Here is a 144179-nt window from a genome sequence, read left to right as displayed (position 1 = left end):
ATATTTGATGGGAACCAGTTGGAGAAATGAAAGGATGGACTCCACACGTGCGATAGTAGGGATGCGCAGGAATAGACGGGACTCGCTCGTGGAGTTTGGGAAAAATGCTTTGAGTGCAGAGCCCCCGGCAAGGAGCTTTTCACGGTGGGGACAGAGACGGTTCACTGGAAGAGAGAGTGAAGAATGCCATCTGGCTGCACGTCTAAAAATAGACAAAAGACGGGTGTTTTTCTTAAGCTCGACTCATCCAGGCATTGACACGACCTTCATCTTTTTAAGCTCTTTTTTACAAGATTCTTGACTCCGACTAAGCAAGCTGTGAACTATTATTAAAGATCTGTTGATAGGTTGGGCTACTGCAATCAAGTAGCTAAGAATCAGTGAGTGTGTTTACATGGACTTGAACATCCTGGTTCTAATCCGTTTCCCAGTTTAGATCAGATTCAGGATGTTTCTATGCACACAGAGAAACCTGGTTATGTATATGTCTGAAAACATGACTGATTAATTGCACAGGCGATGTTCATTTTTCACATCGCAAACGACGGCAATTCTGAAATCCTTGAAAAATGCGGCACTGTGGCAAAATAGAGTTGCAAATATGACATACCTCATTTTAAGAAATGGGAAAGACAAAGCGCTGTCTCTTCGTCGCTCCAGGAGAAAAACTCTCTCATGCTGCCATGTTTGATTTGCTTGGCTGCGGCCTCGCCTGCGCTGGACGTCAGCAGCTTTTAGAAGCCGGGGTGAGGCGCATACATGCCACAGTATCCTGTTTTCTTTCAGAGTTCTCCAAGTAGAGAATCTTGTTTCATGTCAGGGCTTATACCTGTTTCTGAAATCGGGTTATGATGTTCACATGCACAAACAGAAAACTGGGATACTTCCAAAACCCGATCACAACCAGGAATGTCAAGTCCATGTAAAAGCACTCATTAAGTAGAATTCAAAATGTTCTAAGTTGAGCGAGAGAGAGAGAGAGAGAGAGAGAGAGTGAACGGCATGCGGGAACGGAGCTACAGATCGTCCAGTACCCAGGCCACCCTCTTGCAGGACCACAGCCTCCATATATGAGGCGCGCACACCAGCCACTAGGCCACCGTTGCCCCAGTGGAGCTTACGCGTATGAATGAGTGCCAGCAGTTTAATGTGTTGCTTAATATGAAATAGAAAACGTTGATCTGGATTTTCGAGACCTTCACTCAGTATCTTTCTGTCTCTGATCATTTGTCTTTGATTTTTTTTATGCAGCCAGATTGTTTTTATCTGTTGGATTTTTCCTCTCTTGTATGCAGCCATTTTAACCTTGTAAAGAAAAGTGCTATAATTCACAAATTGACTATTTGTCTGTCTGTTGTAAGGAAAAAAAGTGAACAACAATGAAATATGATGATTTGCAGTGTTTGCAGATGTAATAACTTAACTGCAGATATGATTCAAATACAGCCTCATGGTGCAGGATGTCTTAATGAAATATAATAAATAATTTATTACTGTGTCCAAATAATCTGTAGAGCATTCAGGGAAAGAGAAGCTGTGTAGAGAATAACGAGCCCTCTCTGCTGCCCTTTAGTCTGGTGCTGAACAGACAGCTCCTATAAAGTGGCATCATCTGCTCCTTTTAATTTGCTTCCATATTATTTACTGTTGAAGCTGTTTCATTGTCTGTACTATTACTGGAGACAGACCAAAGTTGCCTCATCCCTCCCTCTCCCTCTCCTTATCTCCCAAGCTGCACTGCTTCGCTCTGAGTGTCCAGCATCATTTCCAGAAGCAGGCAGCTTTCTTTTTTTTTCTCCCAACAAATAAGCTTTTATAAAAACTACTGTACACAAGCTTCACAGCCCCAAACAGTAGAAATATAAACATGTAGGGGTTGTTAAAAGGTAGAGAGACACATATTGTTCTCAGGAGTTATGAGAACAAACACTGTGCTAACATTAAAGAGGATAGACAAACTTTCTGCAGGTGGAAAACTAATGAATTCCAGTGTTGCTCGATTTTTTTAAAGGTTTATTTTGGGCTTTTTTATGACTTTATTTAAACACTGGACAGTGGATAGGAGATAGAGTGGGGGATGCCATGCTGGAAAGGAGCCACAGGTAAAGGTTTGAACCAAGCGGAAACCTTCGGTCTTGAAAAATTAAGCCAATGCAGGACTGCAAAATCCTGAAGTTCGTCAAGTGTCCACTAGAGGCAGGCTCCAAGAACACAGGAAGTCACATACACACCACAGACAAAAAAGCAGTTTTCAGAGCATAAATAAAATGGCTCCGGTTTGATTTTGAGAATGATGTATGTTAACCATTGTTAGGTGTGTAGCTGACATGATTGACAGGTGGGTGTGGTGTAACGGTTTGTCAGGAGAGTTAAAACCCACCTCAGCTCCAGCTCTCAGCCTGTCGTTAGGTTGACCTAAAGTTAGGCTGAGACAGGATTTCTAACATGGCGGCTGCTGCTGATGAGCCTCCAGAACTCCCTGCAGGAACAGACGGCTGACGTCACTCAGGCTTCAAACATTAATATTTACAGTCTATGATTTGAACCTGGACCGCCCGCTTGGAGGACTGCGTTCATGGGGAGTGCGCACTAACCACTGGATACCGGCGCCCCAATGTATGGAATTCTTGATTACTCTGCTCAGTAACAATCCTCCCTTCTGATGATTTCAAGCATAAAAGTACTCTGCAAGTAATGTGTTAAATGTAGTGGTGAATCTGGTGAGCATAAATGTACTCTGCATTTTGAAGAAGATGTAATCCACACAGGTGAAGGGTTATACTTAAAATAAATGCTGGTTTCTGGAGAAGCTTAAAGTCCTTACCATGTTGTGTAAACACGTACCTGTAATTGTCACCTCACGGAGTCCGCAGCATGGATGTGTTTGTTTAGCTGCTTGTATAAAGTATTGCCCTGTCACAAACATAAAGCATGCTGTGAATGTGGTGTTTCCCTTTAAGTTACACTGGTGATGTCATGCTGTAGTGGGTGCCTACTGTAAAAGAAAAAAAAAAATCTGCCAAGTCATTTCAGAAAGCCTGGGCTTTGAAGAGATTAAGAGGATTAAAATCGGGACACAGTTTTTGTCCAAACAGCAGAGCTTCAAATGGACGACCCTGTTCGAACTGTATTTGGACAGCGTCCCCCGGGCCAGAATCACCACTGTTGTCTCCGCTGCTTCAAATGAGCAGCCCGGGCGTCTTAGTTTTCCTCAGACTCATCTCCAAGCTGCAGCACTTTGTTGTGGATCAGACTGAAAATGCACCTCGCGGCTGTGTCTGTCATCCTCTACTTCAAAAAACCGCCTCGACCACGCTGATAGGAGGCTGTTTTCCCACAACTTCCAGGTATTAACTAAGCAGTTTAATCAGAGTGTACATTCAATCAGAGCATTTGGTGACTCCCACACTGTCCATTTGAATGATTCTGATTTGAAGTCATGAATCACACTTCATACAGTCCTCATTCTGCACAGATGTGTCTGCACTTAACACAACTTGAAGCTGCATGGAATCCATCACCATAGAGACATGGCAGATGTGTTTCTCATGTTGTTGCCATGACAACCTTTCAGACATAGAACATTTATTTTTGTGCAAAAAAAAAAAGAAAAGAAAGAGAGAATATCCTCCGCATTGGTGCTTCCTGTGCACACATCACAACAACACATACATGAACATAAAGCAGAAAGTGAAATAAAGACTTCCTCAACAAATACTTTTCTTCACGCTCCAGCTTCATGTGGTTCATTTCCACCAGTTTGTTCCCTTCTTCTATTTTTCTTCGCTGTACCTAACAGCTCCAATCAGCTGCCTCCGCTGCTGCTAATTGAAGCGTTTGCGTTAAAAAGACCTGGGGAAGGTTGTGAGAGGCCCTCTTTAATGAAGTCTGATCTCATTAAAAGATACGGCCGCTGATGTAAGTGCAAAGGAGAAGAAAAAAACACGCGGGGAACAAAAGATGAGAGGCCGGCGAGAGCAACAGCAGGTTGTTCTGCACATAATGAAACGCTGCCATTTTACAATGCAACAATCTCAAGATGAATATGCACAGAAGAGGCATGCTCGTTTAAGTCTCAGTTTTTGAGGGGTCGTTTGCTGGTGCGCTCGTGATTGCGGCTTTGAACTTTTGATGATGATGAGCTGTAGAGAAAGCCTAATGAATAACTCGGACTTCTGTGTTAGAAAAGGTCTGAGATGTCACCCTCACTCTTCAAAATGATGATGAAAACGTACAAAAAAAAAAATGCATAGATGGTATAAAAAGATGGACAACATAGCAGATCCTTAAAAGTGAAGCCAAAACATTTAGAGCTCCCCTTAATGTCTGGCTGCAGTATAGGCCATAAGCTCCGCCTCCTCCATGCTAACAGATGGGTCAAACTGTAAAAAACAAAATATCGGTTTCCTCTCAGACATGGTGTCTGTCATTAAAGTAACTTTCTTATCTTGCCAATGTTTGCCGAAGTTTTTAATTTGAGAAGACTGAGAAGTTTAGTTTAAAAAGGGATTACATCATGATTGACAGCTATGTTGACAAACTCGGCTCCTTTATTGCTGCGTGCACCAGATTATCAGTGAAGAGGAGGAAGGGTGAGAGCAAACGAAACAGACACTCACACAAGTATCCGCGTTCCACAACTTTGGGAAATCTGTTCTGAGGGATCCTTGATGTTTTATCATGAGTTTGTGTTTGATTAGCGGAAGAGGAAGCATGTCACCACTGCGGCTCTTGGCTCCAACATGACGTCACCAGCACATTGTTATTGCTCGTTTCGAGGGGTAGTTCAGCTTCACTCTTGTACTACAGGAGGAGGTGGAGATGTGTCCTCCATCTTTATACAGACCATTCATCATAGGCAGGTACAGGGGCCCTCAGCTCTGCCTCTCAGGTTTCATACAGGCCACAATGCCTCCCTGGCTCTGCTAACTTCTCTATTTTGTGCCTCCTCATATCCTCGCACCGCCATCCTCCTGCCTGTGACCTGGAAATTGATCTCAGCGTGCAGCCTTGAAGGATGTCTTTATTCCTGAAAAGCAGCATCTTCAGAGGAGAGGAGCGAGGGAAGAGGAGACTGCCTGGAGGCAAGCTATAGAGTGAGGATGGACAGGTGTTTCCTCAGCTTGAAGGCTTTTTGGCAACTGTGCAGACAATAAAGTCCAAACCCAGCCGGGACATGAACTGTAAAAACAGCGAGGTCCAAAAGTCTGAGACCACACTGAGAATCTGACATTTTTTCATAGCTAGAGCAAGAACTTCACTTAGCCAATGTTGTCCTCTGCATTATAATGATTTTCTCTTGCCCGCTTCCATCGCTGCAACACCTGTTGCCGGTTTGAAGGAGGACATACTGGCTGCTGCATTGTTGTTAGAGAAGCCAGCACTTCAACATAGCATGTTTCCTTAATGTCTGATCATATAGTAAGGTCACTTTAACATTTCATTCAGACGATATCTTACTGATTGAGCCTTTAAAGTATCAGTACTTGTTAGTACGAATTTTCATGAAATTCATTAATCTTGTAATTTCGTGAAATGTATTAATCAAGTCTGCCTACCACCTGTTAACACTCCTACCTTTAGGTGTCTGAAGCTGTAACCTTATATGAGTGAAGCACCTAAGTAGTAGCAGATCTATGTTTGGATAGGAGCCAAGCATATGTTGTCAGCAACTGTTTGCTAGACAGAGAGTCTACAGTTGTTACGTATACAAATCAGTGTCATGTCATCTTTATTGTTTTATGGTGATGTACCCAAATGGAAAGGAATTTGTGGGTTGCACCTTTTTGACAGAATATAAGCAGCACTGTGAACACTGTTACTTTGTCAGCACTTTGTCAGTCAAGTGATTTGGAAGCATGCTTGTTTGATGAAGTTGTCTGACCTCGGCCGATTAAACGGTGTTATAATCTCCAGTCTGTTTCACGATTTCTTCATTGGATTTATACAAACAGAAACAACCCCCACCTAACAGTACTGTAAGAGAGAATTAAGACACCTTCTGTCAAAAAGCTCATAAAATTTGATTGATGGTGACCTTTGACCCCGAAGACAAAAAAGACAAAAGCTGTCGGGTAACGTGTAGAGTTAGGCTTCAGGACGACTATTCAGTTATATTTGTTCTGGTTTAAAAGGAAGTAAAAAAAAAAAAAATTGCGTCTGAGATCATCTGGGAGAACGTCTCAAGAGCAAAACAATAAGGACTCAAAACTTTGAACCGACCAAAGAAAACCAAGAGACAAATAACACTGGAGAAGAAAGAGAGTGTTTGACATATCTGAACATTATCCAATCAGCCCGTACACGAGTGAAGGTTTCCGTCTGCTGGAAAAGTGGCCATGTGTTTTAAATCCTTCCGCGTCTGTGACAAAGCCTGTCACCACTAACACTACCTCCCTATCCCTGTTTGACCACCCGCTCTCACACACCGTCCTTCACATGTCAACGCTCTGACACTTGATCCTAATTGGCCACTACTGCAGCGAGGGTGTCTCGTCTCCGTGGAAGAAGTGTTTAAATTCTGCCTGTGAAACCTGAGCTCGCCCACAGGGTCACTTCTCCCTGGGTGGGGAATCAAAAATCCGACAAACACAAACAAGGAGAGCTCCAGTTTTGGTCCCAGGCGTTATATTTTAGCGGACACATCAAACAGGAAACCCCGTCTTGTGTTCTTCTCCAGATGAACCCGACCCCATTCCTCACAGGTCACGGGAGAAGTTTACTCCTCTGCATCAAACGCTCCCTCATTCCTGTCTGTCAACAAACTGAGTGAAAGACGACCGGTTTGTGTTCCCACATTAATGCTCACTCTCAGAAAGCTAAGCTGTGTAAATACTCGAAGGCATACCTTCAGATTTGATAATCTGTTGATAGTGATTATGACCAACCTGGGAAATACGGCTAAGCCCTGGGTTTCGTCTGGGAGGCGTTAAAAGGCTACAGCATTAAATATGTATCAAGCACAGAACATTTCCAGCACCTGGTTTTATGTTAAAAATGTGCTTGTCCAGCAGATTAGCCAATAGCATTACACATTAATTAGTGCAATAAGATAAGATAATCTTTATTCTCCTCAAAGGGAAGTTTGACTTGGACTCTGTCCTGCAGTTTCATAAGAATGAAAAAGTAGATGAATAGAGATCAAACAAAAGGTGTAACAATCCACATATATATAAAAACCTTCCTGCAGCAGTGATATATTGACATGTTGCACGGCCCCCTGGCACATAATCCTACATTACCTCTTATTTAGAATATTGAAGTGAAGAATGTGGGCCAATAATTAGCACCAGTAATTGATAAAAGGGGGAATCATTTGATTATTTGATCTTTTTGGGTCCAGAGATCATCATTGCAGTGTTGATGTCAAAGCCTGACTACAACTTCACATGCACGGGGAAAAACTGGGAAAAATGGCCTAAAATGTTTTATCTTGCAAACCAAAGTGTGACTAAGGTACTTAAGGGACTGATGTAAAAAACGGTGGTAACACATTGTCCATGAACAGATGATGGCTGACAGCCAAAATGTAGATAGAAGGGGATTTTGTTTTTACTTGTGTCAATCTATGATTCTATTTTGAGACAATAGGTGGCTAAAAACAAAGCAAAACCCTTTTATTTGAAGTACTTCAGATAGCAAGAGGGATATAAGAGAGGCACATGCCATGCAAAGAAAAAGAGTGGAGTTGCAGTGATACGATACTAAACAACACGGTACAATACGATACAATAAAATACAATATGATGCGATGCGATGCGATACAATACGATGCGATGCGATTTGGTACGATACGATACGAAAACAGAGTTGCAGCCTATTTGAAACGGAGCAGAGTGTAGTGGCGCTGGTGGCAGAAGGGAGAATGTGGACATTGAGGGTGAGAAAAGAACCACAGTTAACGGCATGCGATGTTCAAGATGGAGCCCTCCCAATGACTTCCATTTTTCCTAATTTGTCATGCATTTAATCATCATGTATTCATCAGCTCATTGAACAGTTCATCTGGACAAAGGACATCGCATTGTTTCTTTAAAACAGCACCACGGCATCAGACGTAATAACGTGCAATGATCAGGGCGTCATTCACTGTGTAATAGGAGCTCTTTATTTAACACCACAGAAGAAGAGTGAATGTTACCACAGGAAGTGCTGCTGACCTTGTGCTGGCCTACAATAATGTGGGAGCAAATTGCCATATATTACAGGTGGCAGCGGGTAATTTACAACTCCCAGAAAAAGAAAAAGAAAGAGTTTGGATGTGGACATAAACAGAGGCTGAGGGAATCGCTGCAAAGGATAAGAAAGCCTAACAACATATTAGAGCTGCTCAGTCTGTACCCAGGGGCAAACACACTGTTATTATCGGCCAAATGGTCCCGATAATTATACTTATTTTCTGTCAGGCCGGAGAAAGTCTATCCACACTACAGCAGGAGTTTAAGATACAGGATTACTCTGTACTCGTTCTGTTCACCTGTAAATCAGCCAAGCACAGACGTCATCCTTTGAGCATACTTAGTTGTATTCTAAAAGTGATGATATATTTCAAATTCTATACATGAATGTGCAGTGTTTGATTATCGCCAATAAAGCTCCTCAACAGGAGAAACTGTTGCTAAGCAGTGGCGCTGTTGCTTCCAAAGTCAAATAGAGAAACAATCATCTACAATAAACATGGTATATTATTTATAAACTGCATGGTGGATAAGAAAGAAAAAATGTTCTTTGAGGAAACGCTTTCATTACAAGCAAATGTGTGGATAATAGGGCTGTCAGCGTTAACACGTTAATCACTTATGCAGGTTTGTTAAGTATGTATTCAGGTGACTCAAAGTCCCCTGACTTTCCCGGCCCAAAAATATACTTTATTGTCTTTAAGGTCAGTCTTCCAATTCTGCTTTTTTGTGTGTTGGTATTAAAGGAGCAGTATGTAACTCTGACACCTTTTTTTTTTTTTTGACTTAGTTTTTATTCATTTTTCTCATCAACAACAGTACAATATGAAAAATATATTATTTTTTTTCTGTTACCAGCTGTGTAGTTACATTCGGATATTAAGCCAGCAGATATAGATTACAAAAGTAAGATACTAACCAAAATGTCCAAGCCAAAGAATATACATATACATAATAATACACATGAACAAACAAGTACATAAATAAATGTTCAAAAAAGTAGAGGAGAAATTAAAATCATAAATAAAAGTTGTAATCATAAAGAAATCAATTCTAATCCACTCAAAGATATCATCTGGCAAAGTACAGGTGCGAAGTCAACCCCAGGGAAAAATGGTGCATGATATTGGTCTGCGCACAAATTAAACATCACTCTCTATTGCATTAGTAAAGCCAGTACATGTCTCCATCTAGTTGTGAAAGTTTCTTTTTGGAGTCTTAATTGGTATTTAATTTGTTCCATTTGATAAATGTCCCAAACTTTCTGGATCCATATATTGTAAGTGGGAGGGTCTGGTTTCAACCAGTGTATATGGTGATGCACTTCAAGGCCGCTGTGAATTTCATATTAAACAAGTACTTTTTTTGGCCCTCCCATTCAGGCCAACAGGCATCGCTCTAAGTATCGCCACTTGTGGAAGACCTCTTTCAGTGCATCAAATACTTCTCTCCAGAACAAGCTTAGTTTTGGACATGACCAGAAAATGTGGGTATGATTAGCCACATGGGTTCCACAATTGCTCCAACAGGAGCTGGGATGTGCCTGGCACATTTTAGATGTTATTTCTGGAGTTCTCGAAAATCTAGTAACAATTTTCCATTTAAACTCCCTCCACGTGTTTGAGTTTGTAACCAAGTGTGCTTCTGTACAAACCTCTTCCCAGTTGTCTTGCGATATAATGTTTGCATGTTTGTTTCCGCCTCCCATCTCTGCTTCACCCTCAGTGAGCTGTTTGTATTCATAGATAAAAATATGTTATACAATTTGCCAATCATTTTCTTAGCACCCTTCCCTTTTTGTATAAGCATTAGGAATTCTTCTATGGGGGTGGCTTTTATAAGTTTGTCCCACTCCTTTTGTATCTTCAAGAAGGTTCTTAGCTGTAGATATCAAAAGAAGTCTGTCCTAGGGAGATCAAAATCATTTGTCAGCTGTTCAAATGTTTTAAGAACATTTCCTCCAAACAGCTGATGCAGATAGCACAACCCATTATCTGACTATCTTCTGAACCCAGTATCCAGGTTGTTAGGTGTAAAAGACTCCATGAGACCAATGTTTGTTAATGATGAGATAATCTTTGGTAGCCCAAAAGCTACCATTATTCTATTCCAGATTTTGGTCTTAGTCCAGTCTGCCAATGCTTTTGTAGGTGAATTTAAAAAAGACAGGAACTGCAGAGGCACTGGGCACATCTGAAATAAGTACAGCAGTCTGGGCAGAACATTCATACAAATACTTTCAACACGACCGAACTCAATGTCTTTTTTGGGTAAACAAGTTACAGGTTCATTTGAACAAAATAAGAATCACTTACGGTTCAGTTGCTTCTACCTGATGAAGCTCCCCACATGTTGCAGGTTACAGAAAGTTTTTCTCAAACTTTTTTTAAAAAGTTTTCAAGGACGACCATCACTCCAAAAGGTTCAATTGAAGTTTTATTATTCAATTTTTTTTATAATTCCTAAGTTCAAATAAAAATACAGCTCAAGTTTTGAGCCACACTTTGGCAGCGATCCTGTTTTCTGGATGCAAAATGAGCTATCAAAGAGAATATAAAAGAGACTCCCTTCAGACAGTTTGGTAACTTAGAAACAGCAGGGACACACTAACCCGAACAGTTTAGAGAGGAAAACCTTCCAGATGTGTAGTCTGTCTTTAAAACGAGCAGGCAGCTTCGCTCTCTGAGTCGCTCCCTTTCTTTTTCTCGTTTAGTTTCTCGTTTAGTTTTTTGTTTGTATCCTTTAGAGTCAAGGTTATTTACCTCGCTGAAGTCTCATCTGAATCTGTTTCCACTTAACAGCAGTCATATGCAGATACTTTTCATTAAACACAGACTTCAAGGCTACACAGTAGTTAAACTCGTTAAGCTGTTATTTCTGACTTCATGACATTTGTTGTGAGGCGAATCCGGCTGCTTCCTCGTGCAGTTCCTTAAGAGTCGTCACATTGGACAAGTTTGAGGTTTTATTCTTCCATCAAAGACATGAACTTCATCTGACTTTCCCTCTCCTTGATGTGATTGTTTCTGATGAGGAGATGAAAATGATAATGAGGAGTGAGACTCTTTCTGCAGAGAAATTCTGTTTTTTTTTTCCTTCTTTTTTTTCTAAACATGGGCCTGATTTTAATATATTTTTGAGCCTCGGTGACTAATACAAATGTATTTCCCAAAAATGGGGCTCAAACTGTCAGCCTTTGATTCTCACACCATTAAAGAAGACAGCAGTACACAGGTAAGACGTCCCTCCTCTCCTCTCAAAATCAGCCAGAGATATTTGATTAAAGCAGCAATATGTAATTCGGTCACCTAGCGTTCAAAACGGGTAATGCAATCCAAATTCAAAACATTAGAGATAGCTGTCTCCACCCTGCCCCCTCCTCTCAAGAGTCGATGCTTTAACAGCCTACCAGCAGAAATGCACCAGTCTAGTTCATCTGAATGTCACAATATTAAAATATAGATGAGCAGCGGATCATATGACACATGTATGAGCTCACCAGTACCTTTCAGCTGTGCTTCTGACTTCAGGCGATTTCACCACAAGAGAAAACACACGTTCAAAACGGCCCCGAAAACCAGGACACATTATTTAATAATTCATCACTTTACATCATTCATCAGCTGGAGATTTTCATGAATGGAAACTGTTGTCTTGTACTCAAACACGGCTGTTCTCAGGTGATTATATGCAACGCCGTGAGCTTTTAGGAAGAGAGCTAATGGCTTATGCAGGCAGGAGGAACTTTTTGTGTAACCTCGTCCATCAGGGTAAAGATCCCAGCTGGTTCCTCTTCATCGTCTCATTATAATCGTTTTATGGTTGCTTCTCTGAGGACCGACTGAGGTCTACTTGATGTTTCTAACATTACACACGCTCATCATCCAGCTTTTATACCTCCTCCATTAGGGTAAATGTTTAATTTGTCCTTGTCACTGGGAGAACATCTGAGGGACTGTCATTGTGGGCACTCTGACTCTAACTTTTTGTGCATTGAAAGAGCCTGTGGGCTGACTTATACTGTCAGTCACAGTCATCAGCGGCTCCTCTAAAGTGAAGAGCTTTTGTGGAGTTTTAAGCCAAACTTTTTTCCTGTTCATCATCTGTCCCTTTGATTGGCATCGATATGCCATAACTGTGACTGTGACTTACAGATCAGCTGTTCATTTCAAATTGAATTTAGGACTTTTAGTTAAAAAACTGTAAAGAAATATATAATTGGTGTTGGTTAATAATAATCTGTGTTATTTTGGATTTGTCTGGACCAGAGAAGGTATAGGCGGTTTTAAGGCGACCCCCACCACGGCCATTTTGGACGCCCCTCGGTTTTTCCAGATACAAGACCAGTTATCAGGTCAAACCAACAGGTGTTGTAGTGATGGAAGCGGACAAGAGAACTGGTTCAGATAGAAGTGATTGTACCCGACCTAAAAAGCCTCTGCATGTTTCTAATAAGCTCCACGAGCAGAAACGTGCTCAAACTAGGATCAATGTTGGAGATGCTTTTGAAAAATGGAGAGAGGTTAGAACACAGAAAGGTTTACAGACCGATGCAGAGCTGGATAAACACTGAAGCTTCAGTGTCCATGACATGGCAACGTTCGTGAGCATCGACTATAGAGAGGAGGGGGCGGGGGGAGACAGCTCTCTACAATGTTTTGAATTAAGACTGCAGTACCCTTTTTGAACACTAGGTGCCAGAGTAACATATTGCTGCTTTAATTAAATTGTTCTGTAAGCTGAGTGTGAGAGGAGTGGGGGGAGAGACTGAGAAAAACACCGACTCCCATGTGATTTTTCACATAAAATATATTAATTAAAGTTGTTAATTGCTCTTAACTGAAAAAGCATGGCAGCCTTGTAGTTGTGTTTATTGAATAGGGTGATTTCTGTCAGTGAGTGTGACTCAGAAGAGAGTGGAGGCCACAGAAGTAGAACAGTGAAATGGGTCACCTTCTCCTTGCTCGTCCACCTCATGAGTAATTCAGACAAGCTGTGCTCCACTGCTCAGACTGACGAGCAAGCGGCAGAAATGTTCTCCTCCAAGCAAGACTTGGATACCCCAACAGTCAAAAGACAAAAAAACATGAAGTCAAACGCGGCTGCCTTCCAAAGCACCATTATTTTGTTGCCTTCACCCGTGGATGACAAATTAGCATCCAGGCTGGGCAACATTTGGATTACGTTTGTACGGGTGAAGCCTTGCACCCATTTTAATTCAGCTGGATAACGTTCAAGTTTCCTAAGTGGGCCTCAGAAAAAAAAATGTGGTGAATCGCCTTCTATTTGTCTGAGACACATTTTTTACTGCTCGTGCCAGGAGCATTATGGGGTGTCTGAGATAGTTCCTGTTTCGACACAGTTGCTGAGCATGTTTTAAGGCAAACATCAAAGTCCTCTCTATGGCAACACGGTCAACTGTTGCCCCCCTAATTAAAATGCTATGTTTGCTTTGGAGGGAGGGTTGCATACATCAACTGGAATCATTAGGAGCAACAGAAATAACCAAGGTGCCAAGCAGCTTTGTATTGCCCTCATATTTGTTCAGTTTTAACATTTGATTGAGCTCCGCCAACACAAACTCTCCAAGGCCAGCTCCTTTCTCTCTACGTCTGCTTCGTTTTATTCAGCCTGCTGCAGCTGCATAATGACATCAGATTGCCTAAAAAGATGTCGACCAACTCGCTGCTGCAGGTGTTGTGTTCACGGTTGAAATGTGCAAAAGCAACACTGGAAAATGCTTAAGCGGGCTGACATGCTGTAGATTGAATGAAAGATGTGAACTCTTAAGAATAAACCTAAAGTGCAGGCTCTTCATATTGACTTCTCAACTTACCGTATTTTCCGCACTATAAGGCGCACCGGATTATAAGGCGCACCTTCAATGAATGGCCTATTTTAGAACTGTTTTCATATATAGGGCGCACCGGATTATAAGGCGCATAGAATAGAACGTGTTTACAACTGAACAAGGCTGGGAGATATTGTGAATATATAAATATAAATACGTATAAAACGTAGCGTATAAAACTACGTTTTATACATAAGTACATAAGACGATTTCCCCAAATAATAAATTATTTCTTTGACGTTTCTCTTAACTCTCAAAACGTAGTTTTATACGTAGTGCACTCACAATAACTCAACGTTGTTCAAACGTTAATGTGCATATTCACAATATCTCCCAGCCTTGATACCGCTAATTCAAACGTTAGTGCAGGGGTGCCCAAACAGTCGATCGCGATCGACAGGTAGATCGCTGACTGATTCTCAGTCGATCGCGAGATGTTTTGTCAATATAAAATACAATTGTAAAATAGAAAAGTGATTTCAATTTCATCTCGTTGCACTGTTTCCCACACACGATACCTGTGTTGGGAGCCCAAGTATACTTCCGACCTGTTTGTATTTAATTTTTCATTTATTCATGAAATTGCTGCGTGCATGAGAGAGCGAGCGGCGGAGATAGAGAGAGAGAGAGCGCGCGCGCAAGAGAGAGTGCAGGCATGCGCAATGACGTGCAGGTAAAACCGGGGGGGGGGGGGCTAAATGTTTTACCAAAAAGTCATATATAGAAACTATGCTACGAGTATTAAGCGCATTTGATGAAGCTGCAGCTACTTTTCTCTGCTCCTCTCTGCTGTCATGACTGTGAGCATCGCGGGGGACGAGACACACCAACAAACAGCGCAAACGCAAACGCACACGCACACACACACACACACACACACACACACACACACACGCACACACACACACACACTTGCACTGGAGCGCCAGCCACCACGCGAACCTTTTTACTTTTTACTTTTAGTGCTACAGCACACAGTTGATCCGTGATCCGTACAGACTGAGGCGTGAACACACGTGACCCGGTCAAACAGTCGGTTGGACTTTACTCCGTTCACTCTCACCGTGTCTGCAGCTAATTTAACAAAAGCAAAATCATCTCACAGCAGCCTGCTGTAGTCTGTCGTCTGCATTATTTTTTACAGAACTCTCATTTATTATTTTCTGTTTGTTGTGTGAGTATTAAATGCGTTTGTAGGCTGTTGGTAAAGGCTATGGCTCACTATGTGGACTGGTAGATCTCGGCAGACTGGTAACTTTAAAAGTAGATCTTGGTTCAAAAAAGGTTGGGCACCCCTGCGTTAGTGCATAACTCAACATTGTTCAGTTACGTATAACACGTACAGCTCACTTTTTCAGTTCATTCCCCGTCCACGAATCCCTCGAATTCTTCTTCTTCAGTGTCCGAATTGAACAGTTGGGCGAGTACGGCATCCAACATGCCCGGCTCCCTCTCGTCATTATCCGAGTCAGTGTCGCTGAGCGCCGTGTACAACTAGTATGGATCAACCAATTAACCAATTGATCCATATATAAGGCGCTCCGGATTATAAGGCGCACTGTCGTTTTTTGAGAAAATTAAAGGCTTTTAAGTGCGCCTTATAGTGCGGAAAATACGGTATATCATCAAAAATAAGTACTCAAATTCATACAAGTTCTGCAAAATAGTGAACCAATGGTATAGCAACTGCCCCTATTTTCGAGCACCCTGATGTTGACTTTATTGGGATTTAAATGGTAGGGATTCTTGTAAACAGTTTTCATAGTTAACAGGTTTTGTGGACCCTTGTCTCAGACCAGACAAGGACCTGAAAATGCCCAAAAAAGGGCACCTTAACAAATATGAGAGGGTGAAATGAACCAATGCTCACTAGCCCCTTAAAACAGAATCCAATGTTTAAGTTACTCCAGAAACAAAACAATGCAAATTATCCATTTTACAAAAGTTGACCCACGAGCTGACAAGCACCAGAGGAGGTTTGTGACCCTGTATAGACCAAACCCAAATATATGTTCAAAAACACTGTCAAGGTGGATTCTTCATATGTCCCCTTTAAATGTAATGATGCACTAAAGGGCGCCCTCAACAGCCGCTGAAATAAATGTTAAAGATTCCTTGAAACTAAACCAACGCTCACTTTTTGATTTCTTTGACAGAAGAAGAAACAAAGAGATGCATCACTTTGCTTACAGTAAGATGTCATTTCAACAGTCTCATAAGATACATTGCCGAGTGTCTGGTTTTTGAAACAAGGTGATTTATGTGTGGTGATAAAAATGATTTTCAGGACAGAGAATGAAAGCTGTCCACTAAACGAGAGTCATAAGTGTTAGTGTCTATCTGATAGTCGTTAAATCTCCATGATATCAACTTAAAAGTATTACCGTGGACCTCCAGCTAGAACCAAACACTCACTTTCTTGTGAATGTCATTAGTCTGCCTTCCTTCCAACCTCAATGTCCCCATTTTATCTTAATGGTGCTTGGCACACTGATACAGAGAGTGTGATTGGATTATTAGCCACAATTAAGGAGAGGGGAGCAAATGGCTTTCAATGAGGCATTAACTATCAGAGGAGAGTAGACGGTCTGTGAGAGGACGATGTCATCTTTCAGAGGGTGACGACAGATGTGCTGTCTGGAAAATGTTGACCTTTGAGGGTCAGAAATATCAGGACTTGCTAATACACCCAGGTGCTCCACACACACACACACACACACACACACACACACACACACACACACACACACACACACACACACACGTGTTATACATACAGACTGACAGTTTGTGCACATGCCAGAAGGTAAAACAAGCACACACAATTCCGAGCTGTCAAAGATCCAAATTCATGCTCCAAGATCGATGATGAATTTAGCTCGCTGATATCCATGCCAAGTCCTGGAGACTTTTAGGGTCTTTAGAAAAAGATACAGCCTGCCTGGTTTTACTCCTCTCTTACATCATAATCTTTTATCCTTGTCTTTTTTTTCTCTGCAAAAAAAAAAAAAAAGCCCTTTTTCAGCATTCTTGATGTATCTTTTCATTTGCACAGCAGACGTTTGATATACAGCACACGTCGAGTGACTTTACATGCAGAAGTAAAATGTTCCACATCGTTACCAAGTCAGTGGGCAACTTGAGTCACTTGATCATTAGGTTACACGCTGTACGGGTAGCTGCAGACTCTTTTTATGGAGCATTAGGGAGAACACATCCATGCACTTAGAGTATAGAAAGACAGTACGGGTTGGGTCTCGTATAAATGAGAAATCATATTTCAAGAGGAGAACAGAGTGCATAAATCTTGAGCAATAGCAGATCAGGGATATGAAACACACAGGCTGTAAAGATGATCACTTTATGTCATAGAGCACGTGTCCTTCTCACTGTTTCTCTATGTTGTATTGCTCTGCACCAAATAAAGGAACAGTTGATCTCTGGAAATGTGGCAACGTCCCCCAAACACACAGTGGTGAGACAAGAATCTCAAACAGCCAGGCGATCAGAGAGGTTGTAAACAAGCCAACAGTTTAGGCAAATGAAGTTGGATGCAAATTGTGAGTGTAATTGTTTGAAGATATTTACCATTGATCTCTCAATCTCTCTGATCTTCACAAACACAAACGACAGCTTTGTATTAAAAAGAGAGAGAGAGAGAGAGAGAGAGAGAGCGAGAGAGAGAGAGAGAGAAAGCCAAGAGAAAGGAAGCATAAAACTGAACATAAAATAAAAATGATTTGGTTTGTAGTTCACTGCGGTGAGAAACTGAAATAAAATGCTGCTCGGTCTGATATTGCTGAGTACTAAAAATGCCATGGTGTACAGTAACAGGATCTGCAGAGCATTAAGAGGGTGTATCATCAAGGATACTTGACATGGTCGTCCTCACATGGAACAGAAGTACATGGATCCTCTCACAGATGGTCGTAAATAGTGTTTTAGTCAAGACCACACTAACCAAGACCAAGACATACCCGGGATCAGGGTGCTCCGAGACCGAGGCAAGACCAAGATATTTAGGGATCGAAACCAAGTCAAGATCAAGACCGAGGCAGGACGAGAGCGGGACAAGATCAAGACCATAAATATGACTGAAAAATCATCATCTTGTGTGTCACTCACTTAGACCGTAACACCGGGTGGCCATAACCGGGGGGGGGGGGAAAATCGAACTATGAATGAATTGAAATTATTCGTTCAGAAAGAGACATTTCCTTCTAATCACAGTAATGACATGAAAGAAGCTGATTAGTGGTGGTCCTGTTCCGTTTTTATTTAAAATATGCAGTCTGAGAACGAGACAAAATGCTTTCGATTCCCAGACGAGACCTTCAAAAAGCGTTCTTAAGACTGAGACCGATCTCGAGTGCTTAAACACTAGTCGTAACAATTGGTTTAAGTAATGTAATATGATGAGTGCTATGATTGCAGAACTCATATCTTTGTATACACTCTTAAAAACTTTTTCCAGCTAGTTTTTGGTGTTCATTTTAAGGAGCTTTAGTTTATGTGACGTTTGGAAAGCTGTAATCAAGCTGTACAATGGATGATTGGCAAAGCACACACTTTGGTCACGTTTTCTTTTGAACAGTTTTGCATGCAGCCCCACACGTATGGTGAGTTGAGGTGAAGTGGAATATTTTTGGCTGTGTGAGGAAGAGTTCCTCAAGCACAGCCTCTCAAAGTTTAAACACCTTTATTGTGCGACACACACAATGGGGTCTTTGTGCTGCAGGTGAATTTGAGAGGCAGACAGTGGAGGTGACGAATAGACGCCAGCCGAAGGTGATGGAAGGGAGTGACACCACAGTTATGTCCCCCGGGAGAAGCAGGTATGGGGACTGAAGCGACTCTCTGTCAGAATAAAAGGAGAATAAAAACAGAGACGGCAGTAAGAGTGCAAACATCCCCTCAGCTGCATTTGCATTTGACATTTCCAGCTTTCAGCAGACACACTTCGGAAGTAAAAATTATTGCAGTTTGGAAATGTTTGGCTATGCAGCACAAGCAAAATATATATATTCATACATTTGGGAAAAATCTCTTATTAACAGCCTGAACCACAAACAAATTGTTACTTCTGCAAAGAGAATCTCCCGTTACTCCTCACTGAGGTGTCACAGATTCTTCGTCTTTGCCAAAACTGTAGTCAGGAATCACCATTGAAAGAAAATTGCTCAGTGTGACACATGAAAGCGTAAGAGCAAAATACCAACCAGTCTCCCGAATAGCTGCAAATAAATACCCGATCCATCCAGAGAAAGATGGATGCAACAATAACGACCCTACCCGCTGAGGAAGCTTTTTCCCCCACACCCTCTGCAGCGACCAACAAAACAAAGATGAGTGCAAGAAGTGTCTGACAGTGCACGAGTGCAGCTAATTAAATCCTTAAAACTTCAAAAATTAAAGTTATCTCCTGCTGACAGTCAGCTCCACCGATTTTTGCAGCTCTGAATTCCTGATTAGCGGCATGTGAGCAGGAGGGAGGAGGACGTCGCAGAGCGGCTGTGTTTATTTAATCTGTGTGGAGTACAAGATGGAGGGGCTGGAAATGGATGGATGTGGTGGCAATTTAAAGAGTTGCATCCTATTTATCATTCTGGATCAATTCCTGTATGCAATTTCAGTTTAATATTTCATTCATTTTATCTTTAATTTCAGTCCACGCCATTGATTTTGGTAAAGATGCAGAATACCTCAACACTAAAAATATGCCGTTGAGAATTTATATAAATGAGTCTGGAATATTTCAGTTGTTACTTCAACGTTTACATTTTTTACTTTTGCATTATGTTAAAAATACATCTTTTAGTTTCATTTCTGCAACTGGGCCCCCATGCTTTCTTTGTATTAACTTTGTGACAGTTATCTGAAGTCTAATTATCCATTTTTTAAACAGCTCTGAGATAACGTGTGGTCGACCAAAACGGATAAACGTCCTACCCTTCTTCACAGAGCATCTTGTTGTTGTGACTTTGTGCAATTTATTGTCAAGGAGAATCCAAATTGGTGAGGATCTTTAACAAGAATGTCACACCAGCAAAAATAACATTAACTTCAATCATGATGAAAAAAAAGTTATGTGATGTTATCAGAATCAGAAATAGTTAATCCCCAGAGGGGATTTCAAGCATTATTGCTCCTGTACTGCCTGTAAGCATGAACATATAAGACATTAATATGAGTAAGGCATGCATAAAGAAGGTCACTTATACATTCCAAATATGCAACTATATATACAAGGACATAGGGGAATAGGAGTAGAACAACAAATGTAGCTATAAATATAAAATACGAGATATGTACTCAAATGTGTATGTAGTAAAATGCTGAGAAATGGGAACTGTAACGCAATTCATTACGGTCAACTAATCATAGCAATCATTTAAGATTTATTTTTGGGCTTTTTGGCGGGACAGGAGACACAGGTCTGATTCGAACCCAGGCCGCCCAATTGGAGGTTTTTAGCCTCAATACATAGGGACAACCGCTTGGCTATCTGTGCCACAGTTTGAGGAAAATTGAAAGGTGCTAGAAAGGCTACCTTCTTACCCCCTCCTTATCTTTGGAAGAGAGGCATTGAACACCATTTTCTCACACTCAAAAGTACGAGGCTTAATCCAGTGTAAAGATAGAAGAAGAAGAAGACATACTTTTATTATTCCCAGAGAGAGAAATCAGTTTTACACCTTGTTTTAGAACATGCTAATGTACACACATTGAACTGGCAACCCTCCAGTTGCGAACTGAGTTACTGCCACCTAGCTTGCAGTACCAAGCTGCAAAATACAATCTGAAAGGCCTTCTATTAAATTTTTCACGTCTGTCTCTAATAAGCCTTTTGATTTACCACCTTTTATCTTTCCTAGCATGTGAGGAAATTCTCCCCAGAGGAGAGAGCAGTCACTTTATAGCTTCTATTCTTAACACTGCGGAGTCACTTTTTGTTCAGGGGGGAAGAAGGAGACAGATTGAACGTCTGGTGAGTTTTCTTTTCTCCTCCTGGCTCTTGGTTGTTCTCCAGCCGTGTGTTGGCAGGAGGATGTGGCAGGAACCATTAGGATGAGAAATGACAGTAAAGTCTGGGCCAACCTTCAGGGCTTGCGCAGAGGAGAGTTTTAACAACCACATGTGCTCAAACACCACGCACACACTAAAACACACACAGAGTGCAGAGTCCATGAATATGCATGCTTCTCATGCAACCGCAAACGTCGTGTTCTTTCTCACTTCAGCTGCGTTCTCACTGTGCTCGTGTGCTCTTTTTCAGGCAACCCTCACAGAACCAGTTGCAGGCTTATCCAAGCTTGAACAATTAAGAGAAAAGGTTGACCTTTATCTCCGTGGACTTCTCTCCGCAGCGAGCCGAGCCGTGCAGACAAAAGGAGAGCAGCACTTAGGGATAACAACCGCAGCAGACTTCTCACTTCACAGCTGTTTCAGCGCTATGATGAATTATTTCCAGGCCACGGTGATTCACCATAAAGCAGACAATGAATCCACTCTGACAGCGCTCTTCCAGGCTGTGTACTGTAAAGCCTTTATTCTGGCGTGTGGAGCTCCCGCACTCATTATGGAAATTGAAAGCATCATCGCAAATCAGTGTTCAAAATTGCAAATGAGGGCTGTGAAAAGAATCACCAGGAAAGGAGGGTAAAAGTTAACTCAACATCACACGCTGCATGTTAGAATCGATTTAAAGGTTTCAAAAACACGTGTGCAGCCAATGATAACACATCAGTGGTCTGTGTGTGCTGGATATATACACGTGTGGTCATCACAGAGGAGCTGAGTTCATGTTATGTTCTCAGAGACGTGCATTATTTCCACACCAGATGGCAGAGTACTATCCACTGAATGAAGGATTTCTTTTTAACTCGTTCACATCCTCCAACCAGTCGAACTATTTGCTAGGACGTCTGGATCTACAATTGCTAGCATCAGTCTTCATCCAGACTCACAAACCTATGATTGATTGTCCATTGACCTATTAGTGCTGCACATTATGCTAAACTGATTTTTTTTTTTAAGTACAAAATTGATTTTTAAAGAGAGTTGGGTCGTAATGGCCATAATATGATAAAAATCAAAGATCAATCCTTTGGCTCTGGGTCAAGGGTCATGGATGACACCTGAGGGCAAACAGCGGAATGAAGGGAATTACTTCTTTGTTTTCTTTTGACTGTCACCTGTCAATCAGGTCAGCTACGTGCCTAACTATGGATAACACGTATCGTTCATTAAATCACAACGGAGCTGTTTTAAAAAACTCACCCCCAGTACAGTGTGTCCCATAATGACTATAACTAATCAGACCTATTTGTGTTTTTTTTTTTTTGTACCAGGCTGTAAACAAGTTTATTTATGCTGTAAAAACTGCTTTTTTGCCTGTTGTGTGTATAAGACTTCCGGTGTTCCTGGAGCCAGCCTTAAGTGGACACTCGAGGAACTGCAGGAGTTTACACTTCCTCATTGGCTTCACTTTCCATGACCGGAGGTTCGCTGCTTGACACGTACAACATAAATGTTCCTCTCCAGTGTAGCCATTTTGCCACAGACTAAAGACATCATGGACACACATCATCATACTTCACATGCAAACAGTGGCTGCAGCTAAATTAGAATTAGCTGCTAGCGGCGTCATATTTGATAATCCGGTAATAATAACTGAACCTGGTCAGTTGATGTGGTTCTTTGGCTTCTCACAACGTCTTTTTGCCGGCTTCACACCCCTCTGCTTGTCATCAGATGCACGTTGTCTTTGAGGGGGAGGTGTTAACAGCACAATGTATTACACAACACCAAACCGAATTCCTACATAATGTTGCTATAACATGGCAGCCATTTTAATCAGACTTTGTCCTCAGGGGTGGAAGCCAGATGATGTTATAGCGTTGTATTCCTGGTTAATTCTGACAAATCGCTGTTATTGCACAGCGTCTTAATTGTCCTTAAACTTGAAATTATAGTTCCAAAGTGTTTCTTTTTTCCCCTTCTGCGCTGTGCTAATTGATTTCTTGTGTGAAGCACTTTGAGGGAGATGTGTTAGTTTGATTTATACATCCTGACTTTCACACACGATGCTCTCGTTCTCTGCTCAAGTCTCTCTCTCACTGCAGATCCAGAGCCATGGCATCGGTCCCTCTTCACATGAGTGTGATACAGCGAGCTGTCTGACAGCGTGGCGTGCAGGACTTCTGGCTCTCACACTGAACTTTAAAGCTCATCCTCACATGGTGAAGAGTCGTCAGCCTCAGAGGCAGAGTCGGGGTTATGCTCTGTCAGCCGTGATCATGTAATGGCCTCTCCCAGGAATCTCTGAAGGCCACAGGTGCAGGAAGAGGCGGAGGTCTCCGGTAGTCACACACACATACACAACTACACACACACACACACACACGTGCTTCATGTGGGAAGAGGGATCACAGGGTCTTGGCAGCCGGTAGTTGAGGGACAGATGATGGTGTGATTGAGCCAACACTATGGCATCTCGCATCAGTTCACAAGAATAGGAGCAGGACATCATGCCACCACCACTGTAACAGTATGTCCTCACAGCGTGCAGTGCTAGTGAGCATCAGCCATATAATCAGCTTACTTGTATTGTTCTCTAATGGATTGTAACGGCCGAAAAGTACTCCCTTGCTAAGCAGTGCAATGCGATGCACGCTTTTTACCTCGACGCCTCGTTTCGACTTTCCTCTGTGTTCCTCGGGTAGACCTGAAAGAGGAAACAGCAATGAGGGAGTTGACAAGGCGCTGCAAGTTTCATCAATGTGAATGATTTTTTTTCAGTTTTCCTGTTTCCACAGAGCTTGTTAGCTTACTTTGCGAAGTTGAGATAGCAGCATCTCTCCTGACACCTCTTCATAAAATAAAACAAAACCTGACAGCAGTATATTCATAACTGCTCTGGTATAGATGCAACCTCGCATTTTTTTCGGGGGGGTGTGTCATCACTTTTCAAGTTAGACTCGGGTCATTCAGTAATGATTTTGTTATTAAATGAAGCTTTAGCGTAAGCTCAGTCTTCACGACCGGGTCTTTGTCATGCATCCCTTTTTGCACACTTACTAACGTTTCTGCTGTCATTTTCTGGGGCTGTCATTGGGTAATCAGCTGTCTCATCAGCGGTACTCATCGAGCCAATTGCATGGCGTTCCTCCCTCATTGTGAGCCTATCATCGTTCTGCTCCTCTTTCAAATGTGATTCTTTCTCTGCCTTTAGTTCCTTCACTGCTGATGTTTTGTGGCACCGGTCCACCTCCCCATCAAGGTCCATCTTTGCAGAATCCTCATCCATCAATTCTTCACCCATCCTGTCTCAGTACACAGCTTCACCACCACCTGGGACTGGACTCCATGGGGGGATTTATTCTGTCGACGATCAGAATTGTCCTTCTCGAAACACATCAACCACCCCATAGAGTCCAAACGCCAAAAGTATTTCTGTCAAGTCACATTTCCATGTTATTCATTGTAATAAATAATTTTCTTAATTCTCTCCTGATTGAAATGGGCTTATGGGCAGTCTGACTCAGGCAGGGTAAGGACACATTTCTGTTCTTGGGTTTTGAAAGTTCTCATTCATAAGGAATGACGTGATTTCAGGTTGGAAAGTAAAACATCAGAGAACTTCACTAAAAGAAACTTTTGTCTTTAAGATTTAATTGATGTTATTAAAAGTCATACAGTACCTGTGGGTGGCCACCAAAAAGCCTCTTACATCTTAACAAAAGTTCAGAATAATGAGCAAGTGAAGAAAAGAAAAAAGTGGAAATTGCTTGAAATGAGCAGAGCTCAGTGTTCTCAGTGTGAAGCACAAGAAATACTGGAATATGTCTCCTGTATTTATAAATGAGTTTCTTTGATGGAAAAGGGCGCCTTAATTATTTTTTCTCATGTGTCCAATTTTTGCTCGATTAAGCATGATGAGGGTGTGATTTGGAGATGAGTAATGTAATTACTGATGAATCTAGTCAAGAAGTACAGGGCCCCATGTCTAATTTAAAATGCCTCAGCTTTTTCTTTGAACCTCGACAAGACGGACCTTTCTAGTAAATGAAACACGTGCATTTCTCTCTTTCTATTTAAGTGGGCATGGGCAGAAAATTACTGTTTAGCTTCTGTCTCCTTTCTGTTACCTCTCAAGTCAATGATTACGATCTGGAATGTTTCAAATTTAATTAACTTATCGTTGTACATTTTCTTCTTATGCTTCCCAGCAAGCTTATTAAAAAAAAAAAAAACGACATTATTCAGGGTACAAATGGATGCTAAACATGAATGGAAATCAGCTCTAATAGACTCTGACAATAATGAAATTTCTTTGCTGAACATGAAGTGAACGGAGACTCTGTCCTGTCACAGGCTGCAGGGGTTATAGAAACACTAAAGGACAGCTGTTTTCATTTGTTATTGCTCTTTTGGATTGATTATTGTGGCATTATTATCTCTGGTACAGAAGTTTAATTATGTAGAAAAAAAAGCGACTATTTCTGAAAATAGAAGTTTGAGTTCTGTGACAAACAGAAAAACCAAGGGGAGTGCATGCATTTGTTGCAGCACTTCCTGCCAATTTCCACATAGTCCCATCAGCTCCATGGTTTACCTCCGTCCGATGGTATGCACCCTGCCTTACTCGGTCCGTTTCTGGAGCGTGAGTGCAGCAGCCACGAGCAGCTGTACACACGGGTTCACAAGATCGAAGGAGAACTACAAGATCACGTGGGAAAAAAGAGAAAAATGTGGAAACAACGTGCTGCTTTGTCTTTTCTGAGGAAAATACTATCAGGAGGCCGTATATTGTGTTTTATTTTGAAATTGACCGGATGCTCTGTGCATTTCCTTGTCTGACTTCCTGTCCGGGTTGTGATATTCTGTCTAGCTTGACGTAAACCTGCAGCGTACTCCAGCGCAGCTTCCCTTGCCTAGGTATTGGTCTTGACTCAGTCTTGATTCCTAAATATCTTTGTCTTGTCTCGGTGTCTGTGCACTCTGGTCTCTGGTCTCAGGTCTTGGTTTTGGTCTTGGTCTCGGTTAGTGTGGTCTTGACTTTTGTCCAACCCATAAAGCCGATCTCCAAACTGTGGCGCTCCAATCCAAACAAAAAACCTATACAACTGTTAGCGGTGGATCACTCGGCTCGTGCGTCAATGAAGAACGCAGCTAGCTGCGAGAACTTATGTGAACTGTGTAGAAGTCAGTGTGGTCTTGACTTCTATAGGGTGGCTGTAGACCGGAAGGTTGAGGGTTTGATCCCCAGCTGGGCAACATGTTCGATGTGTCCTTGGGCAAGACACTTAACCCTGAATTGCTCCCGCTGCTTCTCTGGTGGTGTATGATTAGTTACTTCTGATGGATACACATAGTGACCTCTACCATCAGTGTGTGAATGGGTGTGAATGGGTACGTGTGACATGCAGTGAAAAAGCGCTTTGAGTAGTTGGGAGACTAAAAAAGCGCTATATAAGCTCAAGCTCCATTCAAGCTCCATTTACTAGTCTGATGTGTCAACGTCTAAATTAATTTCAACAAATTACAAATGTTTTCTTTTTATATTTGACTTGACAAACAGTCCTCTTCACTGGCAGCTATATTGAAGACATAACGTTATACAAGAATCCACAGGTGTGCAGTAAACACATTAATGAGTCATTATTTAATGCACCAGCTCCATTTGTGACGACTCAATGTGTCACTTTGGTTTTTACAGTGCACAAACAGTTAAAGTGCAGCAGAGAATAAGCATCATTGAAAACTTCATTTGAAGGTTTTTACGCTCCAGTTAGCGTCATTCTGGCAGTGTGGAAGCGGCTGCGAGTCAGCCAGAGGAAATCCCCATCACTACTCTATAACATATACATGACAAAATACACACACACACACACACATATACAGAGGCATAAATCACTGTGACTTCCTGTCTATGGACTGTGAACAGACATGAGGAGAGGGTCTCCAGACAGGGTTGAGGGGAGGAGAGGTTGACAACAGGGCACAGATGAGTGAGAGAGAGAGAGAGAGAGAGAAAGTAAGATGGATGGGAGGTTTGATTTTGTCCGTTAATCACTCTAAGATGTGCGTGTGTGTGTGCGCGTGTGAGTGTGTGCTTAGGCAGTCATTTTATTTGCCTGACTAGGTCAAAAGGTACAGTATTTATTTAAATCATTTGTGAATAACAGCTGAATTCAGCACATTGCAAAACGTCTTGTTGAACACAATGAACATGAAGATCACTGTCTTCTTACCGGGATCTAGAAGAAACTCCGGAGGTCACATGACTTGCAAAAAAGCAGCTTTTACACGAAAATTAACATTTTTATACCTGGTACGAAAAATGATTAGTTATTGACATGGACACACTTTGTACGGGGGGTGATTTATTTTTTTTTTTAACATGGCTCTGAAAACCATACATGTTATCCATAGTAAGGCGCGTAGCATGATTGACAGGTGGGCGCGATGTAATGGTTCGTCAAGAGTCTTAGTACCCGCCTCAGCTCCAGCTCTCAGCCTGTCGTTAGGTTGACTCAAAGTTCGACTGAGACAGGATTTGGAGCCCCCTGCAGGAACAGATGGGTGACGTCACTCAGGCTTCAAACATGAATACTTACAGTCTATGGTTTCAACAGGCCCCAGATCTGTGGTAACCATGGAGACAAACAAAGAAGTAATGGTGCAAGAGAATGTTCGGGTTGCTTGGCAACCATCCAGTTACAGTTAAGTTGTGGACACAGGTTTAGTTATATCACTGACTATTTCATTTCACTGCAATTGGTTGCTTGTATAATTTGTTGTGAATGCAGCATTGAATGTTTTTACCAAAACGTGTGTGAAACTAGACTGGTTTTCAGCAGTGTTTCAGTGTGTTTAAGATTGCCCATCTGGAAATAAACCAGAGGACCATAGTGCAATGCTGTTTCCATGGCAGCGGGTAGCAAACTTATGTCAAGTGAGTGTTTGAGCGACAATTACAGCGGCAGTTAGAGCATCAAAAGCCTCCCTGAGACTGTCCCTGTCACCCTGACAGGCAGAGGAGGAGCTGCTGCTGCTTTGGTCTTCATCTCTCTTGGAAAGGTGGAAAATGTTAAAGACAAAAAAACATGTTTTCAATTTTACGGCCCTGCTCCTGTCTAATTGCCTTTCTTCTTACAAGCAGCTTTAGTGTCTTTCATGTCACAAACACAGCCTCCGTACGAGCATTTTATCATCCTTTCTTTGTTTTGTTATTAATTAGCGGACCTTCATCCTCGTGCAGTGAGGTTGGAAGAGCACGAGGAGTCTATTAATTCATCCATGACATTAATTCTTCCACTAGCCTCTGCCCTCAGAGCCCAATCCACTTCATTAGTCACTTCTCACTTTGAGTAGCAGTTTATACTAAGGCCAGAGATGGTACAGTGTCAAGGAACATTTAATCATCTTTGCTGAAAGATTTTTTTTTGACAAGTTTTGCAATCTGTTAGTCTGATGTGCTCCCTTAGATCGAAGTTACTATCAAACCAATTTTGGCTTCTTCATTAAAACTTTGTAACAGCAGCTCTCTGTCACACTGAATCTTTTATGCCATGTGTGTTTTCAGCTGCAGCTTCACTTCCTTTCTTCTGTGATTGTCTGGAGGCCTCACACTGATTCCAATAACTGATGCAAAAGAGACCCGGCAAGAGCAGAAGACAACAAGAGAAGCATTTGACTCGTCACCTCCGGGCCCCTGCAGGACGACAGGTAATTTCGCAGAGTATTTGCCAGATAAACCTGTGTTGTTTTACCGGGGCACATTATCAACAGACGCCTCGGTGCTGCAATCTTTTCCCTGTGCAAATTACACTGCCCAATCTGTGTGTATCTGTATCTATCTGAGTGTGGGGAATTCAGTAGGGATAAGAGTTTGGAGTCACAGTCCCTGCCTGAAGGCAATCATCCAACAAAACATGTTAAAATCAAGTTGAAACCACTTTTAGTCAAAACTTTTTTTTTCATTCCAACATGTCATTTCTGAATGTATTTCATTTGTGTAATAGGAAGGTAGAAAACTGCTCGTTTGTCTCAACCAGCTAGAGGGGCGTGGTGGGGTTTTTGTAACAACTGGAGCACAAGTGGATGCAAAAGCAGAACCTAGATTGAGATTTTATCAAGTTGTGATCATAAAATGAAGCGATAGTTCAGAGGTGTAGAGACAAAGTGCAGGTTAGTGAGGGGGCCATGCAACAGGGACAATGCAAATAAGTGACAGAATAACAATGCTATGTGAAGTTAGAAACATTCTGCACACTCTTCTGTTCAGGTCCCAATGAGCAACAACTTTATTAAGTGCAATGTTTCGATTTAAAGCCTGAAGAAGATCCTTTGGATCGAAACGTTGCCCTTAATAAAGTTGTTACCTTTTCTCTGCAGTTTATACCTTCTTTGTCCTGTATCTATATGCAGTTTGCCTGGATGTGCCCACACTAGTTAGACACAATCACAATATAGACATAATAGCACAGAAGACGATACTGGCTAACAAAAAACATATTGCAGCTGAATAATTACGTGCACTGAGATGGCACTGGCCGCGTGCAGACAGTTTATGGTCATGCATCGGTGCAGGACATAAACGTCACCACCCCCTCCCTCTCACTCGAGGTGAATTCTCCTGATTCTATCCTGCTGCATTCTCACATCAGCTCACTCGATATTAACAGAACTCAGTAGCAGGGAGAAGCAAACATGAATTGTGCACTCATTTCTTCTTATATTCACCATATAGTGAGTTCTATGTTCAGGAATATGTAATGAAATCATTGCACTTCAGCACTCCACTGTGCTCTTTTGACACCACCACTAAATGCTGAACTCAAAATATTGTGGACTAAAAAAGTCAGTACTGGGTGATTTTTTTTTTTACCCTATCACTGTAATCAAGTGCTCATTGGTGGATTAATGTTGGATTTGAATAAATAATATAAGAGAATTAGACCTGCTTAAAATGTAAAGTTTCATGAGATAACTACTGCTTTATAAATAAAAATGTGTGTGATTTTGGATACAGACTATTTTTGCTTCGCACCAGAGTAGGAAGAGTCATGGCATGTCCAGTATAACACAGTAGCAAACAAAAATACTAATAATATCCCTTTGTAAAGGAATTTACTGTTGTTTCCACATCTTGTAGTGTGCAATTGTTAAATGTATCTCTGACTTATCTCCATGCATACATTATTTGACCAGGTTAAGATTTTTAAACTCGCTGCATGCTTCCTCTAGTTATTTTTCATGTGAGTTATGACTGGTATTATCAGGATGTTGCATAAGTTTTATATATTGCGTTTTTTTTCTTCATACTAATTGTCATCATGGTTTTTACAAACAAGGTATTACGCTGACATTGATAGAATGGTGAAGCTTGGTGGTCTCACTTTGTTCTGGTCTGACAGTGTGTCCCTGTTAACTGCAGCCTGTCATTAAAACTAGCCTGTAAAAGCCTGCAGTCTGCCTGACATCCTCTGTCACCTGTGCTGCTCACATTTGTCGACTCCTGCAGCCTCCTCCCAACATCCCCATTACGTCTGAGCTCCGTTGGGTTCTGGGGAAACAAGTGATGAGTGAAGGAACCAGGGGCGTAGGAGCAGGAGATGACGACAAGGTCCCCAGACGCATTCTGAATCAGCTCCCCTCCTCTGGGAATGGACTTCTCAGAAACTCAGCTCTGCACCTCTAGAGGCCCCACGGCCCCTGGTGCTGACGGACGTCCAGGTGGTCGGCCGTGAGGGACGACGGGCCCTGTAGCAGATGGACGAAGGACCCTGAAGCCTTCAGGGTCGGTGTGAGACGCAGCACAGCTGAAAGAGTGCAACTGGGGCTGTCATCATCAGCATGGCCAAATATGGACCTCATCCCCTCATGTTAATTACTATCAGACCATATGGCTTACAGTAAAATACTGCTGATGGAAATGTTTCTATAGTGGCCATTTGTTTGTGTCCAGTTGTATTTAACGTGTATAAAATGTAGTTACAAAATTTAAAGGATTCAAAGATGGACTCCACCTGAAGATACTGTCCTTCTTCACCCCAGCTACATTACTTGAATCAATCTGCTTTTCAGCAGTCAGCTCCCCCTTCTGTCCAAAAGAGGCTACACACTTCCAATTATGCATTAAATGTGTTAAAGATTAGCACCATAAAATAGAGAAATACATTAGTGTATAAAGGGGTTCGCGGTAAACTTGTTAAAAGCAATTAAACATCTGATTTTAAAGTTCAATCACAAAGCTAAACCTTGTTTGTGGAACTCTGGAACCTTTCATCATTCCTTTTTTAAGATATCTCCTCATCCAACATCCAGCCGGACCACTGCAATGCAAATTCTGTTTAGCAGGAACAGGTCACTGAGTCTTAAGTCAATGTAAACATGTTTGACAGAAGCAGCTTCCATCAGTAACAGGATACCAGCAACAGGGAGCGTCCCAAACGCCACTAAATCCCCCTACGGAGAACGTCTTTTCACACCTGCAGGCCATGAGCTCCAACACCAGGGCCACCATCCATCTACTTTTCTTCAGGCCAAGGTTAATGTCTTGTGGGGGGGGGGGGGGGGGGGGGGGGTTGCATGGAAAAACATCACTCAGCCCAGGTCAGGCCTCCTGGGAGGGGATAACTTGGGTAACTTGGTACTCCCCCTTAAGGATGTTGGGCTTCTCCAGTTTGGTTGATGTTTTTAACACCTGCAGCTACGCTTTGGGGAGAGGTGAGCTGGTTTCAGACTCTAAATTAAAAGAGTCTTTCATTCCTTTTTCAAATAACTCTTTGTTTGCTTCAGCCAGTTTGATAAAGATTTATTGCTGATTCAGAAGCTCCTAAAAAGCCTTTTAGTTGAATATCAAAATATTCATTAAGACTTCTCCTTCGCAGTCTTAAATGCTAACCACATAACCACAAGATCCATGGTTTACTACCATCCTGACCAAACCTTTGTTACACGTCCCACAGTTATCAATATTATCCCTGCGTACATGTGTCTGTATACATGTGCAATGCATTGTTAAATGATGGCTTTGTATCTGTAATAATGTATCTCCTTTAATGACAAACAGCTGCTACTGAAAACAGATCATCAACCAGCCAGACAAAAAAGCCAAAAAGAGACAAAGACAATTGATTTTGGTGCTGGGCGTAAATAAACAAATAACTGCTTTGTGACCACTCGCCTTCCACAGAATTGGTTTTGTAATTTCGTTGTAATTGTCCGAGCTTAACAAAAAATCCAAACCCAATTTCAGGAGAGTATTCAAACCCTTAATGATAGTATTTATACTTATAGTCATGGTGGACAAGAAACCTCTCGAGAGTCTGGTATTGTAGTTTAAGAGACAATGAAGTCTGCTTTGGGTGTCGGTCACAGGCAATGAATGGGTCACACAAATACATGACTTTCCACCAGGAGACATGAGTATGAGTGCCATGTGAGGCCAGAGTTTAGCACTGACTTTTGTAAGGTCCGTCACAAGGGCAAATATTCTACACAAAAATAATCCACAGAAAATTTAATCATTGAAAAACAACTTTTGGCAGACAGAACTTGGGAGTCGGCCGTTGTTGTTGTAGTCCACCTACTGACTGGGACGTTAATGCGCATTTACCAAATACATGGATTTTTAGAAGAAGTAGGCCTACATGTTTTACACGACGATGAAGGTGGTGCCATTTTTAAACGTTTGCACTCTTGAAAGCGTTGACAAAACTCAGACAGAGTCCAGGTAATGCAATGTTAAGAAGTCAAGATGATTTCAAGTATTTTGGAGATATGTTTGTTACCTTCCATCAATTCAGTCACTTAATGGCCAATATATGAAATGATAAGATTTACACGCTTTCATGTTCATTGAGTTATTGGTGAGTCCTTATTTGCTAATATTGATTGACTCTTTTCATTAAAAAACAAAACTCTGATTGATTCTAAAGACCAGAGAGCCAAACAAGACTTAGCCCAGCTGGTTGGCAGTCTTTATAAAATGTTACCAACCTGTTGCTGTTCTGATAGAGTCCTAGTTTTAGAAAAAACAAATAGATTAATGGCTCTTTGATTCAGAAAATATTGACTCTGACACAAGTGTTTTGTTTCAGCTCACATGGTTTAAGTAAGAAAACAAACGTTAATATCCAAGCTCAGTCTACAATCCATTGATCAACATGGCTCAGAGGCTTCGTTTGAAATAGCTCAAATTAAAACTTTCACTCGGAAAAAAATAATCTTATGTTTGGGTGCAGGACATTTTTGAGATATAATCTTCCTTCTCACCTGAGTCTTGTTGCCATGGGAATACGATTAACGTATTCTTCTTCTTCTTGCATGAACACAAGACGAAAACAACGGAAAAGAGCCCTCATCAGATATAGCTCCCCAGCCTCGGGTGGGTTTCATTATCACCCAAGTGCTCAACCAAAGCTAAAAGAATCCAGAGGTGCCTCGGTGGCACAAAAACAGACGGACAAAAAACATGCCAAACAACTTAGTACAGATACAGAACAAAACTGCACTTCATTTTGCCTCTAATTACACTAATGGAAGTCTCTTTGTAGGCCCCAGTGCTTCCAAACCGTGGAGCTAAAAGAGGATAGGCACTCTGCTAAAGGCCCCTTTGTGCTGGGTAAGCCCCCGGCTTAGACAGAGAGGGAGACGGGACCAGCTGTAATTAGTTTAGCTACCTCGCTGGTTCACATCTTGCCAGGAGAGGGCTTTGCCCACTGAAAGGCGTCTCCACAGGGCTCGATGGCTAAAATGAGGGCGGATCATCTACTAAAGGTCTTATGGAAGAGGTGGGGGATTTCTAACCTCCTATCTGACAAGCTGTGACTAAATTGGACGAGGGGGAGTCACACAATGTAGGTGGCTAGAGGGGTGAAGGGACCTAATTATGAGAGTAGTAAGAGAGAACAGTGAGATATTCACTCAACCACTGAGACCAAGAAGCATCTTGTATAACTCTTGATATAAAGGTCAAGAATCCATTAAACAGAAACCTGGCTGGCTCTGGGCATGTGGTATTTGAAAATAATTGTGAGCATAATGAGCACACAGGAACAGATGAATGGGATTACCAACATCAGGACTATTCAGAGTCGTGCATATTTTCCATTTAAGAATTGTACACAAAATAGCCTTCAATTAAATCCCTCTCGTCTGGTGCTTAAAAAGGGGGATAAATAATAATACACATATTTGCTATTACTACAAGACTGCAGTCCAAACAAAAAAAAGGACAAAGGCATCCATCAAAAACACAACACACAGACCATACAGTAAATGAAACAAAAAACTTTCAATGTGTTTTTGGAAAGGCAACCTGTCTCACTCCCGACTCGTTGAATACAGCCGCTTGGTCAGTGGCCCAACTCTGATAAATATGACACTAAAGGCCATCGCATCGAGTCAGTTTTTTTTCATCCAAAATCGACGCACGTTAAAAAGAAATACGATCCCATGTCATGTCAACCATGTTTCCCCACTTACTCGGACCCTGTTCAAGTTAAATTTCTGTGTGTTTTCGCGTCCCACGGTGTGTATGTGTTTGTCTGTAGTGTCCCTCAGCTTGCTGTTCAGGATCAGTTGTTTTGCAGAATTTGGTGATGTTCTTTTTTAATGTGCGGTTACAGTATAGAGAGCAGCGTATCAAACTGGTCCACTAACATCCTGAAAAACAGCTGGAAGTGATCGGGATACTTCTGCTGCTCTTTTCATCGACATGGAAAAACTGGCCTTGAAACTGGCTTTCCTCGCTCTTGTCTTGTTTTCATGTCGACGTACCCTATTGTTGTTTTTTCAAGGAGTCAAAGAAGCACAAAAGCATCTTCACCGCTTGATCACTCTGCATGATGAGAATGAGGAATTTTTTCTCATAATGCAAATTTTTGGAATCAATAGAAAAATAAAGGCATCTGAAGGTAACTTTTTTTTTTCTCCCTGATTAGAGATCCAAAAAACACATCAGAAAAAACAGACTCAGTGTGCAAAGGCCTTAAAGGTAACCCTCTAGATATCCCTTTTAAAAGCTATTTGCAGAGTGTGTAGTGCAGAGTCTCTTGTTGAGGGATTCAGTTCGGTGTCTAATTTCTTTTCAGCGTTTGAGTAGAAGTATCTGATTGCATTTTTGAGGCCTTGGTTGTTTACAGAAAAACAGTCCAAAGGAAGGGAAACATAATCGTTGAAATAAAATCCCAGAACACTTTTTTTTAATCATCTGATGACGCCTGAATAAAAACAAAGATAAATCAACTTCATTAGGCCGAATAAACAACGACCAGCACTTGTTAAAGAATGTCTTTGCATGACAGGTTAGGGTTGAGAACATGTTGAGACAGCCTGTCTTTTCCCAATGTTTGTCTTAACTGCAGTTGTTTTCCATTTTCATTGAGATTTTTTTTTCCCACTGTGGATGTTGTCTTTGGGAGGTGGGTCGTTCACGCCTCAGTGAGCAGCCTCAATGGTTCCCAACCCCGAGTCGGCCATTTTTCCCAGCCCTTTGCCCTGTTTGAATGGACACTCTCTCCCCTCATTTACCCTCCCCATGAAAGAAAAGGTCCTAAATAATCTCCCCATGCTTTTAATCAGGGGAGCTCAGGAGGATTGGACTGATCCAGGAGGTTTGTGCCTTTGTGCTGGCCTTGACCGTCTTGATTCCGTTGGCATTCTCTGGCAAGGTCCACCGCCCGGGGCCTTTTTAATTTGCTCTCTATTGACTCTGTGTTAATTGGGTTGGGGAGAGATGCATCCAGATTTCAACCCCAAGTTCAGTCATTTTAAACCTTCATTGTGTTTTTCACACTTTTCTCAAAAGATGCTCAGGCCTGCTGTGATGCAGGCACCATGAAGGAAGGGGGAGGAGTGGGAGAGCAGTTTTGATTCAAGCCTTGTTTGAGAAAGGTGGAGATTACAGCCCGTTGGATTTAGCCTTTAATCAACACTGTAATTCTTTTGGCTGTATTGTGATTGGATAGATGCATTGGGGTTGTAAAGCAATTGGATTGGCCTGACCACATCTTAAGGTCTTGTGTCCTCTATCACCCTTTAATTATTTTAACGTTTTCTTAGTGATGTGTCCTTAAGTAAGGTTAAATATAAAGCACATAGAGACATTTAAAACAGACCTTACAGTCACTACCAAGGGAAGATATTGGGGAAGCGCTGTCAGTGCAAAAATAGCCAATGTTCGACACAGGCTCTTATTCTTGCAACTGGATCATTTTGGTCATGTGACTGATGGACGTAGCTCTTACTGGTACTAGTACTAGAAAGGATCTCCGCTGGATTGTAAGACATCACATGAAGGCAAAGCTTTTGCACGAGTATAAGACTCTTTCGTGTCTGCATTTGCACGAAGGGGTTTCAAAAATCTCCAATGGTCACCCATCAGCTGCCGGAAAAACCCAGCTCTGGCTCTACGAGAATATTTTAACAAAATGCATGGCGAATGATCTGATGTCATTCCTGTGATAACATTTCACTGTAAACAAATGTTGACTGCAATGTGAGTGGGGCATTTAATGGTCTGTAGGTCTAACTAAAACGATATTGAAATAGTACTTTTTACACTTTGTTATGAAGTGCTTCACAAAAGACAAAATAAAACCTACAACGAAATGTGAAAATCAATAAAAATAAATCACAACATCAAACAAATGTCAATAAGAATAAAGACAAAAAATAGAAGCTGAAACCAGACAGGCTTACAGATCGATAGAAAGGCCTGTCTATATGCCTGATACTGCGCTTGTCTCTCTGCAGGAGGGTTTTGGGGTCTGACTGATATAAATGAACTGTCCTGGTAAGAGCACCAAGGTGTTTAAGTGTATAATCATTTGTTTCCTCCCTGGAGACCCAGGAGCCAAACGAAAAGAAGTCCAAGCTAAAGGAATCGTGAAATCCCAGCAATAGGAGAATGCACCCTGAGGAATCTCATTAAGGAGCTCCACACGTCGATGGCGCAGCCTCACACAGCTGTTTTTCTTACAGAGCCCGAGCGGTCCATGGAGGATTTAACTGGATAATGGTATTGGTTTCACATCAGCGAGGGAGCAGGAAGACCACAGTGGATAAGCTGTGAGGACAGCCTCCCTCTCTCTCCCCTGTCTCCCACTTCTTGACTGAGTAATTATTCCTTAAGCCCACCTACCCAGGCAACAAAAATAGAATTGATTTCCCATTATGTGCAGCACCAGTCCTGCTGGGGAGGTCCTGTCAGGGTGAGCAGGCAGCGGGCAGACATGTCTAACCTGAGAGCCTGGGACGGGCTGTGAGCTGCTGGACGGGGGCTATCGATGTGATCCTGTGCCTCATTTCCCAAAACAAAGCAGACACGCTGTTGTTACACCTCCCTGCCCCTGAACAGACACCCGACCACGGTAAGGAAAAAGCTGTGAAAGAAGCAGCCAGGCCCTGACTCGACCACTCACTGCCGGGTTTATCCACTTTAACCGTGTATTTCTTAAAATATCTCTGTTTTGATTCTATGACAGAGGTACCAACAGACAGCATTAGGGTAAAGTCAGTAACATCGAGCCTTAATCACAGGTTAAAGACGATTTCAAGCTGTTTTTTCGAGAATTGACATGACATCATTTCGAGGAAATAAGAGAGGATTACATGACAGACAATAGTACAAAGTTAAAAAAAAAAAAAAACTCTTTCCGATTGTGCCTGGACAAACTGAAAGAAAACGTCTGAATGACCACAGCGGACACGCCTGTTTAATCTGTCTTCCCCCTCCTATCATGAAAGAAGCGCTGGCAAGAAATATCAGCTGTCAGGGAATATTTGTTATGATTTAGCTGCTTGTAAGCTTGTGTTTATCAATGATGCTGTGTGTGTGTGTGCGTGTGGCTGAGAGAGTGAGAGCATTTTTGCCTTTGAGTGTAGCTGAGCAATTTGAGCTTTGTTCGTGGCTCATAGACGATTTAGTCGTACTGTGCGAGCTGACATTCAACCAAGACTTTTTAACAATCATAAAGTACAGTGTGCTTTAGTTACCCAAACCTCCCTGTCACTCCAGCCTCATATTGGAGAAATTAAAGCTTTGTAAATTATCTGGAAGCAAATAAAGCCTACTACATTTATATCGGTTCAAGAGAATATAAATTCCAGATGCATCCCTCCCGTCAATACTCATGCACGTCAGCCTCTGTTTGCTAGCATGCCGTTGTCTTTATTACTAAAGCAATGCCACTTCCCATAAGTCTGCAGAGTCACAGTGACTCACTCAGAGATGCACACTCATCTTAAGCTATTTCTGGCATATCACCTATGATGAGCAATGTATTCTCCAAAATAAAGCTGTGAACTACTGCTTGCACTTCTGGATCTCTCTTCATATCATGTGTCAGTCTCTAAGGGTCATGCTGAACTGAAGAGCCTTCATGTTTTATTGCACAACACTGAGCTGTTTATTAATTGTACTGTTTTTTCTCTCTCATGTGTTTCACTGACACTGACATATCTTTTTACTTAACGTGTGGTATTTATGTCACCCAAAATGTTGTACCTTCTGTTCAAATGTGTCAAATAAAAATACAAACTGATTAAAAACTGAAACTAAAAAGGAAAAGTTTAAGCATTTACCTTGGAAATTCAGAGTCCTACTTTGGACATGTATAAGTAGTCCCCTCTGTGTATGTTTGTAAAAGTTGCCTGTTACACAATGAAGAAGATCGTCTGCCTAAAACGTCAGTGTGGTGACAAAAAGTACAATTTGGAGCTGACACTCAGTGAGCTGGACATTCAGGGAGAGTGTTAAAGCAATTTAAATAATTATTAATGGAAAACTGAGGCAAAATATCCTAAGAAACTTGACTTGACTTGAATAACAGAGCTCTGTGGCTTGGTGAAAAAAAGGTACAACAGGTTTTGCATGCAGATGAGTTCATCGTTGATGTAAGTCTTCTGATTTGATGTCAGTGAGACATTTATTCTATAAAGTAAAGAATAGCAAACAGCTAACCAGGGAAACAACACAGAGCTAACTTACATAACACTTTAGAGTGTTTGTACATCAAGCAACTTTAAATCCAGACACGTTTGTTACATGAAAACTTTGCCTTAATCTCAGTCAGTCAAACGTGACCTCGCTCTGTTATTGTTGATTGCTGCAGGGTGGACTCAGTGTTCCCTCAGCTTAAACTCTGCTTTCATCCCTTTTCACAGGCACACTGTCCTCCTTAAGCAGGTGCCAATCACAGCCGGCTGACTCTCTCAGGGCCCTGAGAGGCTGGAGCTCATTAGAAAAAGCTGGCTGTGTTTTGATGCCGGCACAGCCTGTATCCACCCAGAACCCAATGTGAGACGTTCCTTGCGGCGGGGAGAGGTTAATCAGCAGGGCAAAAACAATGAGCTCAGGTCCTGCAGGTAGGGAGGGGAGGGGGAGGAGGAGGGGGGAACTGGAGGAGGGCGGATGATAGCGGATGTCCGAGGGTGTGCAAAGGACGGCGTGGTGGGTCGACTGTGAAATGAAGGAATGCATGAGGAATTGCACAAGGACATCCAGGATGCTTCACATTTCTGTGAAGGCAGCATGTTTTTGTAATGGACACAGTACAACGTCACAGTGAGTGCCAACAAATGACCCCTGACCCTGAGGTATGTATTTTACTCTTTTCATTTTCAGTCCTTGACATGAGTTGGAGGATTATCCCTAGGCAGAGGAATGCATCTGTTCAGAGAAGCACAGTCCTTAATGATATCGACTGCTGAGTTTCTGCTGCATAAAGAAATAAAGAAACCAATGCTGTTGAGTTCTACCCAATTTGAGGATGGCCTCTCTCATTTGAGTCATTTGGTGTTGTCATTTGAGTAATTTTTTTGTCAGCTATCATATTTCAAAAAAGTCAACATGCTTAATATTTTAAGTTTTAAATCATAGCTAATGCACAGTGATACAGTAGTTAGCGCCATCACCTCCCAGCAACAATGTTGCTCTGCTGGACAAGAGGCCTCTCTGCGTGGGAGTTTACATCTTGCATGTGTGCGTTACCTTCTTCCTCCACAGTCCAAAGACATGCTTGTTGGGTTAATTGGTGACTCTAAATTGCCTGTCGGTGTGAAAGTGAGCATGAATGTGTTTGTCTCTACGGATCAGCGCTGTGATTGACTGGTGATCTGTCCAGGAGCCCCGCCTCTTGCCCAATGAAAGCTGGGATCGGCTCCGGCCATCCAAAATGGCAGTATAGATAATGGGTGGATGCATTTGGTGGATTGTGGGAAAACCAAAAAAATTATCTTTTTTGCAGACCAAAGAAGAAACCGAGTTGATAGTCAACATGAAGAAGAATCTGGTGAAGGCTGCTGTCAGTGTGTCCTGATTGTGATAATTGGACGCCTTCTTGTTGTTGTTCGCTCAGGTGAACCAGTCAGTTTGAAAGTAATAGAAAAGAAGGTCTTACAAGCCTTGCTATGATGTAATGTTCACCCAACTAATGTCTCAGCTGCTTTTTTCTTCTTGTCGATTACAAACAGGAGCATGATGGGAAATAATCTGAGCTCAAAACTATGCAGATGTCTTGCAAATATTGAGTGTGAAACATTCCTTGTGTTTGTAAAATCTAAAAGTTTGTGACTAACCCCAAATCCCCACATACTCCATTGGCGCCGTGGTTTTGCTCATGCGCCCTACCTCACTGGATCCGTTTCTGGAACATGAGCGCAGCCATGATCAGCTGTACACATATCACAGGAGAACCGCAAGATCATGAAATAAAGAGAAAAACGTTCAAACAACATGTTTCTTTGTCTTTCTGAGGATGATTTGGTGTTCATTCTGTGCCTGTGATTGAAAATACGATCAACCGGACACTCTGTGAGTTTCCTTGTCTGACTTCGTGTCCGGGTTGTTACATTCTAAATGACCAGTGAATGGATCTCTCGCACAGTTGGACACTTACACCACGGCCCATTTTCACCACGAGTGGCTCAGGCTTGGTGTCAATTCAAGGCCAACTGTTTTATTCACTGTGGTTGAGTTTTTATGAGACACTCAGTGGACAGGCCTTTGGGCCGACTCATGCCAGGCTCACCACATTTCCACGGCACCGCCACACTTACGGAATAAAAATATGTTGACCAGCAAATATGAAAAAGAAGGATTCTATTTAAATAACAGGGGCTCCGCTACATCAGAGGAGATAATCAAAAGTGATGAAGTTGATAAAGTCTCATTTCCCTCTGCCTTCACCTGCTGCTACTGCTCGACACATTCATTAGCATGTCTGGTCATTTTCCCCTCATTAACATGTGAGAGGCTTATTAGTTTGTGTCTCAGTTATCAGTCTGCACCATATGCTGTGTAGGTGGCAGCAGAACGTCTAGACAGATCCTTTAGTAACTCTATCTTCTGCCCCCCGAGAATTTCCTCTAAGTTTGACTGCATCACGACACAAGTTTATTCATCCCCTCCTAAGTTTGATAACCCTCCTTCCATAGGTCCTCTGTGTGTGTGTGTGTGTGTGTGTGTGTGTGTGTGTGTGTGTGTGTGTGTGTGTGTGTGTGTGTGTGTGTGTGTGTGTGTGTGTTTAGCCGTTATCCTCTTCAGGCATTAGTCATACTTTGGCAGAAGTGCGTATGTGTGAACTTCAGCCGCTTGTGTTCAGGTTTTCTTTCATCTCTCCTCTCCTTACGGCTGAAAGAATGACTTTTACTCTTGTCCACTTTTCAAAAAAGATTATGTTTCCACCTTTACAACTTCTTTGTTGCTCTGTGGTGTACACTCTTCCTACCACACATTTACTCATTTTAAGATGCGTCCCGTTTTTTTGTTTCTTCCAAGGTTTCAGTGTTTGCAGTGAAAGTTTTTCTGCTATGTAATAAACCCCTGGCTGACCCCCACAGGTACACACATCCATTTGTAAAACATTTGAACCATTAATGTTGTTTTCCATTTCACGCAATGGTTGGGTCATAGGCTATTTAAATGATCTAATACTGTTTATCCAATAATAACAAAAAAACAGATTAACTATATAATTCAGATTCAGCATTAACAGTAGGGACATAAATTGAAGGAGCCACTGTGACATTACCCGTTGGTTTAGGATTTCATGTTTTGAAGCCTATGGAGTTTTTTACGTGGTCACACAGGGACATTTATTGGTGCTAGCCAAAGCTACAGTGTTTTAAAGAAAAGATGAAGCAGTAAGGGGGTGGACATAATTCTACAAGTTATGCATGTAATTAAGATAATAAGAGAATTCTGTGTATGGTGAGTGCAAAACCAAATACAATGACCACAATCAGGATGCTAATCTGTTAGCCCATAACAGGTATTATGTGTTAGCATCAAGCTAACAAACCAAAATGTACATGTCAGTCCATCTGTGAGAAATCCAGATTCATCCAATAATGAATCAGCCACCACTGTTTCATGGGTTATTTTTTTACACTAGGGCATCTGTCAGCACCCATCTGTTAATCTAAGCTGTCATCAGCCTTCATGGAAAAGTTTTCATGGAAAAACAATGTTTTTTTTGCCATTTCTAAACACATGCAGGGCGTCAGGTTCACATGGGCCTCTTTGAGGATTGACCAGCTTTCTGAGCCTGCCTCAACTGGCCTCTTGAGAATCGGTCATCTCCTGAGGTTGCGATCTCTTAAACAAAAAGTTGCCATGGTTACAGGATGAGCTAAGATGGTGAACATGGTAAAAATACCTGCTAAACATAGGTATGATAGCTTAGTTGTTGAGTACATGTAAGCATGTTGATGTGCTTAAGAGAGACTTTGATCAAAGTCTACATTTTCAACGAGAATTATGACTTCATGATTAAAATTGGAAAACTTGTTTGACGTTAAATCCAACAGAAATCTGAATGAGTAGTGAGATCAGGGACTAATGTTACACCACCTACAGAACTTTCAACTGGCCGGTTACTGTGTCAGTGTTCAATGGTTGTTCTCATCGTGATTGCTTTTGACAAACAGAAAATGAGACGACACAATAAGGACACAGAGGTCATTATAGCTTATATATTTACGGTATGTTAGAGGAAAGTTTTGCCCAAAAGAAAAGTTCTGTCTCTCATCTTAATGTCTGTTGGCGTACTGCTCTGTTGTAACGCTCTCATAAATCATTGGATTTAATCATCTTTTTACTGCCAATAAATATGTTCCCAGTGACAATGTGCTTCATCCACAGTTCATCCAACATAAGTAATTCTGTTTCCAAATGACCGCCCTGCCCCTGCGGGTTCCCACAGGGATCTCATTACGTTCTATATTTGTCAATTTTGTTCCGTCTCTGTGGTTAGTTTTCATAAAAGCCTCCATGGAGCTTTGACTAACATTGAAATAAATGGTTAATGACTAAATGAGTTATTCCTTTGAAAGCATATGTCAAATATAGTAAAAAAAAAAAGAAAAAAAAAAACACCAGATGGAGCATGTGAGCTTTATAAACACTTGTGGACAGATTCATGTTTCCATTAATTTGTCCAAATGTTCTCCTGCAGCTAGAACAAGACTGATGACTTTACAGCGTAGAGCTGATGGGGTTTTTCCTCAGTTTAAGTAATCACTTGACCACACATGTCCATTCTTTACACCCTGTCCTCGTCTCCAGGGGGGAGGGGGTTGGAGCAGTTGGACGGGACCCACCAACAGCAGAGAAGTTACCAACGTGACATGGGATCTCACCTGCAGGGGCTCCATGCTCTCAGCTGATGCCAGATTTTAGAAAGAAGGGACGGGTTGCCCAGACGGGCTGCTTGGACGCGAGCCAGCCGCACAAGCTGCGCAAAGGTCCCGCGGCCTCCCTCACATTTCGCAAGAGTTACATTTGTTCTAGCTTCTCTTCACTTCCCCCGCCATCTGTGGTCTTAATGAAGCTGTCAAGAAGCTGTCATTCACTCATGAGTAGCTGTGCCGCACAGCACGACGGCTTACATTTGGCCAACAGAGACTCAGCGAGGCCTTGATCTGTGGCGTACAGTTCCAGAAAATGCTGTGTAAACCACTTTGAACGCACCACATTTCATCGCTCGGAGTGAGAAACATTTCACCTGTGATGATACAAGCTGTTTGAATTAAAGACCAAAAGAGAGGCCTTTGCTTGTGCTCTCTCTTTGGAGAATGAAAAGTCTCTGAGTGTATTAACTGAATGAGTAATGACAAATCACAGCAGGACATAAAGTTCTGGCCCAGAGAGAGAGAGAGAGAGAGATGGTAGTCGTGAAGAACAAAAGACAAACTCCTCCTGTTGGCGGTGGACGAGTCATGGCAACGGCAGACCGCTGGGAAGTTGATGAATGACAGAAGGGATTTTTGATTCTTGTTCACATGGTGTCACACACGGCTGTAACAGAACCGGAGGCTTTGTGCCACTCTGTGTGTTCACGCCCTCTTGTTTATCGACTGGCAGTGTCCATTGTTTTTACAGGCACAGAGGTCCCGCCCTCGGTCTTTAGGTTATTCACCAAAGACAATCTGAGCTACAATGTGAGGAGGGTATGGGACCTGGGTTTATTAGACTTTGATTTGGTTCTTTTGTGGTCTTCTAAAAGAATAGTGTGGTTGTTGTTTTTTTACAGAACACACTGCAATGTCATGAGCTAAAATAAAAACATTAAATCACAGAATTGAACTGGATAAGGATTATTTTCCTGCAGTATTTCAATCATTATGCATGACACAAATTCCGTCCGTTTTCTTTTGGCCTATCTCTGGCTGTGTCGCAGTAGCAGCAGGCTCACATAAGTTTTCCGACTCTTCATGGGTGATCCTCCAGAAGATAATGGGATGCATCCTGCATGTTCTTCTAAATTGAACTTGACCAAAAACCAACTAAACAATTTCTATTTGTAGTATTTTACATACCTGCAAAACAAAAGCCTGTTTGGGGATGTTTAGCATGTAGTGGCATAAAGTGAGCTGTGGGTACATGGTGGAGGGTGGTGACAGGGTAAACCAATACATGACTGGCACCAATGAGTCCCATTGATGGCGGTCTCCATGCTGGAAATGCTGTCTCAGCTTAACTTTCAGTCAACCTAAGGACAGGCTGACGAACTGCAGTATTTTGCACTTCTGCATTGGCATCATTTTTCAACACCTGGTTGCCGCTTGTTCCCACCTCTGTATTTAAGCCCCAGTGAATTGAGCATTTGTTCATATGTAATGCCTCCAGTCTAATGAGTTTACAATTGAAACAGCCTTCATTGTATTTCATTGGGAAGTACTCTGGGGAAAAAATAAGTTCAAATTTAATTATTGTTGCTATCCAGTTTTATCTCTCATGACCACAATTTCAACACTGACTCATACTCGTCTTCGGGCTGCCGCTCTGCTGTAATAATGGACTGAGCAGGAAACAGAAAAATAACAAATACAATTGCATTCAATGTCCTTGAGGGGAACATTTTTTAACTCTGAGAAAGCGTTTTGAGTGCCATTTTTTTTTCCATAGGGGCTTGTTTGGAGTGTGAGAGGTGGAGGGGTTGGCGGCTTTTTTGCTAGTGTTTTGCGTTGCCAAATGGGGATGAGTAAGCAGTCCCAGGAGCCAGAGGTTGTTCTGGGCTATGAGGAGTGTGGCCACACTGACGTTAGTCAGCGCTCCCCTTTTTATGGAGGAGACGAGTAGCAGAGAGCCAAAGATGCAAAGAGAGCCAGCCATTGCTAGCAGCACATCTTCACGCCTGTGGCTTGTTCTCATCCGCAAGCTGCTAAGCCTGGACTGACATCCACAATCGCGGATCTTTGAGCACCGCCGCTCAATCCCTTTCATTTAACCAATGAGTCTTTCATTTCTCCAACTCCAGCCTCTCTCTTTCACTCCATACACATCTGTCAGTCTCTCCATCCACCTTTGGCTCACTTTCTGCCGGTCTTTTTCCATCGTGCTGTTAGTGGCTTCCCAACTTATAAATCTGCTAAACCAATTCAGTATTACTCAGAGCGCAAAAATGTAGCGTAATGAGTAACACCCTTCTGTCGGTGAAGATGGAACTGGCTTATTTATTTTTGATTTAACCAGTTTTGTCCCATTGCAATTGAGAACTTCTTTTCCAAGGGAGACCTGGCCAAGACAGTCAGCAGTTCAAGTTACAGGCAGAGACATAAAGGGTGACAAAGTGCGATTTACAAAAACACTCAAATGTGCATTAGGAGAGAACCATAGGAGTCAAAACTGGTTGAAGCAGTCAACCTAAAAACATTGACATCCTGTAGAATATGTTTTGCAGTCTTTCATTGTAGATTTAAAACCAGCTCCTTTAGTTTCAAGTCATTGTGCAACAGAATCCAGACTGAGGGTGCAGCATACCCAAAGGCCCTTCTCCCAATTTGTCCAAGCATTTGGGACGGAGAGCATGAAGAGGTCCTGAGAAGGCAAAGAATATTAACCGATAAAAACACAGTCTGAGAGCAGACAGAGAATTTAGAATGATGTGCACAGACCAAACAAAAAAGTAATTAGCGTATGTTAACGACTCTGTCCTCCAGAGAGAGGGCCCAAACAAACTAGCTTTATGTTCAACAAGGCTAAAAGGAAAACTCAGTTTTACTTTATAACTGAACTCTGTTTTTAAAAGAATATTAAAGTTGTTTTCAGCTGAGCATTGAGTCTGGTCTTGTATAACATAGAAGCTATTCATTAACACGGTCAGCGGCTCAGTGCAGGTGTCCTTAACTCACTGGAGTCGCCCCCTGCTGGCCATTACAAACACTGCAGGTTTTAGGTACTTCTGCATTGGCTTCACTTTTACCACCAGGGGTTATGTTCACTTTCTATATGAAGTCTACTGCTGCAGCTGCCTTCATGTATAGATGTACAACGTTATTCAGTAGCCATAAAGTTATTTGACAGTTATTCGGTTGGGCTGTTTGAACTACAAGTGTGTCTCAGCCTGCAGCTTGTTCGCTCACTTTTGTATTGCTGGTAAATGTCAGAAACACAAGAATGTCAATCCAAAGCTGTGGATAGCTGTCATACTCTTGGAGAGCTACATTTGGTTTTTAGAGAAAACAAAATAAAAGAAAAAGCTTTTTTAAGTTGAAATCAAATTAAAGGTTTTACTGCATTTTTTCCGGCTTCCACTCAACAACAAATGTACCGACAGTTCCTCCACCTACAAATGTCAACAATACAATGCAGCTGGACGGAGAAAAAAAAAGAAAGGTTCCTGCTGTTCTGTAACAAGCACCCGCTGCTGCTTTTTCCACCTGAAAGCCAAGCCGGGCATGTTCTCTGAAGATTGCTGTAAGGCATAATAAGAACAACTGGTAATTCAACATGAAGCAAACGAAGTGTTGCTATGGTTACCTGTAAATGCTGGTTAAGAACAGTGGGGTTTTTTAATATTCAAAAGTCCTGGACTCAACTGGGAAGGGTCAAAGTCACTGATGATGTAAAAAAAAAGCAGGGACATTCACATTTAATGCAAAATATGTAAATAATTAATTGTCTCCACATGTACGTCCAGCTGCTGTCAGATGACCAAAGTTGCACAGGTATAATTCATGTCATTAAGCGACAGCCGTTCCCGTATATCTGATATAAGACAGAACCAAAATGTTGGACCAACTGGAATTGATGTTTTCTATTGCAAACCAACAGTATGAATAAGATACAGCTCTACAAACAACTGTGCAGCTGCTTAATTTAGAAATCGTATCAGTTTCTTTAACCTGTATATGTGACCAGAAATGTTCACTAAAAATATTATTTGGGTTTTTTGACCAAAGTTAGGCCTTGTGTCCACCTAGTGTTTTTTAATCTGAGAGTCAGCACATTTTTTTATTATTATTCAACGAGTAGAAAGCGTTTGCAGCTGCAGGCGGCCGCCCAGACAAAAAGCACAGTGCCCAGCATTTTTCTGAACACTCCTACTTTTTTATACCGCCGCTCTAGGAAGGCGCTGTTGATGTCACCTGCGCTCTTTTCCTCATGTGTGATATTCTTTGTATTTTTGCCTCCTACTGATCGTGTCTTGTACCCACGTCCTCTTCGCTCCGTGTCTGCTGGAGTAAAAATATGCAGTAAAAAGTAACAGAGCCGGTCATACAGCGACCGTTGTCAACAGACTGTTGTCATAGAGACAGGACGGATGTGCAGCACTTTTCTTCTCAGCGCGCAAACGCTTCATGAAAGATCCCCCAAGTGCGCTTTTCTTCCCGGAAAAATCTCTAAAGAAGGACACGGGGCCTTACTCTTCATCTTCATTGAATCAAAGATAAACAATAGGGTATAAACCTGTAAGATAAACTCAAACTATAATGAGAGAAACTGTGTCATAGCAACATTTACTGTTGTATGTGTATTTTCATTTTATAGTTTGACTAATCTGCAGTGCTTATGAGCTATCCTGTAGTCAGTCACTAGGGGGAGCTCTCAATGTTCTGGTTTCACTTCAGGGGAAACTTCATATTGTCTATCTTTTTGTACAGTCTATGATGCCTTCATCATAATTATTATTAAGAGCCTTAAAGTTATTAAGGTCGTTATTAAGTTATTTAAGAGCCTGTGAAAAGTTTTGCTGCGTCTACCTGAAGTTAGGCAAAAACTATTCCGCTTGAAAATCTTCTTAACTTAAGTTTTGTGTTTTCTTAAACACATCCTAATACAAACTGTGTACTCTTCCCTCTCACACAAGATAACATTGTTTATCTAACTTGTTTAAAGAAACATATCAAATCAGCAAAAAGTTAGTGCTATTCTTGAACTATAACTCAGTTCTTAATCCGTCTCCACTCCTCTCTTCCTCCCTTTCCTTTTTCCTCTCTCCTGTCTGCACAGCATCATCCCTCCTGAGCTAAAGCTCAGTGTGCCAGCACAGAGCTCAGGAGATAATACTTACAGCTACAGCACAGATTTATTCCAACATGGCTGGCCCTGTACATGGCCAAGAGGATCCTCATCTCCTCCGGATCGACGGGGACAAAGATGGGGAGCGAGTCACCGGGGGCCTCAGCGGCTCTAAAGTGTGCACTCATCAGCACAGCGAGAGAGAGATCAGACCTTTTCCACCGGCTCCTTCATCCTCGTTTATGCACCTCCCTCACTTTGCTCTGAGGACTTTCCCCCTCCATCGCACACAGTCTATCTCTCCACACACACACACACACACATATAGAGACGAGTCATCTTCCTCTGTAACGTCCCTCTTCTGTCTCAGAAACAGAGACCAGTCCTCCAAACAGATTACAAAACTCACAGAGGGCGTTTGGATCAGTTCGCTCATGACACTGAAAAGGGTTCTTACTATCACACTGTTATGTTTGTAGCTTATCATGAACAGAAAATGTGCTTGTTAAACTTTCAACTCTAGCCTGTACTGACTTGCTAGATGCTTGCCTGAATACTTAACTGCTCCTGACTCATTAAATACAGCGGCTTGGTGAGTGACCCTTCCCCTCAGTATATGACGCTCCATAGGTACTCTGCGGCATCATTTTTGCACCTGCACAACTCTGCAGTAGAGTAAGTCATTAATAAGCAGTGTTGTGTGAGTAACTTTTACAATAGCTTAACTACAATTAATATGTAACTGAAAATGAGTCAGTGTCTTACAAAGTCCACTTTAACTTTTGGCTTCTGTTCTTTGGCCCATCGGTCTCCATTAACCACAACAGAGAGCGGACGTTCACTATTATCAAATAACCTCCTTTCTCCAGCAGCAGATCAAAACCATACTCTACATGACAGGCAGCACCCAACAATAACACTTGAGGGGTACCTAAACATTCATATTTTTGAAGCCCTTGGCTAACTTTCAATCAGCTGGAACTAAAGACATGTTGTATGGAAGATAGGGCTGGGAATCTTTGGGTGTCTCACGGTTCGATTTCGATTCTTGGGCTCACGATTCGATTCAGAATCGATTTTCAATTCTGAACTATTCTGGATTCATGGATTCAAAGTCTATTTTTGAATTAGTCCACACTTCAGGATCTACTCAGGTCATCTGTGAGACTGGCTGAATTTCTTGATGCTCCATTTGGAATTCTACTGAGTTAAAGAGCTAGCATTAGCACTTGAGTGACTGATTAGCCCAAAAAAAAAAAAAAAATTTTGGAAGTTATGAATCTATTTATAATCTCAGTAGATAAGAATCTTAATTTTTACATAAATCAATTTTTTTCCACCCCTAATGGAAGATCTGCTACACAAAGAGCAGACTACTGTACACCTACCTCCTCAAATTAACCTAAGAATCATATTTTTAGGCCTAGAGAGCAACATGTCTGATCGTTTCATCAACATTCTTGTTGTTATGGATAAGTAGAGGGACCAAAAAAAAAAAGTCCTAAGTTTGAAGTTATAGTTCCTTTGATATTTTTGAATAACCTTAACAGTCCTATAGTAGCTTTGGGTTCACATGGCTGCATGATAGTAAAGTGTGCACATCGGTTAAATCTACAAACAGTGACTGTAGCTTTGTGCAGTCGTTTAACCTTGGCACAAAAACCAGCTGTAAATGAAATGCTGCAACATTCAGAGTAAGCGATCTAAGAGTCTTTCTTTTTTTTTATTGCTGTTAGATTTGTATCACTCGTAGGTTAAGCACCACGAGGTAGCACTGCTGACAAATCTGAAAAATCTGATTCAAGAAGTAGGTCAACATTAATCCCAAATCTTTACAACCGTTTTTGGCAGGCGAACACAAATTGAGGTCAGAGAATCCTCTTGGCCATCGTATTTGAAACACATTAACATTGTTGTTTAACCCTTTCTGAATTTCACGCTGCTGTAAATCCTTGATTTAAGTATGTCGGATGTATCAGGTGAGCACCCAAGCTGCTTCTGCTTCAGCAGCTTCCATTAAATAACAACTGGGTTTGCAGGCTGGTTGGTTAAGCCTTGGCTTCAGTGCAGCTCGTAAGCTGTTGATTTGGATTTTTCAATCCAAAATACTGCTAAGCTATCATTAAAATCAATTATGCGTGATGAAGGGTTTCTTTTTTTCCAAGTGGATTTTGTTTCAACCCATTTTATTTTTCACCCAGAGGTTGTACAGGCTGTTAAACCTCCGCCCGCCTCAGGGCTGTGTAATTCAAACAGTGATTTGAAAAAGTGACCATAGAGATCAGGGCTGGGAACATGCGGAGATAAATAATAAAACAATAATAAAAAAAACTGGGATGAGCCGGAGTATCAGCTTTAGGTCTACCTCCTGCGTCTGGCATCTCCCGGGAACTCTTGCAGAGCAACAGATGGTAAACTCTGAATGACTCAGCCGCAGCTCGCTCATGCATGGTCCTCTACTGCCACCTGCTGCCCACGTGCGGGACGGATCAAGAGCACTTTGAAACACAAACACAGAAGAAAAGTTACTTAAATGCAACTTGTTTGAAATACCTGATTAAAATAAGTTTAATGAAGCACCTCTGTTTCCTCAAGCATTTTCAGGAGTTGCTTAATAAATCAATTAATTTCAATAATTGAAGTTTAGACATCCATTGTGAGCCATGATGAAGAGATCTGCACACACTCTCATTCTCTAATGATAAACACATGTGAGTCTTCCCACTATCTGGGCCAATTATAGACAGCAGACACTAAACAATCTATCACAGACAAATAGAAAAATTACCCCCCTGATACAAAAGGAGGAAGAAAAATGACGAGGAATGTGAAGAGGTGAGAGCAGATGGATTATGAACTATAAATGTATAACAAATGAACCGAGCAGGGGGCTCAGGACTGCCAGACCCGCTCAATCAATCAGCGCTCTAACAAGACAGCGGGCAGCGTGCTGTCGTCTGGAAAAGAAAGACTTTCAGGCGGCAAATTCTGCACTCAGAGGAGAATGACACACACAAAGTCACGTCCAGACAAAAAGTGATATAACGGTGAGAAAACGTGCTAAAAAGACTAAGAGAAAGACTATCTCTGCGTGTGTGTTGTTGGTGTGTGTTGGTGTGGCTTTCTTTTCTTTTATTGTCTCCCCTTTCCTCTGAGTAGACGTGTACTGTGTACACGTTTAAGATGAGTGATATCCTGAAAGTTCATCTAGCGTCACCATCAAATTAAAATGTATCCAAGACTGTGATGAACTAAGAAAAATCCTGCAAAACTGATTCTAATTGTCCACATTGTTGTCCCGTTTGACACTGATATGTTTGTGTATGGGTGAAAAAATTCAGGTTATCAGTAGGAGAAACATTAACTGCTTTGCACAGACAGCTTCCAACAGGATCTATGTCATAACTGAGCTTTCTCGTTGCCGTGGACTTTTACGAGGTAAGCTGTAAACAACTCTGAGCTCTTAGCTAGCTGTAAGCACGCTGACATAGTTGTTAGCATCAGCATAAACTCTTGCCTGCGACTCATCCAACAACAGGCCTTATAACAACAAATTGATTGATTGCCACGCATGTCTATTCAGACATTTGGTGCACTGATTGTGTCGGGGGGGTTTTTTGGGACGGTTTGAATGTTGAAACATTTCAGTGTAGAACAAACATATTCCTTGGGGAGGGACGATGTTTTGTCATTGTAGTGTTGGGACACCTCAGTTTGCTGACATGATAAACTAAGATGTGAACATAGTGAATGTGTCCTGCTTCATATAAAAGTGTGAACGATGTTAGCACGTTAGCCGTTACTTCCAATAGCTACAGAGGCCCGACAGGGAAATGGACTGAAAAAAACAAAAAGCATTTTGCACACACCAGCAACTAACCTGTGCTCACAAGACAAGCTGCATTTGCTTACGAGGAGGGTTCTAGTGCTCATGAAAAAGATTTGTGTGCCGGGGAAGTTTTACAGGCTCACAAGAAGGTTTTTGTGTGCTAATGAGGAGGTGTTTCGTAACCACAAGAAAGAATTGTGTGCTCTCATAAAACTGTTTGTGATATCTTAAGCTCACAGAGACGCAAAAGACCAACATGGTGATCATATGAGACAAAAACTTTCTGTTGCACATGTAATACTTGTTGCAAGAGACATTTTTACATACACACAATATTTTCAACCTGAGCACCAGAAACTATCTCGTGAGCACACGATACCTACTTGTTAGCACGGAGAAAAATAAATTAAGCCTCCAAACATTTTGAACGATGACCGTTCAGCTTTACAGAGCAGGCAGAATGGCTAGCTTCATCAAGACATTTTGTCGGCACATGCACTAATCAGTGATTTTGAACCCATCATGAGGGTGTTTCTGTTTGATTTTTAGCCTCTTCTTCCTAAAAATGTTTTTCAATTCTGTCTTTGATCTTCCAACTGAGCCAATTAAAGAGACGCCTTGTTACAGATTTTTCTGTTAAGGCATGTTCAGATTTTAAAGCAGAGCCAGTTTTATTCACACAGTTGGATCAGTGGCAGTCTGAGCACATTTATCATGTAAGAGGAGAAATGTATTTTCTGCACCTCCCTCTGAAACCTGATTGCCGCTCCTCTCTCGTTCTGTGTTTACCTTTCCCTCACCTCTCCGTTGCTTTGACGCACCTCTCAAACTAATCCTCTTTGCTCCCGCTGATAGACTCTCCTTGTTCTGTTTTACTCGGTGTCCAAACACACAAGTTGTCTTTTAGTCGCTCACTTTGACCTGTATGCTCCCACTCTTCCTCTTCATTGAGCTGTGAAGATGACCTCATCTTCCTGCCCGGGCCCCAACCTGCCATAGGCACCACACAGACGGAGCTTAGGGGCCCGGGGGACTCGGGGGGGGGGGGGGGGGTGGGGTGTAGAGCGCCACATGTGGTCATGTCCAATAAACACATTGTGAGTGCAGTCTGTGCTGTCAGAGTCCAGCGAGTCACAAAGGGCTGACAGCGTGTTGTAGGGGCTGCTGTAAACCCTGTGAGAGGGGAGTCCCGTTGTCCAGGCCTGAGACTCTCTTTATGGAAGAAGAGAACAGAGGGAGTGTGACAGAGAGCAAGGAGGAGGAAGGGAGGACAGTGTGCCCCCTCCTCTCTCCATCCTGCACCCTACTGTCCCAGAGTCACAGGGGTGTGTAAGAGGGAACAATGAGTCTGCAAACGTGAGCGCGCACACACATACAGAAACTTTGATTCTTTTCCTCTCTTTTCCTTTTTTTTTTTTTGCTCTTAGGTTGAAAAAGCAGAATCTCTCCATTGAAACCAAGCTAATGAGCTTTTTCATGAGCCTGGTGACCCAATACTGCGACTGAATGGAAGAATGGTTTGACTTTAAAAGATGCTCAGTAAAGAAATTTGAGGCCAGTAAGTTAGATCCTTTACTTCAACGCTAGATTTGCTATATGCTTGTGCCTTAATGGAAGGTTAAAGTATGCCCTCTACCCTATGATGAGTTATATTACCTACCTTATTGCTTGTAGTCGCCACCACAACCAAAACAGCGATGCAACCTTCAACAGACCCCGGCTCCATTTATGCGAGCTAGCCAGGTAGTGTGAACGCCGACACTACCTACCCTACCACATGGTCCCTTTTGGCCCCCACAAATCAAACATGTATACCAATGGGCAGAAAGAGCCAGGACACCACCAGGGTTGTCAAGTTGGAACCTCCCTTTGTCGATTTGTCCAACGACATTTTTGGAAGGCCGGACAGCGATCTCACTGCCCACCAAGTCAACATGCAGAACTTCTTACCTACATGGCCATCACAGCCCAAACAGATATTCTCCCTTCAACAGACCCAGGGTCTGAACATGCATCCTCCTGGTAGTATCAACGCAGATATTACCTACCCTACCACATGACCACTAATGGTCCCCATAAACAAACACGACTATTACTGGTGCCAACGTCACTACATGAAAAAGATGGCAAAGAGAAGACAAGAGAAAAATAGAAAGACACAGATATGTTTGAAGAAAGATCTTAGAACGTGTAGGGGTGTGTAGGTAGTCCTTAGAAAACAAAAACACCAAACATACTTTCCGTGCAAGTATAGAGATGGTATACATGTGTTTTTAAAGCAGATGTTGCAGCCATTGCAGCCTTTCTTGGGGCACAATATACAGACAATTCTACAACTTTTAGTCAATATAAGCCATAAGACTGTTAAGAGTGTAAAATGTGCTAAACTGGATCCAAGGTTTAATAATACCAAGCTTCCCCTTTAAGTCTGAGACCTATGTTAAAAAAGAAGCACATTTACAATAGACACATGCACAAGCATTATGCAGATTTGCACGGACAGACACTTGTGCACATGCACTCTGGTCCCCCTTTCCGTCTCAGCTTCCTCCTGGCTCTGCTTTTACAAGTGGAGCACAGCCATTATCTGTCTTGTTGCCGACCCACCTCCTTCCCCTCCTCCCTCCCCCCTGTGCACATCCCTCACGCAACACGGACAGGAGCCTCTGATCAGAATGAAAGGATTGCGACTCCTTTGTTAAACATTCTGGTTGAAGGTCAACGGTTGGCTTGCGGAGCAATGCAAATATCAGCGTGGGTTCATGGTGGAGCTGGTCTCGGATCATTGGTCAGGCCTCTGTACTCGGATTCTTGAATGAGGGAAGACAAATGTCCTGCATTTCATCAGATATTTCCACCGTCACTGTTCTTACTTTCATTCTCTCTTTACTAAAGAACAATTGTATTTTTTGTCTTCATTACCCAAAATACCTCATCCGTCCTTTATTCTCTCTGGAGCCAACAGTGACCTCCTATAGGCGAAAGAGCCATTATTTTTGGTTATGTGAAAATGGAGCCCCAGGTTTCATTATTTTTATATTCTGCTACTTATATTTTTGTCTGGGGTCAACCATGTATCTTCCTTAGACGATTGCAGCCAAGTGGAAACCTTCCCGCCTGCAGCCGTGACACCTCCCAAGGCTCCAGAGCTATAACTCAGCGAGCCGCTGCCTTGCCTTGCTGCATCACCTTCATTAACCACCGCGCTGGAAGCTTCTCGGTCATGGCTGCTACGATGACTCTCCCCTCAACTCCAGCTTAGCTTCCTCAGTTTATTTTTCCACTTATCTGTTGTGAGGACTGAGGGGAGGCAGAGACAGAGGGAGAAAACAGTGAGATACTGGGGGCTTGGGATGTGTTTTTTAATCTGTTATTCTCCCGTATTGGCACGGGCGTCTCCAGTGTGGGGATTAAGGAGCAGACAGAGTGATGGAGCTCCGCGCTGACCCCGAGGTCGGCTGAGGACTGGAGGAGGAGAGAGGAGAAACAAAATAAATCATCTCTGTGGAATGAAAGAGAGAACAGAGTTGAGGCTTGGAAATTGTCTGTGTGGGACAGACAATGGGAGGAGATAGAGCTGAGAAATTGAGGTGCCGGCAGTGGTAAGGGTCTCCTTGAGGTAGAGAGCGGTCGAAATCCTGAAACATAACCTTAGAAATCTTGAGGTTACTTTTACAAAGTTGGCCCGTAGGAGTACAATTGAGCCTCGCACCTCATTTCCACTTGAAAGAATACTTTAAACGAGACATAGAGTGCAAGGTTTGCTAGATTCAGGCCTATAAGCTCAAATGAAACATTATTTTCTTCTGCCAGCAGTTTTGTATTTTTCACATTCTAGCAGAGATGCTGCTGCGGTGTTCCTGGAGGAATGGTGTCCTGTGGTTTTTAATTGGTCTCGGATGCATTTTCCTTACGACCCAGTGAGAGAAAGATCAAGTTTGCGCTTGTTGTTTCAAGTGTCATTTATTGTTGAATCATGTAAACATCAGCTGGAGTCCACTTCCTTCTGACCTGTAATAGACTGTAGCATCAACAAACTCTGAAATATTATCTCAGCCTCAAAGGGTGCGCTTGAAGTTTTCTGTCTTTTTCTGATTTTACATAACTCGCTTTCTGTTCATTCAAAGAGTTATTGGTTGCTGTAACCACTCACAGAGCTGTGAAGCGATCCCTTTCAAACTGAGGAGAAGTTGGTGACTAAATTGAGCTTTACTGTACCAATCTGAGCTCGAGGTTATCTTCATCTCTGAGGTCTTATGGAGGTTTAAGGGGACAGTACACTCAGTCAGGGCTGCTTGTCCAATGGGCAAACAGCTTTAGAAAACCAGGATGTTCATCCATTTTAAATTAGAATGTTTTATCCCTCTGTTGTTTCGTCATTCTTTCACAACTATGTCTACCACTTATCACGTAAGAAATTAATGTAAAACTATTGAAGAAAGTACGGCATAGCTGCAGATTTCCCACCAAAGCCTAACCTGCAGCTCCAAAGAGCTAATCACTGTATTTGGTATTTGGAAGGCAACAGTGTGATTAGTCTTCCTGGTAGAATTTGCAATGACAGCACAGGAAACACTGTGCATGACACTACATTGCAGCTAGCTGCTATTGTACATCGTGTTGGTTTCCACCAATGGTTATAGCCAGTCTCAATGTCTGCTGTCTTTGCATATGTTTGGCAATACACATCATCATGTATCATGTAGCTCCTTAATGATCCACTAAGTTTCAGTTGCCATTGTTTGAAAAAGCTCAACACAATGGTACAGAAGCCAGCACAAGTTTTGTTGCTGTAATTGCCAAACGATGCCGACAGAACTAAGTTGTTACTAAGCTGCAACCTCCAGTGTTGAAAATTGAAGCCAATACATAAGTGTAGACGGAGCTCCCCTAACCTTCAGGGAGGTGTTCTGGCACTACTACCACCTGACGTCCATGACGCCCAGCCACTACCATCGGACTGTGTCGTCCCCTAAACCATCAACGGCCTCATTCATGCACGGCCTGCTCCGACCTACAGGAACGTGAGGAATACAAAGGAGAAATCCTTCCTGCATTTTATCCCATATGCTCTTTTGTAAAGTGTCTCGAGATAACACTGTTTGATTGATTGATTGATTGATTGATTGACTGAAGTGCCTAAAAACTGCATTTCCTCGAGTGTCCACTAGAGGCTGGCTCCAAAAGCCAAGGAATTGCCATTAGGCCCCATACAGAAAAGTCAATTTTTACAGCAGAAATAAACATGGTTACAGCCTGATTATTTTTATACTTTTCTTTTTTGGTAAACACTTTGTGGGAGGTGAATTTATTTTATAACTAATATCCATTTTTAATTATATGAAGCTTTAAAGGTAATAGAGTTATTCATAAATTTGAATTAATATGAGTGTTGTAGCTGCTCGTCGGGAGGCTTAAGGCCCACCTCTGTTCCAGCTCTTCTCCTGTTGCTACATTGATTGAAAGGTCTGGTGGTGCGAAGTATTAGAGTCCATGTTACAGTCCAAAGAATTTACCCATCTTTTGTACTTTCTCTGTGGACTGCTGTGGTTTACAGATGTTTGCATGACTGGTTCCTTACTTTCAAATGTGTCTTTTTGCCTTTCACAGCATAGATCAGTTTGCCCTCCCTCTACTGCAAACTCCTTGCAACTCACAGAGCCCATTTTAATCTTCCCTGTGTAAATGCATCAACATGTAACTATGCTGCATGCGTCTTGGGAGGACTGCTCTAAAATCAATAGCAACCGGAGGGAAAAGGGATTGCTTCAAACATCAAATACTGTGAATTCTTTCTCTGTGTTGTCCCCCTTCTTGTTTTTCTCCAGTGTCACCTCTGAGTCTCTGCACTCTGACATCTTCAGTGTTTTGTTTCCCTGCATTTCCTTCCTGGGTCTTCATTTGTCGAGATTGCTTCCTGGCTCAAGGTCATCGCTCCTCATTCACCCTCCTCTCCTCCACGTATCGATGCCAGTAGAGCCCTGCTACTTGGCCGCTAAGGCAAAATCGATATCCCTGAGCGCTCAACGTTTGTGCTCTAATATCCTCCAAACACCACCTGCCAAAATATTTATGCTGTTTTCATGGGAGATGCTGAGAGTTAGACAAGGAAAGACACATCTGGCAGCTTGCAAAGGATCCTAAATAGAAGCTCCTGATTTATTCTTTATTGCAATTCTTATTAAATGTTGCAAGGTCAGTACGGCTTTGTTTTTGAGGAGTGTGGCTATTATTGATGTGTGGGTTACAGGCGGGTGAATCACCTCATGTGGAACCGGGCCCTTTTTCTCCTTTTCCACAAGAGCGAGGGCAGCTGTTCCTCCGATTGTTCTGTTTACTTAACGGCGACAGAGAGAGTAATGAGACTGGAAACGCTGGAGGGAGCAGGCTCAGACATGATTAAACGATACAGCATTTGCTTCCAGAAGCAGCACTTCTTCGCACACTGGCCGCAGGAAGATGGAGGATGTTTGCCACAGGTGTTGGGCATAAAAAGGCTCTCAGACCGGGGCCAGATGGGCAGACAGAGAAAATACAGCTTGTGTTAATCTCTTGTTGTCGTTTTGCCCTTGAGGCCGAGTGTATGTGACAGCCTTGTGTGTTTGTATGAGGCATATTGATGGTTTGACCTCTTGACTTGATACACTCCTCTGTGCTTCATCCTTGCAGACAAACAAAAGCAGAGGAACAAGGGGCTTTGGTATTCTGCCGGCGCACGTCTCATTGAGCCCCTTGTCACATCGCTGCGGGGGGTATCGGAGGCCGAGCAGGGGCGGCTGGGCTGGCCTCGCTGGTTAACATGCAAATGAGAGGTTTAATGGGTCTGAAAATGTCACTGAGGTCAGGCTCTGTAATAATTCAGTGTCAGATTAAAGCACCATCAGGGTGAATGTGGGTGGCAAGTCAACGTTGCAGCTGGACCGTTTCATCTCGCTACTTTGTCAGAAATTGATCAAAATTCTATGGAAATCCTGCAAACGATGTCCATTAATAGGGCTGCATCCAACTCAGGATTCTGATTGGAACTTAACAACAAATGGAGCCATGCTAAACTCCTCTTTTGGCCTACGTACTATGTCCTTACAGTGAGACATATGTTTTCCAGCGTTTTCTATAAGCAGCAGCCGCAGCACAATGAACCATTTCAGACCACTTTCCCACTCACTGTGTTTGTAACGTTTACAGCCTGCCCAGCTGCTCCTTCAGTGTTGCCCGGTGGAATCAGGTCGAAGCAGAAGCACAGAGATTGAACTTCCAAAAACTGGTTGTCCTCTCACCTGATGATTCAAATCTGGGACTCTAGGGGTCAGCACCACACATCAATCAGGAAGGGGCGCAAGAATTGCAGCAGATACATGGGACTGAAGTGGGGACAGACAGGAGCCAGGGACAAAGAGCGACTGACGAGCCAAACAACAGATGATGATGTGGGTGTGATGGGGTGGGTGTGCAGGTTATTTGGGAACAATCAATTTTGCATGATACCTTTTTTATTTTTTTTATTTTATTGATACACACCCTGGGGAGGTAAATGCCATCATGGCGTGCTCGGTGGATGTCTGCTTGGTCGACGATTGATTGTTCTGGCATTTGATCCTCTGGCTCACAGTGAAGGATGGATGGGGTGATGGAGGCATGAGAGCACCCATGGCCTCCCCTCCCACCCCCTCCCTCTGTTCTCCACCCCTGTCTACCCCTCCCACCTCCTCCTCCTCCTCCTCCTCCTCCTCCTCCTCTCAGCTCCTTCCATCATCTGTCCCTCCCCTCCACATATATCCCTCACTGTCTTGTTTCCCACTCAAGTGCCTCTTAAAGCCTTATTGCAGTGTGCTCGTGTGAGCTTTAAAGGTTGTGTTCATGGTTCTATTGCGCTGAAAGCCTTATCAAAGGCAGACACATAAAAACAGCCGTTTATTAAGCCCCCCATCAACTGTCCTGGGTGAGGATTTATTCTGGTCTCATCTTCCTTTTAATGTTGAAGAAAGGCAGCTACCAGCCTCACATGTGGCTAAACTGGTGATCTATTGAGCGCCATCAGCTAACCATGATCCTTCTTCTATAATATAAAATATTGAAATATATATTTGCTAAGTAATCAGCACAGAACTACTCCTCCTTTAATTTCTCCTTTAGTTAATTAACTGCCGACACGTGTGCTACACTCATTTAATGATGCACAAGACACACAAGCAATAAAGGACTGAAGAAGACAGACGGAGACTATGAGAATAAATCAATTACACATTCAATTTTTTACTTTAATAAGGCACTCGATGCATGTGAAACCTACATTCTCTTAAACGTGTGATGAATAAAGAAGGAGCAGACATTACTATGTGACACGTAAGAATAAAAGACTCCAGTGGTAAAAGAGGACGGGGAGAATATGAGGGCTGTAATTGGATATGTGTGAATTAATTTGTTCAGTGAACATGCAATGAATCACATCAGGTCATAACGGCCAGATGGAGCAGAGCGGGGCTTTGGCATGAGGTGGTGAAGGGAGATATTTAGCATTTCAGCCTGTGTGCAGTGATGCTTTGAGTGGTCTGCACTGCCACCATGTGGAGAGAAGAGGGACTACAGGCAGAGAGAGAGAGAGAGAGAGAGAAAGAGAGAGAGAGAGAGAGAGAGAGAGAGAGCCATGAGAAGATAATTACGATCATATCTCTTCTGTTTTACCTCCTTTACATTTCCTCCCTGTTTGTTTAAAGAACGTTGACACTGTTCCAGTATACGTTGGCGCTTTTTATCCTTTTTAATCTATTTTTGGGGGGTTAAAGACTCTGTGGTCTCCGGTGTCTCCTGGAGTAGAAGTCGAATACTGCTTCTGAAACAACTGAAAGTAAAGATGTCTGAGTCTATCTCTTAAGTCTCCTTTAAAAATAAGTAACCCCTTAGATAATATGTGCTGATTTCAAATGATTTGCACGTTTTATTTTCAGTGGTTTTACAACATTTTACTTTAATTTCATCTCCATAATTTTGCCATCCATGTTTCTGTTTTTACTTGTGTTTCAAAGGTGTGGCTGTGAGACACTCTGTACTTTGATTTAATCCTCTATTAATAATCATAAGTGTACCAAATACTGCGGAATCTGTCGTCCCAGCCTTGCACAGTTGGCACACGGAAACACATATAAACAATGTGACACAGGAAGAAACACATAAACAGTATCGGAGTAATCCAAGCAGCCGGAGCTACAGTCAGCGTGGAGGCTTGTTAAAGCGCTCGAGGGGACAGAGCTCTTTGTAACACGTGCCCTCTTCCAGGTCAGAGTCCTGATTCTCGGACCGGATGGCAGAAAAGAGACGAGTGGATCGAGTGGGTGAGAGGGGGTCCTGGACTATGATGAGTTTCTCAGTGTGTCAGGGCTTTGTAGCTGAGATGTGAGAGGTTATGGGTGGGCAGACTAATATTTTTTGAAGCAATATTTGTGATATGGGTGAGTTTATCTTCATGTTGACGAAGCAGGGTGAGCAGTAGAGGAGGATCGGTTGGACGATGCTTTCATGCAGTAGTAATACTGTAGGAGGTGAGGAGATACAGACAGGGCTCTGAGTTTGCCTCAGAAACCGACTCCTCATCACAACTCGCATCCTTCTATCACCACCACCACCACCAGGGTCTAGACTCCATCGGTGGGGGGGGGGGGGGGGGGGTATCCTATCCTGCTGTCGGCCTCGCTACCCCTCTGAGTGCATGCAGACTTCATGACGGAGTCTAATCACCAAAAGACACTCTTATTGAAGTCTCCCCTGATTGAAATATCTGAACATTCGATAAACGTTGACTGTGCACAACTGTTCAAAAGAAAAGACCGTCTCCTCCTCTCCTCCTCTGTGAGAGACGCTTACCTCTTCGTGGTCCCTGAACCTGTGAAACCCGGACCTCCACTTTTTTAAATGATATTGATGAAAGTCTGGTTCCTTGTGGGAGCCTCGGCGTAAAAGAATGCAGAGTGGGAGAGAAGCCTGGAGTCGCTCCTATCACTGCCACCTCCTATAACACAATTTATGAAGACTTTTCTTTGGCATGGTCCTCATAAACGTCTGTGTCATAATCCTCAATAATCCCCACCAAGAGGGTGACGGAGGATGTATGTGACAGCTGGAACTGTACCTCTACATGTGGACAGAGAAGGACCCCGAACACAAGAATGTTTCTGTACGTTTCACCGGCCGTACATCAAGGTGACGAATGTGTCTGAATCTAAAAGAGGATTCATGGTCATTAATTATGCCCCGATGTTACATGAGGGAGAGATGTAACCTTAGCGCCCTTACGTTAACCTTCTGCAGAGTCTCATCTGGGTTTATCTTGTAAATTCTCCCACTTCTCTAATAAGCATTTCTTCAGATGAAACAGGATGTTGATGTTACACATGTTTAAACTATTGTTTCTATCAAATCTGTGTCAAATTAGCAGAATGTAAGAAGAGGGTAACTATGGATAGCATATATCGTTCATAGAAACAATAAAGAAAAAAAAGGCCGTTAACATGTTTCATCTGTTGTAAAAACTGTCTTTTTTTTTTTTTAAATGTGTGTGTGTGTGTGACTTCCTGTGCTTCTGCAGCCAGCCTAAAGCGGACCCTCGACGAACAGCAGGATTTTGCATTTCTGCATTGGTTTCATTTTTTCAACACTGGCGGTTGTCGCTTGGGTTATTGGGTGCAGGGTCAGTATTCCCTGAAACTATGATACTGTATTTGAGCTGGAGCTAAGGGTAAAATATGGTCTGCAACAGATTTGCCACTAAAGCAAGAACTTAAAACATTGTCTCTCAGTAAATCATTTAATATTTTTAAAATACACAACACTGATTCCAAAACGGACTAATCCTGAATAAAGACTCTGCAATACCAGATATAATTAGAAAATGGAGATAAGGTTGGATTGAATAGGTTTTTTTATTTCTTCCTTTTCAGACATGTTAATTAAATAGATTAGTGTCCGTCATTTTATCTGCGTTATAAACTCCCCGCGGATTGTAATTATTATTTACTTTATGTTTGTTTTTTTATGTTCATCTTTCGTCCTTTGTTATATGTTAAAAATGAAAAACAAAAGTAAATTCAATTCAAGACATTGATTCAAAACCTCAGAAGAATAAGAGAAGGATTGAATATAAAATATATATTGAAATATCTCTGGGAATTAGTGTGATAGGATTTTATTTCTGAGAAGATTTACTTTATGTATTATTTTATGATTTTAATACGAACAGAAGTAAACATTATATATTCCGATCTGCCTTCCATACCAGTAGGTGGCGCAGATGCACCGACTCATTCTTTTCAAACCTCCAATAAACCTCAAAGAAGAACTTGTTGGAACCTTTAGTAAATAAAACGTGTTTCCAGTCGGACTTGTGTCAGCGCTGCAACAAAACATGAAGGACTACAGAACATGTGAAGAACAGTCAGAACTACTCCTTGTTTTTGCGATTGTGGGAATGTATTCTTTTATGAAAGTGTATTGACAGTAATGTTTAAGAGGTAAGTGGTAAAATGAACCTACATTTGTCTTCAGATTCAATCGTAGAGTTCATCTTGTGCTAAAGTTATGCTAACTAGCTAGCTGAAGCTTTTCATTGATGTTCCTCCCTCAGGGCTCATATTGAGGTTCACAGCGAAATATCAAACAGATTTGTAGGCTTTTATTCTTCGTGTTTCCCATTGCCTTATTCAGCTAATAAATATGTAACAATGTGGACACTTCAGGGACTACAGATGTAAGTGAGCTTATAGCTAACTGTGTCCCTGTCACAATAAACACAAAAAACAATATTTTAAACAAATAACTGGGAATGGTGAAGTTTTTCATATCCTGCTGCTGCTGTCATGAGCAGACAGATCTGATTACCAAACTACAATCCCCAGAGGATTTACTTCACATGCTTTTTTAATAAGAGCTGCACCTATTGGTGAAGTAGGGCCTATCCTGATACACATGTTTGTGTATTCAGGACTTCCTTCAGTGTAACACTCCAACAATGAACACAAGTCACAGTTTGTCCATCAGGTGACTTAACCTGCCTGGAAATAATCCTCTTCTCTGAATCAGTAGTGAGGTGAACTAGATGTCTGCATTAAATAGATTGTATTTTGAGTGACAGCTCCTCTCTCTCTCAGTTGTTCCACAGAGCAGGACAGAAACCTTTGGCGATGCTGCTTTCAGCTGTTACGCTCCGGGACTGTGGAGCGACCTTCCTGAGGGTCTGAGAGGAGCCCAGAATATCGAGATTTTTTTAAACGCAGTCTTAAAACTCATTTATTCAGTCTGGCTTTTATATCGTGTTTTATATCAATTCAAATCTTAACATTACTGTATTGTCTTTTTTACCCTACGACAATTTTAAATATTTTCCTCTTATGTATTTATTTTAATATCTTGTTGCTTTTATGTGTCGTATTTTATTTTATTTTAATACATATTTTTTTTAATTCTTATTGGTGTGCATTGGTCTCTCAATGATTTTATAAACTCCTTTTTAGTCAATAACTTTTCTGCACTCTTGTTAAGCACTTTGAACTGCAATTTAATTTGTCTGAAAGGTGCTGTATAAATAAAGTTTGATAGATTGATTGATTTTGCCCAACAAATAAACATCGGCTACTGACATCGATTCATGACACACGATGTGCAGATGTGCCGATGTCTATCAACAGGGCTGATGTCGGCCGATACCGATGTTGCATCCCGACTTTTTATGCTTTCACACGTATGCAGGCGTGTTGCGTGATTCAATAGAATTAGTGAGGCATCGGGACCTCAAGAATCCAGCAGAAGCTCTCTCATAGACCTCACAGAGTAGCAAACATTCACAGACTGTTTAGGTTAGCACAGATGACACACTTTGGTTTGGGTTTGAAACAAGCAGAGAACGTAGCTCTCTGCAGCTCAGACACAAACCCCACTCTGATCTGTCGATAAGACATGCTTCACTGATAAAGCGCGGTGCATTCAGACTAGTTACGTGCGGACTCCAGACAATCAGGCAACAGCTGAAAATACTGGATCCCTACGTAGCGCAACTGAGGCACCGATCTTGTGGCGGGAAATGCGAAGCACCTCGTAATGCTGAGAGAACTATCTCGTTAATTCAGAAAAACAGAGGTGAATGAAACATGCTTCCATACATGCATGACTCAAGAGTTTGAAATCATTAAGAATGCACATGTTTCACTTAAATAATATTTTCATAAAGGTACAGCTAGGAAACTGTGAATGAATCGGATGAGGCTGTACACGTATAAAAGATGTGATTGTTAATCAACCTGTCCTCTGTCCGCTCTGCAGGTCAGGCTGAAATCTTCAGGGGACGATGATTTGTCTCCGGCTGCGTCCGTGCCTCCAGCCTGGGACTCAGGTTTGCAGGTCTCACCTCCGGCTGGTCCATAAATTTGCTTCTCTTCAAAAAGCCACAACACTTCCTGCAAAGAAAGTCCAAAGCTTACTTTACCCCTTTAGTGGTCTGGAGGCTTACCTGGACAGGTGACGTATCTTCTCCCTGCATCTGAAGTGTTGAGCTGGATTCTGTAAATTAAAAACATTTCTCTCATTGACTTGTTTTTCTTTTATATTTTTGGGTGACGTGGGATTACATCCTCAGGTCTGTGGACAGGACGCCGTTCCAGCTCTTTCATCCCAGTCTGGAGGACATGCTCAAAGCGGAAAGCCTTTTTCATTCTTCAGCGTCTCATAAGATCGATTACTACGTCTCTGCAGAGAGGATGGACCATGTTCCTGCGCTGAAGCAGCCCGAGGTGAGCCAGCGATGTGTTGGCACGTGGGTCATGTTTCAAAGATTAAAAACTGTTCAACATGTAACGTTGTGCATTTCCGTACAGAAAGAATGAAAGGTATTCTGTTCAGTGTTTCCTCCACAGAGTGACAGTAATGAGGGAGTGGAAGTAGATTTTATTTTGAATGTTTCTGGTTTTTCATGGAATCACTCTCCGAGAAAGACTTTTTTGTCAACTTTACTCGAAATGGGAGCATCATTTACTCTATCAGTAACTACCATAACTTAAAGAAAAACTTATGAGAATCAGGAAAATGTGAACTTAGCTAAGGCTTGGCCGCGCTGGCCGTTTATAAAACTGCAGATTTAAGGTCCTGTTGCAGAGACTTTCGACTCCAAACTGGAGCAAACAAAACAAATCAAAAATATATTTAGTTGTTATCTATTGTCACCAAGAGTACCAAGTTTCCACCATGAGACAGTTTTACTTTATAAAGTCATATAAGATGTTTTTGTTTCTGGTCTGTGTGACATTAATAAGATAAACAGAGTGCATGTTGAAGTGAGTGCAGATGTTTAACATGAAGGTGCTGCCCCCATCCCCCCCCCCCCCCCTTCGATTAAACACATCATCTCTGAAAGATGAAGCCCGGTGTCTCTTTACCGTGCTGCAGCCTCATACATAATGAAGCGAGGGATGACACTCTGTTAATAAATGAGCAGATTTATAAGCGTATAGACAGTGGTGTTCAGCAGAGGGCTCAGAATGGAACATCGTGCTGAGAGGACACGGCGCTCAATGCCGGGTTAGTTACCCCTCTGCCGCTCCGCTCCGTCACACCATGATGTATTCTCAGCTTTCTGCCAGCGTCGGCCTCCATCCATCTGTCTCGTGTCGGGGAGATGGATGAGCCGGAGCCTGTGTCCTGTGGGACTGAGGGGGGGGGTCGTCAGGACTGCAGGAACGAAATGGGAACAGCTTTTGAAAAGTTAACGAGGGCTGCGCTGGTTGAAGTGTTCGCTTAATGAGGAACACCTGAGCGGTCAAACACCAGGTCAAACTTTTACAGATGGTCAAAAAGCTATCAAGAAATTTGTTAGTGTGATTCTAAACAATCCTGCAGGACACAATAACACAGAAACTTTTGCTCCCCCTATAGGTGTGTTTCATTGGCAGGAGCAACGTGGGGAAGTCGTCTCTCATCAAAGGTCTTTTCGCCCTGACACCTGAGGTCGAGGTCCGAGTCTCCAAAACTCCTGTGAGTGGCCTCAACCAGTGTGTGTGTTTGCAGGATTACAACGTTAAACATCGGTTCAAACTGTCCTCATGTCTGTGGTGTTCCCCTTCTTAAAAATCTGTTAAGATTTGAAGATCGTCCAGTGTGTATGCTGTCTTTCTCAGATCGTAGGTCAAGCCAGTGTTGTTTTACTAAAGAGTTAAATGAGGGAAGTTTTGATTGTTATTTTCAAAGGAAAACTACATTTTAACCTTTATTTAAAAGCTTAAAAGCAGGGTTGGTAAATTTCTGCACATCCACTTTTTAAGATGTTGGTTGAAATTGTCTTTAGGTCCTGACAGAAATGAATAACTTGCTCTGAAAAAGGAACAAAGAATGGAGTTTACACTGTGAGTTCACTTACCGCTGAATGAGACGACGTAGTTTCTACACAATGTAAGAGATGAGCTGAGGTCTGCTTCTGGAGCAACGGCGCTCGTGCATGTAAGTGAGGGGGTGTGGCTTTAGAGGGAGCACAGAGGGGGGGGGGGGGGGGGGGGGGGGGGGGGAATGTAGGGAATGCTACTTTCAAAATCATGCTAGTTTTAGAACATTACCAACCCTGCCTTTAAAGTGCAAGAAAGAACATATTTCTGATGGTCCGCTCGTGTGCAGCTTTATGTGTTTACGTTGTTGCTACAAAGTCAGAGTTGGCAATTTATCATAAGGAGCTGTATCTGTTGAAATCAAGTGCATGTTCTGGTTTAAGTGTCTTCTCACTGTGTGTTCCCCCCTCAGGGTCACACTAAGAAGATGAACTTTTTCAGAGTGGGCAAAGCGTTCACCCTCGTGGACATGCCGGGCTACGGACACAGAGCACCCAAAGACTTTGTGGACATGGTGGAGCCGTACCTTTACAGCCGGACAAAGTGAGAAACCTCCCTTATCTGTCTTAAAGTGTGTGTGTGTGTGTGTGTGTGTGTGTGTGTGTGTGTGTGTGTGTGTGTGTGTGTGTGTGTGTGTGTGTGTGTGTGTGTGTGTGTGTGTGTGTGTGTGTGTGTGTGTGTGTGTGTGTGTGTGTGTGTGTGTGTGTGTGTGTGTGTGTGTGTGTGTGTGTGTGTGTGTGTGTGTGTGTGTGTGTGTGTGTGTGTGTGTGTGTGTGTGTGTGTGTGTGTGTGTGGCAGCAGCAGCAGCAGCACCCTCATACACGTGATGGATGTGTGAAGGGTCGTTAACCATCTGTCCTGGGGAAAATACTAAACAGTGCGCCTCACTATTGGAAGTGACCTCGCTGCTAATTCACTCTTAATGACACTTCCTACAATGAATCAACGTCAGATATTAAATTATTCAGCAGGAGAGAGCTACAGGACCACAAGTCATCAGTTAACCGCTCAGTAGAAAGACTTCACACAACACTCAGAAATGTTCCTCAGAGGCCAACGCGTGATGAAAACATGGAAAAACACATTTTTCATGTTTGATGTTCCAGCCTGATGAGGACCTTCCTGTTGGTCGATGGCAGCGTTGGTCTTCAGGGGGCTGACCTGATCGCTCTGGAGATGTGCGAAGAAATCAGACGACCGTATGTGGTAGGACACACACACACGGACACACACGGACACACAGACACACACACAAAGAGTGGCATCAAGAGTATTTAGTGGAGACTGTCTGTTAATATTAGTCCTCAGTTTGAAACTTTTATCTGTTCATGAATTGACAGAAGATGTTCAGGTACATCCTGGGTCTTGTGGGGAGTCCGTCATGATGATGCATCGTGTTCACCTCCGGTTTTAGAGGACTGTGGTCGTTTTCACGTCTGCACTCCTGAAAAAAATCTAGATAATTTCCGCAGTTTTTCAGAAGTTTTCTGCAAGTGTGAAAGCACTATCGCCAACAAAATAATCTTCACATCAACATTTAGGGGTTCAGAGTCAGTCCTCCTGAAATTCTCTAGAAATGTTGAGGAGTGCATATCGTGGAAAACAGCAGACAGGCCGTTTACTGTTAACGATGCACACGAGTCTTTCTTGAATTTAGTGCTTTGTTAAGTTGAACACGATTGGTCCTTTTCCACATTCTCCTCATCCTTCTTCCAAATCCTCCTCATTATGTCCACAGCAAATTAATACTGAACGTTCTCACTCAGCTATTTAAAAGCTGCTGTCCCCTCTGAAATGCCGCCCCTGAGAAGTTATAATGAAGCACCCTCCGCTGCTCTGTACGCACTCTGCAGTCAATTATTCATGCTCTCAAGTTATTAAACACTACGGCCATGATTAAAGCTCTGACAGCTCAGCTTTTCAGACTCCCACTGCTGAAAGGCAGAAGGAGCATCGAGCCGGGGGCTTCCTGCAATGCAAGTGTTGACATTAGCAGCTTGAAAATGTTTGACATGTAGAAACACTTCATTTGTAACGCACCACATTCAATCATTATATATTCTAATAGTGTATGACGAGACAGAGAGCTTCTTAAAATCAATCTAACACATCCCTAAAGTCAGAGAAACTAGACAAGACACTTTTAATACTGCTATTTTTTTATTCCTGACTCAATGTTGAGAAATCTAGACTCTGGACTTATCTAGATCATCATCTTGGTATCATAGCAACACTTCCAAGACACATTTCCAAACATGTGTTTGACCTGTAGGATTCTTTACTTTAGTTTAAGGTTGAAAAAAAAGAAGTGTATACTTAAAAGGTCCGATGTGTTAGATATGTAGTGAGTGAAATGTTAAAGGTACCTTACTATATGATCAGACATTAAGGAAACATGCTATGCTGAAGTGCTGGCTTCTCTGACAACAATGCAGCAGCCAGTATGTCCTCCTTCTAACTTTAGATTCTGGTCCTGAATGCTCTGGATTTGTTTGGACCAGAGAAGGTAGGCGGTTTTAAGGCACCCCCACACGGCCGTTTTGGACACCCCATCGGTTTGCCAGATATGAGAGCAGTTATCAGGTCAACAGGTGTTGCAGCGACGGAAGCGGGCAAGAGAACTGGTTCAGATAGAAGTGATCGTACCCGACCTAAAAAGCCTCTGCATGTTTCTATGGACTTTCAGAAATGAAGTGGTGATACTGAAAACTCCAAAACCCACTGAAGAAAAACATTGATCACAGAGATTCATGGCTTTGAAAGAAGGAAAAGTACATGGATACAGTCAGGCTGAAAACAGAGTGAACAGTGTCATATCCTCGTCTGTCCAGTAGATGTCAGAATAAATCTGCTGAGCTCGATTTCTCTCACTTAACTATGAATGTGTTCAAAATGATCCCGAGCTCATTCTGAGTTTGTCTGAAACGCTGATGGTTCATATTTTCTGAATGTGTAGATAAAGATGTACAATATACTATAACATGCCAAATGTTTCTCTCTGCAGATCGTAGTGACAAAGATTGACAAATGTACCCGTGGAACGCTGCTGACGAACTTGATGAACCTGCAGGATGTGGTTAAGAGTCAGACCAGCAGCTGCTTCCCGCAGCCTTTCCTCGTCAGGTGAGAGTCTCTCTTCGACTGTTTATTCTACTCTTCATTCAGCCGACGCTTTTGTCCAAAGCAACGTACATCAGAGAGTAAATACGACACAAGAAAGGATCTGTTTAAGATGGAAAACAGCATTGTTCTCTGTATTACAACAATAGAAGATATGATGAGATAAACCTTTATTTAACCCACAGTGGAGACATTTACAGTGCTACAGCAGCAAAGAGCGAGGACAGCCAACAAAAGAGCACACAGAGCATTTAATCAAAGAGCCAAAACAGAGCTGCAGTTGTTACCAATGCAGTCTGAACATTGTCAGAGCGAGCCCCCATTTTGTCACAACCCAGACTCAGTGAGCTGGACAAACATCGAGACCACACAACTGTAAAGTTATTTAAGCAATCATTTAGTGAAAACTGAGGCAAAACATCCTAATAAAGAACCTACAGTCTGTAACTCAGTGATGGTGAATGTGTTTAGAGTTGTGGAGCCAAAACAAAGACCACAAAGTAAGTGTCGAAAAGGGAGAGAGAGAGAGAGAGAGAGAGGCAGGTTGGGTGCTTCCGAAATGCAAAGTGCCTCAAAAATCTGACAATAGACGGTCCCTTCTCTCTGTGCTGTATACTGTTAGTACCTACTGTTCAGTAGACTGATATTTATTCTGATTCATTCAGTGTGGAAGAGGCGTCATTAGCCCGCCTCATGTTATTGACTCTTCAGTTCAGATGTGTTATGCACGATGGCTAAGTGAATTATACAAAACTTCACATTGCATGTAAACAATTCAACAACTTCACATTTGAAAGGCGCGGTACCTGAACCGTCCGCATCTACCCTCGTTTGTTCTGATCTGGAGGTGACATTTTACATTTAATTTTGCACAGCACTGTGGGTGCTAAAATACAACTCCTTTCCTGAAAGTGTGTCTTTGTGCCCGGAGATAAACACATTGGGCACACAGTGATAGAAAGAAACAGCTCTGTGGTGCTGCTAGAGGTGGAAAAAAAAAAAAACTCACCAGGGAACCTATAAATACAGCTCAACACCTCTGCAGACTCCGGGGAACATCACACCTAACACCAGCAGTTATACAAAGTTAGTACAGTTTGTATTCCTCAAGCAGCTTTATGATGTGTATTTAATGTATCATATTGAAGATGAAGAAAAATGACATTTCAAAATAAAAGCGGGTTAAATACGGGAACACTGAGGCTGATGTATTAAATGGATTATAGACAGTATCACTCTTTTTTTTTTCAAGCATCTATAAAACATTAAAAGTACCATAAATTTAAGCAGTGATAAGGAAAGTGTATTACATAACCGAGGTCTGGGATTGGTCCGTCGTTTCCTTCTCCTGGGAGTATAAAGAATGATGAATACCAAACTTATTAAAATCATGTAAACTCAGTGAACTAAAATGCTTCACGAAGATCTCTTATGAGTTTGCATGCCCGATTCAAACATTTCAAAAAGTAAACTAAGGGTTAAAAATGAATTCTGATGTCTTATGAATGTGCTTATGTTGAGAATCAAACCTTAAAATCAATGTATAAAGTCTATCAGTCCATTGAATCACACTCAGGAGGTTGGCAGTTTAAAATTCTGTTACCGTGACAACCCTAATGCACCCTTTCTTTCTCTCTTTGTGTAACAGCGCCCTCAACTTTTGGGGGATCTACCTCCTGAGATGCTTCATCGCCCATGTGACAGGGAGCCTCAAGTTAACGGACACGTGTCAAAGCTGACGTCACGCCCGACGAGCTGACTTATGTATTTATGATCCTCATGACCATTACCATGGTAACATGTTACAGAGCACAAACAGGACACACAATAATAACAGAATAAAAGCAGTAACACTCGGCATGGTCAAAATACAACAGAAGTATAAAATCCTCAAACATGCACATTTTTGTGTTGAAGAATGATCTTCTAACGCTGCTTCAGATGATTTAATTTTTGAGTAAAATGTAAAACACACGTTGGTTTGACTGGAGGTCTTTGTACTTTGATTCTTCTCTACTTCATTATTCCCTTCAAATGCAAACACAGACAACATTCACAGGACACATAAACACGACATTCATTCATTTAAGGACTAAATGACGGCTGCACGGTGGCTCAGTGGTTGGGGCGAGGAGGTTACTGGTTTGATTGCCCGTCTCTCAGGGTACTCCGGCTTCCTCCCACAGTCCAAAGACATGCTCGTTAGGTTAACTGGAGACTCTAAATTGTCCATAGGTGTGAATGCCAGTCCAGTGTGTAACCCCGCCTTTGACCAATGGCAGCTGGGATCAGCTCCACCCCCAAACATACTACAACTAAACATGGGAGACACTGAAGTCACCAGTCCACCTCGATTCAGAAAGAAAGTTAAAAACATAAATATTTTGAAATAATATATTTGAAATCATCCAAATGACCCTTTAATACCACATCAGGTTCATCGATGTGCAGGAGAGAAAACAAACACCTCCACCGCGTTTCACACATTGTGTTTTAATTTGATATATTTCATCATTTTATTTTAGTGTCCCATCATGGTTTATCTTCACAGCCTTTCTCTCACTGTTTTATTATGTAGTATAACCTTCTACTTCCACAACGAACGTGTACTATAATCCTATGAAGCACACGATAAAGATCAACCATCGTACTGAAGGAGACTGCAGACATTAGGAACTATTCCAACACGGAAACAAGTTTAAAACATCAGTCTGATTGTGTTTATGTTGCTTTCTTTCTATTGGATGACCTTGAAAGCTCATCGAGCCTTATCTGTTTTATCATCTGATGATACGATGATACTGAAGGCAGATTACTGTTCACTGGTGTTTTGAATACTGTCAGGCTGTCTGCAGCGTAATGAAAGGAAAGACAAATCTATATTTATCAGGAAGAGCACTTTAACGAATCAAAGGAAAATTAGAAAAGAAAATCTAAAAAATGTGATTTAATCTGATGTGAAATATATTGACTTTGGCTCAACATCATGCATACTGATGAAATGTGAGGAACAACTCTAGCTTTATCCGATGGAGAGTTTTGGATATTGATGTCTGTTCATCTTTTGTTCATCCTCTGTTTAATGGCATGAAATCAAAGACTGTAAATATGATTGGACAAATTCCTGAAGTGGGCTTTTGAGTCCCATCGATGGCGGTCTCCATGCTGGAAATCCTGTCTCAGCCTAACTTTCAGTCAGCCTAACGACAGGCTGAGAGCTGGAGCTGAGGCGGGGTTTAAGCCTCCTGATAAACCGTTACACCGTGCCCACCTGTCAATCATATCAGCTACACGCCTTATTGTGAATAACTCTTACCCTTCATCAAATCAAAACGGATGAGTTACAAAATAATTTTGAACTGTACCCTTTATTTTTTCATTCACTTTTTGATTTGTAGAGAGTTCTTTTTTTTCTGTCACTAATGTGACTTTCAATCTACCGAAAAAAATCCTTATTACTTTCTTTCAAAATAAAAGCAGTTCTAATTATACAAACAGGAAGTAAACTACGTCAGCTAAAATCATGAAATATATACAAAAGAAAAGCGTGACCAAACTGTTTTGAATTGCAAAGTAATGGGAATTCAAAGAGATTATTAAAAATGTGATTAGTCGCGATTAACCATCATTAACCAGCATTTTTTGTGATTATAACGAGTCATTTGACGGCCCCAAAGTAATAACTGTTTATGATCATGTCCTTTAAATGTGACTTTTCAAAATGATGACTTGTTCAAGACCATTTTTTAGTCATTTGTTACTAAAGTCTCACAATTTATTTGAATTTACATTTATTCTAAACTCTCTGTTTTATGTTTGGATTTGGAGTTTTAAATTTAAAGCATTATTTTTCTATTCAGTCAGTTTTATGCAGACGCATTATCGCAGGTTTCTGCGTAAGCACGCATCCCGGTAATCATTGCTAAATATAGTTTAATGCTTTATCTGCACGTTGTTAATATACACGTTTTAAGTTGATGACTTACACGTAGGCTGCAGAGAACAGCGAAGGTAAAAGGTTAAAGATGTACAGCGGATCAGCAGACATGCACTCATAAACATTTTATAGAAGTTAGTCAGCTGAAGGTCAAGGTCACATCTGAGAATCTCTCATTGTAATCTTGTTTTCATCCTCCTGTTAACCTGCGTGGGACACTTTCCCAAAACTCACTTCTTGCTTTCACAGCGGAGCGCAGTGTGAAGAATGGACGAAACGGATCAGCTAGTTATCTGTTATCAGATGGACTGAGATAATGGCCACGTCATTACACTCATTCACACACCAGGAGCAAAAAGATACTTAACATTTACTGCCTGCTGAATCAAGGACGAGCACGATGGAGAGAAAAAGATAAAGATGATGGCACTGATAACAAGAAACGATAAGAGTCCGCTCTGAAGAGCTTCCAGCAGTGTACCAAAGACCCCTTCCTCATACCACAGTACTCCTTTAGACAAACAGAACTATGACACACACATTTGTAGAGTCCATGAGGCAATAAGGAATGTGAGTCAAAAAGATTTGAATGGTGTATCTGAAATCAGTGCTTTGAAGTAACTTTTGCAATATTGTTAAATGAGATTTCTAGACACAAACTGGAATGGCGCTCTGCCCTGTAATGTGTGAGCTACAAATTTAAAGTGAATCTTTACCTCATGGGGAGATGTGAAACTGTTAAAACTGTCATTCTTAACTTCTCAGTTTATTTACTGTGATTCCCTGTAAACATGGAGTAATTCGCTTGAGGCTGGCTGTAGAAGAACCAGAAGATTTATGAAAGATATGTGTTATCCATAGTTAGTCGTATAGCTGACATGATTGACAGGTGGGCGGGATGAAACAGTTTGTCAGGAGGCTGAAAACCTGCCTCAACTCCAGCTCTCAGTCTGTCATTAGGTTGACTGAAAGTTAGACTGAGGCCATATCCGAATTGCCAAGTACCTACTCAATCTTTCAGTAGGCAGTAGGCAGTACCTACTATCCGTGCTGCATACTGTTAGTACCTACTATTCAGTATGCACACACAGTAGGCAGATATTTGTCCCTACTTCTTCTGATTCATTCAGTATGGAAGTGGCGTCATTTACGTTTCCAGAACCGGCCGCATCCACCCGTTTTTTTTCTTTTTTTTGTTTAGCTTTATTCAAGAAGAGAAATGTGCATATACAGTCAGGTAAACAAAAAACAATATCACAATGTAAATCAAGTAAAAGGCAGATTAAATAACTAGATAACATACATAAAGAAAAGTACAAATGAAAGACAGTAAGATACAGAATATAAAGTAAAATAAACAAATAAAGACGTATTTAAATCATTATTTAAATAGAGGGGGAAAGGTTTTATAATAATGCAGATATTTGTTATATTTTCTGTTGTTAATTAAAAGTAGCGATTTCAGTCGGGACTTTAACTCTAGATTAAAAATTGATTCAATTAATCCACGCTCGTTTGTTTTGATTTGAAGGTGCACGTGACGTGAAGATTTACATTTAATTTTGCACAGCATTGTGGGTGGTAAAAAAATAGAAAAAAAAAAATACAATTCATTTCCTGAAAGCACGCATCCGATCCATACTGCATAAAACCCGGAAGTTAGTATGCATACTGAAATGTTCAGTCTACTGAGGTGGACCCAAAAAATGCATACTGAATGACCACGAAAGTTCAGTATACTGAAACTTCCTACTGAAAAGTACGTACTGCATACTGAACTGTAACAATTCAGAAAGGGCCTGAGACAGGATTTCCAGCATGGCGGCTGATGCCGATGAGCCTCCAGAGCCCCCTGCAGGAACAGATGGCTGACGTCACTCAGGCTTCAAACATTAATATTTACAGTCTATGGGTAGACCCATTCTACCAAATGTTTCAAAATGCAGCTGCAGACAGGAAATGAAAGCATGTTATGCTGAAATGATTGGATGTTAGTTCCAGTATCAGTCTTAAATGATAATCCCATATTTATATCAAATCATTTGTAAGTGATTTCACTGTGTATGGTGGACAATTTAGGAAAGGTGAAAGTTTGAGGCAGCATGAAAGGACTCGAGTCTATTGGGGGCCTGCTAGCCGAAAATTTGTACCAAGCTAATGTAATGAAGAAAAAACGGTAAAAAACTGTAAAAAACCTTCTTTCTGCAACTCATACAGAAACACAAGGAAGGGTCTATTTAGCATCCTACTCAAGATGCCCTTCAGCATTCCTTTTTTTAAGTCACAACTGCTATCACATAGGAAGTGACGTTTCTTTCAACCAATCTACAGACTGCTGTGTGTCTAGCTCTACCCTTTAGGGTCAGTTCATAAGCCTACGCTTTGCGCCCCAACAGAATAAAATAAATAGGATTGTACGGATCGGTTATGTTTGCAGCATCAACTGAACCGGACTGCTCGGTGGAAACGGGGCTAATGTAACCAAAACGCTGTCTTTGGCTCGGTTAATTCACCAACTTTTTCAATATAAATATGTAAACAAATTATGATTAGGTTTAAAAATCTGGATTTTTAAAATGGGGTGACTACTCAAATTTGATTATACAGAAGTTTGAAGTTAGACTTGACACCAGCCTTTGGTCCTCCTTGCAGGTTAACAGCCACATATCTGTGCCGATTTTGCATTGCACAAGTTAATTGGTTATAAGAAAGTTTAACCTGGCCGAGCCTGCATGCAACTTAATCTCCATTTGATCAAATGATTGCCAAACCACACAAATCACTCACATCCCGAGTTACAATTTAACAGAACTGACTTCAAACCAAACTTTAAACCCTTGTGTCCTGCACCTCCTGCTTCTTTTGACCATTCCATGTTCCCCCAATGGCCAACCCAAGCAAACACTCCACCATCATTCACCTGACAAGTGCCAACTTTAACATCCCCACGAGCTGCAGGTTTTAAAAAATATTAATTTAATCAAAACTTATCTGGAAAAACCAAAAGCCACGTGCATGAAATAGTGCAACAGAATATTAAATTGTCCAAACCAGATTTAAATCTTAAAATGTTCAAAATGTGACTAATGGGTGAAAAGGTTCCTGATACTCGTCATGATTCAGGCTGCAGAAAGTATGCAGTCCCTTTGTGCAGTCACACAGGGGCTTATGCAACTTAAACAAAATATATACATGCCACATTCTTCAGCTGATGTTAAAAAGTTGTCCTTCAACTAAACAGTTAAGCATTACCCATTTAAGACAGAGGGAGACACTGACTCTTCAACAGGATCTGAAAAAGTAAGACTGCGTTTTTTGGACATTTTATCTAATAAACGGAAAAGCTAAATTGCTGAGATAAATCCAGCATCAGGTGTAGCTATTTCAGATCGAGCTAGTTATTTTTGTTAAAGCTATTTCTTAATCAATCCTTGACTCTGTAAACTTTATCACCTAAAAGTCTCAGGTAGTGAGCTTCATCAGTTTAGGATTGTTGTTTACCTGAACTAAGACATTGGTTATGTCACTTCATCATTTTTTTATGGCTTACACACTTGACTACGCTTGTGCAACATGTTGATGTGTAAAACAAAAAAATCACTCCCTCTTTTGCCTTTTTAATGTGTTATTGCTTTACAACCATGAAATATGGAGGATATAAACAAGAATTTCTGACGCTTCAACCAAAGGAGGTTTAGACTTTTCCAAACTGAAATGAATCACTACTTCCTGATTGGGTTCTAAAATCTGTGCAGACCCCCTCCGAGTCAGTGATTAGCAGAAGAATGGGGAACTTGCTTGTTATGTTGAATGATGCTCATTTAGTAAAATATGCTCCTATATTGAGAATGGTTCTCATAGTGGGGGTTGGGGCCAAACTGTCACGAGGGCACCCAAGGGGGGGATGTGAGAAGCACATTTTTTTGTTATGATTTGTATATGCATATTTTACCCATTAATGTCAAAATAAAAAAAACAGTGTTCAATTTAAATCCAAAGATATGAAGTGAGATTTATGCTTAAAGGAAATTAATGTGTTAAAATACTTAAAATGTAAGTTTGCCCATGACAGCAACAGTTTAGGTGTCTCCTGCTCTGTACACATTAAGATGAACACACCTGTGTGTCTATTTATTAAGTGTATGTCCACTCTGTGCTGAAGTCTATACATGAAAATGACATGTAGTATTTGGTTTTCAAAGTCCAATTCCAGGCACAGTGGGGGTCCTCAGTCTCTGGCATCTTTATTTTGGGGGTTGCGGGCTGAAAAGTTTGGCAACCTCTGATCCAGAACATATGGCTGTTTAGACACACCAAGCAGACGGCAAAGAACGAGTGGCAACGAAGGCCGCCTGTGTCGTCGCCTAACGTCTTGGTCAAAAAGTTGCACATGAACACAACACAAAGACTACAGCTGACGCCAACTACCATGTGTGAGAGGAAATAACTCACCATGCCAGCAGGCGCCGGTAGTCCGTTATTATGATAGAAAGAAGAAAGAAGACCATTTTCACACTGCAGTCGGTCACCACTCATATTATAGGTAGCTTACTAATGGAGAATAATGTCTGATAAAAAGTTGAAAATGGCGCTGGCGGTGTCAGCCCTTGGTCTTTTAGTGGAAAAAGAAAAGGAAGAGGCGGAGGCAACAAATAAGAAGAAACCGCACTAATGGGTGAAAGAATGGATACTACAGCGGCATGCTCGAGGGGCTTTCCTGAACCTGTGTCAAGAGCTGATAGGATCAGCCAAAAAAAGGCAGACACACTGCAAAATCTAGGACGATGACCGACGTTCTCCTTGGTGTGTCAGGACCTTAACATGCACATGCATTGTGTTGTACAAATAAAATAAGACATTTTCAAAAAAGGCTGATGGCATGGATTTTGACAGCAGAATATCTAGACCTTTAATCTTTGAAAGAGAGGGTTTACAAACCAATGGGGTACGTCACAGTGGCTTGTACAGTTTTTACACTTTTTTTTTTCATCCCAGCCCTATCTTGATCAGTGTCCTCTCTCACGTAATCACTTTTTGCATATTTACAGCTCTGCCCTGATCAACCTTCCACGTCTCTCAAGGGATAATCGGCGCATCTAAAATTTTGCATAACCTTTTTAGAAGTTTATACTTAAAGATGATCATGTTACATAATAATTTCCTTTTCTGTATTTCTAGCAAGGACATGTCTCACCAGCTTTAATGTCAGAATATACATAAACTGTTATCATTTCTGTGTTTTATATTAAAGTTTTGACCATTTAACAGACTCGGTTTTACTTTAAAGACGAGATTTAATGTGTAAATATATGAGGCCGATTTGTTTTTACAATAAGACCTTGTGTGTACAGGGTGTTCCCTGTATCAATGAACTACAAGCATCTCCCCCCTGCTTACTGGCATGCGAGGGTGATGATGCTGCACAGCAGAGTTGACCAATAAAGTTTTAAGAGGCCAAGGAGCAATAAAAGGTGGCACTGTGGTGCAATCATTTCCTCTTCAGAATGATTCTCTTTTTTATATGCATGTTCTTCTGAACGCTGACCCCATAAAATACAAAGTATTGGTTAATTTTTGATTATTTTTTTTCACCTGATGATTTTCCCACCCAGTGCTATTTGGCTGAACCAGGTTAGGCATAAATAGGAGTGACTTGAACACTTCCTCTCACTGTCATCTTCTTGGATCAGAGAAGCGGATACGGGAGCTGTCTTTGTGGAATCTAAGAAGTACCAGATCTCAGGAAAACGTGCTTCCATCTTCTATCAAATTGGGAAGCCCCTTGATTCTCTTCTTCTGCTCTCATTATACCGTCCACAATGTCTGCGTTCACCTGTGACTCTCTTGCAACAATCTGTTCTGGAACAGACTGCCTCATTCCTCCCAGTAACTTCAATGAAATTCTGAGCGTGGTGATGAGCGTGGTGCTCACCATCATGCTCTCGTTCGTCATGTTCGCCATGGGCTGCACCGTCGATTCCAAAAAACTGTGGGGCCACATCAAGAGACCCTGGGGCATCATCATTGGCTTCCTCTGTCAGTTCGGCATCATGCCCTTCACAGCCTTCGCCTTGTCATTGGGCTTTGGTGTGCTTCCTGTACAGGCTATTGCCATCATTATTATGGGCTGCTGTCCTGGGGGAACCGGATCTAATATCATCTGCTACTGGCTGGATGGAGACATGGACCTCAGGTAAGCAACCAGCTGGCTGATTTGAGGCTCATTGAAATATCCAATGTGACTGAGTTATGTCAAGCCATTTAAAAAGCCATCCTGGATGGTGTTTCTTGTTCATGGACAAACAATATCTAGCAGCATAAAGTGACTCTTGAGCTCAGTTTTAGAGGAACACTTATCCAGCACAACACATGTAACTAGTGGATGACCATGTTTCTCGAGAGTAAGGCGGCACTTATCAGGCGAAAAGCAGCTTAGGTAGGCAATTAACTCCACCACTCCTTCTAGTTACTGCCATCAGGCAGACGCTACAAAGTCCCTCTGGCCCGTAAAAACATCTACAAAAAATCCTTCATTCCCTCTGCAATAACCCTTCTGAACAAAGTCAAATAGACCCCCTTTTTAGAAGCTGTTGTTTTTAACAGTCCTCTTTTAATGTCTGTACTGCACTTTGTGTTTTTAATATAATTTGTGTTTATTGTTTGAGCCTTGTCAAAGGAGAATTTATATCTCTGTTGGGACAGACAATAAAGTGTATCTATCTATCTATCTATCTATAATGAGTTCGGTTAAGTCCCTACCATTTGCCGATTAGTTATCATGAAGGTGTTTGAGACCAAGCCAAACTTATACAATCCTACAGCTGATGCAGTTTTCTCTGGTCGTACTTTCTGGTTGTTTAGTCAACAGTCTTTGTATCTCAAGCAATAGTTCAACATGTCTGCTGAGCCACAGACAAAAAGGTTATTTTGGATTGACACACACAGAAAAAATAAACAACATAAAAGATCATGTTAAAGTGATGAAAAGAAAACGAACAGCAGTGAGGTTGCAGAGACAGATTTTTTAGATCTTTAAACATGTTGTATGCCCAAAGTGGTTGGTGGAACTGGAAACATTTAGGCATAATTAATAAGTTAAATGTTGTTAAATGTTGCTTAGAAAACCAAGATGTTTGAAACCGAAGTTAAGTACAAACGGGGACAAAGTAAGGAAAACGTCAGAACAATCATTAAACCATCGCTTCGTGTGTTCTCATTGGCTGCATACTGTACAAATGGGCTAATGATTTGCCCCAAAATGGTGAATTTCCAAATTGGACAAAACAAGGGCTGCTTGAAATTTAAAAAGACATGATATACTGTATATATTTTTGACCGATACAGTTTCCATGTTTGTACTTCCACAGTATCAGTATGACGGCCTGTTCTTCTATCCTGGCGTTGGGGATGATGCCTCTCTGTCTGCTCATTTACACCTCCGTCTGGACTTCCTCCAACACAATCCAAATCCCATACGACAGCATCGGTATGTGAACTACAACGGTGAAGTACTAGTGTATAAAGACGATCTAGATTGGTGTCGACATCCTTTGACGTATTCAACATAAATGAATAAACTGATGTCTATTCTTAAGATCTTACACCCTGTTGATCCATCACGCTTTATAAATAGTATGTTAGTTTTTAATGGTACTAAGATAATGAGCTGTAACATGATGTGTCTGTGTCCTCAGGTATCACTCTGGTGTCCCTTCTTGTCCCGATTGCTCTGGGAATGTATGTCAAACGCAGGTGGCCCAAGGCAGCAAAAAAGATCCTTAAGGTAAGAATTCTCATTAATTCATAAAGTCCTTATTAAAGCTTCATAAGTAACTTCTTCACCTTCTACTCTTTGCCAATCAGATATTTGAAAAAGGGATTTATTGTGACATTTACATTTTGTATTTTCTGCCTGCTGTTCACAGGTAGGCTCCATTGGAGGCTTTTTGCTCATTATCATCATAGCTGTAATTGGAGGAATTCTCTACCAGTCCTCCTGGACCATCTCGCCATCCCTGTGGATTATCGGAACGATATATCCCTTCATAGGTTTCAGTTTGGGGTTCTTCATGGCCCGTTTTGCAGGTCAACCCTGGCACAGGTAAGGAAACAATCTTATCTTGTCTAATATTCAGCTTCGGCAGTGTTCTGACACTTTTAATAATATCATGTGAGGCACACATGTAAGACACATTTGTGGTATAAACCAAGCACAAAGTGTTGTGTGACATAAAAGCCGAAAAAGTCTGCAACATGTTACATTCGTCCAGAAATCTAGTGTATATCCACTATTTTGAGAAGTCGTAAACTTTTAGAGTTACGCAATATTCACAAGTTGTGTTACCCGTATACTTACTAACATCCATATCTAATTAGAAACAAGACCGTCCTCAGTAGTTATTGTGCTTGAGCATTCAATTCAAACCTTTATTTATTCTCAAAAGGACAATTAGGTTTCCCTCATTTCCAATGCCACATGACCAAACTCTTACAGTTTCACTAAATCAGCCGCCATCAATTATTTTTGCTTAACTCAACTTTGCATATTTGTTATCCCCTACTTGACTGCTTAATTTGTACAATTATTACTGGGATTGCACGACTATTATTGCTGCTTTAATGATGAAACCCTGCCAGGTAAAACATAGGGTACAGAGTTTTACCTTTATGTAATATTCTGAAGCACAGTGTCACTGAACAAGCTGCCTTCTTCTTTAATGAGCTGGTTACAGCACTGTAGTGATGTTGGCATGTGTTCATTGTCTCACATTGGGCCTGCTTCCTTAGATCTGACTTCAGTTCTCTGTCGACAGAATAAAACAGTTTTATTATTTCAAATTCACTTATCAACACTGAGGTCTGTTTGTCATTCCCTGTTTGTTCAGATGTCGAACCATCGCTTTGGAGACGGGTTTCCAGAACTCCCAGCTGTGCAGCACCATCGTCCAGCTGTCCTTCAGCGCCGCTGAGCTGGAGGTCATGTTTGCATTCCCGCTCATCTACAGCATCTTCCAGCTGGTGATGGCTGTCCTGGCCGTGGGAGGTAAGAGCAAAAAAGAAAATGAACAGAAGCAGCAAACGTTGTGAATCCCAGGAGTGACATGGTGTTTACGTCCATGTCTCTCACAGGCCAAATACAAAACAGTTCAAGCAGGAGTGGATCTCTTTCCTTTGAGATTGGGAATACATTTTGGTCTGATTTTTGTGCCTTGATGTGTTAAAATGTCTCCATCTTTATGTGGGCTTCTTCCTCTGATTCCCGCATTTTAAAAAAACAGGATTTTCCAGCTCCTAGTTTACTCAAACAAGACCAAACTACAGCTAGAAATAGAACATGACTAGCCATCAATTATTGAAAAAGTAGTCCTTTAACAGCTTGCTTAGCTAATTTCAAAAAGTCTTTGAATGTGTTTGAATTCCAAGATGGCCGATCAGTGTTTTTCATTCTGTGTTTTTCATTCCATCTGCAGGTTACCAGCTATATAAAAGGAAGTGCGGCGGAGGTTCAAGTGATGACGACAGTGAGGCTTCCCTGGAAGCTGATGACAGTGAAGAGAAGAAGAAGCACTGTGCTCTTGACAACAATGCCTTCGAGTTAAATGAAAATGTTAGCAGTGAAGAGAAAGGTAAGAGTGCTAACAAGCACACCAAGCTGTGAAGTTAGAAACCTGCAAAGGAAAGACTTGTGACTGGCAGGACGAAGCATCCAGGACCTCAGCAGCCTCACTCGGTTGTGAGCCCACACTGCACTCTGCAGGCCGGAGGCGTGCACTACACGTCCTCGTCTCATCAACCAAGGAGGAAAATGTAAAATAGGAGGGGTGCAAAATATTTGTTCTAGTGTGGCAAAACATTTATTATAAAGGGATGATATTGTAACTGTAACTGTAACTTACCACTGTAACTTTTGCTGCTTTGCTAAAGTGCTCATGATGCTGATGCAGGTCTTTTTACCTGCTCTTTTGTAATGTTAAAAGACAAAGAGTAAGGTCTTTTACCTGCTTTTTGTAAAGTGTCTCGAGATAACACTTGTTATGAGTTGACGCTATACAAATAAAACTTGATTGATTGATTGATTGATATTGTATGAATATATGAGGCCCTTCTTTCCCCTGGTAACCTCCCTGGATACGCCCCTGTGCATAAATGATTCAAACTGAACATTTAATAATGTTAAATACAGACTGTAGTCATCTTTGTGAAATATATTGTTGTCAAACACTTAGACTATTAAACATTGTTGATTTTTAAAAAATATTTAACTTATTTTTAATGCAGCGAATGAAACTGGTGGTTATTACAGACCAACTTTGGCACGTGGTACCAGATGAAAACTCCCGCTGCCTGTGTGTTCCTTTCAGTTTTTCTATGCCTCATATATGCTCTGTGATAAATGAGTAAAAAAGAGTATTCATCACATTCTTAGACTCGTAAGATTCTCATATTTCGGGAACTTAGATGATCGTTAACTTTAAACACTTAACCTAGTGGTTTTACAAATCTGCAATGGTTGAAAAAACGTGGATATACTTTTAGAATCCCAGTTTACGGATATTTATGAAACCTGTTCAGACTTTAAAAAGTAATTTATTAGTCCTCTGTATTGTGCAAAACTTATTCAGGCATTTTTTCTCATGATTTAATTACAGTCTATTGCAATATTTTACGACTTTTCTTTTTTTTTAATGCTGTTTTACAACTGAGCTGTATGGTTCTCCAAAGGGACTTTCTGTGTTTTTTGTGTTTCGACGAGAGTTTGACTGTAAAGGATTCCGCTCAATAAAAGAAATATTCATATTTGGACGCTTCACCTAATTGTCGTATGTGATGTCAATTGATGTGTTATTTGATGCAGTGACTGTTAGGAGGATGAAAGGGGATGGCAATAGCTCAGACGTGGCCGTGGGTTGGGACAACAACCCATCTAGAATTTACCTCAGGGATTAATGAAGTGTTTCAAAATCAAAATCAAAGGAAGATTGAATAGTGATCATGGTGACACATGGTGACACCCTTATGTCAAAGATGGCACATGGTTGTCTCGTAAAATGTGGTGAAATGTTAACAGAAACAGACCACAATGCATCAATAAAGGAATATTAGTCATACAATAAATGTAATTATTACAGCTGTTTAAAGTCCAAACTCAATAAACAAACACAATACACTGCAGGTCGTGTCATGTGATAGGCAGGAATAGTTGTGTCCAGCTGTGCTGACTGTGGCGTTATTTCAGTGCTGAGCCAAAAGAAACCTCCAGTGTGCTCAACCTACACCCTTCTACACACTGGCCCCGCCCCCTGATGAGTGCACTGATGCTGCCTTCACTTACTGCTGAAAATACTGGGAATTCCGAACTTACAATAAAAATGTGTCTCCTCGTTATCTCCACATATTTTACATTTTTGGAGATTTGACTCCTCAGTTTTCTCATTACAAATGTAGCTCATGCTTTTCGAAAAAAAAAGTGTTTTGTAGTCTATAAATAGCTGTCTACAACCAACATGTGTTAAACTTAGGCCTACTTTATATCTTGGCCCTGGAGGTCAACACGCGTGGATGAAAACATCAGCATACATTATTGTAATGAGCAACTTGAACAAAAACAAGTCACTTGAGGAAGTCCATTGTTCTTCCACTTTGGATATCTCGATCTGTTTATGTATACAGTTTTCAATAACGTCAAAACAAGACATCAAATCGACCTCACACTGCGTCCCCAACCAACCAAATAATAAATAACTTTGTTACATCTAATATTGTCTTCTTAAACTCTGACAGGCTGTTTGCTCTCATTTAATCACATGTCTGCTATCACCTTGAGCCCCGACTGTAAGCACAGCATCCACCCAGGCCCCGCATACTGCCCAGTGGAGGGACCCCGAGGAGGAAAGTTTTTAGACTTTTAAATTTGATCCTCAAAAAGCCAAATGTAAAAACAATTATATTTATGATTTTATATTCATATATAGCCCCGCCCCTAGCACTATCAGCACTAAGGCGTCTCAGGAAGTAGGGTTTTTTTTTTTTAAACTTTAGATCTTTTTTTTTTGTTTTTCCTTCAGCATTTCAGTTGTTTCACAAACTATTTCACAAATTACTCAAAGTAGCATTTAAAGATGAAAAGATGACCCTACAACAATAGGCTATAATAACTTGAAATACATTTAAGATGCATACAATTAAATTAAAATTAAATGAAATGGTTGGGCTTTAATTACTATTAAAGTAGAGTAATTAAGTCAAGTCACGTCAAGTCACATTTATTTATAAAGCACATTTAAAAACAGCAGCAGCTGACCAAAGTGCTGTACAATGCATCAAAGAAACAGTTTACAGGGGATTACAACATATACAAAAAACACAAAATAAAATACAATAGAATAAATAGGAGAGATAATGAAAGCAATAACTGGAATCTGAAAGAACGGTCTATTCAGGACCAGAGGACTCAAATGCTAAAATTTTAAAAACATGTCTTTAGAAGGGACTTAAAAGAGTCAGTAGAGGATGCAGACCTGATGGGAAGAGGGAGGCTGTTCCATAGTTTAGGGGCTTTAACTGAAAAAGCTCAATCTCTTTTTAGCTTGAGTCGTGAGCGGGGGACAGCCAGCAGGCCCATAGCTGACGATCTCAGGGGCCTAGATGAGGAGGTCAGTGATGTATAGGGGGCTTTAAAAACAAACAAAGCAATCTTAAAATCGATTCATTCATTCATTCATTTAATTTTAAGAAGTTATAGGCCATCCAGTTTTTTATGTCTTAAATGTATTGTGTAAGCGAGGTGAGTTCTGAAAGGTTATTTGGTTTGACCAGTAGATAAAGCTGGGTGTCATCTGCCTAGAAGTGGTAAGGTTGTGCTTCTGGATAATTTGACTAGGATGGAACCCTGTGGTATCCCACAGGTCAGACCAGATTTGGAGGATGTGGTGTTGGTTATATTTATGGAGAAAGTTCTATTTTTTCTGGTACGAGGTAAACCAAGTCAGGGCAGTGCCACCAACACCAACCCAATTCTGCAAGCGATTAATTAAGATGGTATGGTCAACAGTGCAGTAAGGTCCAGTAGGATCAGGAAAGCACAGTTTCCAGTAAGGAGAAGGTCGTTGTGGATTTTAAGAAGTGCAGATTCTGTGCTGTGGGCTGCTCTGAAAACTGATTTAATTAAGAGATGCTCAAGGCACTTATTTTTTTCCAACATTTTCAAAGACTGAGAAAAGATTCCATGTTAGGAAGTAACGGGCTATTAAAACGACTTTCCAAGCGAAGTATTCCCATTTTACGAGGAGACCTTGAACGCAGCAGAATCCCGTTCGCTTAGAGACAACAAGCAGACGAAGAGGAGCCGGAGGCGCTCTCTCGTAAGTAACAAACTCATCTTTATAATACGTTTATGTCTGTTTCTGACTTTCACAACGTCGTCATTTAAAGAAACAACATGGCGCTGAAACACAAGAAGCTTTTTACATTAAATGTAGAAACACTAACAGACGACAGGAAGAAGCTGTGGAGAAGTTCATCTCCTCCTTTCCTCTTCTGTAACTTCGCCGTTATTAGCCTGAGATGATTTGAGACACTGATAAGTGTGACTGTAAGAGTTTAACTTCCCTTTTCTCACGCTTGGTAAATAAGTTATTCATCTGCAGATGAGTTACGTCTTATACTGAATTATATCCTACATTGACGGGTCACATTCTTCCTGCAGTGGTTGTCATGCCGTTTACAAGACTACTCTACTAACGGTTAACTTACGTAAAGTTACGTTATTTAACTTACGTAAAGTTACGTTATTTAACTTAAGTAAAGTTACGTTAGTTAAAGTTACGTTAAAAGTTACGTTATTTAACTTAAGTAAAGTTACGTTAGTTAAAGTTACGTTAAAGGTTACGTTATTTAACTTACGTAACGTTACGTTAGTTAAATTACGTAAAGTTACGTTAGTTAACGTTAGTTAGATTCAAACTTCACATAATTATCATGGTTGGAAAAGCTAGACTAACTGGATGTTATAGCTAATACAAATAAATAATAGTAAAAGTTAGCAAGCTGTGTTGGTTTGTTAAACTTACAGACAGTACTTTGTATTGGAAGCCCAAAGAGACATATCCATTATAGGCTGCATTTTAAATTACTCAGTTTTACTGTGATAACACTTGAAAATCAGGCTGTTTTCCAGTTGAGATCTTGAGAAAAAAACAACCAAAATGTGTATCAGAGCTGGAAAACGGACTTAAATAAAGCTTGTGTGACATATTCACTATTAAAGTGCACTTTATAGTGAGTAGTGTGTGATTTTGGACACAAGCAGAATGTGGTTGTTCCCTTCTGACTTCCGTAGGTCTGATCACTGTTGAAAAAATATGCCAAGGGCCCCATTTAATACAGGAAGGGGAGATTGGGGACAGTAATTGAGAGACTATTCTGACTACAGACCAACCTCTGTTAAACGTATGATTATTACGCATGCTGATATTATGTTTGACGTCTTCTTAACAATATTTATTTGAGTATAAGGACTTATTGTTTTCTGTCTTCCTGGTGGCTGTAAGGTCAAACTGAGCATGTGCAGTGTGAGTGTCATAGCTCCTGCATGTTTCTAATTGCTAAACTTGGTCCTGTTGTAACCGTCTCCTGTCTCCTATAAGCCGTAAATGAAGCGTAATCATAAGATAATTGAGAGGAAGGCTTTGCAGGTTTAATGTGTTACATCAGTGATGCCGAACAGACAGGATGATACTTCTTTAATTATTATCGCTATTATTAAAGTATTATTGTAGGATTGTAGGATCTGTCTGCCATCTTGGTTTTTATTTGGTTAAACTTTATTTTCCTCACGACTTTAACCTTGTGTAATAAATCAGGATGAACTGACCAACATGAAGAAACATCCTGTTGCAGTCGATGACATTTCTAACATGTCTTCCTCGTAAAGAGGATCAGTCTTTGGCAAAGTGAACAAGCAGAAACAATTTGTTTAACATCAGCTGAAACAACCCAGTCCGTAAAGATTAACCTGTAAACCTGTTGTGCCGACATGAGTGAATATAGTGGAATAATATCTCTATGAAAAAAACTGAAACAAATGGTGCCTTGCACAGGAAGTGATCTGACCAGCCCGATTTCCAAACTTGGTCGGCCCCGGGACTTGAACCGGCGCCCCTCTGGTTCCCAACATAAGTCCCTTCAGTCTGAGCTACTGCCACCCCCCTATTTCTATTTTCAAAATAAACCAGAAAGTTTTTAAATTATGAAAACACATTTTTCATTACAGTTTTTCTCTGAAATCCAAGATGACTTTCTCGTTTCTCGCGACACTCTTCCATCTGTGAAAGGTTCATACCTGAAACAATTACAAATTGAAAGTTCATAACTTTTGAAAGGATTAAAATGTTAACAATGACTCTTGCGTTACTTTAGTCCTCTCACTTGTCAATATTTTTTTAGTGAAAAATGTCAGTGGGGGTCTTTGACTGCCCACATATCTAATAACAAACAGCCCCAGATTGCTTTGTATAACTAACACTCAGGTGTTTGAACAAGGGCCGAGCGATGAGGTGTGTTAATACAGAGTCGTGACCTCAGAGCTGTTTGCTCATGTGACAGCTTGATAAGAAGTTGTAGAGAGGCCGATAGCAGTGAGAGAGGAGAACTTCACAGCAGCGTTTGGATAATGTGTCACTGCGGACGTCCTCATTCATGGATACTGCTGCATGGAAAAGTACTGTGTAGTGAGTAAAAATGATAAAACTCCTGACTCTGTTACTTCATGAATATTGTAAAAGGCTGTTAGAGTGAGTCATCACTGGATATTTCCCTATTCGTTTCCTGACAGCTGATGAGTCAATCCTAATCAGTTATGGTAAATGGACTTGAGCTTTTATATTTCTTTTCTCGTCTTCTGACTACTCAAAATGCTTTTACACCGCAGCTTAAACCTACATCAATAATAACTAACCTGTTCATACGCAAAATACACTGCTGATGAAGCAGTGTCTTGCCCTAGGACGCATCAAACCCCAACCTTTGGGTTGAGAGACGACCAACTCTCCCACTGAGCCACAGCCGTCCCCAGTCACTTACAGCTTACAACTTTGTATTATAAGATCAAATGTAACTACACAGAACTACCTAATACCTGAGTTAGAGTTGATGATACTGATACCTAAGTTAGAGTTGATGATACTGCAACAATTAGGCCAGGTGATCAGAAATAAATGATGCAGTTGTAGAAATAGTTCTCACCTGCCAGAGAACCAGAGAGTTTCTCCCCAGAGAGAGAGAGAGAGAGAGCAAAGCTTCACAGTCTTTGTGTTGCAGTCCGCTCCCTCCTGACTCCAGGGCCTATAGCAGCAGTCAGGTGACTCTGTGAATCACAGTCCCTGCTGGGCACCCAGTGAAGCCAAACGCTGCACGACCATAACAACCGACTCAGTTCTGTCCTCCTTTAGCACGATGCCTCGATAAGCCAGTTTCTTTGTTGTAGATGGATGAGGCAGCAGTCCTTGAGAATCAGAGAACTTCAGTCCTTACAATGTGTTAGGAGGATAACAGCAGCCTCCCTGTTATTGTTCTGCCTCTGTGTGACTGTCGTTTATAATGTAGTGATGATTTGTCTCTGGTAGTTGTTTGGTGGTGTACATGGTTTGACTTAAGCCACATTATTGAGCAAAGATGTACTGATGAAAGTAGACGTCTGGGTGATCAGGGTTTAACCTTAAAGAGAAACTTAACCCCCAGACCACATCTTTCAGCTGTCAATCTGTGTATGAGTAGTAGTGTTGTTGGTCAAACCTCGACATTTGAGCACATCCATTATCTATACCATTTTTGAGGATTGAGCATGTCCTTGGACTGTGGTAGGAAGCCTGAGTACCTGGAGGGAATCCATGTATGCACGGGGAGAACATGCAAACTCCACACAGAGAGGCACCTGCCTGACAGGGAATCAAACCAGGAACATCCTCGCTGTGAGGCACCAGCACTAACCACTGTACCACCATGCAGCCCATTTGAGCAAATTCATATTTTATATTTATCCATATTGAAATTCTACAAATTGTGTAAGAAATGTGTACAGCGACTGCCCTTTACGAGGGCTAGTGCAATTGAATGTTTCTATTGGCTGATCTGGTGTGTGTTGACGTAGGCAATGACAGCTTTCATCACCAAACCCTCAAAGACAACAAGTCACCCGACGCAGCGAACTGTGGGGAGTCAAGTGTATTGAGAGAATGGCGCGGATTGATTTTGACCGAAATCTGAGTGGCTTACTGTGAAATATTGCGATTGTAAATGTTGTAAAATGTTTAATTTTTCCATATCACAATGAATAACCTATATCACAGTTTATTTTCTTATTTTGGGTAAAGTTCAGACAATATTTGATGACTTGATTAAATGCTTTGATGTGGCTCCTTTTAGAAAATGGACCGTTGAGAGCAGGCGATGCCAGTTATGAGTCAAAGCACTTCGTCTCTGTGGACTCGGCTCCCCCAGAGCAGACCGAGCCCATTTGACCGCTACAAGCACGCCTGCTGCAGCTATGATGGACATGTGTACATCCTGGGAGGACGAGCAAACAGCTGTCTGAGGGACTTCTGGAGGTACAGCGTGGGTAAGGACTATTACATGAACAAAATAACCAATGACTGCTCTGTTTGTAAGTCGCTCTAAATACAGAAAGAAAAAAAAAAACCTTTGTTGTGTTGCATCCTCTCATTATGTTTGTGAGTTAGTGTGCAACGAGTGGACGGAGTTGAACTGCACTGGTGAAGCTGCCCCAGAGGAACTGGAGGAACATTCTATGGTGGCTCATGAGGTAAAAAGTTGTTCTTTTATGATAGAGTCAGTAGCTTTTTCCTGAAAAAATGTAGCCGCTCCATCATACCTTCTGAGGCTCCATACATGTGTGGTGGTGACTGTGTCTGCAGAGACTCTGTCATCTGACTGGATTTTACAGTTCTGGTTTGTTTTGGTTGACTCTGGACGTTTGTGGGCGGTGAGTTGGTGTGTTTCCTCCAGCCAATGACAACGTGCAGTTGAGTTTAGGAGTGGATCCAATTCAGCGATTGGACTCGATTCAAACCTGTGAATATGATGGATGAGGACATAGCTGCAAAGATATGATCCCAGAGAGGCGAAACGGCAAGCGGATGAAGCTCGTTCCAAAGCGAGGGTGAACCTTGTGTTGGATTTTACCTGTGGACTTGGAGTCGGTCGGCTTTCTGCTCGGCAGGCAGGTGCCAAACACCAGATGTTAGCTTGTGCTAGGGTGCTTAGGGCAAGCAGTTTTTGTGGGCTTTTTATGCCTTTATTTTCTAGAAACAGGACAGCGGATAGAGTCGGAAATCAGGGAGATATGATTGGGGAATGACATGCGAGAAAGGAGCCACAGGCCAGATTCAAACCCTGGCCGCGGGTTAGGGTTGTACTTACCACTAGGCTACCGGCGCCCACACTGATGGACTTTGGTACACCACTTCACACAAACGTCTGGAACGAGTGAAAGAATTCAATTGCACAAATATTTCAGAGTTTCTTGTGGTCCAGCGTTTACGCTTGTCTTTACATCGACTTTGTTGTTTAAAATGTCGTCTGCATTTGGTCTCAACACCTTCTTTATTGCTCTTCTTTCTGCTCATTGTGTTAAGAAAGTCTTTACCAGCTTTTTGTCCCTTTCAGGGCTTCCTGTATGTGTTTGGAGGCATGTTGGATTCTGCATACACCAAGTGGAGATGTTCTTTCTGGGTGTTTGACACTGGTGAGTTTCACAACTGAGGAGTACACCTTCTATTGGCAGCCTTTGTCAGGGACTGCTCAGACTTGACAGACTAATCGTGTTCCTACATGTCTGTTCTAATATCAGGCTTCAAGCCTTTGTGGAAAGATTCAGTACTATAGATCGGCTGAGTGTGAAACACGTGAAAGCTTTCAGTTTCTCAGCTCTTTCTTTTTTATGCAAAGTTTTTGAACCTAAAGGAAAGTACCAAGGAATATAAAAAGTCGACATAAAATGTGCAGAAGAGAATGTAATTGTTAAAAGGGAAAGTCTCTTCTTTGTCTTAGCTTAAAGCTCTGGGAGCTGCTAGAAACTAACAGGACGTGCTTCCTGCTCTGAAAATACCCCGACTTGTTTGTTTCTGTTTCATCCTGGTAAAACTTTGATTTGTTTCTTTTTCATTCTCTTTATTCTTCTAAATTATTCTTTATGTTTGGGTAAAAATAAATACTGACATTTCCAGGGAGGATAGTCCTGCTCACCTCAGCCTCATAAATAAAGTCTGCATGTGAAGTTTAGATTTTACAGTGAAATATTTAAACATTAGTCTCAATCTGCCACTAGGGGGAAGTATAAAAATATACGAGGTAGTGATTTAATGTTTACGTTGATAAATTTGCACAATGAACAATTTTGTCTAAGTTGTAAAAATGGACTATGACCTGACTTTAAATGTCAGTCCTTGATCGGTCCGTGTCACATGACTGTAAATAACAAAGTCAGTGTACGCTCTGCAGGAACACAGGATGCTGTCGGCTCCATCTCTTTACTCATCTTCTACGCACATCTTCTTTAAGGCTGAGTGAAGCTGATTGTACCAAATGGATCTACTCATGAATCAAAATAAATCTTCTGTATAACTTTGACCTTGCATCATCGTTTTGTAGATAATTCCACTCTGGCTTATTTTATTTTTTTTAATCTTATCTCTCCATTTAATTGTCATTCTTCTTTGTCATGTTGTTTCAGCGAAGCAGAAATGGGTTCACTTCCAGGGAAAGACGAGCTCCCCCCAGGTACAGAGTGGATGTCATAGAACAACCATTTGTCTCCTCTTGCAACTACCAAGTTTCCAAATTATGTTTGGGCGTATATGCCTTTGTTTAGAGAGATATGACAGTGGATAGAGTTGAAGAGAGAGAGAGAGAATGAATGGCATTCTGCGAAGGAGCCACAAGTCGGATTCAAACCCGGGCTGCTCGCTTTGAGGACTGTAGCCTTAGAACATGGGGAGCGAAAACTAACCCCTAGGCCACTAGATCCTCCTAAAGTCCGGACCTCCTTTGTATTTTTAAGAAAGTAATACTTTACGTTACTGCACACACATCAGGCAACAGTTTCATTTACTGCTTTAATGTCAACACAGTGTCAAGACAATTGAAATGATAGCAAGCTAAATTTAAACACCCAAAGGAAAACTTTTACGAAACAGTTTTCATTTCAGAGTTTTCCATTTAAACAGATTTGTTTTTCACAGGTTTATCATCAATGATACGTGTAGAGACTTCGTTAGCAGGCTTCATAACTTACACAAAGAGAAACTAAAAACTCACCGAAGTTCAGAGTTCTGAAACGAAATGATGTTTGGAGGGAAATCAAGTGGCTCTCTTTGTGCATACGAATTAGAAACTTCTCAGCTCCCGTTTGTCTCGAACACATCAGGGTCGTTTCAAGGTCACGACCGGTTCTGCTGTCAGTGTGAACTGTCGCCTGACAGCCCAGATCAGGACTGACATCACATCTGTGATTCTGCGTCCGTAATGGAAACCTAAACAAGAGAAAACAAAGACAACTGAAAATACTGAAAGTGAAATGTGATGAAGAAAAGGGTGGGGGGGTCGTATTTAAGGTAGTGATAATATGATAGTAAGGTTTGCAAACTCGTTGAGACATTTGTTTGTTTGTGTGTGTGTGTGTGTGTGTGTGTGTGTGTGTGTGTGTGTGTGTGTGTGTGTGTGTGTGTGTGTGTGTGTGTGTGTGTGTGTGTGTGTGTGTGTGTGTGTGTGTGTGTGTGTGTGTGTGTACCCAGATGCCATCCAACAGAAAAGGGCACAGTGCCGTGGTGCTCGGCTCTGACATGCTGGTTTATGGAGGTTTTGTGGACATGAAAGGATCCTCCCAGGACTTTTGGAGTTTGGATTTCGGTGAGTTCAAAATGTTTTTTTTTCTTCCCCATGTTAAAATAATTAGTAAGGGGCCCGATCACACGGAAAACAGTCGCCCTAGGCTCGGCCGCTCCAAAAACAACCTGGGCACATCTGGAAAAAAAAAACAGCTCGGAGCGCCTGTGGAGCGGGGCTGCATGTGCATACGGGCATACCAAATATAATAAGTTGAAAAAAGGGTCTTGAGCTCTCGCCGTTGCTTTGCTCTTAGAAGAGGAAGGGGGGGACCCGAAAAGCGTCAGCAAAAGTCTGATGCACACCCTACATTCTGCAACTAATGGATGCTGATTGACGTTTGCATTCCAAGGACACATTTCTGCAGAGAGCCCCCCGCGTCACCACTATGTGCATTAACTGTTGATTCTTACTCGTGTTAATATGCACCACAGATACCACGGCATGGTCTCTGCTAAATGGATCTAAGCAGGCCTCAATCGGACCAGGACCCAGGCACAGTCACTCTGCCATGGCCAACCAGAGCTGCATGTACCTGTTTGGAGGCTTGAAAGGCTTACAGGAGCAGAGAGATTTCTGGAGGTGGAACTCCAGCAACCACACATGGAGTTCCCTCAAAAACAAGTGAGTGATGCTTTTAATCTATTAGTGTCTTTAAGGACCTTAAAGACTGTTTCTCAAATGCTGACAAACTGATCATGGAGAACGTGTATTGTGTTGAAACATGGAAAATTAGTTTGGTGTCTGGAGAACTTGATCCCGTCAGGATGTGTCACTACCTGCTGAACTTTCAGGATCAGTTTTCACCGTGCAGCTCTAACAGCGGGTGACATAAGGAGACTTAGTCAGGCTGCACGCTGAAGGGAATACTTATAGTAAGGAGGAAAATGATCCGACTGATGAACAGCTTGATTAATCTGTCAGATAACAGGATCAATAAGAAGGTTTTTCTTCGGAGTAAAACTGCAGAATTCTCTGAGGGCTGCAGAGCTTCATGCTGTCTTTGAGGAAGCTGAGTTACATCTATAGAGATTAATCACCACACAGTGTGAACACGATGAGAAATAAATGACTTGCTGGATATGAAGAAAAATTGTTAAATAATATCTTGTTAAACCCAAACTTATGGACTTTTTTTCAAAACAGCACAGTTACATCATTGAATCTTATGTCAAAGCAAACTTAACAGGCAGTCAGAGATCTTTGGCCGCTCAGTGGAGAACAGGAAGCCTTCCTCTCGCTCTTGAAGTCGTCAGATTGAAAAAAGTCCCCGAGGAACACAGACTGTGGGAACTGTGTGGTTCTCTTTGTATGACGAGTTAAGAACGCCTTTGATGAATGAAATGTACGCTCAGAATCCTGAAATGTTTTGGAGCTCTAGTGATGACGACAGGATGGAGAGATTGATTCATTTCAGTGTTTATAAGTCTGATATTAGGACTTCGAAAACGTCTTCCAAAAGACGTATTAAAAGTGAAGTGAGTGACATTAACTCGGAGCTTCAGTGGTACGGATTAAGATAATTCCCTGAAAAATGTCCTCACTATGAAGTAGTATGAAGAATAAGCACAGCTTCTCCAGGGTCGCTCTCGCTTTAGTTCTCGTCTTCACCACTTCAGAATTCTAAACCCCATCAGAGTCACAGCTGGACTCAAAGGTAGCCACAAAGAAAAACAGGCCAGGGTTTACAATAGACATTGTTTTGTGTGTTCCTTCCTGCTGACACCACTTCTGGATGTTTCCTCAGGTCCGGTCCCTCCAGACTGATGGGACACTCGGCCGTGGCCTACAAGGACAGCATGCTGCTTTTCGGAGGAGGGAGGAGCCAGAACTCTCCAAAGAACTGGCTGTGGAGGTACAACTTCACCTCTGAGACCTGGGGGCAGGTTCCCATACTCCTGGGCTCCACCCCCCCAGACAGGATTCACCACTGCTGTATCGGGCTCGGCCCCAGCTACACGTCCAACACCAGTAGTCCAAGCTCAGAACCCCAACCCAGACTGCTGGATGGGAAAGCAAGGCCCTTCAAGAACAAGTGCTTCCCTGCCCCGCTCACTTTCCTGGGCTCAGACGGAGCGATAGAGCTGGAGACGTTCAGCCCGGAAAGAAGCTACGCTAGCATACAACGCACACAGTCGTCAGAACTTTACAACAGCAAAGAGCGTTCGATGAGGAAAGAAGCGCCGCAGATCGGAAGCTGTCTGAGCTTTGAAAACAAGGCCTTCAGGAAACAGTGGAGCTGCACAGAGGAGGACCTGCTGAGGGAGGAGGAGGAGGAGGAAGAGGAGGAGGAAGAGGGGGACATAGCTCAGCATCTGCCTGATCTGCTGCTGGTTCTGGGGGGAAGACCCTGCACCACACACTGCCCCATCTCCATCTGGCAAATGACTCTGACTGAATCTTAACAGCCTACCACGATCAAACTTTATTTACTTCTAATATGTTCGTGTGGAAAGCATCAGTATTAAAGTTGTTTAATGTTTGAAGAGTTTACATAAATCCAAACAAATCCTATTTCTGTTTCTTTTGATGTGACTTTTAATAATTGTATACATGTACCACACTTGGCCTTGTAGTAGTTGTAGTCAAAGAAACGACTAGAAAATATTAAAGAAAAGCTATCAAACTGTTACAGACAGTAACGGGTTCTGCTATTCATCACACTGTTTAAGTATGATGTGTGTGTGATTGTTAAGAACAAAAGGGACAAGATTTGTTTTATATTCTCATGTCATGGTTCTAATGTTAGCATTTTAGATTCGCCGATAGTATGTTTATAAGAGGAGGCATGTGACGCGACATGATGATCTAATGATCACTGCTCAGCACAGTACACTAGGGGGCACTGTGCACCTGTATACTTTTGCATAAAATAAATGTGGCATGTTTTCCATGAATGCTTAATGGATTTTATTTTTGTTGTTTTGTCCGGTGAATGTGTTCAATGTGAAAAGGATGTTTGTTTCTCCTCATAGAGCTCAATGAAGAGCTCCTCAATACGGGTTCTCAAGGAGAGACTGTACAGTCTCTGCAATGAGGAGGAAAGATATGCCCAGTATTCTGATATGGAAACTATTGGCTTACTGGGTTTAAAAAAAAATTAATATTTTGCATCCCTTAAAGATATACAGCAAACATGAGCATGACTACAGAAATATGTCAGTAATGCTTATGTGACAGTTTGGATTTTTTATACTCACACTAGGCCCAGCTGTCCCATACTGTCCTTAAGACACACCTGCCCCCCCTCCCTAATTTACCGCTGGCCTGCACTCACACTGCTCCAGGACTAACCGGGACTGCACGGTTACCTCTTGTACATAATGTCGTAACAACAAATGCATGACTTTACATGATCATGAAGCGTGTATAGTTTACAAGACAGACGGACTCTGAAAAGAAAAAAGCTGCCGGGTCCGCGTCCGCACTTTAGAGAACAACACAGAGACAATGACTGCTACTTTACTGACTGTGTGGCTGATTTTGAGTCATGTTAGTCAGATACAGAGAGAACACTCCTGGATTTCTCCATATTGAAGGCTGTCCACCCTGTGTACCCGTGCATGTGCTCGTGCATGGACTGTCCCATGCCGAAGCACAGGTACAGGAGCCGAGGACGTCAAAGGAAGAAGATAAAGTCTGTCAATTTCAGTCTAGATCATGAGAAAACACATTACACAACACGGAAATGATCAAAAAGAAACATACTATGAGCTAAGTTACCAACATGTAGGGCTTTCACAGAAAACTCTTTTTTCTGGCTGAGCTGCATGTGTGAACGCAAACAACCACATTTTTCACCCAGACTTTCTCCTGCACGCCCCCAAGTATTTCCCCCTCCCCCACCTCTCACTTGACTGACAGGGAAAGCTTCATTCTGTGAGGGACTCGTGTGCACAATATACAAGCGTATATATGTGTGTGGACAGCTTAAAGTGGATCCACAAGGCAGTGTGAGACAATTTTGTGAAAGACCACCACTTGCTACTCGTCTACTTGTATAATATTACTTGTTTTCAAAAGTACTTCTGCAAAGAAATCTAGTTTTTAACTTGAGCTGTTGTCACATTATTCACTCCTGCATGGTTGCAAAAAGAGGAGATTATATTTAATTAGTGTTCCAGAAAATGACTTTTTAAAGGCGTCGCCTTGTCACGTTTTCTGCAGCACGTTTCTTGAAAGTTCTGATGGACATATTTTGTGTCTTAGGAATCTTTGCTACAGCGGCTTGTTCGAGAAATAAGATCCTCTTCAAACAAACACTTTTTCTGGGTCATATTTTTTACATTTTGTAATTTAACTTTTGTTTTCTACCTGACAACATTAGGAAATGTGAACCTAATCCCCGAGCGGTTAACCTTGTGACTCTGTTGGAAAGTAAACTAATCAGTTCTTACCCAGCAGGCCGGGCTGGCAGCCTGCGTTTGACCTGTTGACCTACATTCAGCTCCCACACCGGACACAGACCTGCTCCTGAAGACTTCCACGAGTACTTCCTCCAGAACTCAGAGGAAGTATGATCAAACCATGGTACAAGACGTTCACATCCAGTATCTAATATTTTGATTTTCTTGTGTTTAATCTGAAATACATGCTTCATAAAAATATTTCCATATTGTATCTGAAGCACCGAGTAGGGAGTCGTTGTGACCTTGTTGTTGGGTCCTATAAGGCAGTGGTACTGAACTGGTCTAATCCTAAAGACCCACCTCCAAGTCCTTCCTGAGAAAGTGTGACCCAGCTAAAAGGTTTTTTTCAGCAGAAGGAAAGTAAACACAATCTCAGAGGAAAATGTATGTAAAAAAAAAAAAAAAAAACAGCAGTAAGGACCAACATGAAACCATCACAATACAGGGTGTTCATTTATGGAACAGCTGCAATGATGAAATAAAAACATGTCAAACATTAGGAAAGTTTAAACACATTTTCAAGAACAACATATTGAACAAATATATAATCAAACAGTCAATGAGAAAAACTGAATCAATATCAGTTGTAAGGTCTGTATAGTCTACCTATTAATGTGTGTAATACATTATATTTGTTGCTTTATCTGTATTCTTTGACTTTATTTTGTAAAGCTTGTCCTTGGATTAACTGCAGGGGAGGCAGTAGCTCAGTCTGTAGGGACTTGGTTTGGGAACCGGAGGGCCTCTGGCTCGAGTCCCGATGCGGACCAAAATATGGAAGTTGGTCTGGTAGCTGGAGAGGTGTCAGATCACTTCTCGAGCACTGCTGAGGTGCCCTTGAGCAAGGCACCAAACCCCCATCCGCCTTGGTGCGGTCCCTGCATAGCAGAGCAGCCCCACCCTGACATCTCTAATGCATGCATCCTGTAAGTGCAAATGTGTGAGAAGTATGTCTCTAAACTAACAGAGTGTAAAACCCAAAATTCTCTGTGGGGATTAATAAAGTATATCAAACTCAAAAAAACAAGCTAAAAAGAAAAAAGGGGTAGAACATGTACGAGTTCAGAATAAAACCGAGCCACTACAGAAAGTATGCTGTGATTGTTGTTTGAAATGTGTATTTTTATTTTACTTTTAAAATTTGTTCCAAATAAATGAAAAGAATTGAAATGTACATTTCTGATATTTTCAACCAATCAGATTTATTTGATGAAAAAAGATGACGCAGTTTAGACCTCAGACGCAACAAAACATGCGACAATGTGAGAGAGAAAAAAAAGTAATTAAGTGTAAAAAGAGCAGTACATGATAGCAGGACTTCTCAAGTATTTTGTACTTTTTTTGTAAGTTTTTAAATCTAGCTCCATCCATCCTCCATACATCTATCTAAATTGAATGTAATGATAGGAAGGAACCAGTAGATGGCGGTGTTTATCTGTTATGCAACATCACAACCAGATACAGTCTTTAGGACTTCTGTTCAGTTGTATTTATCACCACAACCACAATTTTAATCTTCTATGTTATTCTTTTTTGTACTAATAGCCTAATTCATCCACCAAATCTTGAGTATTTTTTTTTATTTAAATGTTTTAGATAACAAGAAACCCAGACTTGTTAAAAGCGACAGAAGGAGTCTGGTGTGTCCTTTAATATTAATCAACATTACTAAAAGTTTGATTTGCGATCCATCCCACGGAAACCACCTGCTGTTAACAGTCTGCACAGAGAGCAAAGTTTCCACACTAAACCTGTGCGTCTCATATCTGTGGTCTTTAAGATGTATGATCAAATTATGCTTCACTTTATGAGTCAAATAACACACGCCTTTGGGGTAGAATTATGCAACCTCTTTAGGGTCGGCATGTTACCATAATAAAACCTTGTTTCATCCCTGCAGTCGTGGCTCTGAGACGTAGTAGTCTTAATAATCCCCGGCGCCCAGTTGGTGGAAATCCCCACGTGGTTTCGACTCCTGTATAAAAACTTTGGGTGTGCGGAGCCCCTGTTGTCGTGATTGCAAAAGGCAGAAAGGGTCTCAGTGAGCAGCAGCATCTTGCAGGACGCACGGAGCTGTTCATCTACTCTAGAACCGCGCGCACCGGACACGGTACCCAGCAGCAGGCGCAAACACAAAAGACGCGGGACTCACGGAGACTCACTGTGGTTTTTTTTTTTTGGTTTTTTTTTTACCTTTTGGGAACTGCAGTTTTTTTTTTTTTTTTTTTTAAGTTTCTGCATGTTTGGTGTTGAATGGGAAAGAGCGCAGTGAACGAGTTTGGAACATCGGAGGGTGGGGGTTCATTCAGAGACCTCGTTTGTTTTGGTAGATTACACGTCTGACCTGAACGGGCAGTGACAGAAGCGCGTCAACAATCCAAACTCCTGAGTGCGCTTTCCAATAACAGACATGAACTTTTAAGTTGGGCAGAGAAAAGAAGCATTGTTGGATAAGAAGCTGAATGCATAATGACAGGAGTTAATTAGCCTCGTATGTTTGGGAATACAAAAGCTCTCATTGGCTTCTCTGGATACCTTGAGGCGTCTCACTTTTTGGAGCACAAGTGGAATTAAATTTAGCTTTTACCTTCGGTGTGTATTTGATCTTTTTCATCCTTCTCTTACTTAGGATTCTGACTGTAACCTTAACTGTAGAGAAAATGAGCGTATACAGCCTGGCTTTGTCCTGCTTGGTCGCGTGCGTCCTTTCCGCGGGCTGCAGCTCGGTGACCGGGACGGACACTCAGAGCTCGCCACAGGAGTCGTGCGCGTCCTGCGGTCTGAGGACGCCGGATCAGACAGAGCGGGTGAACATAGACTTCCTGGAGGCGGTGAAGAGGCACATTCTGAACCGGCTGCAGATGAGGGACAGACCCAACATCACCCACCCCATCCCCAAAGCCGCGATGGTGACGGCGCTGAGGAGGCTGCACGCCGGTAAAGTGCGCGAAGACGGCAGAGTGGAGATCCCGAGCTTTGACGGACAGGCTGCGTACAACAACGAGGTTCAAGCGGAGAACTCGGAGATCATCAGCTTCGCCGAGTCAGGTAATAATCAATAATGCATTGCACACATCTAAATCGACCCCTTCATGAACCCTTTACCTTCTGACTTCATGTAACAGGCAGCCAAGGGATACAGGTGTCTTAATAACCTAAAGTCATGGATGAAATTTCATTATTGAAAGCTTTTCATGGTGATCTGTCTATAAGCATCATATTATTACCATTTTTTTAAAAGCCATAAACTAATTGGAGTCAGGGCAGTCTTCATTTTCATCCTAACATTACATCATGATTCGCTGCTGTTTGATTTCCAGTAGCTGGTGTTAAACCGTGCTGTTTTGGTCTGATGAAAATGAAAAAGAAACTCAACTCAGAGTCCTTAAATTACCCCTATGTGTGTTGTCTATGGGATAAAAGGAACCTCTGAATCCAATTTCATCACTAAAGCCGTGCTCACACTCAATACTCCAATGTATAAAGCCCTCTTTTAAATACACACAAAAGTCCCTCAATTGGCCATTTATCCCTTCCTCTAAGAATGTGTATCTAACTAATTCTCACAAGTCCAAAGAGAACACCCTTTCGTCTCTCTATGCCCCTCTCTCTCTCTCTCTCACACACACACACACACACACACACACAAACACACACACACACACACACACACACACACACAGTCACACACATACCCTTTCCTACACACACACACACACACACACACACACACACACACACACACACACACACACACACAACACACACGCACCTAAAATCATCCAGGCTTGACAGAATCCAATAATTGTCAGTTAGCGCTGTGAGAACGTTGTCTTTGACACAAACTGTTAGTTTAACAAAAAGAAAACATACAATTAAAGACACCAAAATAGGATGGCTTAGACACATGCACACACATACCATCCTGTATTTTCCCATTGGCCCTACTGCTACAATTAGCCTGAATGGGGTCCCACCTTCCAATGGGAATGATCTGAGCGCCCTCATGACAAGGGAACAAAAGCCAGGCAATTATTATAAGAGCTCTATGTGTTTCTGCTGAACGCAACATGTCAACGTTACGCAGGGGAAAAAGTGCAGAAAACAAAAGAAATCAGAATAATGCATGAGACATTTGAGTTTGTGCGGGGGAGTTTGTGTTGGGGGAGTGAGGAGGGGTATGGGGGTTGATATTGTGTGTGTCTGTATGTGTGTGTGTGTGCCCATATTGCAGTGTTGTAAAGAATGTTTTTGTAGATCCAAAGTTTCGCTGGGCTCTCTTTGCTTCTTCTCCTTCTGTTTTTCCCCCTAGTTCTATTCTTCCTCGCACCTTTGAGCCTTTGTGTGGCATTGTACCATGGAGCTGGCTCGGGTCCCTGCTCCCTAGACCCGTCTGCCTCCTGGCCAGCTGGCTCACGCCCCCCTCTAGATCGGATGCTGCCAGCCAGGGGGCATGGCTCGGAGGCAAGGTCTCCAGAAAGCTCTGAAGCCAGGAGAGCTGGTCCCCCAAGCATGAGGGAGCCTGAATTGTTGTTGTCACAGTTTAGGAGAAGGCGGGTTTGGGGGGGGGCGAGGTTGGCATATGTTTAGCCAACAGCGAGCCAACAAATGGATGTGGATAGGTGTTGTTGTGCCTTAGGTCACCTCATGTCCCCTCATCCCAGGGTTAACTACGTGCTCACAGCCAGGGAGCTACTTTCTTATCTCTGGTTGCTGTAGTGCAGCAGTTAGAGTTCTGCCAAGCAGCTCTGGGCAGGTAAGGAGGACGATGCCAGTCTCCTTTCTCCCCTGACATGCTCCCATGGGTTCATGCTGGGGGATTCAGTGTCCCGTATCCACAGGAGCGAAGCGGGGAACACAAGCGAGGGGAAGGAGGGAGGGCGAGAGAGAGAGAGAGAGAGAGGGGAAGACGTAGGCGGGGAAGTGTAGATCAGCACTTCTTGATTGCTCACTATGGCCGTTAGGACCCACTGAACTCCCGGTGAGTGGTCCAAGAATTCAGACTTCATTATGGGAGGTCATTAACTCCAGTCCGGTTCCTCCAGAGGATCGGGTTGGCAGGTTCACTTCAGGACACAAGTCTTTCATGAGGAGCTGTCAGTCATGGCCATCCTGGACATGCTCCAGACATTTTCCACATTCACTCACAAGTGTGTGTTTCACTTGTCAATGGCTCCTGGCTGCCTCTGTTTGGCTTCTGATCGTATAAATGATTTATGCAACTTTATTAAAAAAAAATGACCTTGTTGCGAAGCTTAAACATCAAAAGTGTATTTACCACAGTGGCTTTAACCTCCGTCCAAAAGTCCAGCGACCTGCCTCTCCATCCTCTCCTCCCCTCCCTCCCTCCTCGTTCTTTGTGGAATTCCTGGAGTGCTGAGACTCTCGGGCGTGAGGTATTGCTGCTGCAATAGGCATGCACACCTCTCTCTGTTCATGTCAGAACCACAAGCGCTCCGTGCCGCACCCCTTGTCCTTCCACGGCGTGTGGTCTGTGTCGACAGCAGATTTGAGTAATGAACTCTGTAGCTGCCTTCTTCCATGGCTTCTCGTCTGACTTGGTGGCCACAGGTGGGGACACGCTGAAGCAGCTCCTTATCCACAGCAGCCCACCCAGGTGTCCTGGCTGCCGACACTCTCGAGCAACATTTCCACTGCGGGGTCAGGCGAGGCGTGTCGGGGGCCAGCTTCAAATTGTTTGGAACACTTTGGATGTAAAGTGAGATGTGCTTCTCAGAGGGGAACTCAGTAGAAATAAGTGATTTGGTACTGATGTTTCTCTGAGCTTCCAATACTAAAGAAGTTATGTGATCAATTCTGTCGATTGAAAAATATAGATTGCAGAAGTGAAACATATCAGAATCCTCCTATCTTACACTATCTGTGTTTGGAGGTCTAGACTAAGTTTAAACAATGGCGGAAAGAGTAGTCTCCTGGAGGTCCATTTTGCCAGGAACACAAGTTATACTATGTGTTAAATTTATTCATGAAAAAGATTGATCCGCAAGGTGTCAAACTCACCCAGAGGCATTACGCTGCCTGCATTAAGGGGAAGTTTCTGTATGAGTTGTAGCACCTGGGAGAAGATGAATCCCCAAAAGACCCTTCAGAGAGAAGAAAGAAACAGAAGTGTGAAAGAGTGATGGAGGGTTAGTGAGTATTTATAGGATGCCGAGAGACGTTTAGGTCAGATGGCTTCAATTGGTAGCTGGTCTGGAGCTTTTGACCATATTGTACAATCTTTAAAATGAATGCCGGTTGTCATGGCTACAGTTTCCTCTAATACTTCAAAGTTTGACCTTTATCTTACCCACACATTTAACATACAAGGACTTCAATCACCAGGGACCCAAAGAAGAAACTACTCTAAGTTAGACCTTTTAAATTAAAGTGTGATCTTATTACTTTACACAAAATTAATATATATAATTAATGTTCTTTAAGAGTTTACACTGTCCAGGAAAAGTGGTCAAAATACGTCGGACTCGGCTCTAGATGAGAGTAGGTGGTACACGAAGGAAAGCTCCAGAGTAGTCACCAAAGTAACCCAGAGGTGAGGCATGTTTTTCATTGGGTGACGATGGTGTTTATGTTGCTGTAGCAGAATCCTAAATCACAGCTCTGCAAGTCTTCCATCCGTCTATTCTATTTTGTTTATCTGGGGACATCACTCTTATCTGCAACTTTCCCCCAGGGTCCTTGTGAGGGATCTCGTGACCTCACAAGGTCAGATGAGATATATTATCTCTCCAGCGAGTTCTCAGGCCATCCGAGGGACCCCTCTACCATTGTATGTGTCCAGAAACCTCCAAAGAGAGCCCCATAGGCATGCCAGTGATTAAGCATGCACTTTTAGTGGATGCACTGTGATCAGGCACATTTGCCCTGAAATAATTGGATGAAGCCATTTATGCCAGTTTGAATCCTGCCGGTTCAAGTGATCTACTCAAGCGATCCAAAACTTTTTAAACCCTAAAAAATGCCGTAATACCCCTTAGTTTTGATACTAGATTTCTCTGATTATGCATGATCAGTTTTAATTTTAGGCTGAATTCATTGACTTGTGTGCTGGCAAATGTAAGACTCCTTCTTTTCTGAGTTTGTAGCTGTTGAGGCAAGTAAGACCTCACTGCACTGAGAGAGGAGAGGGCGTTCAGCTGACTCTTTTATGTAATTCCATTCAGATAGATTTCAATATGTACTCACAATGCACTTGATACTTTACCCATAGGCCTTGGTATTGAGAAGGCTCATTGATGTATTGCTTACTATGGGGCAGGGTGTGTGTGTGTGTGTGTGTGTGTGTGTGTGTGTGTGTGTGTGTGTGTGTGTGTGTGTGTGCGTATGTGTGTGCGCATGGATGGATGCAAAGGTGTGTGTGTAAAGTGCTTGAGCTCCCAGCTGACATGTTTGAATGGAGAGCTGGTCTGAACAGGTTTCTGAGTGAATGTAAAGCCATGCTTTACAGGAGGAAGAGGCGTGAGGCGCCTTCAAGGGGGGGGGGGGGGGCGTCTTTGGTGGCCACCTGTTGACACTGACACACACTAATCAGTCGGCAAACAAAGTAATTTAGCCGCTTTCAAAGGCGCTGCTCTGCTTGAGCACATTGTACCAAATCTCCTGAAATAGAAACCTTTCAAGTTACCTCGGGGTAATTTGGAAGACATCATTAGGCTTAGAAAAGAAATAGTGCCAGGGAGAGCCCATCGCCACCCTAAGACTCCCGGGATCTCTTCATTGTGCTGCTGCAGAAAGTGGCCAGTGTCATGTAAATGGCTTTTATTTTTGCCTCATCATACTTTTTGCTGGAAAGCCACGCGTTTCAATGGCTTGCTGCAGCGCGGCTGTCTCCCAGTGCCTCACAGGGGGCTTTGTGCTGTCACTCTCAGGGTGCTCACACTTGGAAGGAGGGGGAAAGGGGTGGGGTAGGGTAGGGTGGGGGTGGGGTTTCTTGGGAGGGGGGGGGCACTAACACTGAACTCAATGAACCCCCCGGGAGCCTTGGCCATGTTCGCCAACCCTCCCACCTATCCCACTTGCATCCTTCCTCCATTCCTTGGTCTTCCTCTTCTCTGTTCTCCTCCCTGTCCCTCCCTCCCTTCTCTACCCACCTTTCTCTCTCTTTTCTGGCCCCTGTCACTTACAAAGCTGGACCTGAGGCCAACTGGGCCTGATCCCAGAACTGGCCTGTCACAGCTGGCCTATCAGGAGCTGCCACAGAGGTCACCTGACACAGTGATTGAGAGTGAACAGAGAAAACACCAGGGAAAACAGCCCTTTAAAGACAGAGCTGTGCCCTTTGTGTGGACACTTTCTGCTTTTTATGGGAGAACATGTTGTGTTTGTGTTTAAGACGGGAAACAATCTTAAGCCTTTTTGTGTTTTTGACAAAAAAGTAGTAGAACAAGGTCCACTTAGTGGCAATGTCAATTTTGTCTCCCATGGCCTTCAAAGTAGGCCATGTCAGAGTGCTCTGACATTAAATAACTTGTTTAGAAGCGGTCTTGTCGTCTCAGGGAATTTTAAAGCAAGTTGGACCGTCTCTGGAGTTAGAGGTATTTTTTAATTCATGGCAACAGAACAAACTTATTCTGATAATGAGGGAGAGCTCAAAAAGTTGACCCTGTCACACTTCTACCTCATCCTTCAAAGGATCACCTTAGGGCTGTGTGCTTTTACCAATTTAATTAATTCCATATAAATATGAGTGCCTTGGCAAAACGTGTTGATGTCCACTCTTATGCTGATGACACACTAATCTTCTGCAGGGAGCAAGCCCAGCTCGGACCTTAATGAATTTGTGAAGTTTATTGATTTTTCAGTGGGAGCCCCTACCATGTCTCCATGCAGCATGAGTGATCTATACAGGCAGTTCAGCAGTAATAAGAGTTGGGGGGCACTGTTAAGGAAAGCTAGCTTAATTGAGTTCCAAATAGAGATGCTATTGGTATAAACACCTTTTTTTTTCTTTAGAAGGTTGGAAATATGTTTGTTGATTGGTTCCTGATGAAAATGTTTCATTCTTCTTTTATTGAGTCAATATCTTCTACAGTGTGATTCGCTGGTTTTACCATCTTAGTCAGAACAAACATTGGAGAAAGCATCAATCTTTGTTGTAACAATACTAGAGTTACCTGAAATGACCTTCTACAGAGACCGAAGTGGACATACAACCATTCAATGTATTTTTGGTGCATGATTAAATCTATGTATTGGTGTTGGTCTACTTATATGTAGATATATGAATAGGGCACTGAGAATTAAACCATTCCTATTTTTCTGTCTCCAACAGATGAGCACACATCCTCCAAATCTGGTCTCTTCTTCCTCGTCTCCAACGAGGGAAACCAGAACCTGTACGTGTCCCAGGCTAACCTGTGGCTCTACTTCCGTGTGCTGCCAGCTGGTCCTGAGAAGGGCCTCCGGAGGAAGGTGACAGTCAAGATCCACTACCAAGAGACCGGTTCTGCCAGCAGTGCAGAGGGAGGCCCTGGAGGCGGTGGTGGTGGTGGTGGTGGTGGAGGAGGGGGAACAGGTCGTTGGGCACTGGTGGAGAAGCGGGTGGATCTGAAACGCAGTGGTTGGCACACATTCCCTCTCTCTGAAGCTGTGCGGGCTGTGTTCGGAAAAGGCAGTCGACGCCAGGACCTGGAGGTTCACTGTGACGGCTGTGAGACATCCGGCGTTTCTCCCGTGCTGGTGGACCCAGGTGACCCATCCCACCGGCCGTTCCTGGTTGTCCGTGCTCGGCAGGTGGACGGGAAGCACCGTATTCGCAAACGGGGGCTGGAGTGTGATGGCACTAGCGGGGGCCTTTGCTGTCGGCAGCAGTTTTACATTGACTTTCGCCTCATCGGCTGGAATGACTGGATCATTGCCCCAGCCGGTTACTACGGCAACTACTGCGAGGGCAGCTGCCCGGCCTACATGGCAGGCGTACCGGGCTCGGCTTCATCCTTCCACACCGCAGTAGTTAACCAGTATCGCATAAGAGGGATGAGCCCCGGCTCAGTCAACTCCTGCTGCATCCCAACCAAGCTCAGTACTATGTCCATGCTCTACTTTGACGATGAGTACAACATCGTAAAGAGGGACGTGCCCAACATGATCGTGGAGGAGTGTGGCTGTGCTTGAGTCCCCGCTGACCTCACATGAACTTGGAACAATCAGAAAGGCCTTTTGTACAAACAGGACATTGTTGTACGGTACACATATACAATATATCTTTACCTACTGTATGTGCAAGCGACATGCACACTGGTACAATCAAGCAAGTATCAGTATTGGTCCATGTGTGCATGGCTGTGTTTTCTAGTGTGCGTGCGAGTGTGTGTATTTATCAGAGTGACATGCTTGCTGTCCGAGTCTTGTCCATTTGGCGACGGCCGGTCAGCAACAAGACGAGAAGGGAATGATAATCACCAAATGATACTTTGCTCTAGTTTGCCATTTCTAGTCAAAAATAATGGCTCATCATCTCCTCTTGTATGAAGATAACAAGCGCTTAAGGAAAGTGACAGGATCAGCCGATGGCATTATTGGCTTCACCCCCATGCTCCCAACACTGCTCCCCCAAACCTCTTAAGTACTTTAAGCACATGACAGACTTTGTTTTCATAAAGCACTGACAATACATCAGCTTATACAATTCAGAACACCAGCACTTCCCTATATTATGCCGACAGACACAGTCTGACTCTCCTCTCTGATGGAATTAGACCGGCAGCGCTTAATGCCTTGCAGGATTACACCATCCGAAGAAAGGCAAAAGAAAAGTCCTCTGCAGAGCTGCTGCTGTCACTCTTGCTGTTGACTATGGGCCTCCACCTCAACTTCTTGCCTAAGAGTGCTGCAGGCCCTGCTACCATGACAACCAGGTGAAGATAGATGTCATAAGTGCACTTCACTTGTGCACTTGGACCAACAGAGAAAGAACTGCTTCTTCCCACTCCCTGTATGCCCAGTAGGAGTGGGCTTGTGGATGCAGAGACTCTAGTTTTGGCCCATTTGGGTCGCCACAGTGCAGTGCAGCACTTGCAGAAACTGAAATGCACACCCTGAATAGCACTTGTATAAAGAATTGCCTTCCAAGGGGTACTGAGTGTCCTGTCCTATCACTAAATAAGTGCCACATGAGCTATGCAATGTATAGTAACCTATACCCATACTCGACATGCTCTCTTAGACTGAATCGTCTCTTCATCTTTCTCTTTATCTCCTTCTTTTCTCTCTTAAGTCCTCGACTCTTTATCAATACTTGAAATGTAATCTTTCGCCTCCTTTCCAAAGCGAATGATTGTTGTGACGTTTGCACTGAAAAGTTGCGGGATTAGTGAAACAAAAACTGCCATTGAAAAGTTATTTTTATAGAAGAAAATTGAATTTTGTTTCAAATGTATTTTACTTAATTAATGGAACCAAAGAGGCCAAGATTTTAGCTATTGTACTAAGATGGCAAGGCCATTGAGTTACTGTGTACAATACTGTTTTGATCATTTGCAATAGGCCTACCACTGTATCAGGGTACGATATATGATTTCATTTCTTTGCTCTACTTTCATCCTCTGTTTTGTACAATAAGCAACGCTTCTTTTTTCATCTTTAATTCTATTTTTGTTTCAGTTTTCTATTTAATAAGAAAGTTATTTTTAGTTCCTGTCTAAGAATCATTTAGTCAAATAAATGTCATCTGTACAGTTTATGTAAAATAAAATGTTTTCTTAATTCTTTTGTAACTTCACATTCTTTCCTGCATCATGTTGTTGACACTTTGAGTGTTTTTCTCTGCGTGAAAAAACAGGTTGGGCTCTACATTTGAATCTGTGGAGTTTTTATTTCATGGAGGTGATTTGGGCTCATTAAAAAACAAAAAGGTGGGGATAAAAAAGCTGCAAACAACATGCAAAACACATGCACACCCTGGTCCTCATCCGTTCTGGTGGAGACATAAAACACTTCTCTCCTGCTGTCTGTCACGACTGATTGTCTCTCATACGGTGAAACTGTAAAACAGTAATTACAACTATGATTAACAGCTACAGAGGAATCCAGAGTCGCTGCCATCTGCCAGACCTTCACATACCTGCTTGATTATTTTTGGCTGCAGCTTCAGTTAATGTGTGTTTGTAAGAGCATGTAGATGATTGTATATCTCTGTCTGAAATTCTGCAGCTTCAATATCTTTATTAAAGATTACCTAAGGTTTCTTTAACAGCTCGTAAGCTTTTAATGTTAATATCCATTCAAACCCAATTACAGACTATTTAATTTAAAGGTGTGATAATTACAAGTTCCCATGACTATTATGACATTTTGATCCGTGTGTTTCTAATCAATGATATCTCCAACTAAATCATTACTGCAGATCACTTGTTTTTTTACACTTCAGATAACCTAAATTAATTTTTGCATGCAAGAATACAAATGCAACGAGTGATAACTATGCTCGCACTAGTACAATTAAATTCAAGATTTGCTACAATTATTTTTATTTTAACTTGAATTCAAGGTTTTTACAAATGAGTTTCTCAATAAATCAATTAATCATTATTTGTATAGCATTGTTTCATAACAACTGTTCTCGGGATGCTTTACAAATGAGCATATGGGATAATATCCAGGAAGGATTTCTCCTTTGTATTCCTCACGTTGCTGTTGTCCACACTTCCTTGCTGCTGAGGTGGAGGTCGGAGCAGGCCGTGCATGAATGAGGACGCCAGTGGTTTAGGGGGTGACACAGTCCAGTAGCTGTTTCTACCAGATGTTTAGGAAAATTTTAAACATCCTACCTTAAGATGATTCTCTTAGGTGAAAAAGAGTGACTGATATTTAATAACATACAAATGTATTTAAGTTTTAACTGGTTGAAATCAAATTTTTACATTTGAAATCTTTTATAGTTTATGACATACATTAATCTGGCATTTTAACTAAGTACACACTGAAAAACTGTTCTTCATAAGCCCTCCATTAAGAATGTAAAAAGGTCCTAATGGGTCATAGATAGAGCCGTGCAGTCTGTTACATCAGCGTGCTTTTCCTCCTGCAAAATGGTGTTTCTCAAGTTAGGTCTACAGTTGCAATAATGTAAGCGTCAACACTTTGTGCAACAGCACAAGGCTTGCCCGGCTAAATGCCTGCCTGTGCCAACACCTACCAACGACGAGGTTTCATGTAATGTTTCTGCAAGGCTCCATCAAAACACCTCACATGTCCTTGTAAAATATCAGTCAGATAATTGCTCTAAATGTATCTATTAGGATCTGCCAAGAAGTGCAATGTTGGCCTGGGGGACAAATAGCATGTCAGGGAGGGATCAGTGAGAATAACTGTTTACCTGTTACTGGATGGTTGAGTCAGCAGCAGGAGCAGCAGAACGTGTCTCTGTAAGAAGGGGGGAACAAAAACAGTACAAACAAATCACTGTTACGGTGCGTTTGAGTGACAAGCAGGCAGACGAGACGAGAAATAATCTGTCAGGAATGATTGTTGTTTTTAATCTCCTTGGAGGAGCCTGTACCTCTTCAGAAAAAATGACAGAGTGTGCTGAGAGCAGGGAGAGAGATGTGTAGCTGTCTTGTCATGCCAAAATCTCCACAGCTGGAATGTTAATGATGCCGAGTGAGAGCTGCTGCAGGCCATTAGGCTCGCTGCTGCTCACTGAAGGCCACACATGCATCAATAATCAGAGTGCCAATGATCAGCAGAGCAGAGGAACAGATCCATGACCTAGCATGCTCTCCTGCAAACCTTTAAACACAATATCTCACATGTTGTCTTTCCCAAAGTCACACATGCATGATAAACAAAACACTAACATGTACGCACACACACACACACACAACCTCTACAACCCCTCGTTATCAGCTTAAACAAATATTGTCCCTCAGCCCTCCCTCATCTAATGCAACCCCAGGTTGAGGTCATGACAGATGCCAAGTTGACAGGGTCAACTGGTTTATCAACGCACCAGCATTCATTCTTCTACATCAGCCCGCTTCACATTCACTAATGAATTTATGACTGCTCATCACCTGAGGCCAGGCATTCCTCTGCTTCACCTCTCTCATGTTTTTGCTTTTGCGGCCTGCAGGAATGCTCGACACGAGTTAGTGATGATTTTTTCTGATCCCTGGATTCTCCGAGAGATTTATTTTGCAACTTTTTAAGCCACTGGAAACCCAAGCAGTGCTCTTTCTACACAACATGTGGTCTGGTGTACGTAACAGTAAGTACTAAAAATGATAGAAATGAGTTTTATTCCCATTTCTAATGATTGCATTTCTAGTTTTGGAAACCTCTTCTGTCGTTTGTGAAATAAGTGAGTAAAACTCACATATTTATTCTGTAAATGACATAATAAATTCTCCAAACCAATCATAAGAATGGCACATGGGCAGTGCACAATTATTCATTAAGTTTAGTTAGCAAGCTGACTATTGACGCCCATGGGTGTCAAGTGTCAACGGTTGTTCATCCATCCTCTGAAGCGGCTGTTCTGTGCTGATGAATAAAGTTAAGTTCTGTTTCGGTTTTGCAGCTGTAGCTAATGCTAATGCTACATAGCTATCATTTAGCATTGCATCCACAGTTTATGATATGCACAGCAAAGAATTTTGTAACTAATTATTTAGTGACTAATTAAAACAACAAAGTTTTTAACAGTAGAGCTTCCGCCTCCTTTTCAGATTCAGACTTCAGATAACACAGCAAAAAACTCAAATCTTAGCAAGCGTATTTGTCTAATTCCTCGTCAAAAAATTCTCATTCCACTGAATGTAAGCTACATTGACCTGACAAGTCCAGATAAACAAAACAACATATCGTGATTATAACTAGTTTTTTAAATAGCTGCCAATGCAGCAAGAGCAATAGAACTTAAGGGGGTGCAGATGGTCTAGCGGTTAGGTTGCGCTCCATGTAAGGAGGCAATAATCCTCCAAGTAGGACCCCGAGTTCGAGTCAGGCCTGTAGCTCCTTTCCTGCATGTCAACCCCCATTCTCACTTCCTGGTTTCCTACTCATGTCCTGTCCAATAGAGGCCTTATTTTTTGCTTGTGATATCTTAAAATAAGATGTGGATCTGAATGTTTCAGGGGAAAGTGTAAAGAGATATTATAGCTAGGAATTAGACAAATAAATCAGACAAGATTTGAGTTTTTACAATAATTTCTGCACTTTATTGATAGTTAAATGCACCAGTGCTGAACAAAACCAGAAGGCAGATGTCAGTCAAAATGGGATTTACCTCCAAAGACTTGAGTAGTTCACCCAGATTTCAACAAAAGCTTAACGTGGCTCTCAACTTTCACATCATACATGCATTCTCACTATATCCAGCCACATTTACAGAGGCTTTAAAAGTTATGAGGCTCCATCAAATAATCTTTTCACCAGTCTCCTTCTAATCATTGAGTCCACTGAGCTAACACAACAGGATTTCTATTAGGGGCGATTAAAGCCTGACCCGTTGTTTCAGTGCTTTGAGAACATGTAGAGGCACTCTTATTCTAAGGATTTATGGCATGGGCCCCCTAAGACAGAAGGCTTATTCCACCCCTGTTTACTTCTCCCTGCAACCCAAAGTGACATTTTGACCTCTGGAGCAACGTGGACCGCGCTCCCTGCTCTCTCTCTCTCTCACACGCAGATTACTGCAGGAGTAAAAAGGCTTTTCAACTTGAAAGCATATTTGTGAGCACTAATGAGCCAAAAAACGTCATTAATCCCACCATCTATATGGAGCTGCATTCTATATTGCTGCATTTTTCCTTTTCCTATTTTGTAATTCTGCTCTGAGAGGACGGCGAGAACGGAAATGTCAACGATTTGGATTTAACCTGCACAACTTCTGTAGTCAGTTTATTAAGATAATGGTGCAACAGTGGCTTTATTATTGACTTCTCGGCATGGGAACAATCCACTTCAGGAAGAGAAAGTTCCCTTTAAAAGACAGGGAGCCCATAAGCATGCTTTACAAACTGTTACTAAACTCTGAAAGACACTTTCAGGTTGGCAATCACCACCATCAACTCAAACTTTTAGGCCAGGTAAGACAGCAATAACATTCTTGTTGTCAGGGTCATTTTCTTCATTTTCTCTCTCCTGAAAGTTGTGGCTGAGAAGGTGAGGGGTTCAACATGGCGCAGTGCAGCGTGTGTGTGTGTGTGTGAGTGATTGTGAGTGAGTCTACATAATGTCATGTCATAATGTCAGGGTTGTTCCTCCCCATTTTAGCAAAACAACTGAAGCCTTGTCACCAAAACTTGGCCGCCCCTCTCCACCCTTCTCACAGCCCTAAATCTATGTCCCCCCCCCCCATACCCTCTCACCTCCTCACCCCACCTTCCACTATCCTGACCTCCTGACTCCCAGAGTACTGAGGCACACTCAGGGGCCACAAAGCCCTCATTTGTGTTGTGCTTGGTGGCGAGTGCTGCTCTGAGGATGGTCTGCACTCATGTCAGTCAGTGGAGTGCACATGAGGATTGGAGGAGGCAGTAAAGGTTTGGAAGAAAAGATGGTTCCGTTTTCTTTTTAAAACCAAGGGGTTTTTACACAATGTGGATGGACTCAGTTGCAGTTAGGGATGTAACAATTCGCTCAACTCACGATACAACTCTTTCTTTATTTTGCAAAATGAGTCTGAAGACAAATGATGACTGAAAAAGATTCCTTTAGTGGCTGCTAACCCGCTTGTCAGTGTGGTTTGGCCTTTTAATGGTGATTTTTCTTGCAACAAGGGGAGGTGATTGGAGCTTTTGTCGTGGTGTCGATTAAATGCTGCATCATGTTGGTTGTGCTTTTTGTGTAGTTCTCTGTCTTCTTGCAATATCTACACACAGTTTTTTTCTTGTCTGTTATCCTCCACCTCTTTCATTTTCTGTATTGGGGAAGCCAAAACGCTTCCACACCTCCGATTTAAAACACGGTGGTGCGTCCTCAATTTCTAAATCTTGCTCTACAGCTGCTGACACTCACCATATTATCACGATTCATTTGGCAGATTACCGATGTGAATCTTGACACCTTTGAATCGATTTATCAAGATTTTACGATTCATCTTTACATCCCTAGTTGCAGTTGATGTACCTTATCCAGCAGACTGTCACAGCCAGCAGCCACCAAAGACTCCTTACTGGCTGCAACATCTTCCAATCAAAGTACTGTCTCTTTAACATTTCCTGTTTAACACAGGACTGCAACACTTTCTGTTTCACTTTGTCCACAATGTAAAATGTGTGGAGGCAGAGAGGAAGTTATCTCACCCTTGAGCAGGCATGAGAGGCAGTAACAAAACTGAAATGCAGTCACTGTAAACACTGGAGCTGGCATAATAATGTTTGTGTGTGTGAAGCCTGCCTATCTTTCCTCTAAAACTAATAACGCTCTGTAGAATAACAAGCTGGACATAAATATTACTGTGGTGTGTGGTTCGGCGTGAAGAAACAAAGGCAGAGTAATGGTGGAGCTCCACAACATTACAGTATCTAGTGATCATCTTATTGTCTGACACTATCGAGCAAAAGTTCAAGCAAACCATCCTTGTCCTTCCTCAAATTGCAGGGTCAACATATGTGCCACATTTTTCTCCAGTTATTGCAATAATCTTCAGATTCTTGAGTCCTCGACAGCGGTCCAAAACCTGTTCGCATGTGTGCCACGTACCCTGTTTGTGTGTATTTCTTTAAGATGTTGGCTAGACATAAGTACGACTCACAAACACTCAGGCACTGCCAGATTAAAACACAACAGCATCAGTTGTTCTCCTATTATTGAAGCATCTGTCAACAGCTCCTTTGTTGTGTTTATTCCAGACCAAAAGGACTTTCCCATGAGGTCATACAAAGACACACGCACACACACAGTCCCTCACACAGCAGGGGACGTTAATGCCATGAAAACAACACCCTCATTTCTGCAGCCACAAACCTACCAACAATACAAGGTAAGAAAATAACACAAGTAAGTGTCCCAGAAAGAGGCCAGCTGTGGGACGTCTCTGCTGCTGCATGAACTACAGCTGTTTGTCTCATCATGCTTTCATTCATAAAAAAAAAAAAAAACAGTCACCCTCACATCAGTGTCAGACATGTTCCCCTTTAAAGTGGTCACTATCACCACATCCCAGCGCTGCATACCCACAAACATCCAAACGGCTCCTATTCTCTCTGAACAAAGGTTGCTCTCTTCTTTTGATGCACACAGTTTTTCCGAGTCTTCTTCACTTTGACTCAGGCCATCATCCCTCCTCCCTCCTCTCCTCCTCCGCCGCTGCCTCCTCCTCCTCCTCCTCCTCCCTGCATATTTCGGTGTTGTGTTTTTGGTATGTTCATGAAAAGGCCCGCAAAGACGGGACAATAGGGCACCTGCCAGAATAATGAGCCCTCAGAGAGAAATGCAGCTGGGGCCGAGAGTCATACAGGAACGCCGATGATGGCCCTGCTTTAAAGTGGTCAGAGATGATCCTCGGCCACACCTTATATCCCCCTGGCTGGAATTTCCCCTCTGACACACACACACACACACACGCACACACACACACACACACAAAGCAGTCATGCTCTCAAGGTGCATTTTCTCAACCTGCACAAGGAAGCTGAGTTGGATAAACATTCAAGACTTTTATTGTATCCTGTTTGTCACAAAGAAGTTTTTCTCTTCTCTCCTGAATGCCACCATTACTTCCCGTAATCCCCCCCCTCACACACACACACACACACACACACACACACACACACACACACACACACACACACACACGACGTCACATGAATGTGGATAGAAACTCTGCACCTCCGAAACAAAAGCCAGACTGTTTACATACTGGATCTACATTTAACTCCTGAGAGCGCACGGCACATTAGTCACCAGGATTCCTTTCCCTTTTTAAGGTGGTAGAGAAAATTCCCCCATCAGTCCAAAATACCAGTGGAAAGCTAAATTTAGCTGGTCAACAGGTCCGGGGGGGGGGGGCAACAAAAGCATGAGTAATGTGTGGAAGTGGTGGGGTGACAGAGACTGAGGGGGTCGCTGATTAAAGAGCCACATGTTGTGTTCACACCGAGCATGTTTCTCAGACCACTTGTGTTCGCTTCACTTCACTTCTGCAGATGAGAATAAAGAGTTTCACACACAGCTGCACTCAATAACCAACACCAACCTATGTGAGGATTCACAGCCCGCCCAAACAGCCTCTCTCTGCTTCACCCTGAATATTATCATCATCATCATCATCGTCTCACATGCTTTTAAAGTTCTTCACTTCTCTTATTAAGGCTTTAAGATTATGTTTTTGTCATGTTTATTCTTTAGCTTTTATTTGATTTTTTTAATGGTTATTTCTAATAATATTTGAGTCCGTACTCGATGTGTCCACTTCAGTTTCATGTCTTTTTATTTTTTTTGCTAAATGAGTGGTGCCCCGTGAATTAGTTTGAGGCTGGTCATGAAACTTATGCATGACACAGATAGCACAGAAAACATGTTATTACAGAAGCCCTAAGAGGACATTCATCGATACGTTTTCTTTTTTACACAGTTTTCTTGTGATAACTGTTCATTTCTAGTTGTTTTCTCAACATCTCAACTTATTTCTGTCGTTATCTCAGGATAACAAAGCTGTTTTTTCCGGGATAAACGGTTAATATCGGCCATTTTCTCAAGTTCTTGGGAAATAAACTCCTTATTGCAGGAAAATAAGCACTGTAAGTAAGTCGATGTGTCTAGAAAACAACCAGAAATGACTCATTGTCTCAGGAAAACGCTGGAAATACGGAGGTATGTCTGCTTAGGGTTTAAGAGAACAGTTCAAATGTTCATGAATAAATCTTAAGGTACGTAAAGGTTGGAATATCTGGAATAGAAATATGTTGTTGTTGTTTTTTGAAGTTACAACAGAAGAGAGACAGGAAACGTTTGGAGGAGAGAGTGGGGGACGACATGCAGCAATCAAACCCACGGCTGCTGCGACGAGGACTACAGACTCTGTACATGAGGCGCATTACATAACCGCTAGGCCCCAGAAATATATTTTAGAAGATATGAATAATACGTTTAAGGCTGAAAGTTACTCTTCATACTTTATTTGAATACACTGAAACCTACTCTACAAATATGCAGGTATTTACTCAATATTACAACTTTTCTCTCATAGTATCCTTATTTTTCCTCCAATTCCCATTCCTCACAAGAAGCTATTTTTCAAAATATTTCAGCTCCATTTAAGATCTCAAATTTGACTTTTTGTTACGAGTGACTGTAGATCTACAAATTAAAAATGTTTTTTCCTTTTTCCAGTTGAGCTTTGGGTGGTGGTTGGACACAAAAACAATCTAAAGATTCTGAAATTGATTTCTCAAAAGTATACAAACAAAAACATGTACATGTGAGTGTGTATGTGAGCGTGCGTGTGAGTGTGCACGTGTGTGTGAAGCAGATACGTAAGGCTGACATACTTCAGGTTTAAACAGCCTCCCTGACAGTGTGAAGGAAAACAATGCTCCTCTCTTTCAAACACATGCCTGCATGGCGCCAGCTGCCAAAGGAGATAAAACCAGGAGGTGAGGAATAACACAAACAAAAAACAGCAAATCCCTCGTATCTCTGGGTGATGAACAGTGACGGAGAAACGTTTACTTTGCTTCCTATCAGATTGGATGAGTTCACGATCAGTCGGACTTATTGACATTCCTTCAGATTTATCCATCTTGTGAGCGAGCGACTCTCTATGGCATGCGGTCAGAGACTTCAGAGGAACAGGGACTGTGGTGGTTTTGGGGTGTGGGGTCTTCTCTGGGCGTAGACACATGGCTCAAGCTTGTGTATATCGCTCAGATCAAAAATGTATTTCGCTGCGCTTTGGCTCGAGATCAGGGTGAATGAGTGTGCCACACACAGTCTCTGATTGTCTCTGATGGCTCAGATGATGCAGAAGAGGAGATAGCATCTGAAGTTACCCACCCTATAAAAGGCTTTTTCCCCCTTACACTTCTCTTTTTTTTCCTCTCAGATTACACGGCAGAATGGGATCCCTGTCCGCGCTGTACCTCTGCGGTGAGCTGGGAGTACACACAACAAAGGCATCTGTTGTACTAGGCAGTCATTGTGTGCAATTTAATGTCTCCTAAATACTTTTATTGTTGACTTTTTCAGGTGCATTCTGAACATTCCTTGAGGCCGTGCCAGAGAGCAGCACAGGTTACTGTCATAGAGGATTTCTTTTGAGGTCGAAACAAGACGAGGCAAGGACTCAGAAAGAAACAAATTCCATCGATTTCAGTAGATGTATCTCAGCCTGCAACACAACTCGCAAAAATAACAAATCAGCTACTTATTTTAGCTTCTGGAAAAACAATGTGTGAAGTCACTTGACAAATTGACACACACACACTTGAACAAGTGCAGACACGGCCGTTAATTACACACACAAAAAAAAAAAAACCTGAGCTAGCCTCATAATGTGGGATTATGAATCATGGTGTTTTCTCCTACAACAGCAGACAATCATAATAATGATCGGAGCCTGCTGCCTAAAATAGGTACCACCTCCAGGGAGTGTTTTCTGGATTTAACTTTTTTTTTTTTCCTAGGCAGTCAACACAACAGCGGCTGGTAGGCCTGGAGACTGAGGTAATGCCCCGTGTGAGATTCCTGCTGCCTTACCTCATGGCTGTCTGACTGAGAAACGCCTCGGTTATCTCAGCCACTTCCTTCTCTTGACCACATGTATATCAGCTGAGGTAAGGACGCATTGGCCTGGTCCTGGAGCAGCAGGCCGGCTGTAGTGACCTGATTAGATTGGGCCTCTAGAGACAGGTCGCACATGGGGGGGTAAAGTGGATCACATGTATAGAGTCAACGTTCTATTTTAATAAGACTATGCTCATTCGGGTCTTATCGCAGACACCTTATGTAAGATTGAATGAGGTTAAGATGAGTAGTGCATCAAATCAAATCCGTCCCTGAGATTTCAGGTCATTTCAAACATCCAATTTGTCAAATACGGCAGCTCGGAAAGTGGCCCAAAAGCTTCCAGATATGATGCTCTAGGTGACCCTCTGGACGCTGTTCATAGCTTATTGTTATGAAGTTCCTTGAAATCAGTTGGCTTAGTGTGAGGACGGCAAAAGTCCCCTTTAGATTGTGTTTTGGGAAGTACAAACTCAACTTAAGTCTAAAGTCTGTATTCACACACTGATGTTAGAGGCTGCTGTGTAAAGTGTCCATCAGTGTTTACTAATCCAATTCATACACATTCAGAAGCCGGTAACGAAGCAGTGGGAGCAACTTTGTGTTAATTCTTGCCCAAGGATACATCGGACATCTGGCTGTAGGAGCTGGGGACGACAGACTACCACTGAACCACAGCCGCCCCAACATCATTAGCAGTAGCTCAGTCTGTAGGGACTTGGGTTGGGAATCAGAGGGTCACTGGTCAAGTCCCGGCACAGACCAAGTCCAGAAATTGGCCTGGTAGCTGGAGAGGTGCCAGTCCACTTCCTGAGCACTGCCAAGGTGCCCTTGAGCAAGGCACCTAACCCCCCCACCAGCTCAGGAGCGCCCACTGCAGGCAGCCCCCTCACTCTGAGACCTCTCCATTAGTGCATGTCCATAGGATCCTGTTTGTGCATGTGTGTGTATTTCGGTGTAAAACAAATTTCCCCTCGTGGGATCAATAAAGTATACATTATTATTAGATAGTTATCATGTGATGAAAATAAAGCTAGGAATGTTAGGTATGGGGCTTCTGGTGTAGTCAGGGGTTAGAGGAGCCTGTGTCCGCTAAAAGCATTTTTTTTTTTTGCTAGCAGTGACCAACACCTCACTTTCAGGGTGCTTCTCACCAGCACTTACAGTTGCTAGGTTACGGAAGTTGTCTCATGGCACAGGGCTTCCCTTGGCAGTGCATGTTAAGACAATTCACTGGCTTAATATTTGCTTTTATTCAAGGATAAAGTACAAAGAAAATGGAATAAGCAACACCTCTCGATGTGGAAATTGGAGCCTCAAATACAAAGCCAATTTGTATTTGTTCCTAAACATGACCAAATGTAATCTGTTTGGCCCATTAATCACATAATTAATGTTGCATATCCAAAGCTGAAAAGTCAAAGTGGATGTATATTTACTATTGTTTTACTGTACTTGTCAGCAGAGCCCTTCAGGTGCAAAAATAAGTGTGTAAGGATCAGTGTCAAGCTGTCATCTTTGACAGATCGGAGGCAAGACCATGTTTGTGTTTTTGTACAGGAGAACAAGTCGAGTACCATGTTTCTTTTGCCGTATTCTGCATGTCTGCGTCTAATCTTTCACTTTAAGAACACATAAATCCTCCTTCACCTCTCCCTATTAAGTCCATCACGAAGTTAAAAGGCCCAAAATAAATGTTTCCTACTGAGCGATTACTCAGAAATCACAGAACAAAAACACACAGAAGGCCAGGTAGTCAATCTTATCATTTTAACCTTTCCCTCGTCCATTTTCATCTCCTCTACCTTGTCTTCACTTAATGTCCTTACCTGACCCTGCCTTTCTACCTTCCACTCTGTGCCTACCCTACTTCCTCCCTTCCTGTCTTGTCTCATCTCTTCCTCTGGCTCCACGTCTCCTTTCTTTCTGGGTGTGTTGATCTGAGTGTTCCTTATGCGACCAGCAGGAATTATTGACCATGAGTAATAGGGTTCGCCGGGACAGCCTCAAATGCTTTGCATGCTTTCCCAACACCAGCGGGATCAGAGGTGGCTGTAGCTCGATCTGGATTGGCCTTATTGAGAATCCCTTGCAATAACAGGGAAGGGTTGTGTTTAAGTCTAACCAAGCAGGAGTAAAGCCATGGGGATTTACCAGAAATCCACATCAGGGGTATCATCAACATATTAAACAGCGGCACAGAGTTAACACCAGCACACTCACACATCACAAAGTGGACCTGTCTGGAATGGGAAGTCTTGGTCCTGAGTGTTTCCTGATTGGTCAATCCGAAAAAGATTTGGTTATTTCCAAAGAGAAAAAAATGACGTCAAATGCTGCAGAATTTTAAACCCAAATCAATGTTTGTTTTCGTCTCTAGTGACGCATATTCACTGTCTGAAGGGATTGACACCATTTTTTATCAAAGATTCTCAGCGTGTTTGAGATATTTAGGCGTATTTTAAGGCTGTTCAAGTCGGTTGTCTTTGTAGCCAAACGCCAGATCAAGTTATAGAAAATTCTAGTCAAGTTTTAAGGAAGTTGTTAGTCATCCGAGACATCTCTGAAGTAATCAGTACAAACTCAACTTAAGTCTAAAGTCTGTCTGATTATGTCTCAAGCCCATTTACCCACAAGTCATTCAGACAAGAAGAAGATAAATAATTTCCACTCAGTCAGACCAAGTCTCAGGTCAAATCTGAAGTCATTGAGGGCATGTCCAAGCAACTCCTCATTCATTGGAGGTTTAATCCAAATTATGTCTCGTGGTTGATGAGTTGCAAGCCATTAAAACCTTCTCTTACGTAATAAATACAAGTTTACTCCAAGTCTTGATTCTTACCAATTCTCATGTCTGAAGTCCTGGTAATTCTTTATAACTCCATCCTAGACAGTTCTCATGAAAGCTGAAGTCATCAAAGCAGAGCCATGTTTCAAGTCATCAGAGTTAAGAGAAATGTTGGAGACAAGTCTAAAAAGTCTCAATATAAAGTATGTAAAGCCAAGTCAGAGTCAGCTCTCCTTGGAAAAACTGACAGCGTCATCTAGTCCAGTCTCAAGTCAAATCAAAAGGAGACTGTGCCGTTGAGGTGATGGCACCTAAACATTGGAACTGTTTTCCTCCCGGGGTGATAGCTGTGAACTCTTTTTAAAAGCAGTTAAAGATCCATCTGTTTAAATCTATCTGTGTCTGATTTTAGGTAACTTGCTGTATAAATAAACTTTAAAATCACCCACATCAAATCTCAAGTCATCGTACCTGAAAGTCATCCAAGTCATTTCCAGTAAAACCAGACAAGTTCCAGTTAATCAGCAAGTCTGCAGACGCAACTCATAGCAATAAGTAAGGTCTTTTACCTGCTTTTTGTAACATAACAATGAGTAAGGTCTTTTTACCTGCTCTTTTGTAATGTTAACAGACAATGAGTAAGGTATTTTACCTGCTTTTTGTAAAGTGTCTTGAGATAACACTTGTTATGAGTTGACGCAATACAAAATAAATTGAGTTGAATTGAATTGAACTCAAATAAGTCACATAAAGAACTACATATTTGATGACAAGTCAAAGTTTATTCCAAGTCTTTATCAGCAGTTTGAAAGTCTTTCAAGTCCTTGAATGCTCACTATGAAAATGACATCAACATCTAATAAACTCCTGTATAAACTAAAGTTAAGTTATTTCAATGCACATTAAGACGTTTTAAGTCCTTTCTTTCACTGTCTAGTTTTGCTTTAATGCATCTAGACTTTTTCCAGGTTGAACCCTGACGGTATGTAAAAGTGATTTAATTATTATTGCTTAATGTCTTGACTTAACTCGGCTGCTTAAAAGAAGACAGCCATTTGTAATCCCAAAGCCAGACAATGTGTGTATGTAACAGTGTTTGAAGCAGCTGGCTGAAGCCTCAGACATTAGTCTGGGTTGCATCACCAACCCACACACACTTACAGCGGATGAGGTTGCAATATGGAAACTACTTACTTACCTACTTAAGCAAAAAGTAACTGAAGGGATAGGGAGGGGTTCAAATCCACGCTACCGCAGTCATTTCATAACTCAATCGTGGTGGAGGAAGCAGACATAATAACATGGTTACAAATGAAGCAGCCCTTATAAGGTAATACTATTAAACACACACAGGACTGACACACACCTGACACAAGACACAGGTATGCCCCATTTAGCATCAGCCGGATGTTTTTAACCCAGACAGCTGGGGCTTAATCGCACCTGTAGGGCATACGTGTAATCATTACAACAATGGTTTTCCATTGCAATCACTGTTTATTGTCTCTGCATGCGTACGCTGATTTCACTCACTACAATCACCCATTGATGACATTTTCCACGACTGATGGTTGAACACACCTCCTTGGGTTCCAGCCAAAGTGAAGAATATCCCCTAATTCCGATTCTGATGTATAAAACAAGAATCTTACCTTAGAGGTAAACGAGGATGAATTTATAATGTAGAGTGACCTTGTAGAAAGACCGATCGTTAAGGACGCCAAGGATGAGGACTCAAGTCACCATGTCCGCCACAAATTAGTCTCTTTGACGAAGGCGGCTCTGGAATCATGTCCTGTGCAGCATTACGGTCGTTGTCTGAAGGCTTCAACCTACCGGAGGAAAGTGAAATACACGTTGACTCTGGATGTTGTTGATACGGTTAATATATTGAAACACAAGTAGCATCGCTGTAAAGGCAGTTGTCATCATAGCATCAGACTCTGGTGCTTTGCCCAACATTTCCATGTCATATCCTGCATGTTAAATCCCTCCCCCTCCCCCTCCCATCCGACAGGGTCTCCTGTTGTGGGGGACATGTGTTGACAAGCGACTCAGGAACATTTTAGGGGCAACCGGCCACTTCTGGAAAAGTATTTCCCTTTTGGACTTTGAGTGAATATGTCAGCCTCCATATAACATATTCATGTATTAATACAATCAATTCTTCACTAGTCGGTGGGTCACATTTTAGCCATGTCCTTGAGACAGCATTTATCCTTTTTATAAGTTTTTGTACCAGTTTCTCACCTTCAGCATGTCCTCACACATGACTTCTAGTCATGTTCCATTTCTATGTCTTGTGTTTATATGCTGTAGGAATGCATGTGAGCACCTTACTTCAATAAGTAAGGTCTTTATAGCAATAAGTAAGGTCTTTTACCTTCTTTATGTAACATAACAATGAGTAAGGTCTTTTTACCTGCTCTTTTGTAATGTTAACAGAAAAAAAGTAAGGTATTTTACCTGCTTTTTGTAAAACGTCTTGAGATAACACTTGTTATGAGTTGACGCTATACAAATAAAATTGAATTGAATTGAACTGAATTGAATTGAATTGAATTGAATGTGAGCAGCAGCACTTGTTTGTGGGGTTTACTAAAAAGCCTGTGAGATTTTGAAGAGTAGCTTTATGTTTCCTTTGGAGCATTGTTTTCTTCCACGTATTAGATGGAGAGGTCAGCAATCAGCCCAGGACTAAGCCAGTGTGTGTACCAGCCACCTGAAGATTATCTTTACATTGTTGTTGCTGCAGGGGCAGAACAAGCCTCCCTCCTGATTTATACTACACAACAGAGATATACAACAAGCAGGGAGGGGGAGGGAGGTGAAGAATGGACGGAGGAGGAGGAGGGATGGTTGAAGGCTTAAAAGGGACACAGAGGTGGAGGGCTGTGGAGAGCTGGAACTAGCTGCTACATGTTGCAGCACGTCCATCATGGGCACATTGCAGACAACCTCTGCCATTTAAAAGTGGAGGGCCCCTGTGCAGCCTGCTAATCCTCTGCTATGAGTGACTTTGTCAGTCAAGGAGGCAAGAATGGGGGCCAGACTGTACGGCGCATTATCAGTAAGGGGCTTATAGAAACCCGTGGTGGTGGGCCTGGGAGCACCGTTGCATGGCTTACAATGACCCCCTTCCATTCTCTGATCCCACTCCAGCTTGTTTTAATGTGTGTTTTTAAAACTTCCTGTAAGTCATTTTCTAAAGCCGGGCACTTAAGAGACCTTTTAGATAAGGTTGTCAGAGTGCGCTCCTCAGAAAGGCACGCTGCCACATCTTGTAAAAGGTTTCAGAGAGAGTAACATGTCCTGACACCCGTGGCTTTAAAGGAGCTGCCGGAGAATGCATCGAATGCCAAGTTTGTGTTGTGTCCTTAAAGAGAGTGTGCTTTAAGTTTTCCTCATAGTTTTCAGGGCTTAAGATTGCCAAGTACGATGTCTGGGCCCGGATCCCGTCGTCCTTTCACACGGAAATGTCTCACTGGCCACGATGTGCATGCTATACCAGGATACCAAGAAAAACCTGTATAATCGCAGGCTCTTGAAACTGAAAGATATCAGAGCCAATTTCATCGAGTTTCTTCTGATAACGATTGGATCTTGCTGTATAATCTAAAAAATATGTGCCTGTCAGGGAAACATAAGCTCAGCACTTATCAACTTTTATCTTCAGTTTCTTCAGAGAGGTGGCTTTAAAGTGATCACCGTTTACCATCTTAACACTCTTAACAGAAACTGTTTCCATAACTGTGGCTCATTTAAAAATCTGTCAGAACACTTTGGTCTTGATGCTGCATTCAGTCGTCCCCGTTCTCTCAGCTTTCTTCTAAACTGAAGATTTTAAGACTGTGACCCAGTCAGCCCACAACAGCCCTCAAATGTAATAAACCACAAACGTAAAGCAGTCCCATTTTCCAAACGTAATACGAAATTTCCTGCAAATGTAATTACATTTTTGGTAACCCCAAATTGCATAATTTCTGCTTTGACCTTGCAGTGTGGACTTGAGTATCCCGGTTATGAGCCACATGAGTACATGCACACAGAGAAACCTGGTTATTCATGCCAGTTTCTGATCAGTGCATCTTATATGCGCAGGCGCCTGTGATGTTTAAACCGCGGCAATTTTGAAATCTGAGAAAAATTAGAACACTGTGGCTTATTGCAGGCTCAGCACTATTAAATGCCAACATGACATTGCAGATAATGGCACATATCCACCTCATCTCCATAAACGGGAGAAGAGCGCAACAGCATGTAAGATGCTCTCGTTGCCACCTGCACAGGCTCGGCTGAGGCCTGTCAGAAACTGGGGTAAGGCGTATGCATGCCACAGTATCCCATGCACAAACATGAAAATGGGATACTCAAAAAACCTGATCGAAACCAGGAAACGCAAGTCCATGTAAAGGCACTTTTTGTTTGGTTTTGAGCAGGCCTCATCCCCCCTTGTGCTTAGTCCTGACACACACACACATCTACTGTAGAACGTGTCGTGACGGGAAATTTGTTCTCAGGTGAGATAGATTTGAGTGCAAAGATGTTAACACAGTCAGAGGTAGCTGTTTTAGCTTTGTTAGCTTTGTTTTGTAATACCCCCGTTCCCCGAAATGTGAGTTTAGAGTATGGGTCCTTACTACTGCAGGAAGCTTTCCTGGCAGTGTGTGTGTGTGTGTGTGTGTGTGTGTGTGTGTGTGTGTGTGTGTGTGTGTGTGGTCATCTGGACATACATAACAGCTCTATTGTCTCCATTCAAAGGTGAGGGGGACGGGGACCTGAAAAGCACCTCTCATCCAAACCCTTCCTTCTAATGGCTACACTTGACATGCAGGGGACAATTCCCCAGGCAAAGATTGAAAAGGTGCTGGCCAGCTGAGCGGGACACTCAGCAAAAAGGAGGGAGAGAGAGAGAGAGAGAGAGAGAGAGAGTGAGAGAGGCCTGAGAAAGGAAGGATGAAAGAAAGAGAGGAAGAGAGAGGGATATATGGAGAAGGTGGAGTAGGGGGTGTGATTAAAACACATTTGATAATAATGATGATCAGGAAGGATTTTTGAGGAATTTTATTTGTTTTGTTCCTGAATTATTTCTGTGGATAAAACTCACCATCCGTCCTGAGGTGACTTGAAGTTCAAGGGTTGTGTTTGTAAAAAAAAAAAAAAAAATTGTGAGTCAGGAAGGTGAGTGGGGCCATTGCGAGGGCATGGGATCTTTAAAAGCATATCCTCTAGAGGCCGGGGCATGCTATGAGAGGAATACCAAGCTCTGGGAACAATGAGGAGAGGGCCGAGTCACCCCTGCCCACCAGCCTTTCACCGCGGTGGCCACTCAAAGGGCAACTACCAACACAGCTCTGCAATCCAGCCGGGACAGAGCTGCCTTCTCTGCAGGTCTCTCTTTGCATTGGCAACAATTCTTACAATCGGAAACAGGAAAGAGTAGAAGTGCATTCATGTATATTTAGAAGCCTGCTTCACAAATGAACTGCAAGAGTGTTGTTGCTAGTACCAAAATCACAAAGGAAAAAAAATGATGATTTCAACAGTGTAATGTGTGAAAGCCTCAAGCAGATTCCCTTTGAACTTCAGTCTGAAACTTAAAAAAAAAGCTATAACGAAATATACCCATGAAGCCAGGTATATACTGAAGAGCAAATCATTTAGCAGCCAGTCAGCTAGTAACCTTCCCTTTGGGATGCATGGTGGAGACCAACACAGATGGACTATTTAACGGGTTTCAAACAATCAGAAATGGAGTTTCACATGCAGCACATTCCCGCTACCAACTCCCAAAATACAGCTGCATGTTCAGTGGCACCACTCTTCCCAATATGATGATCTTCCATTCCCTATATAGAGGCAGGACTGAAGGGCACTATTGTCAAGTTAGCCATCATAATATTCAACATTCAGTCAGCGTTTCTGTAAAAGAAAACAGTCAAGTTTGTAATAATTAAAGACCAGGGTCCTGTTTGACTTTGGTAATAAAGCTTGGAAAAGCATGTTTTGAGTTTGGGATGTGCAGAAAATCAGGAAACATGTAGGTAAGGTCGGAAAATGGTCCCAGTTTGGTCGCTTTTCATGCACCAAACTGCAAGCATTATGAAAAGAAAAGCGAAAGATCATGGTTTGGTTTGATTGCAGTAAGTAGTGATGGACATAAACATGCTCCAATACTAATCTATGTCTGTTTCTTAACTCAGAGCAGCTGTGATCCCATCCTGTGCATGCTTGTGCTGCATTCACTGACAACAAAAATCTCTTCCTGCTTTCCTTTAGCGGTCAGATACCTCTCACTGAGAAACCGTGCTAAAGCAAATGTCAAATGAGGCACTTGACATGAAAAGTGTAATAAACTCTCTCTCTCAACATTTAATATTATTATTTGTATTGGTAGGTTGATCCCAAAAAACATATAAGTACATAGAAACATACAGTTTGCAAACATGAGGGCAATATTCCTTTATTGGTGATTGTATACTATTAAAAATAAAAATAACACTGGTCACAAAAGTCACTGAATCAAGTCAAAAGGGAAGTTGTTAACAACATCAGGCTGTAATAGTGCTGCAGACCAAAGTCATGCAGGCCGTTACAAAAAGAAAACGTTTAAACCTCCCTCGCTTCATCCGTTCTTACTTTAGCAAAGTGCTGTAACTTCAAGTTTATAAAAATCTCCCTCATGCCGACTTGTTAATTATCTTTTTCTTTCTCCTTTATAACCTCCCTTCCTCCTCACTGTGAGCTCGAGACACCCTGTCTTTAAACTACATCAATGGCACGCTGCTTGGAACGATAAGAGGCGCTGCAGACGAGCCCTCAGTGCTGCTTCACACTACAAAGGGCTGGTATTTACATACAAGCCTCTTTATCTCTGCCATGGGCTTGTTTTTTTTGATTTGTGGTTAACTCCTCAAAGCCTCCGTCAAGATCCAAGCCTTGTAGAGCTTGTACTTAATGACTGTAATTTTCAACATTAAAAGCTTATGGGTTGCCACTGCAATAATAAAAAAGTGTGCTTTGTCAGTCAAGCCTTTTGATCTTGACACTTTTAAAAACCAGTCCCCTAGGATGTTAACAATGAAGCCAATTGACAGGCTTGTTTGTAGGCCACCAGAAAAGAAGATTATTGCCCTTTGTAGACGTGACCCCATTCGTCTTTTGGAGAGGTTTGAGCCGTCTTAGAGGAATTTGGGGATGTGAAGTTCTACCCATGTTTCAGATGAAAAAGAACACGCTTTTAAGGGGGGGAAAAAACCACAAGAAACACAGCGGTTTCTTTATTCTGGTTTTGAATTGAGGGGCTCTGAAAAGAATCAGAGTGGAAACAAAGCAAAAATGTCCTGTGTGTTTTACAAGCGCTGATAAAGATCTAAAGCAAACACATTTGAGCTACATTTGGAAGATTTATGAGTTAACAATTTGTACACAACTCAAGTCTTTTTCCTCCATCGGCACATCTCCTCGGGCGCCGATTGTCACAAGAAGACGAGCAGCTTTTGTGAAAGTCGCAGCAGAACGGAATTTCTGGACTGAGCAGCTGTCATTTCGCTCATTGACATTATGCATGCTAGATATTTGCCATGCTGTTTTTCCCCTCTCCACGGGGGTAATTTGGGGCACAATAAAGCACTCTAGTGGGTAACAGAGCTCCCTTTGTGGCATGGGCCCCTGGGGGCCGCTAATCTCTGCCAAGGAAAACAATGGCTCACTGCTGCACCAGGGCCCGGTCCTGTCAGTAATGCATCAGGTTCAAACACAAGCATACACGCACAAACACACACTCATTCACGCACCCACACAAACACACACACACACACACACACACACACAAACGCACACGCACACACACACCTACACATATACACACACACACACACACCTACACATATACACACACACACACACACACACACACACACACACACACACACCTACAAACGCACACACACGCACGCACGCACGCACGCACGCACGCACGCACACGCACACACACACACACACACACACACACACACACACACACAGCTGATCAGGTTGCCGCTCATCCTTGTCCTGACAATACTTAGAATTGAGCATCTGGCTCACAACCGAGCGGTTTGACAGATGAACAAAACAGGAGAGAAAAACAAATATGCTTGTTGCTAATATTTTTATGTTGTTTAATGTATTAACCTGCAATCATTATTTCATCCATAAATCAATCAGACGGCATTAAAACAGTCAGTGGAAGTCAGATAGTTGCTGCATGTTTTATGAATAAAGACCTGAATGAATCTCTGCATGCAAGACATTTTTCAACACAGTTATGAAAGATTTCTGAAATATTTGAGGCTGATTGCTGTGCAGTTATGTATCATTGGGTAACGATTGTTCTAAAGGTCAAGTCGTTAGTTCACTGATTACACATGCAGAAAACATTAAAGTGCCTCTGTAAGGCTTAAAAATATGAACATTGGTCTTACAGTGGAATGCTCATGTCTTTATCATAGTTTCTAATGTTAAAGAGGACATGTTATCCCCTTTTCCACCTTTTCAAACAGTCCCCTGTGGTCTAAATGAAACATCTGTGCAGTTCTTTGGTCAAAATATAACATGAATCAAGCACCAGAGGAGGTTTGTGACCCTGTATAAATCAGCTCTCTCAGAACGCTCTTGTGTGTGTCTCTTTAAATGCAAAGACCCCCACCCCCCGAGTTTTCGCGGAAGACATCTGTAGTGAGAATAAAAATGGCAGACCTGAGCAAAGGTTTTTCTCTAGGCTGGGGGTGGAGTCATTGGGTGGAGATATCAGGGGAGGGGAGGGGATTATCCCACTGCAACATCACAAGGAGAGCAAATATAAATTTGAAACGGAGCATTTTTCTCTGTGTTGTAAGACTTATGCAGACCACAAACAAAGGACTGGATGGGTTTATTTCACATTTTGTGGGCAAGTAAACACTCAGGTTACCCAAATATATGTTCAAAAACACTGTACAAGAGGATTTTTCATAATATGTCCCCTTTAAAATTAGAATGATCTGTCTGTTATCACACTTTACTGCTAATACTACACAAACTTTTACTCTTACTATTGTGGATATAAATCTATTTTATTCATCGGTGTTGTTATTGTTATTGTTGCATTGTTTGTCCCTTTTCTTCTCTCAACTCAACTTCAACTTTATTTGTCCCCAAAGGGCGATTGGCAGAACAATAAAGGCACAGTAAAAAGACAAAAGGACAAAAGCACATCCAAAAAGCTAACACGTTAAAAATGCAAAACTCAAGAGGCACACTCTCTCTCTCTCTCTCTCTCACATTTCCAGCTTGCCCTCTATCCACTCTCAACAGCAGCACAGGTTTGGCAGATGGCTGTTCAACATGAGTCTGTTTCTTCTCGAGGTTTCTGCCTCTTAAAGACATTTTTTCCCCCTCTAATTAAATGTTGCTCAGTGCTCATGATGGATTAATGTTGGGTCTCTGTAAATAATATAAGAAAGAAGCTTTATTGAACCGAAGATGGAGCAGTCAAATAAAGGTTGAAACACAATTTAAGCGTATGCAGTGTTTTTTTTAAGGTTTATTTTGGGGCTTTTTGTGCCTTTATTGTAGGGATATGATAGTGGATAGAGTTTTGAAATCAGGGAAAGAAGTCATTTAGGGATAACTTTCCTATAGAAAAGGACAGCTGTCATTAAAAGTAACCCATGAACACCAAGATTCCTTCAAGTGTTTGTGTCGTCGTGTCGCTGTGTCGGCATGTCGGCTTGTCCCCCCCCCCCCCCCCAACGCTGTAAACCTAGGGGAAACACTGGTATGTATGCATAGAGCAAATTAAAAATAGGCATTGGTTGTTCTTTTAGGGACATCGTATCCAATTCAATATATGCATGGTTAATTATGATGACAGTTTGGGTAATCCTGCATGCAAGCAGACAAATCCATCTTCTCACTGCTTTTGTCTCTTCCCTCTCTGACTTTTTATTTAAGTTGAGAAAGTTTTATTTGTTGAGGTTCCCAGATCTCAGTGTTCTTCTCACTTCAGACATGTTGATCCACCATTGAACAAAAGCACAGGTGAAATTAATAACATTCAGGGAAGTTGCTCCAGTACGACATCCTACACATAACCAAGATCTACTTCACTACATAAAAAATGCACCTGTACTTTTCCTGCTATGGGATTGTATCATCACCAAAAGGAATAATGACTAAAACTAACATGTATTTTTCTAATAAACTCAAACTATAATTTAGCAGAACCCATTTTATTGCATCTTGTCCGCACTTGCTGTATTCCATGAGAAAAAAACCCCGCTTAGTTCACGCTAATGGGAACATGAAGCATGACGTAAACCTATTTAGAATCCTCTGAGGTCCAATAATGACAAGCTGCAAAATACAACTGTCCTCTGGGGTTATTTCACCAGCCAATGACAATGTAGTGAGTAGAATTAGAACTGGAACTAAAGCCTGTAATCTACATGTCCTTTTTGCATGTAACCTCGGTTTGTTCTTTATTGGTTAACCACATGTGCTACAATGGCCAAACCACATGTGAGACATTGTATTAATAAGAACAGGTCATCAATCAAGCTGAGCACCCTGCGTCGTGTTTGCTGAGGTTTCTCCTTCCCTGCAAAATGAAAGTTGGGATCAGCGCCTGTAACTGCCAGAAAACATCAGAGCCTGAAAGAGTTGGAAGAGCAGCTGACTGTGACATGCTAAACCAACAGTGCAACCAACATTAAGGGAAACGTTTGGAATCAATTCACACAATGTAATCCTCCAAGCTGAAATGAAGTGCACTAGTATTTCATTAAAAAGCTGTCTTTTCATATCTTTTGAAATCTGAGATGACAAATATGAAGGGTTGAAGGCGATCCAAAGAGAGGGCAGCGGAGGAATTTAAGCACATGGCAAAGCATTAACAATGGAGAGAGGCTGCTGAGCTTTGTCCCCTCAGCAATTGAAGCCCTAAACAAGCTTCCACGCTGACTGGCCCCTTCTTTGCTATTTGTTTTCTACCTACAGTATGATATGTGTTTCTACATGTTTTCTTCATGTGTACCAAATGTGCAAAGCTGTGAGAACAAATTTCCCCCTAGAGGACAATGTAATATTATATTGTATTGCATTGTATACCAGCAGACCTTCTTCAAAATGTCACCATTTCTATTGGAAAATCAGAGAAAGTTATTGGATATTTGTCTTTCAAATTATTATTATTATTTTTTTTTTAAAGGGGTGGAAAATGTAGGACTAAAAGAACATTGGTAGAAATAATCCAGGTTCAGGCACTCAGGATTGTTGGAAAAATATAAAAGGCTTTTAATTCATTGGGCTACAAATTGTTAATGTAATTCAAGAAACTGTATTTATCGGTTAAAAAGCATCAGTGTGCACACAGCTCACATGAATGACAGCACAGCACAAAAACCAACACAAAAACCAACTAACCACACACACACGTAACATGATTTAAAGGATGTCCAATAGGGGACCTCAAAAATGTCCCACACACACACACACACACACACACACACATCACATTCAACATCCAAAGCGCAATCGAAGGGTACTGAGAAAGCTTGTAAGCCATAACAAATGATTCATGACAGGTTAGCAATAAATACTGCTAAGAATTGTAATATGGGTTAAAAATGAATAAACACTCAATTTACACGTAGTCTTTAAATGGGCTTAAAGAGAGAGAAGTCAAGAATGATTTTTGGTTCCATAAAGCATCTTTTAAAAAAGTATCCTGTCGTCAGAAACTTAAAATCCCAATCTGAGTTTGTGAGTGAGAGGAAAACACAAGCACTTTCAGTCGACTGGTTTTAATGGGAACATTTGTCTGAAAGGTTTCCATAACATCCATTACAGCGGGTTCAATGACCGACTGAACAAATGTCAATACTTATTGTACTTTTCATTCACACCCCGGAACATGTTAAAATAGGGCCTAGGTCAGAGCCGCTTGTTGAGAACCCTTTTATGAAAAACAAACAGCAAATAAAAAATCTAAATGAAACACAAGAGACCCCCATTCAAAGAACTCTTCACACAGAAAGTGCTCTTTGTCATTTACTATTTAACGTCTCTAATAAAACAACTATTATTTCATGTTGTGTTTCCAATGAAATGTGAACACGATGCCTCCATCATCACTGACCTACACAAGTCTTTCATTACCATGTGCTCTCCATCCCTCCGTATTCTGATCCATAAAGAGAGCCCTGAAGTGGGCGGACAGTGTTTCCCCAGGAAGAAATAACCAGGTCGGGGGCAAAATAATAACCTACCCTCATTACCCACATCTAACGCACACTTTAGACCCTCGTATGTGTTGTCAACGAACGTTCAATAGAAGGGATTAAACCCCTCTTTGATCCCCTCCTTTGGGGTTTTGTGTTGATTCTACGGGTCGTCACATCCAGCTGGGAGTCCTCACTTTGCCCAGAAGGCCTCCCTGTGTTGTGACACAGGCAAAGTGCAGAGCGAGGAATCAAACTGTTGAGCTAACTTTGAAGATCAACGGCTATTATGCCTCAAGTACCCTCATTGTTCTACGCTTGAATTAGTGCACCTGAATCCACTAATCGATGGTTGTTGGTTCTGTGTGCACATGAATAGAGTATGAGGGCTGTTAAGTGATATTTGAGTGTTTTATGAGGATTCGCAGCTTGGGGTTCATTGTGCAGAAATGCCTTTGTGAGGTTATGAGTCCATCAGGAGCCATTTTTCAAGCCGTCCGTCATCACTCTCTTCTTCTTGTCTTGACTAAGCAATGTCCAAACTGTTCAGGGTAGGATAAACCATTTTCAGGGTATCTCGTTCGGAGAGGTTGTACTCTACTCTGGAAAAACTTAAATACAAGCAAGAGTCAAAAATATGTCATTTAATATAAGCCACATTAACCTGACGAGTCCAGATAAACACCTTATTTCAAGATATAAGAAGCAAAAATAAGGTCTGAACTGCTTGCAGTAACTTAAAATATCTGCAGATGCAGGAAGACATTTTTTTTAAGTGCCTTAAAACGTTGTGGTGACTTTGTTGTTTTTGGTGAAAGGGGTTGATTCAGTAATTCATGAATTTGACTTAAATAACAAAAAATAGCTTTCCCAATTATCCTCAAAGACAATAATGTGACAACCCTTGATTTGCATCACTGAACACATTTTCTGATTCTGATTATTTGCTGCTTCATGGCTTGTTGTTTCCATCTAGCCACCTCCCTTGTTAAAAAAATGAGGCCGAAGTGAAAAAAAACTGCAGATCCTTGAGTGTCCACTAGGGGTGGGCGTCAAAAACCCCTAAAGACCGATTAATGCCCATTTAAAAATCCAACTATCCATTTTTTGGGGGACGTTTTATTTATTCATTTTGATTGTATCGGGACTAAGAGTCATTTGAATAATTATTTGCATAATTATGGGCTTGTTTCTTTTACAGGTGGGTGCATAGTAGCTGAATGCTAGGAGGCTGAAGGCTCGCCTCTCTTTCTATGACCTAAAGTTAGTTTGAGACAGTATTTCCAAATTGGCGATCTCTATCGTTGGGCTTCAAAACTGCTTAAAGACAAAATGTCATCACAGAGACTAAGCCCATGTTATATTCAGTCTATGGTAGCTGACTGCTGCCTTATTTAAAACCAGAAGCTTTAGATGCAGTACGGATCAGAATCTATGGAGGACTATGATTCCTGTTTAGCAATCTTGATAATCTGTAAAACAAGTTTGGTAAATTCATCATCAGCAGTTTTACAGCTGCAAAGATATAAGAACCAAGAGACAGTAACAAACACAAAGTGCTGGACTAAAAGGTCCTCAAATTGAAATAAGCACTTATAATGTAGATTATAATGGTATACATTTTTTTTATATTTAGGGATACGATTTTTGACAGCCGCCCTCTTGAGAAACATATAAGGTGTCTGCAGGCGGACATTGAGCAGCGTCCCTTTGAGGTCTTTACAGGGGATCAGCAGGGGTCTCGCTGTGAAACGCACAGTTTAAAATCTGTAACCTCGCGCTGAAATAAGAAAGTGAGCTGAGCTGTGGGAGGAATGGAGGAAAAGAGAAATGAGGAATGACCTGTTCAGAAAAAGGAGATTTGGTCGCACACCCGCTCCGGGGCTGGTTGTGATTTTATCTGAGGGGGCTGACTTTGTGTGATCCCCCCCCCCCCCCCCTCCTGAGGGGACTATGAATAAACCGCATGAAGAGACACACTCTGGTCCCAGTGGGAGGTCTGAAGTGTTGGGATATGTGATAAACTGTGTCATGCTATTACACAATGACACAGGGAGTTATGAGATGTCAGCGGCTCAGCGTGAGAAAGGTCAAACAAGATACCTTTACCTTCAGGGTACTCTACTGTCAGATTCTATGAAAAATACAGGTTTTAAGAAAGTAATGCATCATATTTTCATCCAATAAGTTAAGTCTTTGCTGGTTTGACTTGTTAAACATTTCAGACTGCAGCAGTGTCTTTGTACCTACAGTGCAAACTGGACCTCCAGTGTAAGTCATCCATAAATGCATCAAAAAATTAGTCAACATAAATTCAGTTTGGGGGGGGGGGCATTATTGGACAGTGACTTGTACAGAGAGGTTTTGATGGTGTATTCACTTCACCTCTGAAGGGTTCTACATTATTTCATTTTGTTTCAAAAGAGATTCAAAAGAATACGATTCAATCTAGCTTCTCATGAGAGTTCGTAGAGATAAATGCTACCAAGCTAAAGCTAAAGCCTTCTCCTCTTTAAAGTAAAAATAACAAAATGAACTTCCAACAATGACTTTAAAGCATACTTACTCTTTTAGGCTATACTGTATTTTACTTGTTTTATATAAACAATGATACAACAGTATAGAAACATGTATATGCAAAAAGAACTTTGACGAACAACAATCCGTCAAGTTGTCTGTTGCAGCATTGCTAGTTAGCATAAGTTGCATGTTGTGGTCTGTAAGAACAGGCAATGCCACTGTTAGAGCAATATTTCATATCGTAAGCTAAGTCACAGCCACTTTTAGCTGTTGTTCAGAAATCGTTACAGCAGGTTACTCCAACTTAGAGCGCAAATTTAAAATTTCTAAATTTCTAAAACTGAGCTGTACAGATGCTATTTACACAGTTTATTTCCCACTTTCAAACAAGGACTGAAGGTACAGCAACTTTCTTGTAATGCTTTGAAAGTGCGAAAAACTGCAGTTCCTTGCTCCAAAAGTCTTGGAAGTCCCATTCACTTCCAATATAAAATGTTACTGTTTTTATGTCAGAGTCATCTTTACAGCCTGTAACAAAAGATGTTTTCTTGTCTGAAAAGCTAACTTCTTTATCAGCACGTGTACAGGTGGGGATTTTTTTTATTTTATAATTCATCAGTTTTGATGAGTGTTATGCAAGATGTGTGGCATGGCTGATTTGACTGACAGGTGGGCATGTAGCTGTTTGCCAGGTGAACAAAAGCCCTCCTCTACCTCTTTGCCTGTGTTAAGGTTGACCAAAAGCTACTCTGAGACAGCTTTTCCAACATGGCAACACACCATCTTAGGCTTCAAAACTCTGCTTCAGACAGCAGTGGGTGATGTCACTGAGGCTACGTCCATGTTTTATACAGTGCATGTTTTTACTCTGCCCCTCAGGCACAAGCAGAAAGTTAAGAGAAATCTTCTCTGACGTTAAGTTATGTATAAATATTGAAAAGTTGCTTTGTTAAAAAAAATATTCTACTCGGTTTTAAGACTTAGAGGTCATAGTTAGAGAGTCAGAGAGATCGCTTTCCAACCATAATGCTTGAGGAACATTGCTTGAGAAATTCTGAAGAAGCTCTGCTAACCCCTCCCTCTTCAGATGCTGACACTGTCTTGGAGCATGCTATTTACCATCTCAGATAAAAATTAAAGTAACACACTGTTACAATAAAATCCCATACAAAAAAATACTTTTAACATAATTGTGTCCCCTGCCTGCCCCCTGTAGGTTTGGGACCGCATATATGAACATTACATGGGAGCATAACATCTTGACGTTGAGGTATACAAACATGATGAGTCATTGTGCTCTGCCAGTCATATCAAGACTAAAGAATGTGTTTATGTCAAAATCAGAGCAATCTTGTCTGAGTTTCTAACAATGGACAATATTAGATCTGAAACGAAGCCCCGCCCCCATATGATGTCATTATGTAACAGGCAAAAAAAAAATGTGGGCAGAAAAACGATTAGTCTGACTGTTGGTTTCAATGATGTGTCAGCAAATTTCTGTTGTGTGTATGTGTGTGCGTGCGTGTGTTTGCTTGAACAAACTGGTTTGCTTCAGACAAGGTGATGATTGTTTTCAACCTCTCTGGATCATCATCAGAAACACGACTGACTCAAACAAAAAATACATAAACTGCCTCCTACCCAGGTGATGATATAAAGCAATGAAAAGAATCACTTGTTCACGGCAAAGAGGAACTTGAATCACACTTCCAGTCTGTTCATGACTTGTTGTGATGTTTGTGTTCAGGATCATCAACTTCCCCCCCTGAAGGAAACCTGAGACACGATCATCTCTTTTCTAAATACAGCTGTCTGATTGTGTCGGACAAAAACAACCGCCGCGAGGGTCATGCGTCTCTGAAAGTAAACAGCCAGCAGAGGTACACTGAGAGAGAAGAATAGATTGTTTATTGGTTTCTTCTGGGATGTTGCACAGTGAGAACAGTGTGACGGGCTCCCTTGAAGGCGTAATCTCATGAAATAACATCCAGGGACTATCTTTAATTTGAGGTTGTGCCTGGCACACAGAGACGTCTATCATCAGAGGCCTGCGAGCAGCTTCTCGTGATGCACACTGTCATTAGATGATGTTAGTGTTTCTGATTTGAGATCCTCCTAAACTGACCAGTACCCTTTTCTTTATGAGGACCGAAACACTCCCTGTGTTTCTATAGATGTTGAATCTACTCAAAGGCTTGTTTCTGGATTTGCAGTCATTTAATATATGATTGATAGAATTCAAAATAGTCTTTTCTACAGAGGCCCTAAGAGAACATAAGAAAAAAAAGGGAGTTTCTTGTGCGCAACAGAAACTTTCCAACAAGCAGTTTAAGTTTCTGGTAAAAGAGAAAATATTGAATTCACATGGACACATAAAACTTTCTAATGCTCACTGACAGTTTTTGTTTTTTTCTGCCCCATAAACCCTTAGGGAAAGCTTTCCCAACCTTGGGGTCCCGACCCCACGTTGGGTCCCATGCAATTCAAATGGGGTTGTCTGAAACCTTTATTTATTGATCAATAAAAAACAAACAAAATATTGAGTATAAAATATATTGAACACAGCCTGCTGTGGGCCTTAGCACAATGCCAAAACAAGACGCTTGCAGAGTCTCTGTCTGTCTGTCGTCTTCTGTGAAGAAATGTCCTTCCAGACTTTTTTCCTCTGTGCACAACAATGTACATGAAAAAGCCTGAATGCGCTCTTGGATGGATGTTTACTTGCAACACAGTAAAAATATTACATGATTGAAAACAAGTTCATTTTAGTAAACAGCTGTATGTCTTTTGGATGTCTGCGGTCGCCATAGTTTTTAGTCAAAGTGGGGTCACGAGCCAACAAAGGTTGGGAACCACTGCCTCAGGGGCTCCAAAGGTTGCTGTTGCTCGTTCTCCTCTTCTTTTTTTTAAAGATTTTGAGTAATTGATCAGAAAAGTTAAAATGACTTGCTGTATTGGCAGCAATTTTACTAACAAGAAGCAATCCAGGCCTTGTTTTTTTTTTTTACATTTAATATTGAGATTAAATGTTTTTCTGGATTTGTAATTAAATATTTTTTTACTAGAACTTACAAATCAAAATCGTTAAGATTTGAGTTCCTGCAGTGTGGGCGCTCCTGGATGACAACGGAACTCTGACAAGAAGCGTTTAGTCCAAATTCAAAACGCTGTAGAGAGCTGTCTTCCCCGCTTCAGTGTTTAGCCAGCTCATCGGTCTTGAAGCCTTTCTGCACCTTTCTGCTCGTGGAGCTTATTAGAAACATGCAGAGGCTTTTTAGGTCGGATACAATCACTTCTATCTGAACCACCTACTTCTCTGGTCCTAACAGACCCAGAGCATTCAGGACCAGAAGCCCAGGAGCTGGGATGGATACATTTGTCTTGTTTCCTTGTTATAGAACTCAAGGAGACGTTTATCTGTGTCGGATGGTTTTATGGTAAAAACCTGTTGGAGGCCTAGAACATATTTCTTTCCTGTCTCGTTAGTTCAGGTCTGTGGTTTGAGAAAAGTCAATTTCACAGCACATTATGAAAAATGTTAGAAAAACCATGACACATGGCGTGCAACCTTGGAGAAAATCCCTGAGGGAAAATACAACACTTAGTCCAAAGATGTCTGATGCATAAAAGTGACAATAACAGATTTTAAAATAGGAGCTCAATCACTTGAAATACTTGAACTGTTGATTATGAAGATGAGTGTGTACTGTATCTGATTCAGCCAAAGTGCAGTGCATTCTCAAGAGTGTTCCCAGTGTCTGTGTGCCAACCCTAAAGCTATGTAAACAGCCATTACAAAATTACAATCTCTAACCCAAACATTAGGAGCAGTGATTTAAACACAGAAATACACTGGAACGCACTGAAACAACAGATGACTTTTAGCTTTCTCCTCTGATGACGTTATGTATCATCCAGTGGCTGGGACGGGGACTTTTTCCCCCTATTAAGTGTAAACATTGCAAAAAAACAATAGCCTGTGTGTCATCCGAAGCCTGTGATGGATGTAGAGCTTTAACATTTGACACCAAATTTTAAACAAGAGAGTCAACCACGGACTCTGTTTTATTTTAAAATGGTCACGGGAGGAAGACAGGAAATTACCAAAGGACATTTACATCATTTACAGTATCATTTCTCAAAATGCTGGCTCACTCGTTTTCTCAGCTATTTTATCGCACCAGAAATTCCATCTGACTCTGTTTGCATAGTGACAAAAACAATGAAGAAGGCGCCGAGACAAAGTGGGAAATGATTCTCCTTCCACTTAAAATAACAGATCATTCAACACATCAGATACTTCAGCTTGGTTAAGGCCCTAAATGTAACGCTTTAGAAACAATTTGCAGCAGTTTTTGAATGTGAAGTCCTCAAACAGCATCCTCTGACGCTGCAGAAGGGAAGATGTGAAAAAACAAATTGCAGTTCCCTAAGTGGCCACTTGAAGCTGGCTCCAAAAGTGAGCCAATCTTAAGCAGCAACCTGCAGTGTTAAAAAATGAAGCCAATGCAAAAACTGCAGTTCCTCAGATGTCCACTAGAGGCTGGCTGCAAAATCGGCAGAAGTCAAATTAATGCCCATAATAAAAAAATAAATCATGTTA

At 41.9% G+C, this 144179-nt stretch overlaps 4 protein-coding genes across 4 annotated transcripts; all 4 read left to right on the top strand.

Annotated features, from left to right (window-relative positions):
* Window positions 1-63977: 63977 nt before the first annotated feature.
* Window positions 63978-73066, top strand: gtpbp8 (GTP binding protein 8 (putative)). Its single transcript, XM_020633160.3, has 8 exons — window positions 63978-64120; window positions 65925-66119; window positions 66238-66391; window positions 67530-67628; window positions 68385-68515; window positions 69079-69178; window positions 70977-71095; window positions 72741-73066. The coding sequence occupies exons 2-8, from the start codon at window positions 65950-65952 to the stop codon at window positions 72829-72831; spliced, it is 864 nt and encodes a 287-aa protein (XP_020488816.1). The 5' UTR covers window positions 63978-64120; window positions 65925-65949; the 3' UTR covers window positions 72832-73066.
* A 7631-nt stretch (window positions 73067-80697) lies between these two features.
* slc10a2 (solute carrier family 10 member 2) lies at window positions 80698-85839 on the top strand. The gene is made up of 6 exons (XM_020633159.3): window positions 80698-81222; window positions 82397-82515; window positions 82724-82812; window positions 82955-83130; window positions 83915-84072; window positions 84500-85839. The coding sequence occupies exons 1-6, from the start codon at window positions 80849-80851 to the stop codon at window positions 84685-84687; spliced, it is 1104 nt and encodes a 367-aa protein (XP_020488815.1). The 5' UTR covers window positions 80698-80848; the 3' UTR covers window positions 84688-85839.
* A 2476-nt stretch (window positions 85840-88315) lies between these two features.
* On the top strand, window positions 88316-98831 carry klhdc3l (kelch domain containing 3-like). Its single transcript, XM_020633161.3, has 8 exons — window positions 88316-88390; window positions 92451-92643; window positions 92765-92847; window positions 93711-93789; window positions 94777-94823; window positions 95837-95951; window positions 96362-96551; window positions 97675-98831. The coding sequence occupies exons 2-8, from the start codon at window positions 92475-92477 to the stop codon at window positions 98330-98332; spliced, it is 1341 nt and encodes a 446-aa protein (XP_020488817.2). The 5' UTR covers window positions 88316-88390; window positions 92451-92474; the 3' UTR covers window positions 98333-98831.
* A 2955-nt stretch (window positions 98832-101786) lies between these two features.
* On the top strand, window positions 101787-112076 carry inhbb (inhibin subunit beta B). Its single transcript, XM_020633214.3, has 2 exons — window positions 101787-103384; window positions 109629-112076. The coding sequence occupies exons 1-2, from the start codon at window positions 102997-102999 to the stop codon at window positions 110468-110470; spliced, it is 1230 nt and encodes a 409-aa protein (XP_020488870.1). The 5' UTR covers window positions 101787-102996; the 3' UTR covers window positions 110471-112076.
* Window positions 112077-144179: the final 32103 nt, after the last annotated feature.

Source organism: Labrus bergylta, chromosome 13, assembly GCF_963930695.1.
Source record: "Labrus bergylta chromosome 13, fLabBer1.1, whole genome shotgun sequence".
Classification (NCBI taxonomy): Eukaryota; Metazoa; Chordata; class Actinopteri; order Labriformes; family Labridae; genus Labrus; species Labrus bergylta.
The sequence above is the reverse complement of the archived record's forward strand: the minus strand, read 5'-3'. Positions and strand labels throughout refer to the sequence as shown.

Coding starts and splice junctions, on each gene's coding strand:
- gtpbp8 (XM_020633160.3), top strand. CDS start 65,950: ATGATTTGTCTCCGGCTGCGTCCGTGCCTCCAGCCTGGGACTCAGGTT. Junction 66,392..67,529: donor CTGCGCTGAAGCAGCCCGAG/GTGAGCCAGCGA, acceptor CTCCCCCTATAG/GTGTGTTTCATTGGCAGGAG. Junction 69,179..70,976: donor AAATCAGACGACCGTATGTG/GTAGGACACACA, acceptor TTCTCTCTGCAG/ATCGTAGTGACAAAGATTGA.
- slc10a2 (XM_020633159.3), top strand. CDS start 80,849: ATGTCTGCGTTCACCTGTGACTCTCTTGCAACAATCTGTTCTGGAACA. Junction 83,131..83,914: donor GCAGGTCAACCCTGGCACAG/GTAAGGAAACAA, acceptor CTGTTTGTTCAG/ATGTCGAACCATCGCTTTGG. Junction 84,073..84,499: donor GGCTGTCCTGGCCGTGGGAG/GTAAGAGCAAAA, acceptor TTCCATCTGCAG/GTTACCAGCTATATAAAAGG.
- klhdc3l (XM_020633161.3), top strand. CDS start 92,475: ATGCCAGTTATGAGTCAAAGCACTTCGTCTCTGTGGACTCGGCTCCCC. Junction 92,848..93,710: donor ATTCTATGGTGGCTCATGAG/GTAAAAAGTTGT, acceptor TGTCCCTTTCAG/GGCTTCCTGTATGTGTTTGG. Junction 95,952..96,361: donor CTTTTGGAGTTTGGATTTCG/GTGAGTTCAAAA, acceptor TATGCACCACAG/ATACCACGGCATGGTCTCTG.
- inhbb (XM_020633214.3), top strand. CDS start 102,997: ATGAGCGTATACAGCCTGGCTTTGTCCTGCTTGGTCGCGTGCGTCCTT. Junction 103,385..109,628: donor CATCAGCTTCGCCGAGTCAG/GTAATAATCAAT, acceptor TGTCTCCAACAG/ATGAGCACACATCCTCCAAA.